The sequence below is a fragment of the Haliotis rubra genome, unplaced genomic scaffold (assembly GCF_003918875.1).
Source record: "Haliotis rubra isolate DU_JTF1 unplaced genomic scaffold, ASM391887v1 Scf79, whole genome shotgun sequence".
NCBI lineage: Eukaryota > Metazoa > Mollusca > Gastropoda > Lepetellida > Haliotidae > Haliotis > Haliotis rubra.
Genome location: NW_025767512.1, coordinates 1,620,872 through 1,765,050, shown reverse-complemented (window position 1 = coordinate 1,765,050; position 144,179 = coordinate 1,620,872). Strand labels below are relative to the sequence as shown.

General features: G+C 39.3%; 3 protein-coding genes across 4 annotated transcripts; 2 read left to right on the top strand and 1 right to left on the bottom strand.

Moving 5' to 3' along the window:
• Positions 1–9,966: 9,966 nt before the first annotated feature.
• On the top strand, positions 9,967–59,926 carry LOC124261141 (clathrin interactor 1-like). The gene is made up of 17 exons (XM_046695467.1): positions 9,967–10,151; positions 19,157–19,358; positions 29,307–29,445; positions 30,485–30,619; positions 34,525–34,687; positions 35,128–35,443; positions 37,987–38,149; positions 39,146–39,218; positions 39,995–40,344; positions 41,277–41,378; positions 43,329–43,436; positions 44,275–44,342; positions 46,081–46,128; positions 52,238–52,364; positions 54,160–54,195; positions 57,397–57,552; positions 58,117–59,926. The coding sequence occupies exons 1-17, from the start codon at positions 10,120–10,122 to the stop codon at positions 58,251–58,253; spliced, it is 2,355 nt and encodes a 784-aa protein (XP_046551423.1). The 5' UTR covers positions 9,967–10,119; the 3' UTR covers positions 58,254–59,926.
• Positions 59,927–69,877: 9,951 nt separating this feature from the next.
• LOC124261110 (actin-interacting protein 1-like) lies at positions 69,878–116,642 on the bottom strand. Its single transcript, XM_046695427.1, is given in 17 exon segments — positions 69,878–70,421; positions 71,226–71,376; positions 73,877–74,047; positions 74,558–74,662; positions 75,804–75,885; positions 78,614–78,767; positions 79,592–79,673; positions 82,938–83,079; positions 83,939–84,032; positions 85,589–85,664; positions 87,615–87,692; positions 88,206–88,308; positions 88,310–88,384; positions 89,142–89,289; positions 90,177–90,267; positions 92,379–92,500; positions 116,511–116,642. Coding segments are annotated over 17 exon segments (1,797 nt in total). The 5' UTR covers positions 116,527–116,642; the 3' UTR covers positions 69,878–70,314.
• Positions 116,643–120,250: 3,608 nt separating this feature from the next.
• LOC124261127 (cyclin-J-like) lies at positions 120,251–142,433 on the top strand. Of its 2 annotated transcripts, none has more exons than XM_046695453.1 (6): positions 120,251–120,340; positions 136,025–136,399; positions 137,433–137,744; positions 139,007–139,166; positions 139,827–140,043; positions 140,761–142,433. In XM_046695453.1, the coding sequence occupies exons 2-5, from the start codon at positions 136,123–136,125 to the stop codon at positions 140,041–140,043; spliced, it is 966 nt and encodes a 321-aa protein (XP_046551409.1). In that variant the 5' UTR covers positions 120,251–120,340; positions 136,025–136,122; the 3' UTR covers positions 140,761–142,433. The 2 variants fall into 2 exon arrangements, with proteins under 2 accessions (XP_046551409.1, XP_046551410.1); XM_046695454.1 differs by lacking the exon at positions 120,251–120,340 and adding an exon at positions 134,580–134,667.
• The last annotated feature ends 1,746 nt before the right edge of the window (positions 142,434–144,179 follow it).

The window sequence follows — 144,179 nt, the reverse complement described above, 5'->3', positions numbered from 1 at the left end:
ATGCAATAGTTCGTCTACCGGTGTCAAATGTGACTCTGTATATTTACATGTGAAACAGTTAATTAAAAGTATTTATAGGTGTCAAATGTGAATTAGTACATTCGCAGAGGTCGTATGTAAATTAGAATATTTTCGAGTGTCTGAGATGAAATAAATTTAGTTCATCTACAGGTGTCAAATGTGAATGAATATACTTAAAAGTGAAAAGGTTATTTAAAACATTTACCGTTGTCATATGTGATTTAGTATATTTACAAGTGAATAAAGTTTATTGATATATTTACAGGTGTCAAATGTGAATTAGTATATCTGCTTGTAAAAAAGGTTAATTAATATAGTTGCAGGTGTCAAATGTAAATTAGTATTTTCACTTGTTAAGAAAGTTAATTAATACACATGTATTTGCAGATATCAAATGTGAATTGGTATATTTGCATATGAAAAGCGTCAATTAAAACATTTACTGATGTCACACGAGAATTCGTTTACTTACCGATGTCAAATTATTTACAATTAAGTATCAAATGTGATTAAACCTTGTTCATTTGTAGTTATAATAAATGTGTGTATCAGCAATAGTGCGTTATATTTGGGGGGACTTCGCTTCTCTGAACAGCCGTGCAGTTACACGAAACATAAACAGTGTGTGTCAGGGGTTTTTTTCCACTAGTATTTTACTTGATATGAAAACATATTTACATGAGTAGGAATTTTCACGTGGATGGGGCTAATGTGACATGTTCATCTCTGACGCATCATTGACAACATCAAATGTACCATATAGCCCCGTGTTTTGTGTGATTTTAGATGAATACTTGACATACCTTTGCATGTGTCTGTGACATGTATCATTGATAAGGCAAGATGTGCTCTTCTTTTCTTATCATTACGTGAACCATAAACACGTGCTCATGATTTAGCCGGAATACTCCAATCCTCTCGAGATTTCTGATAAACGTTGAAAGTTCTTAAGGCTATATTTATGGATATCAACTTCTTTATTTTGACTAACACGACGTTTCGGAGTATATTCGTATCTCTTCTTCATGTAAATGAAAACTTGGAAACAGATAGCAATATAAGTACATGGAATTTTGAGGCACATTTACATAGCTTTCGGCATACATGACGTCGCTTAACTCATAAAATGGAAGATGATACCGGCGCTAATTCCATCATGTTTCAACCTAAGCTGACAATATGTACGTCTTGCGGGAGAATTAGCTATTAACTGAAGCAGCCGAGGGCTCGGGGCCTTAAAGATATTCAAATGCACAACTTATATACTCTAACTGTTAAAGCTGCAGGTTAAATGTACAATCATCAATTGAAACAACCGTTATGATGTGGTGAATTTGCATATTCACGTTAATGCAGAGCGATACTGATCGCCTTGGATGTAAATACAATGGATAAATTCTATATAAAGATAGATGTTGCAATAAATTGTTATCAAATTCTTAACCGAAAACTTTCATGTATGTAAAAGTGCCTAAAGTATAAATTGTTGGCTGCAACATGTTTTTTATTGATATGTAAAGCTTGTTTGTCCGTTTTGGGATTGTTGGGGGTTTAAATATCGTTTATAAGATATTAACATATTTTGTCTCTTTAAATTTGTACCTACAAGACATAGTTTTCAACCAAGTGCAACAAGTGTTATATTAGATAAGCTGGTGTTTACTGCGGTTTGAGATGTAGGCGAATAGAGACTAAACCGTTTACTGCACAGGGACCACGGTAATTTTTGTAGCGTTATGAAAAATTACGTAATTTTGTGGAGCGCATTTTTTACAACGAAAAGGTTTGTGTTTGTTCCGGGCTCAAATTCATGTGTGGCAATGTTTGTGACAGGTGGTTTTGTGTTTGGTAAGACGTCGACTCAATCTTTGGCAATGTTTGTGACAATCGGCTTTTGGGTTGAGTAATCTCAGAGTGCAAATCTGAGTCAACGTCAATGTTTAATATGGCGTGTGATGTTTAGGCAATATTGCAGTAATAACAGTGGTGAAATCCAAAATGTGTTTCACAAATTGTACCATGGCGAGGATTCGAACTTGGGCCTTCTGTCTGACGCTCCAAATCTTTCACCGCGACGGAACAACTTTTGTGATAGCACGATTTTCTGCTTGACGTTACATATGACGGTCAATGATGGGCTTGACTTAGGGACCGTTCATAATTTATGGCTGGGGAGTTGGGGATTTGATGATATTTGGAGGGGGTCATACATTTTGTTCTGTGGAGGCAGGGGGGTCATCAATTTTGTACACATGTACTGGGGGGGGGGCAGCAATTTTGTACATAAATACATTTTAAGTTTATGCTTAAAAATTATGTGAAGGGTGAGGCATTGATTTTGTACATGACATGCAGGGGGGAGTCACTCACTTTGTACATAAGTTTGTTTTTTTGTTTTTGGTTTTTGGGGGTCATTTCCATTGTACATGCTTCTCCATGAAAATCATCATTACAGGACAAGTTTACACCGAAATTACTAGTAACCTTTTTGTCTTGCACCTTTTCTGATCACATCATGAGCATCGATCTACGCAATGGGGATACGTTAACATGCATCCATGATATGTCTGACCACCCGATCTAGTCGCCTCTTACGACACGAATGGGAAGAAAAGAAGATACGGGTTAGAATTATTCCGTGTCTGTAAGATACATTTCCTTAATTGTTTGTTTGTTGTTTAACGCCGTACTCAGCAATAGTCCAGCTACATGGCGGCGGTCTGTACATGATGGTCTGTACATGATGGTCTGTACATGATGGTCTGTACCACGGAATCCAGTGATGACCAGCATGAGCATCTTGGATACGATGACATGTGTCAACCGATCCCGTTAGTCGACTCCAAGCCACAGAAATCAGTTTTATAACCTACTCTTCGGGTAATAGATATTATGGATATCTATGAGATAGCTGCCTTTGGGACGTGGTCTGGCCCGTAGGTTAATGCGTTCGCTCGGCAGACCGAAGACCTGTGTTCGAATCCCACATGCATGTCATACACTCACTCACTCACCCACCCACTCACTCACTCACTCACTCCAATTACCTTAACCTTTTCATAATCTGAATAAAAGACTCCAGAGACTAGAGAACAGTATGAACACAAATCGCCAGAATAACCGAAAAACGGTGTCCCGATTAGACAGGTGCCCGTTGTATCCGGATCGGCATGTCTGTTTGGGTTATTCAACAATAGCCATACTATAAACGGCGTCAAACCGCAGGTATATAATTTACTGCCTCTTATCAATTTCATTACTGTGTCAACCCAGGGTCAACTAACGTTTTATTGGTGGTTCCCCGGCACTCCTGACAGAAAGTCTTAAAGTGTACATATTTAGTGTGAAACAGATCCGATGTTACACAAACTCAAAGCGTTTAGTTTGAGAACGAGGTCGGCCATTACTGAAACGGGACCCGAAGTAATCACAAAGACAGGTATTCATCGGACGGTTCATTGATCTTTATTATACCAGTCTGACAAGATCGCAACAACTGATTTCAGGTCTGGGTTAAGTTTGGAATCTGATACATGTAAAAGACACTGAATGCAGTGCAGCCTCGTTAGTCAAGACCTCGTGAATCCGGATCACTGTTTATTCCGAGCACTTGTTAACAGGGGCATCTAACTGTAAAGAATGACACAAGTGCCTTTAAATCGGTTTACATGCACGGTATTAAAGAAAGTAAATAATCTATAAGGGTTTCGATATGTGAATAGGAATAATTCACTTTGCTTTGTCGTAGATATTAAGAGTCATTTCTGAAATGTTAATTTCACACCCAAACTTGGATATAACGTCTCAAATGAATTATTTTTTTCTAAGAACACCACAGTTTTAAAATTATATTAATTACGTAATGTTACAGCGGGTCAATTTTAACTCGAACTCGGAAATCTAGTTACACATTGACCTCTGACCTTGGTAATGGAATATCACCATCCCTTGACCTAATGACATGGAACTTTATGGTTGACAATGAGCACCTCAACAGTGAAACGCCTTATTAACCGTTCAGAGACCTGTTAACGAGCCAAGACAAATCTTTCTCTCGACATGGCACATTTAGTTCCACTTGCAATTTAAAGAAATCGTAAAGTTTTAGTGAGATTATTCAAAGGGCAGCCTGCGTGTAGGAGTTTAACATTGGTAATAAAACTTTAATAGGAAGGTGACTCTACTTGTGCTGTATGTTATTTAAACTGCACTGAGGGTTATACAAGATGTTTAAAGAGTACCTCACTTAAAACCTTGATCTGGAAACTACAAACGTTATCAAAAGCGTAGACTAACGTTTAGTCTCTAAATATATATAATTTTTATAGAAACCAGAGACCATATAATCTGTTATATGGTTTCTGTAGAAACAAACAAATCCTTTTAGATTGAAAACGAGCCCCAGTGAGATGGAGATCCTGAACCTGAGGATATCTAGACTTGCTTCATTTAGGGCTTTAGCATTCCAGGGAGGGCTAGGCAGTAGGGAAAATAATGTGGTTCAGGGACTGTGAGACGGACTATCAAAAGCGTTGAAGAATGTACAATGTGAATAAAACACACACACACACACACACACACACACACACACACACACACACACACACACACACACACACACACACACACCCTAAACATTATGTACGAAGTAAGTGACCCCCCCCTCCCTCTGCATGTTATGTATAAAATCCATGCCCCGACCCTCCCTTAATTTTTAGACATAATGCTCTCTCTCTCTCTCTCTCTCTCTCTCTCTCTCTCTCTCTCTCTCTCTCTCTCTCTCTCTCTCTCTCTCTCTCTCTAATCTCTCTCTCTCTCTCTCTCTCTCTTTCTCTCTCTCTCTCTCTCTCTCTCTCTCTCTCTCTCTCTCTCTCTCTCTCTCTCTCTCTCTCTCTCTCTTTCTCTCTCTCTCTCCTCTCTCTTTCTCTCTCTCTCTATCTCTCTTATATATATATATATCTCTCTCTCTCTCTCTCTCTCTCTATACTCTCTCTCTATATATATATCTCTCTCTCTCTCTCTCTCTCTCTCTCTCTCTCTCTCTCTTCTCTCTCTCTCTCTCTCTATCTCTCTCTCTCTCTCTCTCTCTCTCTCTGATATTCTCTCTCTCTTTAAACTAATCACGATATAAACTCATCAGGATGTATATTATTATTGAAACACAATGCTTAAAACAATCATATCACAATTTACAACACTTTAAAACCGACTCCGTGGTGTAGCCGACAGAGCGCCCGCAATGAAAACGGAATTACCATACCCAGGATACCCAGGGTACCACAGTACATGAGTTTCGGGTTTACTACGGGATTTGGGTGAAGTTTGCACTTCCCCAAAGCCTTTCAAACTCTAGATCCGTTTGTGTAAGAGACACCCGGGTCTTCCCTACAACCCTATAAGAAGAAGCAGGAATATAGATCATATTATATACGCTATCTGAACACGTCATAACTGCATGTAGGGGATTGTGGGAATACCTGGGTACTTAGTCTCTGAAAAAAAGATTATTTTCATGAAGCAAGTAATTATTTAAACTCAAAAAGAGCCCCGTTGTGGAGGGAGATTCAGAACTTAGGATAATCTAGACTTGCTTCATTTAGTGATTTTCCATTGCACATTGGGCTGGCGGAAGGGAAGATAATATGGTTCAGAGACTAGACAGACCACCCTCTGGCCATGTACTGTGCGTCGGCGTACCGGTATTTCAGAGATTAGCGACGGTGTCAGTTACAGAGATTAGCGAGACGTTTAGCACAGCCCTGTAATCTCCCAATCATCAGTCAGCTGATAAAGAGGCTGGTACGAGCTTGGTGTTGCAATCCGTGTCAGTACCAGCATAAACAATGATTGCAAAATGTTGATATCAACAAGCACAGAATGCACCGTAGTTACGATGCAAGATATGGGGTGACAGAGTCGAGAGTGTGTTCGTTCGTTCTTTCGTAGGTACTGGTACGTACGTACAGAGTCGTGCAAAAAGTATTCGACACTTTGACGTAATTTCCATAGACTTACGTGTTATTTCAGTGTAGCATAAATAATTTTCATGAAGTGAGTTTAAGATGGATCTTTGTAAAATTTGACAGGCAAATGTGAAATCATCTCTCCTCTCTGCACATAATTTCAGTTCAATTTTCCGACCACTATTTAACTAATGACATCAAAATTTATCAACTTACGTATGGTTCCACTATGCACAATCCCATAGGCCGCCATGTTAAAGGAGTGTACAGGCTCTGTACATAACTTGTTGCCATTCGATAAATAAGCAACGGAAAATTAAACAGAAATTATGTGATTGTAGGTAAGATGATTCCTCACAATTGTGCAAAATTTGACTTGGATCTTACGAAACTTAAATTCATAAAAATTATTTATGCTACACTAAATTAACATATAAGTCTATGGAAATTACGTCAAGTGTCGAATACTTTTTGCACGACTCTGTACGTTCCTTCCTTCCTTCCTTCCAAACATCACTAGCTCCCAATATACGAGCTATATATATGACGGCGGGCTGTAAATAAAGTACAGACCAGACAAACCAGTGATTGACATGTTCAGCAACGTCTAACATATATTTTTAGAATTTACTGCTAAAACCTGCATGGCCGTCTTAGATTTTTGAAAAATACCTTTGTATACCTCTTAAGCTTTTTTAACTATGCTTACCACATTACTAATGTCCTGGTCGGATGTCTCGAAGTTCGGATAACTCGATATGGTCCCATGAATATCGAGACAACGGTGCTGGACTGTATATATATGTTTATTGTATATTTTATGTGTATCATTTTACCTTTTATAGTCTCTCATAATCCCATTTATAGGTGATGGCTCATCGTATGTATTTTATCATGTGACTTGTATATTTTTATTTGTATGCGTTGAGACTTCAATAAAATATCTGTCTGTCTGCCGTTGAACATAGACACAGATGTTTGAGCAGATCAACACCAGCCCCTCTGACCCCCTCTCCTAAGCCTGATCTGTTTAGTCACACTTACGATCAACATATCCTATTGGCTGGGGACGATTCAACCCCAGATTGCCCACGTGACACGAGTTTCTGACATTTGACGAAAGTACACTTGACATTATTTGAAACTAAATGAAATAGAACTTTATTTGTAGAGGAAAACCCTGATGAATGAATGAAACGACTCCACAAATATATAGTTGATTCTGTTTTAATAAACGAAGGATTGATTGCAAGATTATAATGATAGAATGATTAAGTATAGGTAAACAAGACGGAATGAACGCAGGATTTAAAGAAAAAGAAGAAGAAATGTTTAATTGTGTGTCACACCAAACAACTCGACAAGTACATACAATCTTAAGCATGATACAATTACGAGTGTTGGTCCAGCCTGTGAATGGCTTATGAGACACATGTATACATATTAAACAATCCATAGATTAAAATATAGATTTGGTTATAAAATTGTACAATAAAATTACGTACATAAAAGCAATGCGAAAACGGATAGGTTTCGTTTATAAAGTAATATCGCCAGTGTGTGGGGGGAGAGAGAGAGAATATACGAAAATGACGTCAAACGGATCAACGCACAGGAGAGAAGCATACGTACAATCCCCATGAAAGAGCCCTTTACAATAGGCGAGAAACAGTCGGCAATGCAATGTGACCTGCGTTCTGAAAATGCCGTACACCGTTTTTTAGCGCATTCTTGTTGAACAACATTTAGTAATAAATCATAAATGAAATGAGTGTTATCATATTACAGTATACTAAGGTCGGACCATATATAACAATACATTAGGGTCGGTCTACCGGTATGTGGGTGCGGCGTTAGCAATAAGCCGACTTTTATACTGCGTCGGTCCACTTGTTACAGTATATTAAGGGGATGGTGTGGTAGCTTAATGGTTAAAGCGTCCGCTCGTCACGCTGAAGACCTGGGTTCGATTCCCCATATGGGTACAATGTGTAAAGATCATTTCTGGCTCTCGTTCCACAAAGCGATCGTAGCGCTAAGATGATCTTAACTCCCATGCTTTAACATAGACTTACAGCTGTCGTAGCGCTACGATCACTTTGAGGAACGGGGCCCTGGTGTCTCCGACCGTGATATTGCTTGAATATTGCTAAAAGCGGCGTAAAACCATACTCACTTTCTACAGTTTATTGGGGTCTGTCTTCATTTTCGTTGCAGTGATGATCGAGTGATTTCTATGGGGCACAATAACGCCTCGGGGGTATGCTGACGGTTCGACATATACCTGTTATACAAGTGCGGCCAACACGACCACCCTAGATAATTAATTAAGTGTTCAATACATACCTGTATTCTGTTATGATAAAAGATGCCTAGGTACGTCTATGTCAGACATTTCATTTCAAGATTAAAAATGTCAAAGTGATGGCCAACTAATACATACACGCACGCACGCACATGCACGCACATGCGCACACACACACACATACACACACTCTCTCTATGAAAATCCACCACATGATTTGTATTTGGTGTGGGGCTAGGGTATTTTCTGCACGTGAAGTAAGTCCTCAAGAAGAAATAACTCATTAGAGTGAATGTCATAGGTGAGAGAGTTAAAATTGAACGTCGTACTCAGCAATGTTTTCATACATCAATGAAGACTAGTGAGTGAGTGAGCAAGTGAGCGAGTTAAAATTTAACGTCGCGTCGGTATTGTTTCAGCCATATAGCGAGAGTGTGTGAGTGAGTGAGTGTGGTTTTACGCCTCTTTTAGCAAATTCCAGCAATATCACAGCAGGGGACACCAGAAATGGACTTCACACATTATACCCATGTGGGGAATCGAACCCGGGCCTTCGGCGTGACGAGCAGTCGCTTTAACCACTAGGCTACCCCACATATACACAATTAAATCTATAATTACACAGATTTACATTAAAAAACAAGTTTTCATGTACACATTTCAAAATCACAATATTATCTATTTATAATTTACACGACTGGAATGAATGTTATAAATGCACGTACATAACAACTTATATTATATAGTGTTGACATTTAATACATGCATATTGTGCTCGCGCTGGTATTAACCCGAGGGTGCGGTCTTTAATAATAATGACCCAACAGATTGTATATATTATTATCGTCTTCGGTCATGTTAAAAGCTGCATAGTAATTGTTCAGCGATTCGCGACGACATACATACATCCTGTTACTTTCTATACAAAGAATTTGTAATATGTGTTTTTGTATTTGTCTTTTAAATACAAATATTACACTATACTGTGTAGTTGTGTTCAGGTTACCGAAACTAAAAACAAAGAATTGTTTATTTGTGATGGCGAGGTGTTGAACAACAAAAACACTTAAGACCCATTAAACACCTGCAGTTAATTAATTTTAACAAAGAGTAATGGTGCGTTGGTTAACTACAAAAGCACAAAACCTAATAAATATGAAAGACAATGAATTTTGACCCAGATTAAGCACAAGTGGTTTTACTTGTAAATAATAATATTGATGTAAAGATTTTAACCTGACATATATCCGTCTCGCATACATGTACTAAGTAAGTCTTGTAAATAGATTTGGCGATATCAGTTGTTAATTGACAAAGATGGCCTTTACAAACTGAATAGATTAAATAACTTCTTCCTAGAATCACGGTATTCCTAGTTTCCATGAAAGTGGGGGTTTTGTCGTGAATTTCAAATATGTTGTTTATTTTGACTATCCAACCACAAATATCTTTCATAATAATATAGGGGAATCCAATACTTTCACATAGCGCTAGCAAAGTGTGGGAATATCAACAGTGGTTAGAGACAACAGTTGATTTATTGTTGTTGGATAACGATATCTAATGTCACGTCACATTAATATCAGCCGCATATTTGTGTGACGGTGAGACATCGACTTCTTTTTGTAAGAGAGCTCTCGAGGGCGAAGTGCTTGCGGGTCTGGCATTCCCAAGGTGAAGGTTGAACAGATCACGTGACAACGCCATCTTGTTGGTTAGGTTATTTCCGGCAAAATAATACATCTGAAAAATCCGCTATCATCGGGGTTGTTAACAGAAATCCATCCATTTTGGCTGGAGATTTTGGTCCACTGATATCTACCATCCAAAATGTGGAAGATTCGTGAAATAACAGACAAGGTGTAAGTATACATCGTATTATTTTTCCTTGAGGTGTTGATGGTTGTCAACCGGTATCCCAAATTTGTATCATGGCGTTGATGACCTCATATGGGGGTCCACGTAGCATATGTGAGACCGACGTGGCACCCTTGTCAGCAAAATACACATTTGCAATAAAATGGTCTCCTTTTATCTCGTCTTTATCATAAATCGCTGCTAAATAATCGTATGTCTGATCGAACGTCAAATCAATTATTTGACAGTTTTTAGAGAGGGGAGGGGCACTTTAGGTAAAACCGAGCATCTGTCAAACCGACCCGTATCAATTGTCACATTTTTGGCAAGGGGCTGTGTCTGTGATCCTCTCGTTATTCCTCGAAACTTATTCTTAATTTTTAAGATGCAGATCAAGCAGCTTGTGCACCTAGACCATTTGTAAACATTTCAGCATCATGTCGTTGAGAGCCATTTGGTTGACAAGCTGTTTCCAATGCACTGTTTCGATTCATGTACCACGAGTCTTTATATTTACGTGTGTCATAACATACACAGTAAGCTGAACATCAAAATTGGGTTGTGTTCATGATCCACAAGTTGTACATATAAATGTTTGGAGTTTCAACAAAGGTTTTGTTGTTATTGCCAAATTCTGAAAATCAAACGATATACGTATAATCTGATTGTCTTATTGTAACTAACCCAATAAGAATTATCATCTTCTGAACAGATGATATCCTTTCTATGACCATTGTAAATATTGTCAGTGACACATATATATATAAATAACCATTATCTCAGACTCATGGCTGATATTTAGACCTACAAACCTATATGTTTGTTTATCAAATCTACTGTTGCTGTTGATATTTAGCATTACTATTCTTACTGAAAGGAGTAGACAGAGTTTGTAAAGTAGACAAATTATGCTATTCTTTAATGTTTTTGAAAACGTTTTCATGATAGTAAACAAGCAAAGACTAGAATTCCTGAAACATATTTCCATGATAAGAAGCTATATGATTGAGGCTTTTCATGGAATGTGTGTTATATGTATAGTGTAGCATTAACATGATTACATTACTATAGAGGGATCCTTTATTTGATATTGCTTGTGATATCATATGTACAATTATTCCATATATAAAGGCAACTGGAGTGTCTATTAGACCATCAGCATAGGGCACTACATTGTGGTAGTGAATCCACAATGATCTGACAAAGTTTTGGTAACCTCTTGAGAGTGTTACCAGCCTCGACATAGTTCTTAGCATCATTTTCCAATAGATTTTAGTTTTATTATAGGAAAGCGTTTCCTATTCTCGCGGTACTTATGGATATCGGCTGAAAAAATAACACAAACAATTCTTATCGTATTCATGCTTGTTGTTTTTAAATGAAGGGCTTTCTCCTCTAAAATCTACATCTATCAGCTGCCAGATCCATCAGGTGAATTACTACTCGTGAGCCCTGTGATAAACAATGCCATCCGCCATTGACGAAACGAGGCTTCTCCCATTCTTGCGGTATAACCAGGAATTAGCGTTATTGAGTGTATGTAAGAGCAATCCTGACGGAAAAGGCGGGAAAAAGTAATGATATGTCCAAGTTGGTATAAACTCCCCAATATTCGTGACACTGCAAGATTTTGATCACTCACAGACTTGGGCCACTTCCTATAGTTACCAGTCGGTGATGTAAACAACCGGTAAGTGTCGCACATCGGCGATTTCGGCAGAAAACGTGTTTACCGTGAGAATAGGAAACCCGCGAGAATAGGAGACGGACCGATATATGACTGTTTAGAAAATTAGTTTCAAATTGATCTTCAAATTGGACATTAAAAAATGTCATTTTGCATGAATGCAATCAAAATATTACCTAAGTTTGCTTTGATTTTAAACTATATTTGTCGATACCCAAGTCAGTATGTTTATGGTTTTATGACTTATGAGAATCTGTCGACTTTTTGAATATTTTCAACACAGACTGCATCAGATATGAAGGATTTCTACATCAGGGCAATCTCTGGTGTCAAAAGCCACTGCCTGGATTGTCTACATCAAGACACAACAGTTGACCACCTAATAAACCTGTAGCATAGTGGAAAGGCACAAATTGAAAATGGTAGTGTGAGCGTGTTTGCCTGACGATAAGGTGTATTGAAGGATAGTAGAAGTTCAGGTGTTTTAGGGTATGACCCTCTGTGTTACGGGCTGTTTGGTGGTTTTAAAGGTCAACATGTATGTGCCTACAAAGTATTGTGATGCATAAGCTGTTTATGAGGACAGGGTTCAAATTTGTCAAGTGGAGCCCTTGAGTTTTCTACAGTAGAATATTAATGTTGAGATTCCCGCAGTCTCATTATTTAAGTGTCAGGGCTATGACTTGCTAAATTGTTGAGAATTAAAATTTTGAAGTTGATTTTGAATAATTGTGACAGTGCCTGTACTATAGGATGGTCCTTGTTACCTGCTCAATAGATATCAGTGATGGAAAGGGATACAGCTTTAACTTAAATAAATAAACAAATACAGAGCTCCAGATAAGATTTAGCTCATGTGGGTACTGTACCCACTGTATTTTTTTGGAGTGGGTATTATCAATGTTGAGTGGGTATTTCATTTTCCGGTTACCCACTGCTTTCAAATATGTGCGTATTTTAGTCATTTTACTCACCTAAGTATATGTCATTGAGTAAGTTTACTAAGCAGGTATGTTCTGCCTTATGTCATACCTAATCAAAACCAACTTTAATATAATGGAAATGATTTCATAAAAAAATCCCTCATCCTATACTGACAGTACAACACTTGTCCTATACTAACAGTACAACTTGATAGCAATCAATGTCTTTTTCATTACGCAAGTGATTTTTATAAATATATTCCGTACGCATTTGTTTTAAACTTTTTGCGTATCTAACATTTTAAATGCGTAATTGGTACGCAACAATTATTTTTTCAATGCGTAATTGGAAATTTTCTATGTGTATTTTACCCAGATACGCAGCTTATCTGGGCCTCTGGATATATACAATAACCATGGAAAGGGATATAACTGTAACAGAAACATTCCCTCTCCCATAGTGACAACACATAAGGACAGAAGGTCACCCAGTAAGAGATCTAAACTTCTTCTACCCCTTGGGGTATCTGTAACATAAGTCACACCGACACTAGCTAGCAGGTAGCGATGACATCCTTTCACCAACTTTTTTCATACAGTGATCATTTGAACCTTTCTTATTGTTATCAGTGAATGTAGTATGTAATTCGTCCTCGCCTCAGTAGTAAGGCTTGTTTGCGGGATGGAGGATCTCCAATCTCGCCATACTGAAGCCTCAGGCTTATTGTTACACTGATATAAATGTGGCCCTGTGGGCTGTTACATATGTTTGCATCACATGTTTAATGGTAGTGGGCAGGACAGCAGATCTGATGCTGATATTACTCACTGTCCTTGGTGACCTACTTGTTATGACATTCATCACTCGTCATGACTACCTGTGTTTGGAGAATCTCAAAATGAGAATTACTAGAACAGTTTGGAACCTTTTCAGCAAATATGCTGGTCCTCCAGACAAGTGACACAAAATGTACCAGAATTTACTGACAATGTTTTGTCGTTTGCTTAGTGCCCCTCGATGCAGTATTCCAGCTATTTTATGGCTGTCTATAAGGAAGCTGTGGCCAGGGATTTACCTAGAGTCCTGTATTTGAGGGTCCTTTGGACTCATACTCTTAATATAGGGGTCCTGGACTACAAAATGGAGATCCCAGACACTTGAATATTATTATTAATACTATGTTGTAATATTGTAATTCAGTTACTGTTATTGTATTCTGTATCATGATCATTATATTGTTACAGCAATTAAATTGCAAATGATACCATAACCCGGCTAGTAGCAGATTCAGTGATAACTTATTGTTACTTGATTAAAATTTTTACAAAAAGAATTTGGACCTTTTCTGCGTTCCTGTTGCCTTGCTAATCAATTTTGTTGTGTCCGTTGCCAATTGTTTTTGCGTATAGGATGCAGGAATTCGCATCCTGTAAATTCCCTGTCTGGAAAGGCAATGATTGATATTGTGTGGAATAAAACACAATACAAATGAATAGTAAAGCACAGGGAAGAACAAGGCATGTTTTTTGTCAACATTGTTCTGTCGTCATGAGGATATCCTTCCTGTAGATTCTAACAATACGCTAACAACTTCATACTGTTGTAAACTGGACATTATTTAGTAGACGGTTGTAGGCTGTTCACTATGACTGTAGCAGAGAAATGTAGATTAACACAATGTCCAAACAGTCATATCCAAAAGTGAACAAGTTAGGGCTATATGTATTGGGAGAGATAAATGCCATGAGATGTGTGAATATGTTTAGAAAATGGGTGAGTGAGTATGGTTTTTACCCCGTTTTTAGCAATATTTCAGCAATATCACGGCTGGGGACACCACAAATAGGCTTCACACATTGTGTCCATGTGGGGAATCGAACCCGGGTCTTCGGCGTGACGAGCGAACGCTTTAACCACTAGGCTACCCCACTGCCCCTTAGAAAATGGGAGAAATATACAGGAGTCATCATTATCTATATATGAGTAAATATTTTATAGCTTGTAAATTTTATTACCTTCCTTAGCGAGGTTGTAAATATTGTTGATATCACTCACAAGAATTAGACAACTCATGGTTGAAAGAGTGCACATAGAAGTGACGGCTTGCATATGTGCCCCTCATGGTTTTATTCTCCCTTTAGTGTTTTATGGTACGATACACAACTATCATTGGTGATGATAGATCAATCTTCAGTTCTTTAATCAAGCTAGTCTCTAAACCTGACATGATATATGTAATGAGCGAGTTTGGTTTTACATCACTTTTAAAATATTCCAGCAATATCACGGTGGGGTACACCAGAAATGGACTTCACACGCGTACCCATGTTGGGAATTGAACCTGGGTCCTTCAGGGGTGGAAATAACTTTAAAAATTGCTAGTGTACACCGGTACAGTGGCACATGTAAAATCACTTGCCCTGATAATTTTTCCACTATACCGGCCATTTTCTTGTTGATTTTTTAAATAAACAACATAATTAATGTGTAATATATAAATGACAAATTTTATCATCTTTATGACTTTTTAACGGACATGTTCTTGTTTTTTATAGACTTATGCTTAGTCTCTGAATAAATATTTTTTTAATTGTAACACATAATTCCCTTTCAATTTAAAAGGTGCCACAGTGAGATGGGAGATTTAGAACCTGACGCTGAGGAAACGATTGACTTGCTTCATTAAGGGCTTTAGCATTGCATCAAGGGTTGGACAGAAGGGATTGTAAGACAGACTGTGGTTTTTACCAATTCCCAGAAAATCATGACCATATTTTGGGATGAAAAACTGATGACAAAACACCCAATATTTTTAGCCAAACATCAACAAGAAAATGATTAGCTCTTATTCATGCACATTACATGGTTTACAAGTGATCAGAGCTTATCACAAAGCCTGTTTCACATGATTACTTTAGCACATATTCCTGAAGCCTTGCTGAAACTGAGCTTCTAACAGCAAATAAAAGCCAGGCTATTACAGTGAGTGAGTGAGTGAGTTTAGTTTTACGCCGCACTCAGCAATATTCCAGCTATATGGTGGCGGTCTGTAAATAATCGAGTCTGGACCAGACAATCCAGTGATCAACATCATGAACATCGATCTGCTCAATTGGGAACCGATGACATGTGTCAGCGAGCCTGACCACCCGATCCCGTTAGTCACCTTTTAGTCTTACGACAAGCTAGTCGCCTTTTATGGCAAGCATGGGTTGCTGAAGACCTGTTCTACCCCAGATCCAGGCTATTACAATTCACTTGAGTATTCGGTGAAAAAAATATGTACCTTCATGACTTCAATTTGCTTTTCGTGATCACAATGATCAGACATTGATGAATGCAAAATGGAGTATGTCCAAGCCAGGCAGGATAAGAGTCCACACTGTTACATATTTAATTTGACAGCACTGCTCACTGGTCAAAATGTGTCCAGAATTTATGTTGTTATTGTTTCATTTAATACAATATATGATAGATCTACTGCTGCCTTGTTATTGTAATTATTACCAAATATTCATAAACGTTGCCCAATATTTGTGACATGTATCATATTTGCCTTATAGTGTATTCATTGAAGCAGTACTGCACAGCTCGTTTCAGTCTTTTGGATATACCTGGAAACTGATCACACTGATGGATGTTGATGTGAAAAGTTCATCCTTTGTGTGTATACGATAGTGTTGGGAATTGGTTAAAATCTCATAATTGATGATTGATTCATTACAACCGATCAATCATCGAAAATAATTGGTTAGCATCATTTATGAATTTGTCCTGGTTGTTTTTGTTAATGCACAAAAACAAAGAAAAAACATGAATTTCTTTGGGGGTTTTTGGGCAAATTTCACATCTTGAAAGGATAACTAGTATGGGGTCTTTAAGATATATTCAATCATGACTTGGAACGAGCTTGTAGTACTCATGAAATGTAACTGATAAAACCAACCGTGTGAAAAATATTGTTAATGCAAAAAGTGTTCCAGAATTGTTTGTGTTCGATTATGAGAAAACATGATCGATTGCTTGGTCGTTTTGTCACTGCGACCAATCTGTATTATTTCAATTAATCGGACCACCACTAGTGTATGATGTGAGGATCATTCATATGTAAACCAAGCACGTTACTGCCACATGACCTGTCAAAATAAGGCTGTCTAGAAAGGTCAATAATCAGATACAGGTTGTATGTCAAATATTTTATTGTGAAACCTTGCATTTGTATCACACCCAAGCTGGTGCAGAGCCCTTTATTTTGATATTTTAAAAACAGTTTATTTTTTGTGTTTCTTTGGTAGAAGTTAATTTCTACCAAGGGACAAGTCTTCTCAGAAAAAAACTAATAAAATAACAGTAAAGACACTTCGCAAGTTTTAAGATTTTGTGCATCCTGTGTTTAATCCGGATAGGTTTCCAGAGATTACATGAAAGGTAAACATGCATGCATGAAATATGTGTCAAGATGAGCTAAAAAAATTGTTGGTGTGAAAAATATTGTTCCATTGTTACAGCCCTAGATCCATGTTATTTCACTAAGTGCATAGTGACTGCAATATGGACAGGTTTTGTCAGAAACTATTTAATTTACTTAAATGAAACTTTGCATGTTTATCTTAGAGATTTTACCATGACCTAAGGCTACTCTTATGTCCTTGTCTTCTTAAGGCTTCTTACACTTTACCACTGTAGACCGCCTCCGTGGTGTAGTGGTTAGAGCGTCCGCCCAGAAAGCGGAAGGTCGCGGGTTTGATCCCCGGTGGCGTCATACCAAAAGACGTTAAAATATGGTACTTGTTGGTCCCTGTCTGGCGCTCGGCATTAATGGGTACAACAAGGACTGGTCGGCTCGGAGTCAGTATACTGTGTCTGAGTGGGGTATTCATGCTTCACTGCGGCATGATATCTCAGTGGGCTAGTACTATAAAACCAGCTTCAGTCTGGGCTAGTACAAGCAGCCGCACATACACATACACACGCATGCACGTCGTCATATGAGCGAAATATTCTCAAGCACGACGTAAAACCCAATTTAACCTCACTTCACCTTTAAATGTACCACTGTATGAAAAAACAAATTTCTAATGTTTCCCATGGTGGCCCCGGAAAGTAATCACACTGTTTTCTTTGTGCCATAACAGTTTTTTACTGTGCCCGCAGGACTAAGGTACAGCTGCTTCTAGACTAATTTCGGCTGCAAGTCAGCAGCAAATGTCAGTGACAATTCTTCAACTGGAATTAGACATTTCACAAGTCAAGTTGTGTGAATAATGGGGTCATTTGTAGTTGTAGTTCACCAATAAATCCCAGGCCTCATCTAAGCATTTAGGACTTGCACTAGTGCAACCTGATACTGCAAAATACAACCTCTTATCAATACCAACTTACACCCAGTGCATGTAAATATTTTGCTGAATTTGTATTTCACTGCTAAAGGACTTTTACAGTGGAAAGGGCTGTAAGCATTGTTTTGCATTATTGCATTGAATGCAGTTTTGAGAATCGCTGTTTTAAGAATGTCCCAATTTTCTACTAAATGTTTGGGTGTGTGTGTGGTGGTGGAGGAATTGACTTTAGTGTAATTTGCCTTCCAAAGGCACTTGGTTGGGAATCCTTCCCAGGACTCGATTTAAGCATTCAGAACTTGCACTGGTGCAACCTGATACTGCAAAATGTAACCTCATATCTGTGCATGTTAATATTTTTGCTTTTCACAAAACATATATAGACTTTAGCTGGAAAACAGATTGATGAGGATCTGGCTTGGAGCAGTGTATGTTTGTTGTTTAATGCCTCGCTCAGCAATATTCCAGCTATATTGTGGCAGTCTGTATATAATCGAGTCTGGGACAGACAATCCAGTGATCAACAGCATCAGCATCAATCTACGCAATTTGGATACAATGATATGTGTCAACCAAGTCAGCAAGCCTGACCACTCGATCCCGTTAGTCACTCTGATTAATGAATGGACAACAATTGAATGACGTGAAATTTTAGTAAGCAAGATAAAATGATCATATCAGACATATATTTTTGTTATAATGATTTTCCTAATCATCAGTAAAAAAAACCCAAGCATTTTATATAATTCTACATTGTGCAACCTTTTTGTCTGGTGACATGAGGTTATTACCTAAGGTTGCACCATGTGCAAGTAGATTCTATTTGGTTAAAACGAGCCATGCTAGATAAATCCCTGCTGGATTTAATATTTTGCTAAAACACTCTCGTGTGAACACAGCATGAGCTCAATGTGTAATTTGGACTATTGACATACTCATCAATTCCAAGTTCAGGTTAAGTAAAAGGTGTTCAATCTTCAGTACAATTTTCGGTTTTAATCAGATTTGATGTATTTGTGACCCAAGGAAGAATTGTCTTAACGCTGCCTTTGTTTTTCAGCACCAATGTGGTGATGAACTACAGCGAAGTGGAGGCCAAGGTTCGCGAAGCAACCAATGATGATGCATGGGGTCCCCACGGCTCTTTGATGAACGAGGTCGCTCAGTACACATTCACATACGAGCATTTCCCGGAAGTGATGGGGATGCTGTGGAAAAGAATGTTGCATGACAACAAGAAGAACTGGCGCCGCGTCTATAAGGTGGGTGACTGCAGTCCGAAGAAAATATTGGTTGTCAACTTCACGAATTTGATTATCTTCAAAGCTAGGCAAAAGGTCTTGTGGAGACTCTATTTTGCTGGTTCTCAAAGTTTGTAGCTGGTCCTACTTCACCATGTTTTCTGTGTTTAAATATTTATCAGTTTTATTCAATTTCAATTTGCTGCAAAATTCAGAATTAAAACCCCCAAATGCTACAAGTCAATGAGATAAGGTGGCGATGGCGTAGCCTAGTGGTGAAGGCGTTCGCTCATCACACTGAAGACCCGGGTTCGATTCCCCACATGGGTACAATGTGTGAAGCCCATTTCTGGTGTTCCCCTGCAATGACATTGCTGGAATATTGCTAAAAGCGGCGTAAAACCATACTCACTCGCTACAAGTCAATGAGGACTTTCTATGCTGCTGCCTATATTTACACATATAAAGGGACATTATATTATCGAGATTACCAGTCCAGGGGCACATTCAATACATATAAACATTGGACCAAGAGTAGTGAAGTCCATAAAGCAAATTTTCAGTAGCTTGACTGAATAATTATTTTTGCATTTCTCAATAGCCCCTGACAATGTACCTGGCAACCAATTAATGTTTGTATTGGCAGACAGAATGCTACGAGGTGGAATAGTATGTTTCCTATATACATAATTTTTTAAGAATACGCAAAAATTAGACCAAGTTGAACTCTTCCCTGACAGATTTTATTGTTGCTTTCCGACAAGAAATTCAGAAAGCGCCTTGAACTGCACCTTTTTGCACTCATTCAAGGAGACAGACAATCCAGACAAATTTGACATGTATCACTGCTTTTGAGTGGTATGCATTACCTTATGCCACAAATATGATGTGAAGAAGTGGTGTATGTGTCACTGGGAAGGGAATGGTGGCCCAGATATCTCAGACATGGCAGTCCCCCCCCTTGGGCAGGCCAGAAACATCTGAATGTGTGTTCAAGTCCCAGTTCACTTGATTGTGTTTCTTGGTTTTGTCGGGGTGGTGGGGTAGCCTAGTGGTTAAAGCGTTCACTCATCACGTTGAAGACCTTGATTCAACACATCGGCCACAAGTGTGAAGCCCATTGCTGGTGTCCCCCTGCCGTGATATTGCTGGAATATTGCTAAAACGGCATTAAAATACACTCACTCACTCACTCAGCACCAAAGTGATATATGTACTGGACAGCAACAGGGTTTTACCTCGACCCACAAAAATGGGGGTCCCAGTGACCCCTTTTTATTAGTTTTAAGGGTCCTCACAGGTAATACAAGAGTCCTGTGAAGTAACATTGAGGGGAACTGTCGTCAGGGTCTGGAATGAATCAGATCCGGGCCTATGGGTGACACGATGCACGGAACTTCTCAAACACTTAGCAAAGTCCTAGATGTGTTGTGGGTACAGGGAATAATATTGTACATCCCTCTGGATGCAGTGAGGTATTTTTCTCCGTCCATCTCAGCAATTGTGCGTACTGGACGCACATTTGCACGTAGCATCCATCACTTTGGGATTTCCTATCCCATAGATAACTGCCATGATAGCCAGTTATAACTAGAATAGTGTTGAAAGCTGTGTTATAACCAACTCACTTATTGTTGCTCCTGGTTCGTCTCAATGAAGATAAAACATGTTCACAAAACTCCTACTTTCATCATATCTCTTCCAACAATTAGGACTGTCTATTAGTGTAGAGCATAGAAATCAATAATCAATTAGCAATAAATATTGGAGAAGTAATTGAACAAAATCTGAAAAAAAAGAATCTGAAAGAAATCGTCCTTCCCTTCATTGGTAAAAGGTGACATATTTAGGCTTGGATGACCTACAGATCACCGTCCTGAACAAAATTCAGAAGCAGCCTATGAATAAAGACCTAACTTGGGTATTGTGTGAGTAAATTATAACTATATTTCTTCACAATAGTATCTGTGCAATATCAGTTATGACAGTTTTCATATCAGTGATCATTAACATTTTTTCCTATCAACTGTATTTTAGATTATTAATTTTTAGCCACCTCTAGCTATAACTAGGTTTTACTGAACACAAAATACTTTTGTCATTTCCGTTCATGTTAGGAATGGATGCAAATAGTATACTAGGGAAACCGTGTATGATGCAGAAATTTATAATTGTTGATTGTGCACCATTCTTATAATATCCCTGTTCTGATAATGTAGCCCCTGACCTCCCCAGGACGCTGTCCTCGCATTGAGTCTCAATATAGGCCGTTATCACCGTCACCAGGAAATACGGAAGGCCTTATGTGACCCAGATGTGCCTTTGTTTACTAAACAATTGGTGAAAAGGTCCAGTAGTAACAGTTGTAACAATGTGAAAAGAACTGATAGTCCTAAAACATGCTTAATTTATAAGGGATTGAACCTGAAACGTTTAACCAGCTCACTGACATTGTTCATTTTGTGAGTTTATCAGAGATTATCTGGGTAGATAATCAGTTGTTCTATGTTGGAATGGAAAATGAAAACAGAAACAAAATGCAATTGTTGCCTCGGAATGCATTCTTGTTGTCATGGTGACGAGGAATATATGACAAAGTAATATTTTTTAAAAGAAAGTTGTATTTCTGATGCATATGTCCCCTGTATTATAAATATATACCCTCCATGTTCAACTAAATTTTACTTAGGCCAGACCAATCTTACTTCTTGTTTTACGGATTTTTATCCTCAGAAAACCTAAAGGCAGAAGAAAAATAAAAATAAAATCACCAGTCAAAGTAACATTCCTTCTAAACACTCAAAGTATGCTACTTTTCTCAATTTATGAAGTGTATATGGGGCAAAAAAACAACCTAAAAACAAAATTTCTTGCATGTTTACTATTTTGGCCAATAAGACATTAGGATATTATTTTTTGAGCGGGGAAAATTAATTTAGTTTTTTTTTTGTATTCTTGAAAAAATATGACAGACGGATCCGTAAAACAAGAACTAAAATTGGTCTGGCCTTATGAAAAAATGCTGAATGAACACTTTTTAATACAGAGATATTGTATATTTTTCCTTATCCTGACTCATGCTCTTTTGCTTGTCTTCTTCCTCTTGCGAACATAGTGGAACACTTGTATCTCCTTAATTGAAGCTCCCTTCAATGTAAAATCACTAATTGGTACTCACCAAGAGTTGCCTCCCTTTGCCGTTTGCGCGGGAACAGGTGTCGCCACCCTCTGGCCTCATGCTTCACTCTCTCCTTCTTCGCCCAGTGAGCAGGATGTGAGAGCGCCTGTGTCTCCTTACACACTATATCCTTTGGTTTTTCTTAGTTAGTTACCTCTTATAGTTTACTATAAAGGTATAGCTAGTATCCTTCATTAATTTGTATTGATAATTAATCGTATTTCTACTGTTTATTCACGTGTTCAGCTAGTATTACGTTGATGAAAATCTGTACTATTTGTAGATTACGTTTTTCTGCTGCTGATCCGCATGTAGTATGCCCTAGTTGTTCTACGCCTTGTGCGTTTGATTCACATTGCAGTTACTGCATTAATTTAACTAATTCTGCTTTTAATAAATACCATCTTTGCGTCTTGAGACGTGCTGCAGATAGGTCACGAACCCTGAACCCAGATCGTCATCATCTAGAAAGACATCGAGGGACTACACAAGAGCTTCGCGAAGCTATCAACGTTCTCCTCACAGGTCTCCCGAGAAGGTCAACCCATAAACGTAGATCACCAAGACGATCTCCTCGCCGTTCACCACGCCGATCTCCGCGTACATCACCACGTCGATCACCACACAGGTCTGCACACAAGTCTACAACCAGGTCCCAACAAGCGTCACCCGACATAGAGATAGAACCACACAGTCCACCATCAGAAGAGCACCAACCTCTCATCAATGATGCTGGAATAGAAGATGATGGAGGAATTATCTTCTCAGATGCAGAGATACGATATTGGATGGTAAACAACCTAGATCTCTCATCACCTTCCAAGAGTGGCAATCTGGCGCAGACATACCTGATGAAAGAAGACGATGCAGATGCTGTCACACTACCTCCGATCGACCCGATTGCTGCGGTACCACAGAATCTAGACACAGCATTCAATAAAGCCACGAAAGTTCAGACACCACATCTGCCAAACTTTCACGCCAAGAAGTTCTCCACGCATAACATGGACCCCTTCTTCAAGGCTCAAGACATCGATGAAAACTACAAGCTGATCAGCGATGTCAAGAATAAGAACTACAAGATTGACGATCGCAAACTGGTTCAGATAGAAACCATGACGAGGCGTATGTTCTTTGGTCTAAATAGATCTAGAGCGATCAATGAGACACTTATCACCAGATTTAAGTAACACGACCTCTGAAGATGATAGAATGATTTACTTTCGGCCCTACTTATGCAAAGAAGGACCAGCAGTTCCTAACGGATCATCTCACATCTGTCTCAGCAGCACTGACCTTAGCTCGTCGTCAAGGCCTCCTCGCTTCCTGCAGCTGGGGTGAGAACTTTACAGCTCCACTATATACAGCCCGTGGTCTTCCCCATCCATCTTTGACGGAGGAATAGACAAAGTCTCCAAGGAAGTCACTAAGGATTCCAGAGAAGTCCTTATGATTAAATCGATGGACACACTAGCCAGCGTCATCCGACAGACTTCACAAAGATACTCAGGGAGATCTAAATTCACTGGTCTACAGAGAGCACGAGACAGGAAGATAGCCAGCTCCAGGGGAAAAGATTCTTTTCGTCGCCCATATGGCAACTATAGAGGAGGGTCAGGAAGAGGCAGGACACCCAGAGGTTCCCGCAACTATAAACGCTGAAAGACAGGTTCGGAACGACTGGAGTCTTCCACCCCCAGCCGTTCCAGTACAACCGTCACAAGTGGGTGGACGCCTTCAACTACACTGGGAAAACTGGGGAATGTTACAAGACCCTTATGTCTCCAACATTCTTCAACACGGATTTCGTATCCCACTACAGGCCAAGCCTCCGCTGACAGTCAACCCTCACAAGTTCGACTTACAGGCACAACAACTACCAAAGTTAAGAGAGGCTGTTACATCACTCCTAACCAAGCAGGCCATAGAAGTAATAGATCAAGGAAACATCGAACCAGGTTTCTACTCCCCAGTTTTCCTAGTACCCAAGAAATACAGACTCATTTACAACATGAGCTTCTTCAACAAGAATTATCTACGCAAACCACCGAAGTTTCGCATGATACATCTACCTCAGTTACGGCAGTTGATTCGCCCTATGGACTACATGGGCAGTATAGATCTACAGGATGCATATCTGCACATCCCAATACATCCCGAATCCAGGAAATACCTACGGTTTACACTAGACGGGCTACATTACCAGTGGAAAGTACTCCCATTCGGAATATCATCAGCCCCCTGGCTATTCACGAGGATAACGAAACCGATTATCACCTATCTACATCGTCAAGGGCTACGCAGTGCATTTTACCTCGACGACGGGATACAAGTAGATCAAGATCCACAGCGTCTCAAACTACAGTTAAACTACATCATAAAGCTACTAACACAGCTAGGATGGTTAGTAAACTTACTCAAGTCGGACCTAGTACCATCGCAAGATCTGCAGTTCCTAGGCATTCGATTTATCACGAATCTCAACCGTATCGTCGTACCAGAAGACCGTTGGCTCAAGATCCAACAGACCATTCCACCAGCTCTACTCTCTCCGCTACCACTTCGACAATGGCAGAGCCTGTTAGGTCTTCTCACATCAGCCCAAGACATGACAGTCAGAGGCAGATTACAGTTACGTCCCTTACAGGTCTTCATCAACGCACATCTCGACGACCTACAACCATTCAGTCTACCGAAACATCTCAGACCTCATCTACTATGGTGGACCAAGGAATCGAATGTCTGCGAAGGGATTTGTTTAGCAGAGCAGGAATTCAAAACCCATCTATATGTAGACGCGTCGCTCCAAGGTTGGGGAGCTCATCTCGCCAACCGGACGACATCAGGGTTATGGAATCAGCAAGAAAGCAAGCTCCATATAAACATGTTAGAGATGAAAGCTGTAATCAACGCCATACTGCATTGGAGCACCATTCTACAAAATGCGCACCTAATGATTCATACCGACAACTCGACAGTGGCGTTCTATGTGAACAGACAAGGCTCAACGAGATCACTGAACCTTTTGACTTTAAGCTTTCAACTGTTCGATCTAATCCAAGATCTAAATCTACATGTCAGAGCATGCCACATTCCCGGAGCCAGGAATATACTAGCAGACGCACTCTCTCAGCCACATCTACCGTTGCCGACAGAATGGATGCTCAATACAGAAATCTTTGCACAGATAATCAAGCAAATAGGAGCGCCGCTAGTAGATCTATTCGCCACAAGATTCAACAATCAGCTACCGACATTCGTGTCACCAGTCCCAGACCCACAAGCATGGGCAACGGACGCTCTAAGCATATCCTGGGAAGGCCTCAATGCGTACGCGTTTCCGCCGCCAGCAATAATACCTCAAGTGTTACAGAAAATCAGACAAACACAGAGCCTACAACTCACTTTGGTCGCGCCCTACTGGCCGGCCAGAACGTGGTTTCCCATTCTAATACAAGAAATCGGTCAACCGGCACTAGAGCTACCCAAGAGCTCAAATCTATTAATACATCCACACACCAAACAGGTGCACAGAAACCCAGAAGTATTCAAACTTCACGTATGGACTGTATTAAAATGTGTTTAAACAAGAGAGGATATTCTACCAGGGCGGCAAAAGCGGTCACGCTTGCCTTACGATATTCTACACGTAACTAGTACGACGACAAGTGGCACAGTTTGAAAATTACGCAGCAAACAAGGGATTTACAGCGAGAGATGCTACTCATCCACAAGTGGCAGATTATTTGTGTTACCTACGCCAAAACAAACATTTAAAAGGCTCGACATTGTCAACATATCTTGCCGCGCTTAGTTCTGTGATTACTATGAGAACGGGTGTCAAATTGACTAAGACTCCAGAGTTACTGGCCTTACTACGTGCTTTCCGATTGGAGGACCAAAAGCGGAAGTTCCACGCCCCAGCTTGGGATCTGAATGTAGTGCTACAACACCTCACAAGTGAGGATTATGAACCGTTGGAATCGACAACCTTTGAATTTCTCTCACAGAAAACACTTTTCCTGTTATCTCTAGCCACGGCAGCCAGAATGTCAGAAATTCACGCTCTAGATTACGAGAGGATACAGTTTGATGACAATCAAAACACAGCACACCTGGGATTAAGATGGGATTTCATCGCCAAAAATCAACTACCAGGTCAACCAGACAGGTTATTTCACGTCCCTGCACTATCCTCGATTCTCGGATCTCAAGATACACTGGACTTATCGCTATGCCCAGTCCGAGCTCTCAAAATCTATTTACGACGTTCCAAAACAAGGCGAAGATTTCTCAAAGATTATTCATCCCCTTATCGGCAACAAATCAGACAGAAGTCTCTCGTACCACCATATCTATATGGATAAGGACTGTCATTCTACGCGCCTACAAGGCAGCAGGATTGGACCCTCCAACAGCATCAAATCCCCATGAGATCAGGGCATTGGCTTCCACTCTCGCCCTACACGGTAACTGTTCATTGAATACAATTATGGAAGGATGCTTCTGGAAATCTAACATGGTGTTTGCTAATCACTATCTGAGAGATATCACCACCGAGGACGTCTCTGGCATTCACCATTTCGGTCCTTTGGTCCTCGCTCAGCAGCTGACAGTCCCTCGTAGGCGTTAACATTTACTCCCACGAGATTATTATGTATTATTATACATACCTTATCTAGCTTATAACTCTACGGAGTTCTAGGGCTATGTATATACTTAGCTTAGGTTTACTCAGCCTTAAGCTCATACTGATGTTTATGTTCAGTTGTACAGCTTCTCTATCAGAGTCGCTTTTATATCTATTTATAATATCTTAGTATATCAGTATATTAGTATTGTAATACCCCAGTTATGCCAATATATAACCTATGGCTTATAATAGAGGAAATATCCTAAGTCAATACCTTTATGAAGTTCCCGTAGGGGTTATTACACTTATAGTTATATAAATCACTAATTATAAATCCAAAGTATTCTGTTTTTTCCCACCTCCGCTCCGGAGGATTCTACAAGCAAAAGAGCATGAGTCAGGATAAGGAAAAATATGTAATTTTTAGAGTAAAATTGATATTTTATACTTATCCTGACTCATGAGGTAAGCCCTCCCATCCTCCCCACATAACACTTTGGATTTCCCTGTAAATTCAAGTGTTGGGCTCGCAAAATCAGGAGAGAGTGAAGCATGAGGCCAGAGGGTGGCGACACCTGTTCAGCTAAGCGGCAAAGGGAGGCAACTCTTGGTGAGTACCAATTAGTGATTTTACATTGAAGGAGCTTCAATTAAGGAGATACAAGTGTTCCACTATGTTCGCAAGAGGAAGAAGACAAGCAAAAAGAGCAAAAGAGCATGAGTCAGGATAAGTATAAAATATCAATTTTACTCTAAAAATTACATTTAATGATGATCAGGGTCTGAATGGTGGGTAGTAGATTAAGACAAGCAGCTTACTAAATAGTGATTTACTTTCTATACCTAAAGCGTCCAGAATGAGCATATTCACAATTTTTTATATTAAAGTTCTATTTTCAGCATTTTGGGGTCAAGTTGTATTTTAGCATTTTTTTGTATTTTGACATTGCATTCCATGTACAATTAAGAATTCTATTTTATTGGGGAAGTAAGCAGTGAAATCAGGCCACTTCGACAGCACTAGAAATAAGTATCATAGCATGAACTTTGTCCTTTAAAGTTTTCCTGACATTTGCTGCATAACTTGGGCAGGGATCAGCCTCTGAGCTGACAGATGATTGTTTCTGAGATCAGTCTTAAGTTTCTAAAACTTAGTTCTGCCTCACAGTCTCCCGGCAATGCTTAAGACATAATTGAAGCAAGTCTAGATTTCCTCAGAATCTCCCTCCTCACTGGGGATCCCTTTCAATTTAAATGGGATTTTAATTTGTTACTTATATTATTATTGTAATACCCCAGTTATGCCAATATATAACCTATGGCTTTTAATAAAGGAAATATCCTAAGTCAATACCTTTATGAAGTTCCGTGAGGGGTTATTACACTTATAGTTATATAAATCACTAATTATAAATCCAAAAGTATTCTGTTTTCCCACCTCCGCTCCGAGGATTCTACAAGCAAAAGAGCATGAGTCAGGATAAGGCAAAAATATGTAATTTTAGAGTAAAATTTATATTTTATGCTTATCCTGACTCACTGAGGTAAGCTCCCTCCATCCTCCCACATAACACTTTGGATTTCCCTGTAAATTCAAGTGTTGGGCTCGCAAAATCAGGAGAGAGTGAAGCATGAGGCCAGAGGGTGGCAACACCTGTTCCCGCGCAAACGGCAAAGGGAGGCAACTCTTGGTGAGTACCAATTAGTGATTTTACATTGAAGGGAGCTTCAATTAAGGAGATACAAGTGTTCCACTATGTTCGCAAGAGGAAGAAGACAAGCAAAAGAGCATGAGTCAGGATAAGTATAAAATATCAATTTTACTCTAAAAATTACATAGTTGTAGATTTTCATAACTGTTAAATGTTAAAGGTTTAATGATAAATGAGAGTGTGATATATTTCTTACCTGTATGATAGTTGATAATAAGCTGAGACTTATGTTTGTATTATATTTTGTCATTGTGATATTCGTGATATAGCTTGTTTTCTCCCTGGTAGAATACTAGATGCAAATCAGCATTTGTAACCAATTGAATTCAGTGTATTACTCATACCGGAATGCAGCTGTGTTAACCTGGAATATTGAGGGTTATTTACCACTAGATCATGTGGGGTTAAATCTGGAGTTGACTCAAATTTGTGTTTGATACTTTCAGAGTTTGATTCTGTTAACGTACCTGGTGCGGAACGGCTCGGAACGTGTGGTAACCAGTTCCAGAGAACACATCTACGACCTGAGGGCACTGGAAAACTACACCTTCACGGATGAAAATGGCAAAGATCAGGGTCTGAATGGTGGGTAGTAGATTAAGACAAGCAGCTTACTAAATAGTGATTTACTTTCTATACCTAAGTGTCCAGAATGAGCATATTCACATTTTTTATATTAAAGTTCTATTTTCAGCATTTTGGGGTCAAGTTGTATTTTAGCATTTTTTTGTATTTTGACATTGCATTCCATGTACAATTAAGAATTCTATTTTATTGGGGAAGTAAGCAGTGAAATCAGGCCACTTCGACAGCACTAGAAATAAGTATCATAGCATGAACTTTGTCCTTTAAAGTTTTCCTGACATTTGCTGCATAACTTGGGCAGGGATCAGCCTCTGAGCTGACAGATGATTGTTTCTGAGATCAGTCTTAAGTTTCTAAAACTTAGTTCTGCCTCACAGTCTCCCGGCAATGCTTAAGACATAATTGAAGCAAGTCTAGATTTCCTCAGAATCTCCCTCCTCACTGGGGATCCCTTTCAATTTAAATGGGATTTTAATTTGTTACTATAAAAATTACGTATATTCAAAGACTAAGCATTAGTCTAATCTTTATCTTTGAGTGTTAAGTAATAGCTTCAAACTGTAGGACCTCCGATCCACAGAGTGGTTGGTTATAGTTGGTAAATCTGGATTTCGACCGCCTCCGTGGTGAAGTGGTTAGGGCATCCGCCCGGAGAGCGGAAAGTCGCGGGTTTGATCCCCGACTGCGTCATACCAATAGAGGTTAAAATATGGTACTTGTTGGTCCCTGCAAGGCGCTCGGCATTAATGGGTACAACAAGGACTGGTCGGCTCGGAGTCAGTATAGTGTGTCTGAGTGGGGTATTCATGCTTCACTGCGGCATGGTATCTCAGTGGGCTAGCACTATAAAACCAGCTTAAGTCTGGGCTAGTACAAGCAGCCGCACATATACACGCATGAACGTCGTCATATGAGCGAAATATTCTCAAGCACAACGTTAAACCCAATTTCACCTCTTTTCACCTCTAAATCTGGATTACTGATTGTAGTTAACAATTTGAAAGTTATATGAAACAGAAGTTTTGTTGTGTTTTGTCAGTGCGCCATAAGTGCAAGGACCTGTTGGGCTTCATCCAGGACGATGACAAGATCAGAGACGAGAGGAAGAAAGCCAAGAAGACGAAGGACAAGTTTGTTGGTGTGTCAGGAGAAGCTACAGGTTATAACTCCTACAGTAAGTGTTGTAATGTGAGCCTAGGTTGTAGTCAGCATGGCTTAGCATGATTCTCCTTCCGAAGCACCTACTTCGGTACAAATCAAGGGTTACTTGACTGGGACTGCTTGGAACATGGAGGAATTGTGGACATAGACCTCTCTGGAGGCCAACACCTTTGTATAGTGTATCGCCATACCGTAAGACATTGAATAATTGTATTTGTGGGTACACTGTCCTCGTGAGTTTTGCGGTTGGGTTTACGATTACAATCGATTATTGATCGATATATTGTGAGCAATAACCAGGACTAGTTGTTACCCCTGTCAGGGACGATGGTGTAGCCTTGTGGTTAAAGCGTTACGCGTCATGCCAAGGACCCGGGTTCGATTCCCCACGTGGGTACAATGTGTGAAGCCCATATCTGGTGTCCCCGCAGTGACATTGCTGGAATATTGCTAATAGCAGCTCAAAACCATACTCACTCACTGTTACCCTGCCAAGTGTTTGGCATCAAAACACTAAATTTTCATGTTTCTGATCTCAGCAGTGAAGATACCATAATTTATTCCATGAAGTCCATAGACTAGACACCATGACGTCAGTTACTCATTAACAAAGGATGATACTGCTAAGTACTTGCCTATCCTCCTTCTTCCACCCCCACGATGATACTCCTGGAATATTGCTGAAAGTGGCAGAAAAACAACCCCAAATAATAGTTTATGTCTGACCTTGTAAGCTACAGAGCTTCATTAGAATCTTTTTGAAAATAATAATGATAATTAGAAGATTTATAACGTGCCGTGTCCAAGCTAGATATCCTGCTCAAAGTGCACAATCTGGGCCCTTATTCTCGAAACGTTCGTAGCCCTAAGAATTCTTAGCCAATGTGTTAAGAATGGGCTTAGAAATTCGTAGGGCTACGAACGTTGGAGAATAGCTAGTCTGATCGTTATTACCCCGGATAACCCAAGCTGCCTGTTAGGCTCCAGAAGGTTAATAGTCTCACAACTTATTTCACCGAGTACCCATTTTCTGCTGGGTGAACAGAGGCAAGTTTGAGCAAACTCACTTGCCTAAGGTGAGACCACATGTATCACATGTGTTTCGTTGTGGGGCAGGACTGAAGTGCTAGAAACTCTCAGGAGTCAAGCTGCCAAACACAGTCAGCCCATCCAAGGACTTTCCACACCCAACGTTGCATAACTTCAACTGAATGTGACCTGAGCTCTGTGCACAGGACCACTAGGCCACCATATGTATTGTTTGCCTGTGCATGCCTGCCTGATTATTTCTTGTGTTTGTGAAGAAGATGCCATTTTTTGCAAGTTGTGCAGCCTGATTACGTCAGTATTGCATGTGTGTAAGAATGTTCGTGTAATGTTGTTGGTAAGGATTTCTGGCATGAGTGTGCATCAATCTCATTAACATGACATCCTTGATACTGATACAATACCTCATGCAAGGAGATCTGAGGACAACTCAACAGGAGGTCAGTCCAGTCCCCATTAACATTTCGTAATTCTCACTACAAGCGCATGAAGCATTTAAATTAGCATATCTGTTTCCTGTATAGTGGAAATTAAAGGTTTCTATAAGATCAGATTTTAATGAGTTTGAGTAAACACTGAAAATTCATCAAAGGGGCTAAAATTGCATTTGAAATAAATAGATTGTTTTTTATCGTTCCTTCTGCTCTTAAGTTTAATTTGCATTAAACACAAGAGCTTTGTTTGAAAAATGAATAGATATATTGTGAAAAATGAACCAATCATGTTACTCAGGAAAATTGAATCCTTGATGAACATTAAGAAAGGAGGTAATATTCTGTAAGTTTCATGTCTTCCTTTCGAACTTATTTTTGTCTGTTGGTTTCATGAAGTATCCCCATTTCTGAGAAAGGTCAGGGTCATTGCTCCCCATTTTACTGGTTTCTAAAATGAATAGAGGTAGCCCCTTTGTGACTCTCAAGGCAAACTAAAACATATAGAATTATAAAACTGGTGTTATGGTACTCGTGCTTCTATGCAATTGTAGAGCCCGTAGTAAGTGTAGAATATAACTTTGTCAGTTGAACCTCATAGATCTCGAAACCAGCTTTCAGACATTAGGTTTGGATATCATTACAATATATGTACTAATTAGGAGTGAAATGGTTACTCTCTTACCACTGTACAGTACATATTGCGGTACAAGGCCTTCGGTTCAGTCCGTTTCGGTTTGGTATATAAAATATATGATCATAAAGCAGAACATTGACAACAAGAGCCAAACCTTACATTGTTCAATAACATGGGGAAAAGTAGCCATAATCTTTGTTATTTTGAATGAACAAAACTGGCATCTTATGACTAGATAGAAATGACGGTTAGAAAACCGAAAATACCAAATTTTTTATTGCATTATAGTATACCGAACTGAAGGCAAAATACCACAGTATACAGTTTCACCCCTAGTACTAAGGACAGAAATAGTCAAGATGGAAATTACCCAGACAATTGTTTTTGTTGATGTTCAAGGAATACTAAATGCTGGAAGAATTATCAGTTTGTGGGAAGGTATTGATGTATGTTTTCGCTATTCTGGCTCGTTGACATTCTAGGTTAATTTCCATCCCTGACACTAACTGTAAACTTTGAGAAGGTGCCGTCTAGAGCTGGTTATCATTACATTTTGTCAGATCGATGATCGCTAGTGTCAGATCGATAATCGATAGATTATAATCATTTGGACGGTCATTTCGTAGTCAAATACGTACGTTAGCAAACTAACTTCCGGGATGTTGTCAGCACTTGTCAATTGTTAACGCTAGCAAATTAGTTACATTTGCAGCGTCTTTGGATCATCAAGTATCCTATCGTCTTTCAGTTCCGATCATTATGTGTTTTTGATCGCCCATTACAATTCACGTTTGTTGCGCGAAAATACTAGAAAATCCATGAGAAGCATCCCGAATGACACAAGGCGATGCCCGCTTTCGTTCTGACATCGATATGCTACGAATCAAGATTCCATGCGTAGGCAACAGTATAAAAAAACAAACAAGACATTAATTTTAACTCAGGGTACCTTAATGCAATATCTACCTCATAATCAAATGCACAAAAATCCTCAATCTTTACTCCAAAGATGCCATTAATGTTTCGTCTGCTTAGTTGACCTCCCACCTTACAAGATCACGCTACTAGTCATGTGACCTCGCTGGTAGATTTATTTTCATGGCATGCCATTTTTTAAAAAACCTTTTGTTTATGTTGAAGAGTGAACAAAGACATTTCCTTAAGGTTGAAACACAAAATTTATTCTGGGATGTATTGTAATCAGTCACTGTATCGAAAGTTTAAGAGAATTCATGAACCTGAAAATAGCTCTATTTTACCTGCCTTGCGTAAGTCACGTGTTTGTATGCAAATGCAACTCAAGGAATTCCCTCTTTCAGCCAATTAGAAAGTGGCTAACTTGTAACATCGTGGTCGTATTGTGACGTCTTGTTGCATGATTGGACGAATGAGTTTTCGCAGAATTTGCTCATGAATATTAAATAATTTCTTTAAACCACTTTACAACTCGTAGTATTTCAATGATGAAATAGGACACCCCAATCTAAATATATCTAGCGTTGCCATTAGCTGACAGGGGAGGCATGCGTACTTGTGTACTACACAGCTTCCGTTTAAGAGGTAAACAAGCAATGACAACCAGAGTGTTCAGTATAAGAAAACATGACAAGGTAGAATAAAACGTTTTAATGTATGTGCATCCAAATAATGATGATTTCTGATTATCAATCTGCAGTTTATTTGTAATCGACAATTGTTTATTTTGACTTAGATCGAATGATTAACCGATCATATGATTAATCACTCCAGCACTATTGCCGTCTGGATTAACAAGGTTTCAGTGTAGATTAACTTCCCATCTAGGTGACCGGTATGAGGAGGAGCCGCGGAGGACCAAGAAGCTTGATGACATCGATGACTGGGGCGGCGGAAAAAAGTCCATCGCCAACGAAGCAGTGGACAGAGTCAAGGATGTATGGAACAAAGTGACGGGTCGACGAGGAGGAGCAGAGGCGCCAGATTTCTAGTGAGTCAATATCTTCATCTTTACCAGGCAGAGTCTGGGGCAAAATAAGTTTTCAGTATCTTATACTTGTATCCTTACATCTAGTCTCTGAAAGAAACATTTTTACAGAAAAAATGTTTCCTAAATCATAATCCTAAAAGAAAATGAAAAGAAGCCCATAGACTTTCTGCATCTTGGTTTTCATGGGGGGTAGCCTGATGGTTTAAACATCGCCATGTTGTCACGTTGAAGACCCAATTCCCCATCTGGGCAAAATTTGAGTAGCCTATTTCTGGTGTCTCCTGCCATTATGTTTCTGGAATATTGCTAAAAGCAGTGTAAAACTAAACTCACTCACGTACTCACGCACTCACTCACTCACACTGCCATATATTATGAACGGTCCCTAACAATTCCTCAATTTAATGGATTCATTAAACAAAATATGATTTTTCTTTCAGTGACGATGATGACAGGGGAAGTCGCTATGACGACAGAGTCAGTCGCTACGACGACTACAGAGACAGAAACAAAGACAAAGACAAAGACAGAGACAGAGATGTGGATAATGATGATGATTACAGTGAAAAGGACCGAGATCGGCCCAGGGATCGTGATCGTTATGAATATAAAGACGATGATGAAAATGAATTTACATCAGTGGAAAGAACTCATACAACACGTACAGAAAAAATCACAACAAATAGACGGTCAAGACAAGCAAAGAAAATTGATCTCGGAGCTGCTAGCACCTTCGGCAAAGATGCAGATTCAGTGGTAGGATGGAATTACTGTTTACATACTCTTGCAGGATACCTGTTAGCCATTTTGTGGGAAGCTTCTGATCCAGTCCTTTGGCACCATAGAGAGATATTAAAAGCTCAAAATAAAGCTATGTAAACAATTCATTAACATTGAAAATCAAACATTCAGTGTTGAAATTAACTTAATCTAGTGTTCCAAAATGGCTACCTCATTGGTTACATACATACGGATTATGTTTTGACCAATGTAGTTTTCATTAACCTCTATCATGAAAAGTGACATTTTTTTCTGGAAACTTCTATTATCAAACTTAGGTATGTTAGTATTCCTATTAAATGTTGACTTTTGTGATAAACAGGTCCCAAGTGAGACTTAGGGCAACTGCCCACCACTATATATTTCACCATTCCTAGTCCTTACCTAGTTTTGGAGAGGATGTATTGGAATGAATTGGGAATTTTATTATATCCAATTTGGGGAATTTTTGTTGCAAGCTTGAGTCGGAATATCAGCCCCTGAGTAGGTCTAGATAAATTCCCCAAATACAGCCCTTGTCTTATTAATGATGCAATTTTATGGCAGATCTGGGCCACATTTCACAAAGCTCTTGTAGGCCTGAGATCTCGTAACTTTTCTCGTAACATTGGTACCTGCTATACTGTAACATAGGAGGTACGAATGCTACGAGAAAAAAGTTACGAGATCTTAGGCTTGCGAGAGTTTTGTGAAATGGGGCCCATGTCTCTAGTGCCTGTTCCACTCAGTGCTGGAAATGGTTGGACAGTTTGGGTCAGCATATTAGCCTCTGACAAGGTCAAGATTCAACAAAACTACAGCCCTAATCTTACTAGCGATGCAATCGAGCAGCTGATCATGGGCAGAATATCAGCCTCTTAGCATTCAAGATATATCAGCAAAACTACAGCCCTGATCTTACTAACGATGCAGTTGAGCAGCTTATAATATCACTAGTGCCTGTTCCACTTAATGCTAGAAATGTAAAGACAGTTCTCGCAGCAGTACAACGACCTCTTATATCCTTAGCAATATTGATTCATCTACTTGTGAAGGTAATTCATAGATAATTCAGATTAATCACGAATGTAGTTCTGCTACGGAAATTCATGGCTTAATTTACTGGTTGGCGAGTGCAGTATTGATTAATGTGTCAATGAGGGTTCTATAGTTTATGCTTTCTAGCCATGCCATCTGTAACTAATGACAACACAGTCTGATTCTGCCTTTATCAACAGCAGTAAACACTCAGTGATATGATTATTAATGTATGTCTTGAATGAAAAAATGGATGATTGGTCCTAATCATCAGATTAGGTTTCTGTGCTAATCATTGAGGTTGTATCATTTAGAGGATTTCAATGATTATTGATGTTGGTTTCTTCTAGTTGCCTTCCAAAGAATCAGTCATGAATTCTGCAATCTGTAAATAATGATGTTTATCTCTTTTTTTCCTAAAATTCAAAGAGACAGTCAAAGAAGAAGAATTGTCAACATCTATATCAGTACTGTTAATAAGACTGGCTAAACATATTGATGATCGTAAATATCGTTGATGTGAAAAATATCAATGATTCTCGATATAAAACTTGCATTATCTATAGTATCGAACATGAACTATTGTACTTAAATCGAGGTTTAATTTACTCGGACAATACACAAAGTTAGGACTTTATTCATGAGCTGCTTCTAAATTATGTTCAAGGTGGTGTTCTGTTAGTAATCCAAGCCTAAATATGTCACCACTTACCTGTTACCGGTATGTGAAATATGGTGATTTCTTTCATATTGAAAAAAACATTTTTTTGCTTAAAGTTACTCCACCGATATTTGTCTATAATCGATCAATGTTAAATAAATGATTATCAATCTCTCTGATCTATATCAATTGGCATCCCAGACTGCTATTGATGAATAAAGAACAAACTTGTAAATCACACAATCACAGAAGTATGATCAGGAAACAACATCAAAAGATAGTTTTTGTCTAGATGCAGAGCAGATTTTGGTAGCAAGGATGAGAATTTTCCGCAGGATCCGCAGAATTCCAGGAATTTCATAAGGCCAAGGGTCATTTTGTGAATCGTCTAAATCCGATAGATGCTAAACCCCAGCTAGTTTTCAGAGTTTTTCTCAAAGCTTCATTCCCATCCCTGTGGTAGGCATAAAGATTAAAGTATTATTATACCCCTTTCATACAGCAGAGATAAAAGCTTAGCGGGAAGGAGAAAGGAGGGGAGTCACGGGTCAAATAACTGTAATGCAGTCATCCCTAGTAATCTTTTACCTTTTCTTTTTATCTGTACGTCTTGTTGTTTTTGTGGCCTTATTGTCAAATTATATTGTTATTGTGTCCTATTTTGTGACATAAGATTGGGTAGGATCAGTTGTATATGTTTTACCTAAAGACACATTTCTACGTTTAATCGGAACTCTGTAGAAGAGAATTGTTCATATTGATCTTAATGATTGTACTGGAAATATTCTCTGTAAACATAACACAATATTGAAGTATTTTGACATACTGTTTCTCCTTTCAGAGTGTAAATAGTACTAATGTAGAGAATGCACCTAGTCTTATCGATATGGGACATCAACAGAAGGCATCAGAGTCCTCCTTTGCTGACTTCAGCGGATATCAATGTGCAAATGCTAATGGAAGTTTTGACGATTTTAACCCTAGGGCAGCAACAACACCTCAATGTAAGTGAAACTTTATTTGCCTGCAGTATATTTTGGGGGGCATGATGATTATTTTTCCTCAGGGAAACAGAAACTCTGAACACAGTCTGCCCCCTGTACTACCCTGTGAGTGTATGTCTTCTATCTGTACAACTCACCATTGACTGGATTATGCTATGAGGTTGATTTTTACAATTACCCATGCTTCACTGTGATAGAAAATTCACCAAGAAAGGCCAGGGCTCGATTTAAGGAAATGAAACTTTCTTGCACCCAGTGCAACCTCATTCAATAACCTTGTTGCACCAAACAAAAACACTGTTTAACATAAACTTTTATATAATGCTTGAGTTTTGGTAATGGCGGTTTAGAACATTATAACAAAAGAAATCTTGGCCTGATAAGAAGTCTGTGTTCTTTGAACACAAAATATAACATGTCACTGGGTGCAAGTTGATATGCATAAGAGATTACATTTAACAGTTTCAGGTTGCAGTGCAAGTTCTAAATGCTTAAATCGAGCCCTGAAGTCTACTAGCCCAATTAGTGATACCATATATTAGTAAAATGTTTGAAATTCTATAATTGCACCATATAACTGGAATATTGCTCAGTGCTGATTGCTATTCCTGTTGACAGATTTTGCAGTTTAATCAGGAATATCTTTCCTATAGTATGAGTGGTGTTTGGGTAGATTAGTGGTTAAAGTATTGTCTTGTTATGCTGAAGACCTGGGTTTCGATTAAACTAAACGCACTCACTCTTTCCTATGACAGGCTTGTCAGATTGTCAACTCATTGCCTGTGTCAACCACTGATTTGTCTGGTCCACACTTGCCTATTATAGGCTGGACTGATGCAGCTGAAATATTTCTGACGTCCACTTAATGCAGCACTCACTCACTCACTCACTCACTCACTCACTCACTCACTCACTCACTCCTCACTCACTCACTCACTCACTCACTCACTCACTCACTCACTCACTCACTCATGGCTTCATTATGCTTGTTTTCAGCTGCAGGTCAACCAGCTGATTTCGGTGACTTTGCACAGTTTCAGAATGGAGGAACAGTCTCATCTCCCACAGGGTAAGATACTATGGATGAACTCATTGCAGTATCACAGATCAGAATCTAAGATGATGGAATTAATACAAATTATGTTGACATTATCTTCATACACTTTCTCACAAGGAAATCTGACATTTGTCATCTCCTGTTACAATAAAGGGGCGTAATAGTAGTAGCCTAGTGGTTAAAGCATTTTCTTGTCACGCCTAAGGCCCGGGTTTGATTCCCCACATGGGTACAATGAGTAAAACCATACTCACTCACTGTTACAATAAATAAATGTAAGCATGCTCACCATACACTTACTGAAGAACTCTAATGCATACAATGAGAAATAGAAACTTTTATGGTGAGTTTCTTCTCTACAGTGTGTCCCTTGTGTAAATCTTCTTTTCTTTTCTTTTTTAAACGTTAACAGCATGTCCTGTGTAAATTTTTATTCTTTTTATAGATGTGACTGAAGTGTGATGATGGATGAGTTTTGCTTTTTATGCATGTATTCACATATTTAATTTCCTGCATAAGTGGTGGGGAGGTAGGGTAGCCTAGTGGTTAAGCTGAAGGCAAGGGTACAATGTGTGAAACCCATTTCTGGTGTCCCCCCGCTGTGATATTGCTGGAATATTGCTAAAAGCGGCTTAAAACCATACTCACTCACTCTCTCCTGCATAAGTGAGCAGCTGAAATCCTAATTCATAGAACAAATGAACAGCTTGAGTAAGACCTCAGTGTTACCTTGACAAGAACATTAGGTGATAAGACTCTCAGATTGATACAATCTCCTTGTTTCCCAGCTCTGCCAACTTCGCAGACTTTTCACAGATGAACTCCGCCAACTCTCCGACGTCCCCAGTCTCTGGAACACCAGCAGTTTCTAACACAGCCGCCGCAAGCAACGATCTCTTCGATATGTTCGGATCAACGTCCCCTCAGTCCACCCCCATACAACCTATGCAAACAGCATCCAACCTCATGTCATCACCGGCCCAAGCCCCCACATCCATGATGCCAACCCAGCCTGCAATGGGAACGACATCACCCATGATGAGCACGCCCCCTATGGGGATGGGGATGCCAGTCAAACCAGGGATGGGACCACGGATGGGAACCAGGGATGGGACCACAGATGGGACCACAGATGGCGGTGAGTTGGTTCAATCCTTGGTGTCAGAAAGTAATGAATTATGTTTGATTTTCAATGATAATAAGACATTAAGGCTTTTGTTCAACAATTATATACACCCGCCAGAAGCACCTGATTTCGGGGGTTTTTTTCATGTGTGTGCCTTTTGATGTTAATACGTGCTGTCTGTGTTTTAACAGTGTGAGTGCCCCTTGCCTCGCACATGTTGCGGTAATGCCTGTACTTGAAATGTGAATAACAGTAAACTTACACCAACTACCAGCTTCATCTTATTTTCATTTGGAAAGGAGACTTACCAGGCAGTCGCATGTTTGGGCAACATCGCTGCACTTTTCTGACAAATTATGATGTTAATAGTTATTGTGAATTTATAATGCGCCTTTTCCATGTACAGTGCACATGCTGCGCTAACACATAATCTGATCATTATTACCCCGGATAACCCATTTTTTGCTGGGATTAATCATGAAAATTGGTCCAGACTCTTAATATCAACCTCTAGTTGGCCCAGACTCTGAATATCAACCACTGGTTGGCCCTGACTCTGAATATCAACCACTTGTTGGCCCTGACTCTTAATATCAACCACTGGTTGGCCCTGACTTAAAAATCAACCACTGGTTGGCCCTGACTCTTAATATCAACCACTGGTTGGTTCAGACTTATATCATGAACCACTGGTTGGCCCAGACTCACTGACAGGTTGCAATGATATAGCTGATCTCAGTGTAAAGCAACAGAGAGACTTCCAGTTAGGAGCAGAACCTTTAACACCTGCTGATCGTACAAGTCCACTAACAAGGACAAAGGATGAGGACTGTGAGACCAGAATTAAATATGATGAATCTGTTGCCTAATGCCTGGAGGCAATTCGACCATGGTCCATCTTGGAAGGTTCCGGAGTTTCGGCACTTCTGACTGCTCTTTTTCAGATGAGTGGCATGGCACCAGGGATGGGGATGCCGGGCCAGATGCCTGGGCAGATGCCAATGGGGATGATGCCAGGGATGTCGACGCACATGATGGGCCAGCAGGTGATTACTGTTCTGTAGAACTTCAACACATCCATTGTCCAGTGCCTTGTCTATATGCTCAATACTGCCATGAGTTTTCTGCCTCCTTTATCCAACATAAACAAAATACATGGTGTTGTTATGAAGTATCACTGTCCATTTATCTTCCGGCTAATTTCAAACTGTTTGTAAAGACAGAAAAATCTGATGTTTTGTACATATTGCCGTAATCAGTATGCAAAGAAGTGAACAAAACAAAATTGTAAATGGTTAGCAAAGACAGGAAACCAAAAGTGTTTTAAGGAATAGGGAAGATTTGTCTGTAAAGCAAGAAATTACATAGATTTTGGCTTGTGAGAAATGAATCATGTTTACATTGACAGTCCAGGGTAGGTGGGAAGGGAGGTGTGCGGAGGCAGAATTTCTCTGGTGGTGTTGGTGCATGCTTGGTGTTTGATAAGATCACTGTTAAGGCTTATGCAGCACTTTTGTTTGGCTTCATGTGATTCTGGTGTCCACTGTGTTGTGAATACGGATTCTGTTTTGTTTTAAGTTATCATATGCTTATTTAACAAAATAATTTCTTCAAAATGTTTTATTTAAAGCTTAGTAATAATTTCATTGTTTTATAGAAATTATTGTCAAGAGAGTTTCCTTGGGAACAACATTAATCCATTATTTTGAATACTGTTTTGTCATAAGTACTCTTTACTTGATGCTGTATCTCTATTCATACAGTAATGTAGTGTTGAATTGTGACACGAGGTTTATGATACAATACATCGATTTACAACGCCTTATCAGAAAACATACGATTCGTTACACTTTATTTTGATGAAAAACGTGAAATAAAATAAGTGTGTATAAAGATTCTCTAGTATTTCCTGATCGGCTATAAATAGCAAAATCTGCACAAAGCCCCCAAGCATACGTGTTTCTTCCCTACAATACATCAATTTACAACAACTTATCACAATACATACTATTCATTATTATTAGTTATTTTGAATAAAAACATGAATTATATAAGAAACTGTATGCAGATTCTCTGGTATTTCGTTTTCGGCTACAAATAGCTAAATCTACACAGTGCACCCAGGCATACATGTTTCTTCCTACAATATCCAATATTTTGCTACCTGAAATTTGAAATACAATTCAGGGTTGTGATTCACCTGCAAAAAAGAAGAGAATATGAACTTATGAAATAACAGTACTGTATCAGAATATAAATCATATCACACCTATATTACCAGCAAATCGGGCCGTGGGGTAGCCTTGTGGTTAGAGCGTTCAGCTCGTCATGCTGAAGACCCAAGTTCAATTCCCTACATGGGTGATCCGTGAAGATCCGGGGTAGAATAGGTCTTTAGCAACCCATGCTTGCCATAAAAGGCGACTTTGCTTGTCGTAAGAGGCGACTAACGGGATCAGGTGGTCAGGCTCGCTGACTTGGTTGACACATGTCATCGGTTCCCAATTGCGCAGATCGATGCTCATGCTGTTGATCACTGGATTGTCTGGTCCAGACTCCATTATTCACAGACGGCCGCCATATAGCTGGAATATTGCTGAGTGTGGCGTAAAACTAAACTCACTCACTCACTCACTCCCTACATGGGTACAATTTGTGAAGCTCATTTCTGGTGTCCCCTGCCGTGATATTGCTGGAATATTGCTAAACCATACTCACTCACTTACTATCAACAAATGTATCATATCATTACACCTCTAAAGAGTCCCATGATGAACTGTTATCTTGTCTGATGCTGAATACCCACAGCAACAAAAATATTCCGCTCTTCAGTCATAGTACAGGCCCGTTTGTTTAGGATAATTTTTGGATATTTTTTGACAGTGGCCTATTTGATAAAAACGTGTTCCATTGTCGATACTAAACGTAGTGCCCAAGGAAAGTCTGAATGTTGTTGGCGTTAGTAGTTAGTTATCACCCTCTCCTCCCCTCCCCAGCCCATGATGTCGCCCATGGCAACGGGTATGATGCAGCAGCCCATGCAGATGACTGGTGTAGGCTACGCAAACTCCTCCATGCAAAATTCCATATCCACTCCCATGCAGGTAAGATGGTTGGCCCTTATCATGTATATCTCTTGATGTTTGATGTTGTTCTGGAATTGAATCTGTGTTCTAATGTGACTTTTGTGAATTTTGCTTTTAAATGGTTAAATACATATGTGTAAAATAAAGTCTCCGTGGGTTTCAACTGAGGTAAGTATGACAGGTAATGAGAAGAATATCATCTAGTATGTCCTGCTTTGAAGCTATGTTTATTGGACTTTCTCTGCGTTTCAGTTGTCAGCTCTGCACATTGAATATAAGCGTTATTGTGCTTTGTGTGATGCCTGTAATATGTGTCTCAAATCTTTATTCTTACTGAAATAATATGTGTAAAATTCAATATGTATGTGTTTTGGTTTTACTGAGTGACATGTGAAACTTTGATAGTAAATGTGGCAAATTTGGATGGTTGACATCGGAAACTTAGTTGTATGCCATGGGAATATCTTGGATGATTGACATGGGAAAGTTGGTTGAATGCAACAAGGGAACTCTTTGAATGCAATGGGAAACGTCTGTGATTGACATGAGAGGTTTGGTTGAATGCAAATGAGAAACTTGGATGATTGACAAGGGAAACTTGCTTTACATTTAATTTGTTGAATTTGTTTGCACAACTGTTTCCTTTTTCTCTCTATCACTGAGACAGTGTTTGTTTTTTATCACTGGATAAATTATTTTAAACATTAGCATCTCTAATATTTTGACAGTTTAATTGTTCTTTTTCATTTTGTCAATACTTTTGTTCTTGGATATCAGTAAATCATCCTTGAGTATCAGGACAGATTCCGCACTCAGCACGGTTTCTTTGGTTACATTGAATGTATGAATAAATCAGCTGACCTTAGTCTTCAGAACTACCACAACAGCACAGAGTTAATGCCCCTACTTGTGCCAGGATCATTGGTACAAATCACAAAGTTTTTGAAGGTTTTTCTGATCGCAGCTAAGGTTCTAGGTTTGTCAGCATATATTAACGGGAACTGCCAGGGAGGCAAATGTTCCTGACCTGCATCACTGTGCAGTGTTCGAAATAGACTAGGTTATCAGGTCCCTGACGCCCTATTCTGCTGCTTGACCCGTGAAGATCGGGGTTAGAAATGGTCTTCAGTAACCCATGCTTGTTATAAGAGGCGACTAACGGGATCAGGTGGTAAGGCTTGCTGACTTGGCTGACACGTCATCGTATCCCAGTTGCGTAGATCGATGCTCATGCTGTTGATCACTGGATTGTCTGGTCCACACTCGATTATTTACAGACTGCCGCCATATAGCTGGAATATTGCTGAGTGTGGCATAAAACTAAAATCACTCCCTCACTTTTCTACTACTAAATTGTTAAGACACTGCTAGATCTTTATCATTTGTGTTAGGACCTGGCTCCCTTGACTTTCATGTTTAACTGTCCTCCCATACTAAACCAACCATCACTATTACAATTTAAGTGCTCACTCACTTTGAGTCCTTGAATTTAGGAACCAAAGAAATGACACCATTCCAGCCAAAGAGAGTTCTACCCATTAGGGTATGATACAATTAGCATGAACATAACAGTCAGATATAATTTCTGTAGTCTGTTTTAAAGATAGTGGATCAGGTGGACACTATGTCTGCAAGGAGTCACTGAACCTGATTTCGGACTGCTTGACAGGCCTGATGCTTATTCCATTGATCACCAGTTTGTCTGGGCTAGGAATGATCCAACGTAACTGTGACATCGCTGACAATAGCAGACTTTCTATTTACATATTTCACAATTTTTTGTCTTGAGGCGCTATTGCCATGAAAGTAAGGGTCCTTGTCATAACCCTAATGTTAAAGGTTTAGGGTACTCCAGACTGAGTACGCTAGGAGATTGGCTAAAATCTGTAATATTTGGTAAGTTATGATCTTTGACTTACCATGTGTGGTTCCAGCAGTAAGTGTCCCGTGAAGATCTGTGTTTAGAATTAATCCTCAGTAACTCATGCTTGTCGTAAGAGGGGACTAACGGGATCAGATGTCAGACTCGCTGATTTGTTTGATACATGTCATTGTATCCAAGTTGCGTAGATTGATGCTGTTGATCACTGGATTGTCTGATCCAGACTCCATTATTTACAGCTAGAATACTGCTGAGTGTGGCGTAAAACTAAACTCACTCCTGCTATAACTGTAAAAAGGTTAAAAGAATTTAGCCAATGGATTCCAAGTGCTTCATATTCAACTGGGGATGCAACATTTGTCAGTCATTACCCATGGCAACTACATAGGAACAAATGATACAAAATACATTTGGAATTGACAGATATAATTTGCTGCAAGACATAACTTGAATTTGAAAAGACATCAAATGAACTAAGAATCTTACTTTTCTATTGAAATGTTCCAAGACACATCATGGAATCGCATGGATCTGAGTTTGTGACTAACATGATGGAAAGTTTCAATTTTTGTACATTATGTTTCACTATGTTTTTTCCAGTGAAACAGCTCTTTCCATTGTCTAGAGAGGGTTGTTTGATATTTGCAATAAAGTGAAATGTAAAACCTGAACTGTTGAACGTAGTGATCAGATTCAAAATGCCTGATTTTAAGCATCTCCTATAGCTGAATCTGTGTCTACCTCCTCTCTCACATTGTGTTTTCTGTACACGTCACTCAGGACACGCCAACCTCTGACCCTTCGTCAGCAGGGCCACAAACACCCAAGGTTTGTTTCTCTTTTTTTTCTCACCCTTTCTACCCCGGCACTTGCAGCTGGTCAGAATACCTTGGCTTCAAGGAGTAGTTTCAGAAGTAAGGTACAAGTGGATAACTCATGCACCATACAACACTGTTTTTGTATCAGGCATGTGATTTTTCCGTCTAAATTCAGAATTCTGTCTTTTTAATCTCCATGTAAAAGAAAGAAAAAAAATCTGTTTTTCAGCATTTTTTCCGACCCTAAAGCGTGTTAAAATCTGGATTCATCTAATTTCCGATCCCACACCCCCAGCTAAATCTCAGTCTTTTTCAGTTGGGTCAAATCACATGCCTGTTGTATGAACTGAAATTGACTTTTAATTAAACTCAAACAGTTCAGGAATAATTATAAGTGTTTAATGTATTATGTCAGACATTTTTATAAACCAGTAATATTCATTCCAAAATCATGATTGCTTAAAGATCAAGAAAATAGGTTGGAGATTTATATACATATGTGTATATCACTATAGACATTATCTTGTATCTAAGATCTAATCTTTGGTAATATCTGTTAATTTTTAATCAGTTTAATTTGGTTGTGTAAAGCCAAGATATGCTGATATTACTGCTCCACTAATTTTTATGCATTTTGATTCAGCCATATTTGTTGGCTGTAGATTAGCCGCTTCTCAGTCTGTCACTGTCCATGTCATTCCCATTTGTTTCTCCATATGCTTGAAGTACATGACATTAATTGTCACTCATGTTAAAATTATTTGGTTTACAGAGTTTTTGTTGGTGGTCGAAATTAGATGAGACATATTGTTTTCTCTCTTCTTTAAAAAAAACGTTTTTAGGGAGATTAAAAATATGTATTTTATCTCTTAGCTTAAAATGTTGTCTGCTGACATTAATAATAATTTTTTCATAATTTGTGTTATTTGCATTCTTCAGTTTTATTTTTGGTTATGGAAATCTGTAAACCAAGTAGGTATATAACATAAGCATCATGGTTGTTTTAACATGAGATGTGGGGTCTATAGTTGCAGAAGCTGCAAGTTGACTATATTGATCTTGTGTCATACTTGAGTTCATAGTGTTGTGACTATTTGAAGTAAGCTTCTTGACTTAAAAGACTTAAATAATATATTTATATATTAACGTTGCATCTACCTTTTGTTTTCTATAATTCAGTGTTTCAAAATGCATGAAAGTAGATGGCTTGACATTAGGCATTATGGCATCCCACAATACCAACTCCACATGTTATTGGTCAGACAGACATTTACCTCTCCACAAGACTCTACTCATGAAGATCTGGGTTAGAATAGGTCTTCAGTAAGACATGACTACTGGGAACCAGGGCCTAGATTTTCGAAGCTCTCTTAGAGCTAAGATAGTCGTAAGTGCCATACATTAACATTAACTTACGACTATCTTAGCGCTAAGAGAGCTTCGAAAATCTAGGCCCAGTGCTCAGGCTCGCTGACTTGGTTGACACGTCATTGTATCCCAATTGCGTATGATGATGCTCATGTTGATCACTGGACTGTTTGGTCCAGAGTCGATGATTTAAAGACCGCCACCATATAGCTGGAATATTGCTGAGTGTGGTGTAAAACAACAAACCAAACCAAGAAAAACATAAGGCTCCTGCAAAAAACTATTTGTCAAAACCCTGTTGACTGAATTGTCTGTACAAAAGGCAAGCCCTATGTGTTGTATTAAAGTAAGTCTACAGCACTCTGCTGCTTATCAGTTGCTTACATGGTTCTGATGATAGGTCATCATGACCTCGCTGATTAAGCATCGTTGTATGTTGCCTCTGTGGAATGTTGTGCTTGCTGTCAACCACTTGTTATCGAACTAAGCCCTGAGAGCACCAGGGTACAATAGGTACCCTCAACACTTCCTTGCTCTAAAGTGGCCTTCACACGTCAAACTAAAGTTTGACAAGACATGTTAAAATTTTATTTTCACACGTCAAACTCGTGTTGTCAAACTTTTGTGTCATTTGAGCGCCATATCTTTATTGGTGCGGTCATTTGACAATTTTCATTAATTGTGATTGGTTGTTTCTGAACAAGACGAGTTTGACAACACTTCACACGTCAGACTCGAGTTTGACAACACCAAAGTTTGATGGAAAAGTTGGTGAGAATAGAGGCCGATCCTATTTCTCGACAGCAGTTTGACAACTCTGAAATTGTTCTTGGAATGTTCACTCTCAAACTTGAGTTTGACAACACGTGTTGTCAAACTTTAGTTTGCCGTGTGAAGGTTGCTTAAATGGTGACTAAACTGGAAGCATGCCCTGATTCTTATTTAAGATTTGGTTTCTTTCTTAGGGCATGATTGCATGTCAGTGTAACTGGTCTTTGTGGATCGTGCTCATGATATCAATCATTGGATTGCATACACATGGATGGTTTGTATGTGGTACACTATCAACATAATGCGAAGAACAGCATTTGATGAAAAGCATGACAGCTTAGAGCTGTTTTTATCAAAGAACTGATGCAAAGAAGTTAAATGTTTTAGATTCAGTAGAGGAAGATAAGTGGAGGGAGGGAATGCTCCCAAACAAATACACTGTGTTGTGGGCCGAAAACCAGTGTTTATTGAATTGTTTGATTTCTGAGATAAATAGCAGTATGGCCCCGTTCTTAGCTCATTGTCAAGCTTGCCATGATGCCTTTTCTTGCATGAAGGAATACATTTGTAGTAGAGCCAACAAAGTGGGTGCATTGTCCTGCTCTGTAGTCAGGTCGGTTATCATAGTTACAATGGAATGAAGTCAAGTTTTTTCATCAACTTATCTAGTTCCCCATGTAGAAAATTGGATCAGGTCTGTCTATTTATCTTTTCCAGACCAGAACTCATAAACCATTGAATGTTTCTTGTTGAAACTTGTTGCAGGACAGTCTAGTGGTGAACTGTTGATTTCTGAATTTTAAAACATTTTTTTAATATATTTTTTGTTTTCTTGGCAACAAGTTGGAATTAACTGAAATTGAGAATAGTATGTGTGTCCAAAATTTAGGGCTGCGCAATATAACCGGTTCAGAAATGAAAACGATAGTATTGCGATACGCTGATAGAAAACCGGTATTTTGACTTGCATTCGGAAAACTTCGTAACACTCGGAAATCTTCGGATATTTCCTTGTTTCGTATGTGCCAAATGTTAATTTATTACGATTTAAAGTTGCTATTAAAACTTAATCAAGCATAGGGATGTTGTTGTGTTTTTGCTCTATGAATCAAGCAGTAACTCGATTATAAATAGTTTTTTGTTTAAAATACTTCATGCTTTCACATCGCAATATATCGCAATATGAATATTCTCTGCAATACCCACCCCTACCAAAATTGTTAACTGTTTCTGGATGAAATCTGCTATACCACAAGTAGTTGTCAGTGGAACTGGTGCCTGGGTTTGGTGGAAAATATGGAACGGCAAACAAAAGGGATGTACAAGTAAAGTCCAACCCATTTGCAAATAACTGCACCTGACTCGGGGCATATGGCATCTTCTGATGATCTTTCATATATCTGTCTTTGTGTCCGGTGACAGTTTTAACCCCACGCTTTGTTTTTCTCCCACTATCTTCCACCTGGGGGCTGGTGGTAACAGTAAATCGTGTTGTTTCAGTAAGACCCTACTATGGAATCACATTACCAACAGGACACATGAAGATCCGGGTTAGAATGCATTGGTCTCAGCAGCCCATGCTTGTCATAAGAGGCGACTAATGGGATGGGGCTCACTGACTTGGATGACACATGGCATCGTAGATCAATTGCGTAGATCAATGTTCATGCTCCTGATCACTAGATATCTGATCCAGACCCCACCAGCCTTTCACCAACCCCCCATTTGTGAAGATCCGGGTTAGAATTGGTCTTCAGCAACCCATACTTGTGTAAGAGGCAACTAATGGGATGGATGGCCAGTGTTACCTCGCCTTATGTGTGTCATTGTACCCTGAAGGCAGGGATCTTTGCTCACACTTCTTACCACTGGCTGACAAGGCCATACTTATAGTCCAGTATGATATTGAAGAAATAATGTACTTTGGGAAATAAAAATACTTTAAAAAAAAAAAAAAAATGATATTGAAGAAATGTTGCTGACTGGCATTAAGCAGCTGTGTCTCTCATTAATGTGTCATCAGCATAAATATTGGACAAAATAATTAGATTTACTTTGTTATTTGAAATGCAAAGCAATTTGCATTGTCAGAATTAATTGACATTGTTTACCATATCTTTGAGAAGAAAAGCGTGGCTATGTTAATTGGAAGATCTTAATTATTCATAACATTTCTATGCTTTTTAGTGCCCAGTTGCTTTTGTCTTAGAGCACTGCAACATGTAGAACACTAGACCTTTTTATTATCCCCCGCCACACGTTTAGTGCGAAGCGGGGGATATAGTATTAGGCTCCGTACGTACGAATTGGAATATCTTAAGAACCGTTGACTGGATTCTTTTCATATTTGGTACCTAGGTTCACCACAGTAAAACAAAGGTCCCAGTCAGGTTTGGTGACCTTGACCTTCATTTCAAGGTCACAGGGGGATTTTAACATTTTACCCTTGTCAGCAAGATATCTCAAGAACCGTTCACTGGATTTTCTTCATATTTGACACCAAGCTTCATCTGGGGAAGGTGCAAGGCCCAGTCGATTTTGGTGACACATTGAAGATTTCAGCATGTTAGACTGCATGTTAAGATTGTCAGCCAAATATCTCATGAACAGTTCACTAGATTTTCTTCATAGACTTTCAAGACTTCCCTTGAATGTTTTTCATTAAGCAATTTCTTTCTTACTATTTTTGCATATTTCATACACTAAGACATTCATGTCAAGGTCAAAGTGAGTCTTGAAAATATTTGTGTGTTTGAACAACTACAGATCAAGATATCAAGAGAGGTTGACTGATCATGTTTTTGTTGACATTTAACTTCATCTTAAATTACGACCTTCACTTTCATTACTTTTTAAGTTTGATTTGATAATTTGCGGCGGGGGATTATGTCACCTTAGTGACAATGCTTGTTTTTCCTGTTTTACCATGTACATCTTGTTAGTTTTCTACCTTCTTTCTTTAGGGAGACTGGGTGGTGGGGTAGCCTAGCGGTTAAAGTGTTTGCTCGTCATACCGAAGACACTGGTTCGATTTCCCACATGGGTACAATGTATGAAGCCCATTTCTGGTGGTCCCCAGCCAGAATATTGCTAAAGACATTGTAAAACTAAACTCACTCACTCACTCACTCACTTGAGGGGGACAGCAACATAACTCTGAATCACCATGTCGTCATGCCAGATCTGTTTCCTTGGCAAGTGGTGCAGCAGCTCCAGACCTCGTTGATTCAGCTGGCATATTGCTGATTAGAGTGCAAAATCTTCGCTCAAATGTTGATCTGAAGACTATAGGCATCAGTGTCTTTCACAGTAATTACTGTGCAAAAGTTGCATCCTTTTGCTGTGAAATTTCCAAACTGTGATAGATGTATCTTGTATCTAGCAATTTACAACTTTGAAAATTAGAAATGTTTGTTCAACCTATCACATGAAAACTATTGGTCGGATTGTTTTCACGTGTGGAGACCACCTCCTTTGTCTAATGCAGGGCAAGTTTTCATTTTATTTTTTTATTCTTTTAAAAAATTACAGCAATTACAAAATTTTGAACTTAAAACAAACTAGTTTAACCAATGGTTAAAATGTTTTCAAATTTGGTAAACAGCTTCTTTGTCTAAAAGAGACGTGCAGTTTTGGGCTTGTTATTGAGTTTGGTCTTGCTACTTCTGTATTTTATGTCATGTCTGCATGTAAGGATATGGGTAGCCAGACCATTTCAGTAGTGTTTAGGATTGCTTGAAAGTTTACATCATGGGTTCAAATCCCAGCTTTGTTTCTAAGGTGATATGCACCATACCCTTGTTTGTTCGTTTCACCAAAGAGGTAAATATCTACGACCTGTATCAGTCAACTCAGATGCTTTTCTGCTTTGTCTAATTTTTACTGATCATCACCATGGTAATTTGGAAACTGCTCTGGGAAATGTCAATAGGTGCATAGTTAATAGAGTTTTGCACAGTCTTATGGAATGATTGTTTCAGAAGATAAACACATGGTCCGAGTCTAAGGTGGACATCAGCCTGGACACTCTGAACCCAGCCAACCGATTCCAGAAGCAAGCCCAGCCCAGCATGAACCAACTACAGCAGCAAGGCATGATGGGAACAGGTGAGCAGCAGATTACAGGGTGAATGTTGGAAAAACGGGTTTTACAATGTCAGTGTTTGATACTCATCTGAAAATGATATTTTGAAATTGATACTTGTTTGGTAAAATGGAAATTGTTTCTTGCAGAAATGTTAACGAGTTTTAATTGAAATACAATCTACTATGGATGTAACGGATTTAAAGTTACCAGTAATATGTTATATCCATCAGTTTGTCAACAGTATGCAAATACCACACTGTTTATATATTCAAACTGCTTAAGACTGTTATGCAAAGAGCTGATTAAATACATGGTAGAGTATCTAGTCGTAGAGATTGTGTGTTCGAGATTTTACTTTGTTATTATATTCGTTGTGTATTAACATAGTTATTAGCTGTATTAACAAAGCTGTATTAACTGAACCGGCTTCCGTGTGTAGTGTAGAAACTAACTTGCCATGCTTGCTTAACTAACTCACTGTTACCACATTCGTGCCGATGATGCACATTGATTAACAGAGTTCTCTCCCTTGTAATGTTAACATGCTAACATGTTTCTTTGGCACGATGTATGCAGAGTTAACTAACAAGGAACAACCTGCTTCCACCTTATCTCTCCAAGTTCAGTTACATACATCAGACTCTTGTCAGCACTCCACTGGTTCTGTTTACAATATACATTTCTCCATCACCATGAATATGTATAGATGATTTGCTAGGAAGGTAGACAATCAGTACGATGTTTTATGGGAAGAAATGATAGAAATCATACCAAAATTGCCATCAGTGATATAATACCTAAACTCTTGTGATTGAATTTCGAATTTCAAAACTTCCTATTATTTCTTGTGTCAGTTGCCAAAGACAAAAAACAATTGTTTGTTTTGGTATCTCTTAAAATTTCCACAAACGTGTCACAACTCACCAATGATGTGTTATATGTGAATTTCTTTTGGACCTTATCCGATATTTACTCATGGTTACTTCTCCAATATTTATTGATCATTGATCAATATTTAGTTGAATATGATTGATAACTCTGATCTATATCAACAACCATCCTACTCACTCATAAACCTCACTTGAAACAGTTTTGTCCTTGATTCATAGGTGAGGTGAGGTGATATAGGGTTTAACGTCGTGCTTGAGAATATTTCGCTCATATGACGACGTGCATGCGTGTTTATGTGTATGTGTGGCTGCTTGTACTAGCCCAGACTTAAGCTGGTTTAAAGTGCTAGCCCACTGAGATACCATGCCGCGGTGAAGCATGAATACCCCACTCAGACACATTATACTGACTCCGAGCCGACCAGTCCTTGTTGTGCCCATTAATGCCGAGCGCCAGGCAGGGACCAACAAGTACCATATTTTAACGTCTTTTGGTATGACGCGGTCGGGGATCAAACCCGCGACCTTCCGCTCTCCGGGCGGACGCTCTAACCACTACACTGCTGAGGCGGTCTGATACCGGCAACACCACAAATCAGCTATATTTGTTCAGTTGTGATGGGAGCGGTGGGGTGGTCTAGTGGTTCAGGTGTTCACTCGTCACGCTGAAGATCCAGGTTCGATTCCCCACATGGGTACAATGTGTGATGGAGGGATTTTGGGTATACAGGCCAGTCGAGAGTTGACGCTGTCTCCGCATAGAGTCCTAATGCTGTGACTGGTTGGTTGAAATACATTACGAGTTGAAGTGCAAGGGCCACCTCTGGTTGTCACTGTCATTGGTTGAAATGTAGAGTTAAAGTGCTAGAGCCACCCCTGGTTTTGAGGAGGTGTCTAACCATCTCTGTCTCGCTTCTCTCCCAAGGTGTTGTATTCTGGTACCCTGAGATAAACTGCGCAGGTCTGTACATGGGGGTGGCCAGTCATAATGCATGTGTTGAATATGGCAAGCAGGGTTAAATGTATATATATGTGTGTGTATGTGTGTTCCTATATTCATATGTCTCATTCATTGTTCTTTCTGAGAAATACTCACTTTGGTCATGAGAATAGACTTGTGCATACATCACGTTAACCTGTTATTTCAGCCACTAGTCTGAAGTTCTTGTCTTGTAGAAGCTTTTTCAGGGTAGCTGATAGATTACGAGAACCTGACAAGGCTATCACATGTCAAGTTCAGGCTAGTCGGACTAATAAATGATGGGTTTTTTTTGTTTGTTTGGTTTTTGTTGTTGTTTTTTGGTGGGGGGCTGAAACTGGAATTCCTTTTGTTTCTTCAACACAGAAAGTTTGTATGTTTTGCTGACATCTTTTACCATAGAACTAAGATTATCAGATATTATTAACAGAAGGAATTGAGTCTTGTTAGGATTGTACAGAAAATGTTTTTCTGATAACCTTGTTTTTTGTCATTGGAACCATAATATTTGAATAATTCTGAATACATAAGTTCATAATAAGTGGAAATTCTTACATCCTGGACGCTTAGCTTTTCACAAGGAATGAAGTAGTCAGCTTGTCTCTCTCCCTCCACGTATATGGAGCAGGATTCACTGTCATTAAAATCAGATCTTTTATTCTGATTTGACACCTATGTGTACTGATCTGTGGACCTCAATAGGTCAGGTAGCCATGAAAATGGAGGATGTGTGGGTTCTTGGGAACGTTCAGCCCAGCAGACGTCGTCTTTCTGAACAAATTGGGCGTCATATTTTTACAGAAGATAGGGATCACTGGTAAAGAAAAAGGTCACAAAACACTAACTTCCCTGAATACAAATGTACACCGGGATTTTTCTTCTACATTTAGTTTACTTCAGATGTGTTTGTTCTCGAAAGTACATGGGTTTGTCTGAAGTCTGATAGGCTGATGACAGTTTACTGTACATGACATCTAATGGAGTCAAATGAAGTTGTCCTCAAGATCTTCACATAGGGAGATATCATTGTATCAGAGTAAAACATCTGATTTTGATCAGATTGGCCATGACTCAAATGAGTTTAGTAAGGATATTGCATGGAAATCCCGCATGCTAGAGTCTCCCTGCTCCTGTCCTGGCCATGCTTGACAACGGGACTGAATGCATCCTACTTTCATCTCTCCTCACTTTGAAAATATTTCTATTCCATCTGCAACAGATCTTTCAAGACTATGGATGTGATGGAACTGCACCTTACTCTCTACATTGTCACTTGTATAATCTGCATGTCCTGAATAATTCCACTATGGAATGTTTGTTTTATATTCACGTCTTCAGTACCTCATGGTGTGAATACACAGAGCTGAAATCGGGTGTAATAGTGTTAGGTGAGGGATCGAGGTGTAAGACTTTCACCACTTTGGTTCCTGTCAAATGACTAATCAAGTCACCATTGAAGGTCAGGGTTAGAATTGGTCCTCAGTAATCCATGCTTGTTGTAAGAGGCGACTATTGGAATCGGGTGGTCAAGCTCACTGATTTGTTTGGCACATCGTGTACCAATTGCACAGATTAATGCTTATGCTGTTGATCACTGGATTGTCTGGTCCACTACCCTTCTAGTGGATAATCGATTCCCCACATGGGCACAATGTGTTAAGCCCATTTCTGGTGTCCCCCGCCGTGATATTGCTGGAATATTGCTAAAAGCGGCGTGAAACTAAACTCAGTCAGTCAGTCTAGTGGATAAGTAATATTGTCAGTGAAATCTGCTTGATCTAAGTCATGGCCTGATTTCATTGGTTAAAAATAGAGACTCGACAAAGATGCCCTGTGTATTAGTGTTAAAAAAAATTGGTTAGCCTCATTTTTCAGATTTTCCTATCCAGGTTGTTATTGCAGATAGGTATAAGATGATGCAACTTGCCACTTTAAAGTAATGACTAATATATCATGACCATAAACTTCCTTGAGTCTTCAAGAAATATTCAGTCATGACATTTCAGTTAGTGAAGTGAGTTTTCTAAGAATTAAACAAGTTTGCAGGCCCCGACAACTCCGAAGATATGTTCCATTGTCAAGTGTTTCAAAGACTAAAACAGCAGTTCCAAAATCGTTTGTCTTCGATTATGAGAAAATGTGATCGATTGCTTGGTCGTTCGGTCACTGCGACCAATCTTCGATTATTTCAATTAATCTGAACACCACTACTGTGTATTCACCTTGATGAAGCATGAGTATAAACCCATGAGGTACTGATGATCATCGGTTTCTAGTTTGTGCATCTTGTACTATTTTCTTAAAAAGACTGAAAGCAAAGTCACCATCAGCAGTATTTGTTCATACTCTCAAGCTGTATTGCTGAAAAACACCAGATAATGAAATTTAAAATCTTGTCTTTAAACATGCACTTATTGGATGCAGAAGCAAGATCTGTATTATGTCAGTTGCTATAACAACAGCACACCAAGCACCTGCAGGAATGAGGCAATGGAGTTTTTGACACAGGGGACCAATTCACAAAGTGATCACAAAACTGTCTATTCAGGGTTTTATCTGCGTCCTCAAAAGACTATCTTTGGCCTCATATCTGCAAGACGCGTCAGTAAATATTCCTAAATTAGAATTACAAATTACCATTTTATATTGTAAAACGATAACTTGAGATAATGGTATTTACAGGTGATTTGAGGACAAATTTGAACCAAATAACAATATTTTCCACCAAATCCCCAAATTTGTAATATTTTAAATACTTCCAACATCATTACAAAATTCTATTATTATTACCAGTAATCCTTATATGTCAATCATGGGTAGAGGTATTTTGGTACTGTCCAGTGTAAGTGCTTCTAAATGGGGACATCCCAAGATCATAGTGCAAGGACTAGTGTTTGTCTTTATTTGAGTTGGTTGGTATATGGTCCTTCTTCTCAGATCACTTTGTGTAATAGGTCCAAGGTTTGCCACACTGCGGGATGGGTTAATGTCCCAAGTGAGTGACTTTTTCATCACCAATTTGCTCTATGCTTATGATCTGTGATTGGTCTTAAAACCCTGGAAGGTTACAAGTCTGAATGTTGATACTAGTGAAGTCTACAAATCAAATTACCACTGTCACAGATGTACTGTGAGTCCCGAGTCCTGGCACATCGCCTGACACTGTGGCTTGTTCTGTTGAAGGTATGGGAGGAGGAGGAGCTGCTCCTGCTGGGGCTATGTACACCGGGCAGAGTCCAGCCATGATGGGAGGGATGTCCACAATGAACCAGGGCATGGCTAACATGAGCGTTGGGGCAGCTCCCCGAATGATGAGTCCGCAACCAATGATGGGAACAGGTTTGTAGTTTGTTGTCAAATCCAGGTGATTGTCCTTTGTTGTGCAAATATTTGGATAATCGCCTGCAGACAAAGAACTTGGAGAATGTGGGTTTGAATACTGGATAGGACTCAACCCGAAAGAAGGTTTCAGAATCTGTACTTTTATGAGAAAGTGTAATCCCAAATATGACATGTTGCATTTGTCCACTTTCTAAATATTTGTTGATCTTGGGTGTGTACTGGAAGAGGTAGGACATTCTGGCTCACGGTATTTCTTTCGTGAGCCACCAATCACAGATTGGAGTACAATAGAGTAGTGCCCAAAAGCTTTATAGATTTACTCAATAAACTTTCAGTTGATGTTCATCAAGTTTTTATTCAAAATGTATTTCATGCTTTGAATATGTTTGATACACAGCATTGTGTTTTAGATGCATTTATTATGTAAAATGGGCATTTTGGATTTTTTACAGGTCAAATATTTTGATCTTTTAAATGTGTTCTGTCAGATAAATATTGCTGTGCGTGACATCAACCAGCAGACAGAGCCAGCAGTGTTAATGTCCCTCCATCTGTTTCCAGGAATGGGCATGCAACCAGGGATGATGGGAGGAATGCCCCAGGGCAGCATGGGAATGCAGAGCACCACCGTATCGGGACAGTCGTCGTTCCAGAAGCGCACAGACTCCGCCTTAGCATCTTTCGGCAACGTCAAATAGTGTAGTCCACCATCACCATCAGTCAAATAGTGCATCCATAGTCATACTGACATCACATATACACCCATCAGAGATATCATTCGTATCGCCCTCCTAGGCCTATTTTCTATAACAGTACAGTGACATTTTCAAATTTATATCTACCTGTCTTGTTATGAGCTCTTAAAAAACAGAACAACCTTGATTGCCCAAGGTATTGTGTCTCCATTCTATGATAATAAATATTCTGACAATTCTCACACAGCATCATTTTGGAATCGATGCTTCTACTTCCATCCCTGACCGAGCCCAAATTTTGTCTTCTTCATGAGATTAAAATCAACAACCAAAAACACTGCCTCTGAAAGCAGTTGGGTCTTCAATCTACACTTAAAGTCCCGATCTCTTCCTAATGAGAACATGATTTGTGTAGCAAATCATATTCTTATGTAAACTAACTATAAGTTTCAAAAGATATTTCCCAAGTATATCAAGACAAGGGAGAATGGTCATCAAGCTACATGGTGTTGTGTTTTAGATTTCAGGAAACGCACAGTATATTTCTCATGTTAAGTCATTGGAAGGAAGTCCCTATGTATTTGAGATAGCAGAAGGTCAAGTTTAGTACTGACCGCGGTCATAAAGACTTGCTTCAGCCAATCAAGGACTCTGGAATTACAATTCCAGATTTTGGACTTCTTTTCATGTCATTCCAAAACAAGACAATAAGTACAGGGTAATTTTACAAATGGAATGGAGATTCAGTACCCTGGAGGATCAACAGTGGAAAGACAGTGGTGTAGTATTATGTGTGTTGCTTCTTGGGTACATCATTTAGCACAGGTGGAACAGTTTCTGTCCATACAGGTATGGCTATTATATTAGATCTTTAATCATTATACAAGTGTATGCAAAGTTTATATATTTGAGTATTTTAAGTTACAACCTGGATGACGAAGCATTACATCAAAATGTTAAACAAGTGTATGTAAAAGTGTGTGACTCAGGAGCTTCTGCAGGAGCAGGAGTAAAGTGGATGCTGATGTCTGATTGGTCAATATTATTGTGTCCTCGTTTCTGATTGGTTGGTGTCATACAGGCATATATTTCCCCCCACCTATCATATAGAAACATTGGCATCAGATTTCGCAATATTTTTATTGGACTCTTTAAAGGGGATCATTGCTTTGATATGAAGCAGTTTGAATTTTGCGAGAGCCTCGGATTAGGTGTTTTCATGACATTCCAGGATGTTGTCATACCAGTTCTTTCTTACACGCCATGTTTTAATTAAAATTAATAGAACAACATTAATACATGTGAAGTTATGATGCAGTTGCAGTTAAAAAGAGACTTATCATTAACTATGAAGTTTTCATAACCGAGGATCTAACAATGTCAGGTACTTGTAGAGCTCGACGTATCAAAATGCACCTTTTATCATTTGTTCCTTTTATATGTATTATTTTCAGCCCAATGCCAAATTATTTACAAACCACAGGACACATACTGTAATCTGCTGAAGAAAATCTTCCAATATTCTATTCCTACAAGATTTTGATTTATACAAAATGCCATGTTGCCATGGTTACAGATGTACAGATTGGTTATTGTGGTAAAGGGCCGTGTTTATGTTGTAGCAAAATAAAGCAAACTTTTAACATCAATTGGGTCAAAGATATTTATTTTTCTTATTTTACAATAAAAATGCCTAACAAATTGTGCAAGAGTATGGCAAAAATTTAAAATAATGTATGACTCAAAATATTTAACATCTTTTTTAATGCAAGTTTATTGAAACCAAATTTCAAAGGCTCTTTTCAGGAGAATATCCTAATTTCAAACCTCATATTTATTTCTTTTCTACATTTTACCTCATTCTTTTGTTATATTGAGACAAGAAGACCCATAACACCGGCAATTACATAGGCCTGGTCGAGATACCCTTTTTGACTAGGTCTCAGCATTAAATATAATCTGGCATTTCAAGCGCTGATTAATTTATGAATTTTCTGCACTTAAACACCTCCATGGGAACTGCATCAGAAGTTATTTTTACAATTTAGGAATTGCTCTACTTGAACACCAAGCACTTTGGAATATTTCTGCCTTCCCCACAACTTGTCTGTGGAAGTAATTCTCATTCATTTCGACATGTATTTCCTTATTAATATTTGCAATATTTGTGTTCAGATAAGACAGCACATTTTACATATTCCATATGAACGCAAGCATTTAGTCTCTGGTACTCTTCGTACATGATTGGTTGTTTTTTTTCTCACTTTTTTTGTTCATATCATTTATATTTTTCTCTTTTTTCTTTTTTTTTTGGTAGCATTGCTATTTTTTGCTCAATTTTATGTTTTCTCAATGGCCCTGTTTCTCCTTGAATGTAATGAAATGTATTTATTGCATACTAGTGATAAGCATGATTTAAGTGTGAATGAACCTTGTATTATGTGATTATTGTGGGATGTGTAGTTTGACACTTACTTGGGGAGATTTTAAATGGTGAGTCTCGACACATCTCCCAGTGATATGTAATCAGCACAAGTAGTTCCAGCAGTTAACGAGAGATACATGTATTAGCAACATCGTCATGTAGTGTGTCTTGGAATAGGGATGACAAACTGATTTTCAGTGCTTTTATTTTTCTTTTAGCTTTAAATACATGTGAGGTTTCATCACCAGCCATTTCATGCTGTTCACTTATTCTATAATTTTCAAATAATTGAAAACTACTTGGTAGAGAATCAAATGTTCTTTAATACATTACACAAACCAAGGGAGATAACTGCTGGTTTGACAGATATGTGCGAGTTCAGTGTAACGAGAAACATAAAGAGCTTTATTCAGCTTAAGTATGTATCAAGGTATGAAACTCCCAAAACTTTCAGCCAGACCACAGGGCTGGTTAGATGTAAAACTTGCCAGTCCTGACCAAAACTTACCTGCCCACAAAATATCTTCTTATACATGTCTAAATTTTAACCCGACCGTCAGGCAGGTGAATATGAGAATCTGGCAGTCAGTCTTGAAAATAACCTGTCCCGGGCGGTCAGCCAGCATATGGTATTGGGGTCCAGCATTGTAATTTGTATCTATGACTTCGGTAGAATCCTGACGATTATGGGATTTTGTGGTTTAATTCTGTATCTGTGATGACAATTTTCAAGAACATATCGCTCCGTCGTTGCAGTGGCTCTTGCTGTTCTAAAGATGTCGACATTTCATGTTACAGATTTCTAGATACTGCAACAGATTGTTATCCAATGGATAATCTTCCGTACAGGGATGACGTCCGTTATCTACTCCTCTAATAGAACAACTACTAACAAATGGAACCCTTTCCACATCGCAATCTTAGCAACAAGGTTGAACTCCTCTTAATTAACATAGGCTTTGATTGTTGGTGAGCTAACATTGCTTTGTAGAACGGGTACCAATTTCAGAAACCGTTTCAGCGTTTCATGTTAAAATGTAATACTCAGAAGTTAATGGGGCGATTTAAGATATCGGGCATTTTTTTAGATCAGTTTGTCAATCTGAATGCATGTTTTGTTTAGAATAACCGAGCATCTGGATGCTTCTATTTATAGCCGAGTCCTGTAAATGTGTTGCTTGGTGTACAGACAGACAGAAATGCATGTAGTCAGAATGTGTAACTTTACAAAGTGAGAGGGCAGATATCTTCCTATTGGTAAGAGTGGAAAATGGATCCTGTGTGTAATGAAGTGAACTATTTTAGTGCTTCATATTGGAGCAAAGATATGTTGATCGTCCAGTTACTACTTTCACTATATGTTGCAGATTTTTGTGACAATTTCTGTAAATTGTTTAATGCCCCCCTTTCAAAATTTTTGATACATTCAGCTGAACTTTGTGAGCCAGATCATATTACACGTACTTCATCTCTCAGAAAGTATACTCTGTCCGTTTGGAGATTCTATAATCTTGTAATCTTTCTCTTGAATAATTGTCTCTGTTATCATCTTTACCCATATGTAATTGACCGTAGGTAACTCAAGACTATTTGGGTGTAGTATCTTTACTCCAGTTTGTTACTCAACCCCATGTGATGAATAGATCATCTCAGAAGCTTATCACTGATCCTTTGAAAAGTCTAGCAGGAATGTCCATTAAGTCATCCCAATCTTTTTATAATAATTCTAGAGCAGGGTATATCGCTTTGCTTGCTTCTATATATATCAAACACGGTGGTGTACGAAAGTTGTGAATTTTCATTCCAAAACTAGTGAGATGTATATAAGTCCTGATGTTAGAACATACCTAGCGGCAGTTGTTTGTATATGGTTCTGTTGTTGATTATATGTTTTATATGGAAGTGTACATAGCATCACTGTTAAGACCTCAGTTGTGAGGTCTGTGTGTATATGTACCAATACAGAGTAAACATGTTATGTAAAGAGATCTCGTCTTGTGTTGTTATTGCTACTCTTAGGGATTTTTTGTGGAGCAGATATTATTTTAACGCTATATGACAGGAGGGCTGGAAAGTAGGTAGTCGAAATTTTCTACCCGGGTACCCCACCCCCTATTACCCAGTTACGCGTTATGTTAATTCCTGATATCAAATTTGTAAGAAATGGCAATATATTTTTCAGCCCGGAGGTAAAAGTTGGAGTTTTTCAATATCTTAACCATGTATAATAATCAAAAGAAGTGACTGTACTTATGTCTAAATCTTCAAAGACAATACAACTTTTTAATCATGAAAGAATAACATATTACATTGTCGGAAAACCAAGTTCTATGGATAGTCAACTTCTTTATTGCAATGGGTGCGATGTTTCGGTGTAGGTACTAACACCGTTATCAAGCATTATCAATCATCACTTGCTTGATAACGGTGTTAGTACCTATACCGAAACGTCGCACCCATTGCAATAAAGAAGTTGACTATCCATAGAACTTGGTTTTCCTTCATCTATACAACTTCTACAATGCCTCTCAAAGAAGATATTACATTGTCCATTAGTCACATTATCATAAGGGGTCCGGGTATTGAGACGGGTACCCGGGTCCAGCTCATTACCCATCCATCCCAGGTATCCCGGTTACCCATCCCAGCCCTACTGGAAAGAATCAAGTTTGTTGTTAAATACTACACTCAGCACATTCCAGCTTCATGTCAACAATGGACCGCCTCCGTGGTGTGGTTAGAGCGTCCGATCCCCGACCGCGTCATATCAAAAGACGTTAAAATATGGTACTTGTTGGTCCCTGCCTGGCGCTCGGCATTAATGGGTACAACAAGGACTGGTTGGCTTGGAGTCAATATAATGTGTCTGAGTGGGGTATTCATGCTTCACTGCGGCATGGTATCTCAGTGGGCTAGCACTATAAAACCAGCTTAAGTCTGGGCTAGTACAAGCAGCCACACATGCATGCACGTCGTCATATGAGCGAAATATTCTCAAGCACGACGTTAAACCCAATTTCACCTCATCTCATGTCAACAGTGAGTAACCGTATATAATCAAGTATGGACCAGAAACTTTAGGGGTTGATGTCATGACCATTGGTCTTCTCAATTGACTGACCACCCGATCTCGTAAGTCACCTCTTATGATAAGCATGGGTGGCTGAAGACCAATTCTGACCTCGATCTCCACATACAATGTCCAATACATCCAAATCAGACAAAATCCATAATTAGAGAAATTAATTTTTTTACATAACATCTCTTGCCCCTCTGCTTATGTAAATCCCAAAATAATAAAAAGTGTGTCGTAGTTCAGTCAAAAAAGCTGCAAGCCCAGGTCTGAATTTGTTTAACTTTATGAATGACATGACAAAAAAGACACACAAATACATTATGTTTTATTCTTCGCTAAATATATTACAGTCTGCTTGAAAGCAGTCGCATTGCATATTAGTTACATAGCACATCCAACTTCCAAAAGGTACCCACGTGATTTCCGCATTCTTCCTGCATCCATTTTGTTCAGTTGAATCACCAGGTGACATTTACCACAACCACCATGCCTCTACCTAAACACATTGAAATCATGCCTTGATGACTGTACCCCCTGATCTGTACAATCCGTGTGACTGACAACAGCAGGGGTGGAAGGCCACCTATAGTCCGTTTGGGTTCAAATGAGAATGACAAATGATTAAATAACTCGAAATTGGGATAAGTGCACAAAACATAAATAAGACATATGGTCCTGAAACCTCTGTACCCAAAAGGATCTGAAATCTGATGTTTTTTTATCGATCACGGAAAAAGTTGTTAAGACAAAACGTAATATTGTGCTATTTTCACGCTTCACACCAGGGGGTGACAAACGGCTGGTGGAACAGTGCCTGACCATGCCGAGTTGCACCTGAATGTGTGCTGGTGCTGTTCCACCAGCTGCTTGTCACCCCTCTGTGTGAAGCTTGAACATAGCACAATATTACATGATGGTTTCTGAAACAATTTTTTCCACAATCAATCGTGGAATATCAGATTTCATATCCTGCTGGGTACAGAAGTTTCAGGACCATCTGTCTTATTTATGTTTTGGGCACTTATCCCTATTTCAAGATATTTAATCATTCATCGTTCTCATTTGAACCCAAACGGACTATAAAGGGCAACCATGCACATGCCAAGTTGATGTTGCTCATTGATGAACACACTATCACTACAGCAGTCCCCTGTCGTGGAAATGGACTATTCCATTGCATGAGGAAAACCTGTTCCAAAATCCAGATTCACATCAATTTTGCTTAATCAAGTCCAATGGGTTTCCAATGAACAACAAATGAAACCATACCACCATTTGTGATATATATGTACACTATTCCCACTTTGGAAACAATTCCAAAGGAATCAATAGTTCCAAATAGCAAAAAGTTCCACTTCATCACACAGGTGCAAACAAATTCAAGGTTTTATAATTACAATCCAATCACCATATTCCCTTCATTTAGAACTAGGGGACAAAAAACCTATATCCAACCATTCCAGGGTTGTTTAACTGAGAGTATATGGTACAAGATTCGTACCTAAAACATAGTTTAGGATATAATGTTCATTTTAGCTCTCCAGGGCTCCGTTTCACACAGCTATCGTAATCCTAAGATCTCGTTACTTTTCTCGTAGCATTCGTGCCTCCTATGCTGTAACATATGAAGTATGAATGCTACGAAAAAAGTTACGGGATCTTAGGCTGACGAGAGCTTTGTGAAACTGGGCCCAGGTTACAAATCCAAAAAGTAACTTTGATTGTATTTTTAGAGCTCTTTTAGCGACGCCCTCGAGGATAAAAACAGGCCAGAGCTGTATTCACCTGAGAATCTATAACACAATTAACAGCATGGTGTCTGCATAAATTTGGAATCTGGTGCAAAATTAAAATTTGATTTGAAAATTTGCTTATAACTTATTAAGAAGGAAAAATATGTGAAAAGGTTATGAGTGACACGAATTTATTTAACAATCTACGGTAAATAGAATTCACCATTTGAGGTATCAGACATCAACACACTGTCTAAGAAAGACTATCTCTAATATTAATGCATTGTTATTGTTCCTGCTATTGTGTGAATAAACAAACACTGATACCTCAGTATACAAAAGACACAGAATCAGTGATTTATGACTGTTTTCAATATAACATTATTAGTTTAATTCAGTTTAGTTAGTTGAACCGAAATAGTTAAGTTACATCAAATTGTGTCAACTCAACTTTTGAAGAATGAAAAACCATGCAGGTTAGAGACATTTTGAGTGAGTGAGTTTAGTTTTACACCCCTCTAGCAATATTCCAGCAAAATCACAGTGGGGGACACCAGAAATGGCCTTCAAACAATGTACCCATGTGGGGAATAGAACCTGGGTCTTCCGTGTAATGAGTGAACGCTTTAACCACTAGGCTACCACACCACCCCTGTCGACATTTTGAGGGTTTAACATACCAGCATAAGTACTAACACACTTCATCAGGATTAGAATGGTATTCTAAAGAAATGACAAGAAGATCCAGTCACAGGTAAGGGACACAACTAGGTAGAGCAAACTGGGCACCCTAAACCACTGGTTTACGTGTACACAAATATCTGAAGGTCATTTCCATATTATTCATATCATCTTAAAGCTTTTAATTCCACATATATTCTGAAATAAAACTTACTTATTTTTAATGTGACCTTTCTAAAATTTCATGCAAAAACCTGCTAGTTACTGCTACAAAATGGGAATGTAAATATGAACTTCTTAAGTCCTAGAGAAAAGTAAGGTCCACATATTCATGATCTAACAACCCCATCTATTCTTAACAAAATAGAGGATCATATATTCTATAAACATTTGAACACTTCTCCATCAAATATATAGTTTCAGTCGAACACATTTCCTCAAGTGTATTTCAGCTATATACAACTCGTTGAACATTTTCACAAAACCATCTGGCTACAGTCGCTGAAAGTGTTTTCAGCGAGTCATAGCAACTTAACAACTTAAACAGGTGCATTAGAGCTTCATAAAGCTATCTGAAAACAAAACAAGCACAGATTGTGTGAAGTAAGTAATACTTCAGTACTTAACCCTGATAAGTAAAACAAAAATATGAAATAGACGCAACAAGCACACATAACATCTTCAACTGCAAAATAAACTTTGAGACAAGCAATGCTTCTGTGTGGAAAATTTGAAAGCTGAAAGACATGTGTGGATGGTTATCTCTTGCCTGCTAGTGGCATCATAAATGATGCATACATGATGCATAAATAATGCATAAACTACACACTTGGCAAGAGATGTGGAGACTTCACGGACAAGAAGCAAGCTTGAACTACACCAAACTCTACTCTGTTCAGGATTAACCACAAACTTGACATAATTAACAAGTAATACTAAATATCTTTTTGCAACCAACCATCATTGTATTTCGCAAAATAATAGAAACTATACTTCTTGTTTTAAGTCTTAGACAATGCTTTTCTGAAACGTGGTTCATGTGTATATCATTCTGCAGGGCACCTTGAGACCTGCTCGACAATTCTGCAACATTTCTGCAACATATTCCAAATGTTTCTGCAGAATAAGGCCACATAAAAAAAATATTCTTCCTTCTCATCACTTTTTAAAAAGAATATGGGTTGGGAAGGCAGATTTTATTTTCACATTTTATTTTATTTCATGTCCAAAACCTCTTGATTTCTGTGGAAATCTACACCTTTTCTCCGATAGAAAATGAAAACTAAGAAGTGTGAAAAATTCATGCGTATTTTGATAGTCAAGGTTGCATTTTCTCCAGTGTATTTTTGCTATATCTTAGGGTCGGGTCAAATTTTTGGGTCGGGCGGTATTGAGAAACAAGAATATTTTAATGTATGTCCTGAGTAATATTCTAAAATGACTTTAATTTATTTCCTACTTACCAACCAGTATTTTTCACCAAGCAACTAAACAGAAAGTATTATAGGGACTTTGTGTTACTTACAACAGCAAAAGAAATATCTTAATATGTCAATGTTTTTGTCAAACTACGTAAATTCAATAAAATACACAAGGTTATGAGTACAACATGAACATTCGGTTTCAAAATATTTACCTTCATAGCACAAACGCTTAAGTTTCAAAATTTAAAGGCACTTACAGTAACAGTGTACATACTACCAGCCCAACACCAAGTAATAAAGTATCAACCTTACAACTAATAATCTATGATCAAGGTCCAAATAATTAATTATCAGTTCATTTTTATACATAGCGATGTGACAGAATTATGTCGAGACCAGTGCTTGGAGCAATCAACCGAAACAACTACTCTTTCTGAACTGTGTCATAATGGAGACACAATCTTTGAACAATACAGTGAATGTTTTGAACAGACTTAGGTTGAATGATTGGAAATGTTGTCAGGAGAATAGTATTTGTCATGGAACTGGAAATTGTCTTGCTTTATATACCATACAAGATAATAGTTTCAGAACAGTTACAAATATATGAATATTCAAACATTGGTAACATAACATGTTCTTCGTCCAATGTAATGTGCCTTATATCAACAAAGCAAGTATCTTTCATAATCTTTATTTAAATTTAAGGTGTACAAATATACTTCAGAGTGTTGGAGTCTATAACACAGCTGTTTCTTGCATGCATAAAACTTTATTGCGGCTCCCATATATCATATATAATTATACACGAAAAATATATTAATACAAATGTGCTCAATATACTAAACCAAGATGCAGACTGCTCAATCAGCACTTCAAGTACCATATTCACAGTAATTAGCACCCAGGGCCCTGTAAATAATAGCATGATTACAAATGTTTGGGTAAGACATGTAAACAGTGACTAGGCACTCATATCTTCCTTCTACTTGTTCCATTCTGATATTTTCTTTATCAAAACTAGAAAATACTGAAAGATGCTCAAAACAATTTCTAAAATTCTGATTTGAAAATTATTCAGAGGTGCTAATACAGTGAATTTGGTAACCTATAAAAGTTAAATATTCTGAAGTCATTCTCAATGGCTTCCAAATGTTTTATTAAGACAATTTCTTTTCTTAAATATGCTTGTATTCAATACAAGGACTACAATCATGTCACGCATTTGAAAAGGAATCTAACAAATTTTGTTCAGTAGGCACACAAAAAGAGATCATATGCATAACACAAAACCGTGGCTAGTTAGCATTGGCAATCTGATGTAGTCTTCACAGCAGATATTTCCATTAATCCCACAAAACTCCTCTCTCATTCTGACAGATAAAATAATTTATTACAGGCTGAGGGTGGCTTGGGAAACTGAAACGTAATTGTTGAAACATTTACGATTTTCTGGTTCTCTTAATGTACATCAATTTATATGAGACTTTATGGACAATAAGAATGGAACTAGCACCAGCATCAAGACCGAAATTATTACAGCACTGGGAACAGTCGTGCATCTGACTGTGGTCCATGTAAAACACATACAAGCAGGGTCAGTGGCTGCGAATATATACAGGGAGGGTGCACAGAGGTTAATCCTGAGAAATAGGTTATGGTGCTTTCATAATATGTCTTGAGAGACGTCATTCATTGATGTCCTCTCATCCTACTGACATCGATCATCAAGCTAATCACACCAATTCACATTTAATTGGCAACTTTCTAACCATTTTGCTAATAATGTCAGCCCCTAACAGAAAATATTGTAGTCTTCTACAAATGTCAATGCTGCAAATTGTCATGAGAACAGAAAGATGATATAATAGTCATAACCTTTATGGTTCAACAGACACTTCCTAAACCGGGACAAGTTTACAATAGTCTCAAGTCCTCTACTTAACGACAGAAACTCAATGCTTCAAAAAAGAAACTGACAATAGTCGTAACTCAGTGCTTTAAAACAACTCTAATGATTCAACAAACCTACCATGGTCATATTTCCAACACTATGATAGTCAGAAGGCCAATGCTTCAACACTGAAATACAACAATCGGAACCATGGTCTAAAACAGACTGGTGATCTTTGTAATTTCCATAAGACTTACAATTCGTAACCTCAATAAGACTTACGATAGTCAGAATTCCAATGCTTCACCAAACCTCCAACAGTCGTACCTCAATGCTTCAACACTGACATACAACAATCGGAACTATGGTCTAAAACAGACAAGAGATGTTTGTAACCTCAATAAGACTTACGATAGTCAGAGGGTCAATGCTTCACCAAACCTCCAACAGTCGTACCTCAATGCTTCACCATTGACACACAACAATCAGAACTAAGGTTCAACATAGATGTAAGCTACATATTATTCCTGAAAATGTCTGGCAAATTGTACATATGGTAAACACTGACTGAAAATGCCCAACAGATTGAAGATTTTCTACAACAACAGGTATCATTAGCCTGAGGAACGTCTCGAACTTACACACAAGAATATTCGGGAAGCGTGGGAACAGTCAACCACAGAATAGACACACACAGAAAGCAACAAAAATTCAATCAAAATAATTATATAATTATGAAATTATGATAATTGGTGTTATGTTAATGGAAAATACTGGTGAGAAAATTGCTAATTGATGTAAAGGGGTAGACAGCTTAGAGTGTGATGTCCTTCAAAACGTGACGGTCCACTGCTTGATGTTGGAGTCTTGCCCCACCGTCACTAAGTTGTTGTTGTCTAGCCACCGAATCTTGTTAGCAAAGCTCTTCTGATGGGCATCTGGGGGGACGAAATTGCAAGTGAGATAGTGTGGTTTTATAACTGGTTTAGAATATGACACAAATAGTGTACATACAAACGTGGGGATGCCATAAGTGGGCACATTGTACCACTTGTGGAATCAAAACCAAGACTTTAGCTTGACAATCAAACACTTTAACTACTAGCAGTGTATGAAATAAGCCAAAAACCCAGTCAGACATCAGGGCTACTAACATTTTGAATCGTACGAGCTGTGCGTGGAGTTTACGAAACTCTGATGCATAGATAGGTGTCACCTTTTGGCAATATTGATATGTACACAGAGTGCTTTGAGTTTGCAGAACTCCGCGCATCGATAGGTGTCGCTGTTTTAGTGATAATACACTTAGACATTATGTCAGAAATCTAGCCAGTCTTGGGCGATTGGACGTGCCTTATTTCATACACTGCTACGAGGCTTCCCCATCTACACAGTGTACCGTTTGTGGAATCGAACCCAAGCCTTTGGCATGACAAACAAATGCTATAACTACTATGCTATCAGTACTGAATACTACTGCTATGATATACCAACAATTACAGAACAAAACAGTTTCTATGTCCTAAGTCAGATTCCTAGCCTATGGAAGTGAGTGAGTGAGTATGGGTTTATGCCACTCTAAGCAATATTCCAGCAATATCAGGGCAGGGGACACCAGAAATGGACTTCACACTTAGTAGCCATGTGGGGAATCACAAGTCTTCAGCGTGGCAAGCGGACGCTTTAACCATAAGGCTAACCCACTAGCCCCCCTAGCCTACGTTATAACCATAGTAACATACCTTTAACTGTTGCTACTCTATTCTGCAGTGATTTCTCCGGGATCCAAATGGCAATGCTGCTGTCGATGGAGCAGGTAGCAATGTGGCTTCCGTCAGGTGACCAGGCTACGTCGTTAACACGGGCAGCATGGGCCACTGAGTCAATCAGTTCCTACAAAAAAAATTATAATTAAATTTAGAAAAAGTTCATGAAATGAAAGTGACTGTCATTCAATCACAATCAATCTAGTCATCAGAGTCACAATTAAAGCCAGTTCCTCAGAAGCCAGTTCCTTTGTTTCATTTCCAGACCTGATTTTTCAAGCAAAGTTCAGCTAACTCACAAGCCTGGGACACTGACACTTACTTCCTGTTCATGTGGCCTACATACTGTCTTCATACAGTCATCCCTAGCAATAACGCTCTTCACGATACCACGGATTCGGTCATACCGCAGGGTAATCCGTGGCTCTCATAAAAAAAAAGTTGCCCAGTGATCACAAATCTTCACGCTGTTGAGCTCTGGTTAATCACGTTGTAAACTAGTGACATTCAGTGTGGATTGCAATTAACACTGTTTATCGTACTTATCCATGGCTTTTCAGATGCTTAAAACAAGCAGAGTTTTCTCAATAGTAATCAGACGAACAGCGGAACATCGTAATAACTTACAAAAGACAACTTTATCATAAAGACATGCCATAAGCCGAGTACTTACAATGTTTGCAGGTAAACACTGCCATCCGACAATGTATGATGTCAGAAAACACTTTATATTTGATTAAATTCAATCCTATTCATTAAAACTGTTTACAGTAACAACGGAGAAACCGCGAGTGAAATGGCATTACCTCATTCCATACAACTTCCGCTTACCACATTTTGTGAGGGTCTGTTTTTCGCACCTACCGTGATAGCACCAATTTCACATTATTCTCAGCTATCACAAACAGATTACAGCCTCGTCATCCATGGACCCCAAGACCCGCGTTATTGACTCATTTCAGTCATATTTGACAAATAATTGCCAACATTTTGTTTTCACAATCAAAGTGGCACGTACCGCTGGAAGTCAGCGGTGACTTGTCAAACTGTCTCCTACGTAAAATGTATCCAGCCAGGTAACCCAAAGTGCTTAGACTATGTTTATTATTATGTTACATATGTTCGTAGAAAACATGCATTATACTAATACCATAGCGATATATAATATCTCTGTTAAAATAACTGCTCAAGATGCAAATTATTCTGATAATGGAATAGAAATTTTTTAATGTTATGTTATTGGATCGTTTTTAACTGAATCACCGGTACATTGGACCAAAACATCTATGCACTGCTGGTTGCTATGTCCAGTTTAGTTGAATAACAGGTAGCATGACAGGAACAACAATTGAATTATCATGTCTTGTGATGTTTGATTGCAAGTTTCCTGTACTTACATCTATTTTCATTTACAAAGTTTGTTTTTTCACCTTCAACGATACGATATAGTTTTGACTCAGCACAATACGTGAATAGCAGTTTTGTTTTGTCCATGGAAAATACGATTTTACTTGGCCTTTGTTTCGCATTATGTAATAGTTACTATAACATGGGTGTCTAATAACGCGGGGGGTCATCCATGGACCCAAAGACCCGCGTTATGGCGAAGGGATGACTGTCTAGCTCAGTTACATCTCTACAGTTAAGTAAAGTGTTCAAAGAATAGAGAGTGAGTGAGTTTAGTGTTACGCTGCTTGTAGGAATATTCCAGCAATAGCACGGTGGGTGACACCAGAAATGGGCTTCGCACATCGTACTCATGTGTGGAATCAAACCCAGATCTTTGGTGTGACTAGTGAATGCCTTAACCACTAGGCTGCCCCACTGCACCCTTTCAAAGAATAAGCAATAAGATTATTTCTGGATAAGACAACAGTGAGTGAGTTTAGTTTTACGCCGCTTTTAGCAATATTCCATTCCAGGAATATCATGGCAGGGGACACCAGAAATGGGCTTCAAACATTGTATCCATGTGAGGAATCAAACCTGGGTCTTTGGCTTGACAACAGGCCAATGCTTTAACCGCTAGGCTACCCACCGCCCAGGATTAAATAACAGAGTTTGACATCTTGAACATATTAACATAAACTAGGTGCAAGTTTATATAATATGAGTCTATGACATTGCTTTTTGAAGTTTGAGGCTGTTGGCTTTGCTTGCAATGGCGCTCAAAGATGAAGTAAGAGTGAGTGAGTATAGTTTTATGCCACACTCGGTAATATTTCAGCTACATACCGTAAATAATCGAGTATGGACCAGACAATCCAGCGATCAACAGCATGAGCATCGATCTACATAACTGGGATACGATGACATGTGTCAACCAAGTCAGCAAGCCTGACCACCCGATCCCATTAGTAGCCTCTTATGACAAGACCAATTCTGACCCGGATCTTCACAGGTTCATTGATGAACCCAGCAGAAAATGGTACCCGGTTGGATAAAGTCATGTGACTATAACCTTCTAGTGCCTAACAGGCAGCTTGGGATATTGGGGGTAATAAGAATCAGATTCTGATTAAGCGCCGCGAGCAATCACTTGGTGTTTGGAAACGTGCGCTATAGAAGATGACTTATTATTATTATTATTATTATTATTGATGAAGAATTACCTCAATAAGACTCACCTCATAGCTTCCAGTGCTGTACGCCTGGAGTTTCTTGTTGGACCCAACAACGGCAAGGGTGCTGCCATCTGGTGAGTACCGGACACTATACACTGTATTTTCAGGAATGGAGATCTGCTTTATCTCAGACAAAGCACCATTACTGAGTTCATACACTACAAACACATTACTCTGAAATTAAAAAAAAAGGCAAGTAAACGAATAATGGTTTACTCCTGTCGAAGCAATATTCAAGCAATATCACAGTGGGGTACACCAAAATTGGGCTTCACATATTGTGCCCCTGGGCGGAATCGAACCCAGGTCATCAACGCAACAAATGCTTTAACCACTAGGCTAGCCCAAAGTAAAATGCAGTAAGTTGTTTATAGACATTTCAATTTTTTAAATTTTTAGTTGTACTCAGGACACTTTATGTTCATTCTTCCATGCTTTCACGTTAACTTTCACTAGTTCATCTCATCTGAGTGAGTGAGTGAGTTGGGGTTTTATGCCGCTTTCATTCCAGCAATATCACGGCATGGGACACCAGAAATTCGGGGATGGAATGGGTGATGGGCATGAGATTGGTAAGAGATGTATCGGATGGAGGGTGAGGGGTGAGGATCAGGGTGTGGCATGGGTGGGGCTGAGGGTAATGGGATGGAATGGTGGTGCTTTGAGAATGACGCTGTGACCTACCCCTCCAACTGCTACTTGAGTCAAGCCAGGATGTATGTCGACACACTGTGGATCAAACTTCACAGGAACTGTTGACAGCACGTGGTTATCCGACACCACGATCAACTACAACACAGACAATCAGGTTGTCAGAGTCAGTGAGTGAGTGAGTAAGTAAGGTTTTACGCCAGCAATATTCCAGCAACATCACCATGGCAGTCAAGTAAACTTAGGCTCATTATTTTTCGCTACACTGCTATACTGAGTCTTAACAAGCAGTAGTAGAAGGTTGTGTCAGATAACGTTTTGAATTGACCAATCAGAACACAGCTTACCAAATCGTGAAAGTTAACATTCGCACATACCGTTTGAACTTTTACCTCGAAAACTCGAACAATTAAGAATGCTATTTTCTGCACGATTGATTCCGAGTGATACACATGGAGATGCCATTATTCACAACAGTGAGTAAACAGTCGCTGAAAATAGCGTTTTTGTCAATATTTCAGGATGTCATCTTGCGGAAATATAAGCTAATGGTAACCATGTCATCAGAAACCCCTAAGCGTATATACTGAAGGTCAAATATCTGTGTTTTAGGTGGATTACATTTGTTGAGAGATCAGTGTCACCGACTGTTAAAGTGAAAATCAAAAAAACATTTTGTAAGTTCTGCCGAACATTAAATAGTATCCGTTGTCTGATTGGTTAAATCCATTCGGCAGTCTCACGTTTGATTGGACGGTCACTCAAAGGTTAGCTGACATGACCTTCTACTAGGTTTTGTTAGACTCAGTATAGCATTGTAATAACACTGAGCCTAAGTTTACATGGACTGATCACGGCGAAGGACACCAGAAATGGCCTTCACACATTGTACCACTGAGGAGTCCTTGGGTGAGTGACCGTGTTTGGCAGCTTGACTCATGAGAGTTTCTAGGACTTTAGTCCTACCGACAACGAAACACATGTGATACATGTGGTTTCACCTTAGGCAAATGAGTATGTTCAAAATTGCCTCTGTTCACCCAGCAGAAAATGGGTACCTGGTGGGATAAGTCGTGAAACTATAAACCTTCAAGCTCTGAAACAGGCAGCTTGGGTTATCCGGGGTAATAATGATCAGATTGTGTGCTTTGAGCAGGATATCTGGCCTGTAAAAGGCGCGTTATGAATATTCTTATTATTATTACTATAATCCTAACCTAAACTTTTGTATATGTCCTTCTTGTTTTGAATCACAAGAAATGACTTGATGTATACTCACATGCTTGACGCAAGCTACTACAGAAATGTCTCCTTTCTTGCTCACACCTTTCGGCTGGGAGGCGAGCTTGGTACTGTTCAAACTGAAACAAGAATCCAAGGTCTCAATGTTCGTATTTCCAGTTTACCATGTTCAGACAAATGTTTTATAACATAGTCTGAGTCGGTTACATCATGTTGGACAAAGGCATATTATCACATACATTGTCAGGGAGGTCTGGGACTGTTACACCATGTTGGACAAGAGGCATATTATCACATACATTGTCAGGGAAGTCTGAGACTGTTACATCATGTTGGACAAAGGCATATTATCACATACATTGTCAGGGAGGTCTGGGACTGTTACATCGTGTTGGACAGAGGCATATTATCACATACATTGTCAGGGAAGTCTGGGACTGTTACATCATGTTGGACAAAGGCAAGTTATCACATACATTGTCAGGGAGGTCTGGGACTGTTACACCATGTTGGACAAAGGCATAGTATCACATACATTGTCAGGGAGGTCTGAGACTGTTACATCATGTTGGACAAAGGCATGTTATCACATACATTGTCAGGGAAGTCTGGGACTGTTACATCATGTTGGACAAAGGCATATTATCACATACATTGTCAGGGAGGTCTGAGACTGTTACATCATGTTGGACAAAGGCATGTTATCACATACATTGTCAGGGAAGTCTGGGACTGTTACATCATGTTGGACAAAGGCAAGTTATCACATACATTGTCAGGGAAGGTCTGGGACTGTTACACCATGTTGGACAAAGGCATAGTATCACATACATTGTCAGGGAGGTCTGAGACTGTTACACCATGTTGGACAAAGGCATATTATCACATACATTGTCAGGGAAGTCTGGGACTGTTACATCATGTTGGACAAAGGCATGTTATCACATACATTGTCAGGGAGGTCTGAGACTGTTACATCATGTTGGACAAAGGCATGTTATCACATACATTGTCAGGGAGGTCTGGGACTGTTACATCATGTTGGACAAAGGCATGTTATCACATACATTGTCAGGGAAGTCTGGGACTGTTACATCATGTTGGACAAAGGCATGTTATCACATACATTGTCAGGGAAGTCTGGGACTGTTACACCATGTTGGACAAAGGCATGTTATCACATACATAGTCAGGGAGGTCTGGGAATGTTACATCATGTTGGACAAAGGCATGTTATCACATACATTGTCAGGGAAGTCTGGGACTGTTACATCATGTTGGACAAAGGCAAGTTATCACATACATTGTCAGGGAAGTCTGGGACTGTTACACCATGTTGGACAAAGGCATGTTATCACATATATAGTCAGGGAGGTCTGGGACTGTTACACCATGTTGGACAAAGGCATGTTATCACATACATTGTCAGGGGAAGTCTGGGACTGTTACATCATGTTGGACAAAGGCAAGTTATCACATACATTGTCAGGAAGTCTGGGACTGTTACATCATGTTGGACAAAGGCATGTTATCACATACATTGTCAGGGAGGTCTGGGACTGTTACATCATGTTGGACAAAGGCATGTTATCACATACATTGTCAGGGAAGTCTGGGACTGTTACATCATGTTGGACAAAGGCATGTTATCACATACATTGTCAGGGAAGTCTGGGACTGTTACATCATGTTGGACAAAGGCATGTTATCACATACATTGTCAGGGAAGTCTGGGACTGTTACATCATGTTGGACAAAGGCATGTTATCACATACATTGTCAGGGGAGGTCTGGGACTGTTACATCATGTTGGACATACAAGGCAGGGAGGTCTGGGACTGTTACATCATGTTGGACAAAGGCATGTTATCACATACATTGTCAGGGAGGTCTGGGACTGTTACATCATGTTGGACAAAGGCATATTATCACATACATTGTCAGGGAGGTCTGGGACTGTTACATCATGTTGGACAAAGGCATATTATCACATACATTGTCAGGGAAGTCTGGGACTGTTACATCATGTTGGACAAAGGCAAGTTATCACATACATTGTCAGGGAAGTCTGGGACTGTTACATCATGTTGGACAAAGGCATGTTATCACATACATTGTCAGGGAGGTCTGGGACTGTTACACCATGTTGGACAAAGGCATATTATCACATACATTGTCAGGGAGGTCTGGGACTGTTACATCATGTTGGACAAAGGCATAGTATCACATACATTGTCAGGTACAGTCTGGGACTGTTACATCATGTTGGACAAAGGCATGTTATCACATACATTGTCAGGGAGGTCTGGGACTGTTACATCATGTTGGACAAAGGCATGTCATCACATACATTGTCAGGGAAGTCTGGGACTGTTACATCATGTTGGACAAAGGCAAGTTATCACATACATTGTCAGGGAAGTCTGGGACTGTTACATCATGTTGGACAAAGGCATGTTATCACATACATTGTCAGGGAGGTCTGGGACTGTTACACCATGTTGGACAAAGGCATAGTATCACATACATTGTCAGGGAGGTCTGGGACTGTTACATCATGTTGGACAAAGGCATAGTATCACATACATTGTCAGGGAGGTCTGACACGGTTACATCGTGTTGGACAAAGGCATGTTATCACATACATTGTCAGGGAAGTCTGGGACTGTTACATCATGTTGGACAAAGACATAGTATCACTTACATTGTCAGGGAGGTCTGGGACTGTTACACCATGTTGGACAAAGGCATAGTATCACATACATTGTCAGAGAAGTAATATACAGTACATATTTCCCTTGAATTTAATGGTCAGTATTCAGTTTCTACCTGAGAAGAGAAACTTACCTATATTCATTACTAACTGCACTGGTCACCCTCAGTGTGTCGTCAAAGCCAATAGATACAAATGAGTCCCCACCCATTGACATGTCTTGCACCTGAGACGAATGACCTTTACCTTGGACTTCATCTGACACTCCAGAAGCCACATCCCAGTAATGTATTCTAGTTAAGGAAACTCTCATGACTCTTCCCTATAACTTCATCACTCATTTCACCATCTCTTGACCAAGAAACTATACTTAAGTTTGTTTTCTAATGCAGCTCTAAACAATATTCCAGCAATATATCCATGAGTTGAGTATTACGCCGCACTCAGCAATATTCCAGCTATATGGTGGCGGTCTGTAAATAATCAAGTCTGCACCACACAATCCGGTGATCAACAGCATGAGCATCGATCTGCGTAATTGGGAACCGATGACGTGTCAACCAAGTCAGTGAGCCTGACCACCCGATCCCGTTAGTTGCCTCTTACGACAAGCATGGGTTACTGAAGATCAATATTCTAACCCGGATCTTCACGGGTTTTATAAATCCGTAAATAATCAAGTACAGATAAGTCAATCCAGTGATTGAAGTCATGTGGCATCGATCAACCAAGTCAGCGAGCCTGACCACCCGATCCCGTTAGTCGCCTCTTACTACAAACATGGGTTGATGAAGAACCAGGATCTGTTCTAACCAAGATCCCGGGACGGTGGGGTGGCCCAGTGGTAAAACATTCACCCAGGTTCGATTCCCCACATGGGTACAATGTGTGAAAACCCATTTTCCTGCCGTGATATTACGGGAATATTGCTAAAAGCGACATAAAACTGAACTCATTCACTCTAACCAGGCTCCTCACAGGTGGAAACCAGGCTCCTCACAGGTGGGAACCAGGCTCCTCACAGGTGGAAACCAGGCTCCTCACAGGTGGGAAGTGTATTTGCATTGTAGCTCATCCGGATTTATAAAAACGTGTTGTAATTGAAAGGATATTTATGGCTGCCTCACTAGTTCCTGTGTAGACCCTTGAGCCATCTTCTGTGACTGCAAGCGCTGTGATTGGCTTGTTGTGGCCCTGAAATGTTTAATAACAACTTTACATCAGAGAGCTGAGTGGCTTTGTATATCTGTTATAGCCTGTGTAGCTTATAGGGAGGTTTGCGAATTGATAATTCGGAGGCTGGTCAAGTTTTCACCGATACGATTCTCAGGCGTTTTGTGGGGAAGTTTTCACCTATACAATTCGGAGGCTGGTTGTGGGAAAGTTTTCACCTATACAATTCTCAGGCGTTTTGTGAAGAAGTTTTCACCTATACAATTCGGAGGGCATTTGTGGGAAGTTTTCACCTATACAATTCGGAGGCTGGTTGTGGGAAAGTTTTCACCTATACGATTCTAAGGCTGGTTGTGGGAAAGTATTCACCTACCGTATATGACCGTCTATAAGCCGACCCCATGGATAAGCCGACCCCCAAACTTGACCCTCAAAATCAGTGTCAAAATCATATCTCTCATGGATAGGCTGCCCCCCCGCGATGGGTCGCGGCCAACAGAGACCAGAGTACCCGGTAAGTATGTTCCATCAACGACGAGACACCATTACGAGAATATTACATAATAAAGATTACCGGTGTTTGTTTACCTTTTTTTAACGATCACTGCTTGCATCAACAACGAGACGCCATTTGGAAAGTGGATATACAGCGTAAGTGTTGGTGAGAATATTACATAATAAAGATTACCGGTGTATTGTGGCAACATGTGTTTGTGTTCCTTTTTATATCCCGACGATCACTGCTTGCATCAACAACGAGACGCCATTTTGTGAAATTTTGAGAAAAAGTACCATCGGTAAATAAAAACTGAAGTCAACTTTTGTTTCAAAATATATTATTTAAGTGTCCATATTTCATCTATATATATATGACAATAAGAAAAATAGTCCACTAACAATAAACACATGCGACAAACTCATCCCACAGACAACTGGCAGTTACCAATAATTATAACTTTGGTCCACATTATTCAAAGAATTCACTGTCATATATATTGTGTCTACTCACGGATCGAAACGAAGTGTAGTTGACAGAAAATGCATAATATATTTTGCTTCTCTAAATATAATATTTATTGTAGCAACAAACTGGCTTGCTTATTTTACCCCATTCAACAATCACAAACTGATTACCGCCTCGTTCCATGTCACGTGCTTACCACGTTCATGATGGTCCGTATAACCTTAGTGTTGATTATATATTTTTTACATAAAAACTATTACACAATGCTAGGATATATTTCTTTTGGTTAAATAATAGTATTCAATCAATAGAATTCATCCCGTTATATTATTGTGCATGTTTGAACTTGTTCACCGGGAAACGTGTGCACAGCTGATTGCTATTTCCGGCTTTGTGTACGAGACAAATATGCACGGTAATCTTAATTAATTTATAGAGCAAAAACTGTAACTAAAGTTACACAATGCTAGGATATATTTCTTTCGGTTAAATAACGGTATTCTGTATTATATTTTACTGATGACTGCGTCAGAACCCGTTATGTTATTGTGCATGTTTGAACTTGTTCGCCGGAAACGTGTGCACAGCTGATTGCTATTTCCGGTTTTGTGTACGAGACAAATACGCACGGTAATCTTAATCCCTGCAAATAAAACAATGCCCAGCAAAAACAACTTATAACTTAAATGGTAATTAATCTTGTCTAGTGATGTTTAATTGCAAATTTGACGTCTCTACTGACAAAGTCGTCTTCTGTTGTTTGTTCACGCGAAGTGATACGATGTTGTTTTCTTACCCCTGGAAAAAAGTTTGACGAAAGCTTAACCCATGGATAAGACAACCCCTTCTACAGACTGCTTTTTTTGGTCCTCAAAATTCGGCTTATAGACGGTCATATACGGTATACAATTCGGAGGGCATTTGTGGGGAAGTTTTCACCTATAATTCTGAGGCTGGTTGTGGGGACGTTTGACAATTTGAAAAAGGGTTGCAGGGTGATATTTACCTTGATAATTTGAAGGGATTGTGGGGTGGTTCTCCTGTTGAAACTTAGATGGGGATTCAGATTGGGTGCTATTTTCTCGGGGTCTCTACTGGGTCTGGAATCCCTGGAGAGCTTGGTATAACTCTCGAAGGGTCTTCAAACATGTTTCATAATAATTGAAAAGGGTTTGTGGGGTGGTTTTCACCTTGACAATTTGGGGGAGGTTGAAGGTGGTTTTCACCTTGATAAGTCAGGAGGGTGATGGTGGGGTGTTTTCATAATGACAATCTGGGGTTGCAGATGGTTTTCACCTAGATAATTCAAAGGGGAGCTGTGGGGTGGTGAGGTGAGGTGAAATTGGGTTTAACGTCGTGCTTGAGAATATTTCGCTCATATTACGACATGCATGCATGCATGTGTATGTGTATGTGCGGCTGCTTGTACTAGCCCAGACTGAAGCTGGTTTTATAGTGCTAGCCCACTGAGATATCATGCCGCAGTGAAGCATGAATACCCCACTCAGACACATTATACTGACTCTGAGCTGAGCAGTCCTTGTTGTACCCATTAATGCCGAGAGCCAGGCAGGGACCAACAAGTACCATATTTTAATGTCTTTTGGTATGACGCAGTCGGGGATTGAACCTCCGACCTTCCACTCTCCGGGCGGACGCTCTAATCACTACACCACAGAGGCGATCCTGTGGGGTGGTTCTGAACTTGACAACTGAAAGGAGCTGTGGGGTGGTTCTCACCTTGACAACTGAAGGGGAGCTGAAGAGTGGTTCTCATCTGACAATTGAAGGGACTTGTGGGGTGGTTCTCACCTTGACAATTGAAGGGGGGTTGTGGGCTGGTTCTCACCTTGACAATTGAAGGGGGTTGTGGGATGGTTCTCACCTTGACAATTGAAGGGAGTTGTGGGGTGGTTCTCACCTTGACAATTGAAGGGGGTTGTGGGGTGGTTCTCACCTTGACAATTGAAGTGGACCTTGTGGGGTGGGTTCTCACCTTGACAATTGAAGGGGGTTGTGGGGTGGTTCTCACCTTGACAATTGAAGGGGTTGTGGGGTGGTTCTCACCTTGACAATTGAAGGGAGTTGTGGGCTGGTTCTCACCTTGACAATTGAAGGGAGTTGTGGGGTGGTTCTCACCTTGACAATTGAAGGGGGTTGTGGGGTGGTTCTCACCTTGACAATTAAAGGGGAGTTGTGGGCTGGTTCTCACCTTGACAATTGAAGGGAGTTGTGGGGTGGTTCTCACCTTGACAATTAAAGGGGGGTTTGTGGGGTGGTTCTCACCTTGACAATTGAAGGGTTTGTAGGGTGGTTCTCACCTTGACAATTCGACTTGGAGCTGTAGGGTTGTCCTTGTCCAGGTAGTTGATGTGTCCAGACAAGGAAACAGTCAGAATATAATCCCCCTGCCACAGGCAGCCCACCTGCATGTCCTGGATCCCACTTCCCATGGTGAACTCACTGATAAAACATCAACAGATAAGACTCATCACTCTACACAATGAATTCAGGTATGAACAGATGCCTGATTACAAAATTCACCAACACTATATCTTAAAGATGAGTTTCCCGAACCTAGAATTAAGGGGGTATAAAGTGAGAATGTCGAAGGGAACTGACATTTGACAGCCAGTCTGCCACGATGTTATTTTATCAGAAATTACATTCCAAGAATCATAATTATAGCAAAACATACAGCAACTGCAATCTGATTACCTTGTTCCTACTATATATATTTTTAATGAGTTAAATGAGCCTCCCCTCAATCTATACTAGCCACAAAAAGAAACAGTGCATTCGGCCAGACATCACGGCTGGTAACTTCAAAATGTTACCAGCCCAAAATAGATTTAACCAGACCAGACAATCCAAAGAATATAACTAAATTTTTAGTTACAATGAATAATTTAATGAACCTGAGATGTGCAGTTACTGTCTAACAGTCTATTCACAACATTTTCAGAAAAATCCCGACTCAGCACATCAATAGGTGTGGTTGTATTAGTGATAATATATGTCAACACAGTGCTTTGAGCTTGCAATACGATAGTTCAATGTTCAAACGGTAATTGTCAAGTCTAACTGTAACGCTCAATTTGAAAAAATAGATTTTAAGATATAGTGAATTTACTCAGATATATGGAACATGCTATTTAAATTTTTACCAGACCATCAGGCTGGCTAGCTGTAAATTTACACCGTTCGTCACAAATCTAGCCCATCTCGGGCGGTCAGATGGGCCTTATTTCACACACTAGTGCATTGTTAAAATTTCCTCTGAGTTTGAAAATATAACAACAATTTCCAATCCTTCACTCACGTGACAAGCTGCCTAGAGGCAACATCCCATATCTTCGCTGTTTTGTCGCCAGACACAGTCAGCACTTGACTTCCATCTGAGTTAAAGTCAAGCTGAAAAAAGATGACAGCAACCTTGACATCTTCCCAATGCAAGGGACAGGGTTCGTACAGATTATCAGCCATCAAATTGAAGGCATATTTAAATGCTGTTCAAGGCACAATCCAATATTAAGGATTTATAGTGAGTGAGTTTAGTTTTACGCCACTTTTAGCAATATTCCAGCTATATCACGGCGGGTGACACCAGAAATAGGCTTCACATATTGTACCCATGTGGGAATCGAACCTGGGTCTTCGGCACGAACGAACGCTTTAACCACTACGCTACCCCCGCCCCTAAGGATTTATAGAAATAACAAGATAATGACACATAAGTAGTTGGTCAAATGTGGGAGTGACCACTACAGAGAAATAACTCTTAGCTTAATTGCTGCACTCGGAAAGTTTTGCCTCGCGATGGAGATAAATCAACACCCAATGTCATTGGAAGGTTTTTTCATTATGCATTAGTTCCTGTAAAACTTGACAAGTTTTGCTAAAAATAGGGCCTCCTTAAAGCAAATCACTGGCAATTAGGGAATTCAAGGTTAAAATGAATTGAGGGCCTTTTAGGGTAAAACATCCAAATTTCATGATTCTTCAAGCCTGTGTGAACCTCGAGGGAGTGAACTGACTACTGAAGTCCAGTTTCCACCCTTGCCTAGCTTGGATGCAATTATGGAGCTCTATTTTGATTGAATAACAAAATTAACATGGCGAACATCAGGGCAGGTCTCAGTCGATCGCAGGATTTGCACTGCATGTGATAGTTTAACCCTGCATTGACAGATTTGTTTAAATAACTTTTTTAATCAAGGTGTACAAGTGATCTTATGCACTCCATACATCTCACACAATCAGTGACTGATATTATGAGCAAAGACCTAGGCTGTGTGACACCTCATCCACTCTGTTATCTCACACAATCAGTGACTGATATTATGAGCAAAGACCTAGGCTTTGTAACAAAACCTCATTCATGGTGTTATCTCAGCCAGCAAATGTTGGTCTGGACAACTGGTAGGGGTGGGTATTGCCGAAAATTTTCATATTGCAATATATTGCAAGAATTCTTTTTAAAAAAAATATACTTATAATCGAGTTAATGCTTGATTTACAAAGCAAAAACACAACAAAATCACTATGCTTGATTAGGCTTTAATAAAACCTTTAAATCATGACAAAATAAAAATGCAAATAATGTTTGGAACAAATGAAACAAGGAAAGGAACAAATTAAAAAAACGGAAATATCCAAAGATTTCCGAAGTTTTCCGAATGCATGTCAAAATACGAGTTTTCGATCAGCGTATCGCAATACGTATCGTTCTCAAGCCTAAACCGGTTATACTGCGCAGCCCTAACAACTGGAACATGTTGCTCACCGCATAGATGCCTCCTTTATGAGCAGGTGCTCCCAGCTCACCAAAAATACACCATAATTAAATTTCATCTGAACAGTCTTGTTTTCTTGACGAATGCATGTCCAAAAACACAACAGCCTGGAAAACAGAACCATTCCATCAAGTCAAAGCCTTATCTGAGCAGCCCTAACAACTGGAAATGTTGCTCATAGATGCCTCCTTTATGAGCAGGTGCTCCCAGCTCACCAATTTCATCTGCAGTCTTGCCGTCAAACACAACAGCCTGGAAAACAGAACCATTCCATCAAGTCAAAGTCAAGTCCAAAACAAAATTCAAGGTCATCAAAGGGACAGTTCACCACAAGTGATCTGTTTGAGGAGATGTAATAAAATAATTTATCAATTCAGAACAATTCTTGACATGAGTATTTTCAGTAAAAATCATGAAAACGAACAAAAAATCCAAAATAATAATACTTAAATCCCAAAATGGTAAATTTCACAACTAGAATTATCCGTATTGTAAGTTTCTGTAAACTTATTTCCCCTTCCATGTTTTAAGACAAAACAGGGCTTCAGCTTTTGACCTGTTGTTTGGTACGATTTGATCTCAAGAGACTCAACCGCCATTTGTAGCCTTGGTAACATTTAATCAAGCAAAGCAACACGTCTAAGATGATTAACAATGTGTATATATTGAATAGAAGTGAAAAGCATTCTCATTTCAGTGTTAAGTCATTCTCAGGCATGAAATACTCAATTAACTCAACATATCTGAAAGCATACAGTCATGCTCAACAATGAAAGTAATGAGAGTTACCGGCCTAGTATGATTTGGTTGGTTGGTTGGTTGGTTGGTTGGTATTTAATGCCGCACCCAGGAATATTCCAGCTATATGACGGCAGTCTAAATAATCGCATCTGGACCAGACAATCCAGTGATCAACAGCATGAGCATTGATCTACGCAACTGGGATTCGATGACATGTATCAACCAAGTCAGCAAGTCTGACCACCCGATCCCGTTAGTTGCCTCTTATGATAAGGACTGTGAGGGATTTACCTTGAGTCCTGTATGTGAGGGTCCCTGGGACTCATACTCTTAATTTTCTGGGGTCCTGGACTAAAAAATTGGGGTCCCAGACACTTAAATATTATTATTAACACTATGTTGCAATATGGTTGTAATTCAGTTACTGTTATTGTATTGTGTATCATGATCATCACACCAGAAATGGGTTACACACCTTGTCCCATGTGGGGAATCAAACTTGGACTCTTGGCATGACGAGCAAATGCTGAAGCACTAGGTTACCCAAACACCCCGACTCCAGTGATTGTCATCATGGGGACAATACTATTTAGATATTGTTTTGGTTGTATATTAGACAGTTCCGTATGCGGGCTATTGATATGTTTAAGCAGGAATGGAATTCATTTATTAATGAAAGTTCGAGATTTGATTCATGTTGTCAATTTCAGTCGCTGCTTGAGCCAGAGTCTTATCTTGTTCACCTTCGCTACAGAAATGTTCGCGATGCTTTTATACATTTTAGATTAGGCCTTAATGATTTATTAATATTAATTTTCTATGGAAAAAAACCCAAATATTATGCCTATTCTGTTACAATATTGAAGACGAATTCCATTTTATGTTTATTTGTCCTGTACATGAAAATCTAAGAAATAAGTATCTACCACAACTGTCTTTATCTCAAATCAATGTTAAACTATTGTCTTCCTTACTTTCCTGCAAAGAACCTCCAAAACAACACAAAGTAGCCCTATTTATTTACAATGCATTTTTGCGAAGAAAAGAATTGATTGGTTAGAAAGTTGATTATATATGCCATTGTGGATATGTATCTCTTTTGTATATGGGCCTATGGCCTTTCAAACAACAAAGAATTGAATTGAATTGAATTGAATTGATTGACCTACACAAGTGGGATACAATGACCTGGTTGTTACATGATGAACACATGATCCCGTTGGTTGCCCCGTACAACTGAAGATCAATTCTAATCGAGGGAGTTGGGTTTTACGCCGCTTTTAGCAATATTCCACCAATATCACGGCTGGGGACACCAGAAATGGGCTTCACATATTGTACCCATGTGGCAATTGAACGCAGGCCTTTGGCATGGCAGGCAAAGGCTTTAACATCTAGGCTACCCCACTACCCTGATTCTAATCGAGACCTTCATTGGGCCCCCTCACATAATGTACTCACCCTTCCATCAGCGCTACCTGAGATGAATACATCGCCTGTGGGTGAATAGCGCACACTGTTGACAAAGTTAGAGTGGACCTGCAACAGGGTGAGAGATAAATAATAATAACAATAATAGAAAAACTGCAACAGCGGACACAATAACATTCTAAAAACTTAGAAAAACTGGACAGACATACACGGGAAAAACACATACACAATGCCTATTCATTACTGTTATAATTTTCTTAACATAAACAAGTAAATGTTAAAGTTCTTTACAGCACTTCAGCACATCATCAGGGAAGTGAGTGAGTGAGGTTGTCATCATTTTACCAATATTCCAGCAGTATTAAAGTAGGGTTTAGCCAGAAATCGGCTACAGACCGTGTACCCATTTGGGTAATCAAACCACCATGTTCGTTATACCAGTGTGCGAAATTTACACTGGTCCCCTGGTGCCTGGCTAGTAAACATTCATCAGGACCACTTAATGATAAGTTTGCAGTGGTCCTGGTGGCTGGTGAATTTTGTTTTGGTTTCAACCCAGCTAATGAAACCTTTCAGTTCACTTTTAACAATGCCAGCGAGTGTTAATAAAAGTGTGTGTACACTTAGGGTCTTGCTGTACTTGAAGGGAGGTCCTTCCAGGAAGACGACTGTCTTGTCCTCCGCTCCAGTCGCAATCCTGAATGGGCGTGTCTGCTTGAAGGCGCGTGTTGGCCTCTTTTGTGTGGCCGGTTATTTCTCCCACGTTGTTCCCGGAGTCGGCTGTTATGCAGGCTCCGAACCTGGCGGAAATGAAAGCAATTCAAATGTAGCAACATCTTGTTACCGCAGCCCACCAAACAGAGTGAGAGTGAGTGAGTGAGTGAGTGAGTGAGTGAGTGAGTGAGTGAGTGAGTGAGTGAGTGAGTGAGTGAGTGAGTGAGTGAGTGAGTGAGTGAGTGAGTGAGTGAGTGAGTGAGTGGAGTGAATGAGTGGTGCTTTGAACAATACTACAGCTGTATCATGTTTAAGTCAACTTGATGTTCTATTTAGCAGTTTCAGGTGAGTGATGAGTGCCCTAATTATTCCCTAAGCAAAAAAATGGAAGTGTTACCATGGTTACAGGCCAAGGGCAAGATCAATCTAAGTGCAACAACAAATCTAAGCACTTTATAAAACATGCTCAAACAGCAGGGCAGGGCAGGGCAGGGCAGGGCAGGGCAGGGCAGGGCAGGGCAGGGCAGGGCAGGGGGGCAGGGCAGGGGAGGCAGGGCAGGCAGGGCAGGGCAGGGCAGGGCAGGGCATGCTCAAACAGTAGGGCAGGCAGTGGTAGGGGTAGGGGTGAGGTGGGTTGGCAGTTGAGGGTAGGGTAGGGTAGGGTAGGGTAGGGTAGGGTAGGGCAGGGGATAGGGTTATGCAAGTTCAGAATTGACAAATGATGCAGCATTTGTCACACTATTTATTATTTGGTACTTTTCCTACTCAGATCTCACTGGTAAAATGTATAATGTGTACGTAATACACAGATTCACTCCGGCTCTGTATAATAAATGCTCTTACTTCTCCCTGCCAGCTCCCACCATGACAATCCTTTTGCTATCCTCGGACCAGTCAAGGTCCTTAATCTTTCCCCCAAGGACGTGGAACTCATTCTTCAGTATGTGAGTTTTGTTCACAGTGTCCCAAATCCTAACCTTGCCTGTGATGTCTGCAAGTCAAACACAAAATCAACAGCAGAAACAAGCAGGATGTGATTAAAGTGTTTCAACCGTCTTTCCAATACCACTGTTGTATTAATACAGTGTGAGGTCATAAGCCACCTTTACCAGATTCCACCAACATCATAGTGAGGGACACTAGAAATGGACATCACATGTTGCACCCATGTAGGGAATCGAACCCGGGATTTGGACCGTGATGAGTGGACGCTGTAACCACTAGGCCACCCCACTGCCCACGGTATCAATACAAGTCTATGAATATCCATGCAATATAAGTATTTCACTTACATTATACATTATCATCAACACTATAGTCAGGATGGATGATTTGAAGCAGAAATAAACGGGAACATTTTACTGATACACATACAGATTATGAATCCTGGCATGAAGTTAACAATTCAACAATCGCTTGTTGCTGCTGAATATGAACTGTCCAATTGAAGCAGAATTTTGATCAACTGAGATATGCATATAAATAATCACTATTCTGATTACTGAAGCCAGTTTTCCCTAGGGAAACGTTCCAAATTATGTTGACTGTAACAGGCTAACGGGCAGAGACTACTGCCCAGTGTCTCCGAGGTGACAGTGTCTCCATGACAACAGTGATTGATATGACGCACCATTCCTTGCTGTACATTTCAGTAACCCATGCTTGTCAAAAAAGACGTAACAAGATCGGGTGGTCAGGCTCGCTGACTTGGTTGGCACATGTCATCGGTTCCCAATTGCCTAGATCGATGCTCATGATGTTGATCACTGGATTGTCTGGTCCAGACTTGATTATTTACAGACCGCCGCCACATAGTTTGAATAGTGCTGAGTGTGGTGTTAAATAACAAACCAAACCCAAGAACCTTGCTATACATACCTCCTGATGCAATATAGAAGCCACTGGGTGAATACTTCGCTACAGTTGTCTCCTTTGCATGCTCAGAGTAGATATCCACAATGGATGGGTCCTGAAAGAAATATGAGGTTTGGTCAAAACTCAGAATCAACTATGAAAACTGCATTCATTCTACATGACTATTAATAAAACCAAACTGTCAATCAAATGATTAACATCAAAATAATCATTATCATACTATGGCCATTAAAACCTATGTTAAAGAGGAAATGTTTTGGGGCTTTAGCACATGACTTTAAACTCTGCCTATCAGTCACTTTAATTGTCAATAAATAAACCAGTTTTCAATTTTCCCATGATATGAATGAAGCAGGTTCCATTATCCATGCATGACAAATGTCAAATACAAAATATTCCAGTTCGATCTGTGCAAGTTGTGTCTTCTGGCATTCCTTTTATGAATGGAAATGTCCCTCACTTATTACGATTGTTTTCAAAACAAATTTCAAAAGTCCTTCCTCACTTCAAGGAATAATGCACAAGAAACTTCGAAAAATGATAATCAGTTTCCATCAAAGACTTAATTGTGAATATGACACAGAAATTAATTATGTAAAAGAATCTCCAAAGTAGAATTCTTTCATATACTGCTCTGCTCTAATATGGGTTCCATCAACAAGTTCTAGACCAATGTTTACCAAATCTTTGTGAGCACCCATGCATGAGACAGTTTGTATTTTCTTGTGTATACTATATATGTTTTGTAGAAGAACATTTATCTTGGCAAAAAAGAAACAATTAAGTCTTTTCTTAATAAATGGAATGACCTGTGTCCAGTTCTATAAAGAGAATGGTTTTCAAGAAGCAGGGATTTGCAGGACGCGAATTCCCAAGTCTTATACGCATAAAAATTTACAATGGACACAGCAAAATTTATTAGTGCATCCACAGGGACTCAGAAAAAGTCTAAAAACTTTTTGTAAAAATTCCATTCAAGTGATAATACGTTATCACTGAGTTTGCTACTAGCTGGGTTATGGTATCATTTGCAATTTAATTACTGTAACAATGTGATGATCATGATACACAATACAATAACAGTATTAATAATAATATTTAAGTGTCTGGGACCCCCCTTTTGTTGTCCAGGAACCCTGAAAATTAAGAGTATGAGTCCCAGGGACCCTCAAACACAGGACTCCATGTAAATCCCTGAAGAAGTATCCCAACCACATGATCATAAGACTTATTAATACTGCTTTTGCCCAGACTGCATAATCTTAAATCTCTTAACAATTTTTTTAGAATTTTATACAATGCAATGTTCCCAGAATCCCTGTATAGATTTACAATTACAGGAATATAAAGAAATTTGATAAAATATTGGAATCCCAACTTCTCCTTAAAATGTCTTTTCATCTGCAGAACAGATATTATATGAATCCAGGGTTTGACAGGACACACAAATATGCATCCTGTAGACACAAATGTGGAGAATGAACGCCGAAACCCCAACATGCTGCTTTCAAAGAGACGCACAAATTGTTTGATCGGCATTCTAGAAGTTGGTGACTCAAAAATGAAACATACAACTTTATGGACGACAACTTATAATTACATACAACGTACAATAAGAAGTTGTCATCCATAAAGATGTATGTTTCATTTTTGAGACACACAAAAATACCTATTGTGCATCAGGAGTTGATTAAGTAGTTATCTGTGTTTGTTATTTCACCCATCAGCCATGACCACTGTCCACATGTCACTGATTCATTCCAGACTCTGAAGTGATCATCTGGACGTACACTACACCGTTCCAATACTTTACCGGACACTCATAGTAGAGCTGTGATGATATATCGTACTATCGATAATCGTGATACTTTATCTAACGATAAATATATCGATATGTTTTTCCGTATAGTGATATGTATCGTTTGCCTTAAAAATTGTTAATGTTCACTGGCTATTGACGGTTATATCAAAATTTACGCTGTCACTTGCTATTAAAAACTAACTAAAGAAAACATATCGTGATATGCATCAAATTGAATCGTATCGTTCCAAGATATCACGATACGTATCGTATCATTTAATTTCTATATCGTCACACCTCTACCTCATAGTCATAATACCAGCAAGGACATGTAAAATTTATCAATGGGGATCCCCTGAATGCCCACTTTTGTAAGTCAAGGTAAAACCCTGTGAATCTCTTACCTCAATATTACGAATGTAAACACTGGTACCGTGACAATAGAGAAAGTTTTTTCCCTTGGGATCTTTTCCCAGAACTATAGGACGACCCCTCTCTGTGCGAGGCAGAGTGGCAAAACAACTTTCTGAAAAAAGGAAGAAAACATACAGTGTCATGCTGGGTCATGGATAAATCACAAAAACATGGATAGAGGAATAAGTATGGTTTTACGCAGCTTTTAGTTTTAGCAATATTCCACCAATATCACGGCGGTGAACACCAGAAATGGGCTTCACACATTGTACCAATGTGGGGAATCAAACCCAGGTCCTCGGCGTGATGACGAGCGAATACTTCAACCACTAGGCTACCGTAACGCCCCACCTGGACAGATGACCGCCTCCGTGGTGTAATGGTTAGAGCGTCCACCCGGAGAGTGCAAGGTCGCTGGTTCGATCCCTTAACCGGCGCCGTAACTCCAAAAAGACGTTAAAATATGGTCTTGTTGGTCCCTGTCTAAAGCTTACATTAATGGGTACAACAAGGACAGGTCGGTCGATCAGTATAATGTGTCTGACCTTATTCATGTTTCACTGCGGTATGGTATCTCAGTGGGCTACACTAGAAACCAGCTTAAGTCTGGGCTAGTACAAGCAGGGAACATACACATACCACGCGACGCTAAGTCAGCCATACGAGTGAACACTTCAACCACTAGGCTAATTTCACCTCACCTCACCTGGACAGATATAGGACTAAACTAAAACTAAAGTGTTGATTTAGACAGTTTTCCTAAAGCGAGTCCACTTAATTTTAATTATGTACGCTCTACACACCAAAGACCCAGGTTCAATGCCTCTGTTCATATCACACATTTTGTTCATAACACAAATTTTGTTCATTCCACAAGTTTTGTTCTAAAGTCGACCTGGATATCCCTCACACTAAGAAATGCAAATAAAAACTAGGTCTATGCCAGTCTCACTCAGAATAGTCTGGAGTAGTTGCTGATTTGAAGCAGTTGATCAAGATATATTATGTACAGTGTTTGCAGTAGGGAAGACAGCATCACGTCTAGTCTCGCAGTCCCTGAAGTGCATTGCCTGAGGTAGTTATTGATCAGTCAGGACAATACCATGGAATTAGGATTCGGAACTTTGTATTTCTATGTCAGATACACGCCAACATGATTCAAAGGCACAGTTGTTACCAATGAAACAAAATGTATAAATCATCGCCAGCACACAAAGGCAGTGATCCAACCACCACGGCTTCCTCAAAAATGGAAGCCAGACAACTGATTTTTAGATCACGTACATTGAGTTCGGAATTCAGTTGAGATAAGACACATGACGACTGTCTTTATGACATCCATGTTTCTTATAAAAAATAATTAGTAAACAACGTTTTATCAGCTTAATAAAGGTACGATATTATATGGATAACAGCTTCTGTATTATATTACAATGTCACGTTTCGGGATAGATTCTTATACCATTGTCAAGCAGGAGTGACTGAAAATGTTAGCACTGAAAGAGTGAGTGAGTGAGCACTGTTTTACGCCGCTTTTTGCAATATTCCAGCAATATCACGGCGGGGGACACCAGAAATGGGCTTCACACTAGCACTGAAAGAAAACAGAAGTCAGTATACAGTTTTACATTTTTACCTTCTAATCCGACCATAATTAGTCTATTTTAATGTTTTCAAGCAGTTTGACTGATTTATTTCTAGAAGTTCCAATCTGTTAACCATAGGGACTGACGTTTCAGTCAAATTGTGAAAGGACTGAATAATCAATACATTATCATATAAATTGACTGGATGAATCAAATTTTACTCGTACATTCCTTCAATGAAAACAACTTGCAAGAACTTTCCAATGATAACATATATGCACTAGAATGATTCTGTTCAATGCTACAACAAATGAGAAAACAAAATGCGAAAACATGTATCACAAATTACACAGACAAAAGTTCTATGCAAAATAACAGGCTGTTACCTTGTTAGAGGAATGCATTCATCAATATCCACATAAAAGAACAATATCCCATACATCTGCAGCTGACAGAAAGCCTTGTTCAATGTCATGTGTCTTTTTACCTATCTAATATTTCATACATCTATCATTTCGGGATAATATGATGGCGTTCATTTCTCAACTGGTCGTGTAAGTTTGTTTCAGATGTATCACCAATGGTGTCAAGCGTCATTTAGACAGAATGAGAATTCTGGATCAGGGTAATCTAAAGCTTCATTTAATAGATGAAGCCTTAGTTGGACCCTTCCCATTACCATCTACTACCCCTCTACAAAGCTTTATTTCACAAATAAGACTTTAGTTGGGGACCCTTACCATTACCTCTACTATAGTGGTATCTTACCTCTATGTCGTGTTGACGGGAGGTAGCATTGTGTCATACGGTATGATTAATAATTCTTCTCTTACAAACCCTCTGCCCGGCCCATCCCTCAAGAAATACAAGGTAGGTTCGCCTGCTTTCATATCAACTTTATCTATGTTGTAAGTTTTGATTGACCATATCGGATCTGTGGCTCGCCACGGCTATCCCTTCGTGTTCCCCGGCTGGTATAGGTACCTCACGAAATTCTATCTGGTATCTGTTTCTCCTTCCCACGCAAAGGAGCGCCGCTCTGCTGCTATCGATTTTAATTTGATAGCGCCTGCCGGCTTTTTACCGGTGAGACGAAGTGACTTCATGGTTGATTGCCGACACCACCTTAGGTAACCTCGTGACCCATTCAGTCGATCGCTTTCCTGGGTTGGTCATCTCTAGCGCATTGGATACCCAAATAAACGCCAGCCAAAGTCCTATTAAATCTCTCTACTATAGCTTGACTGCGATGGGCTCCAACCCGTACACGCCTCACTCAGACTTTGTGCTTAGTCAGCAACTGAGACACAACTCCCATGAACTCCCGACCAGGGTCAACTTGAGCTCTGTTGGCCACGCCAGCGGACTGGCGCTTTGTATATGCTCCATGGCTTGAGCCACCTGATTCGAGTCTTTCGCGGTCAAGGGTTCGGCTTCCTTGTAGCGACTGGCCACATCCACGACTGTTAAGGCATACTTGTACCTCTTGTCGTGGGTAGGAACAGCAGGTCTGCCTGGTGAACGCTATTAGGTATGTTAATACCAAACTTCCTTCTAGGCACATAGCGTGGTGGTGGTAAATATATCTGCCAAAGTGCTTGTTTTTCAAGCCATGTTTTAACCTCCTCCGGGGATACTCGCGCCATTTTAGCCAGCTTATCTACAGCGTTAGCTCCTTTCCAATATCCACGCGGACTGTAGTAAATAGCCTCAAACTTTTTCTGGTTCCGTGACATGTCACTATTTATTTATACCTATGTTCTTGGTTCAATTTTTTCATGCCCAGACGCTGCACGTGTTTATCCCATCAATAGCTATCCAACGCTTGGTATCCATAGGGATAATGATGTTTTATTTATAGTCAGCCCAGATATCCTATGCCCATCACTTCTAAGTGTGTTCATTTTATGTTTAAAGGTACGGGTCTTGAACAGGGCTTCCTTTGAATCTGGCGCGGTTTGATGTGTTGTTTCACCACGCACTTTTTAACACCCTTAGCTTTCCGGATTTCACCATTGTCGGCCTTCAGTATAGAGTACATCTTAGGCCTCAACCCTATGTACTCGGCTATGGGCGTGCCAGCACACTCGCCCTTCATCTTACCTAGGACCTTTTATTCACCGTGCTGTGTATGGTATGGTCCTTGGGGTAGTCGCTGGTGTCGCATAAATCGAGGTGTTTTTTCATGTCATCGCGACACGCCCTCGGTTCGAATCTCCATCAGCAGGGAATCTGTGTCAGTGTATAGCACTTCACACCTGTCGCCGCATTGTTTCTTCAGCTCGTTGTAGTAAAAGTCATACATCAAGTGTTTGGATAAATCGAGGATGCTCATCCCAACGTAAACAGGCCGGTTTAATATTATGTGACTTTTCTTCATGTGTATGGCAGCCAGGTCGTTATCGAATATCTTACTACGGTTGAATGCAGGGTTAGCGATCAGCTTCCTGAGTTTTTCCTCCTCATTCGACCGAACCAGCTTCACGCCCACGCCGCTTTCCTCAGGTTCTCCATCGCCTTACCGAATACCGAAGTTGTTCATGAGCTTATACAAGTTTTTCTCAAAGTCACTGGTGGCCAGCTCGGAGGTCCGCGGTTCATTCTGATGTAAGGCTCCATCCAGGGGCTCTGGTTGAACACTTCAGCACTCTGTGTATTTTGGTCAGTTTCATACCCAACGACAGGTACAGCTGCAGGTTGCGTATAGTGAACTATGTATTTGGTCTTATTCATTAAGTTAGGCACGAAGTTTTCAACGCCGCCACCCGCCTATCTAACAAGTTATGTTGGTATTCAGACATCCAGTTGGGTTAACCCTCATACGCTCGAGCTAGCGGATAGCTGTTGTGTGATTCGTGTAATGCCTTGGGATACTCCAAGTCAACTCGAGGATATAACCTTTGTTCGAATCCGCGCCGATGCTCATAATATCGAAATCGGATGATACCCATTTGAATCCCCTGTTGGTAGATACTGACTCATGGCCCATCCGCACAGGTTATTTGGCCGAGATAGAGAATGTGATTGGTTGGTTTGCTAGGGTCAGAGCCATTCACGTATTGATTATTTGCTTTAGCGTATCGCTTGGTTGCCATGGAGATCCCACCTCGCAAACCTTTCTCAATGAACAGGTGCATGTCATAATCAGTAAGCAATTCCAACTTAACTCCGGGTCTTTTAAGCAAGGCATCCCACGACAGGCCTGGGCTGGTGTAATACCATGCTGGATCTAGTTTATACTGCTTGATACATGTCCTCCTAAATGTCTCAAACACGCCGGGCTAATAGTAGTACATCCATCTTCAAGTACAGATCGTGATAGTCACCCAGGTTTTACAACCAAGTTTATTCCATACATTAATAGCGCACGAGTAATCGCTTCGGATATTTCCGAAGTCTGTCAGATTGCTGTAAAATTCTCTGATGGGAGGTAGTCTGGTCTCGCGAACTTAGTCCAACTATCCATGTACTCATAGGGATACACACCCTTCCTCATAAGCAGAGATCTAGTCTCGGCGCCTGTGTATCGATCGGTGATAGGGAAGGTATCGCTGGTTTTGATCAGGCTGGCTAATGACGACAATAGAAATTGACACGAGTCAATGAACCTAAGTCCGCCTAAGCTGAAAGAGAGATATTTCTCCATGTTGTTGGGGATGCACGCTATATTACCATCGATTTTCGCGATGGCCTGCATGATTAAGTGAGAGTCGCACTCTCTCAAGTTGTGAAAGACAACGGAATGTTTATTGTTTTAGGGTTGATTCTAAGCTTGAGGTTACACTCGCTATGAGCGGCTTCTATACTTACCGGTTATGTGACAGTGATCTCTCACCGAATCACCGCTTCAGTGGTGAGTCACACACGCGACAGTTAATGCTACGGAGTGAGCTAACCTGTCGGCTTGGGTCATACGCATGGGAGCCGCATTCTATGCAACTTTTCCCTAATAATTTCTTCTTCCTCCTTCAAACACTTTAGAAACCTTTCAACCGCTGGCCAGACCCCTGTACACTACGGAGATTTCGCTTTCACCGCCACAACGGATCTACTATGTATCCAAATCCACATGCTTCATGCTCTTGTGTGTTTTGAGTGTGGTTGGGGTATCCCCAACAATATCAACAGGTTTGACCAAGGCTTCAAAGTCGGCGATATGATATAAGGAACAGACATTTGGTGCTTGTGGTTGTAGAATTTTAGGATATTGTCACCTTCCTCGGCATGTCGATGCGCGATAGCCGCCTGTCCCACACCTTGACAATACTCCTGGTGGATTCTAATAAATCAGCTCGGCTGAAACCGCGGCAGACATCGTGATACAAAAGTGTTTTTCCCATTGTGTTTCAACTGGTCGCGGCAACAACCGATTGAAATGTTTTATCCACGTAGTGATACTTTTCACCTCGCTGGATCATGAATATATTGATAACACGCTTCCTTCCCACCAACGAGCTGAGCCTGTGTATTATTGTTGTGTCGCCTTCGTGGTCCAAAGACATTTATAGCTAGATTATTCTGTTTTTCTACTTTAGTGATCTGAGATATGGTGGTTGGTTCATCTATACCATCCCAGTTGAGTCCATCGCCTTGGGGATAACTAGAAGGCCTGTTGAATTAGTGTCAGCTGGAAACAAGGCTGATCTGATAGCTAATCTCAAGCAATCGCTTCCTCTATTCTTAACATTGACTATGGCCTTTTTTTCTTATAGTATGGAGGCAAGTCTAGGTATGACCCACTTTGAACGGCACGAAGTTAGCTATGTCTAGATAGACAATATCGATTTTATCTACAGCCCACCCGATCCCAAGTGTGTGTAGCGCTCTAGGTATTCCTGTATCTGCTGAAAACTAGTATCGATCGATGTGTTTATAGTCTCTATCTGGGTCACGACCTCTTGTACACCTCGAAGTAAGGCTGAACGCACTCGTAACATCCCCCACGCTCTTTTTCGAAAGTGTCATTTTAATTGTGATTTGAAATTTGATACTTCCAAGACTGGCTAGTTCCTGTTTTATTTTATCATCTATCAGGGGCTTAATATCTGAGACATCTATATTCCTATCAACGCCAAGATGCGCCAGCCTCTTAAATACTTACCTATTAGCGCTTCAGTGCTGCATTTAACTGTATAGTATTCATAATTGCGCATACACCTAAGGAATTAATGTCTAATTGGGCCGCCAGAATGTAAAAATCATATATCCTCTCCGCCACACCCCAATGAACTATTTTAGATGGGTTGTTTCGATCCAGTGCTCACACTGTTTGATATAGTATTCCTTGAAGTTTAGCAGGTATTCGATATACTTGTAAAACAATCTATCTGGTGTTGAGTCGATGTTCCCCACACATATATTAAGGGACGACTAGTATACTTAACACCATCTTTAATCCATACCATTTTCAATATTACCTGAAATCTGAAGTTCAGTTTATCTTTGAGTATGTTTTTACCTGAGATTCTATGTCTTCACTGGGATCAAGTTCCACAAACATATCTATACGTAAGTGTGTAATAATCTCTAATTGGGGTCTATCTTGAGAAATCGCCACGCTCTTTTATGTAGGCCTTTTATTCTCGTAGATGAGGTGATGTCTGACTACGTTAGCCCCGCGTGAGCTTTACATAAACAATAGTGTCCTTTGACTCCTATACCACACACAGAACACGAGTAGTTGGGACTTCCCATGTGGGAATAACAGTACCCATGAGTACCGTGATACCCTACCACAGGTCTCGGTCTTCCCATAAGTATGTATTCACATCTATACATGTTAACATATTTATATGTGTATTAGTCTAATTGCTTCACAACCAAAGCAGTCGCCGCTATACCCAGCTTATGAAGGTCAGTTCACGGTCCATTTGTCCCTTTGATGGTGTGTAGTACTGAGCGAAAGTGTTGGCTTCTGTAGTGGCTCCAATCGCTTACCAGTTAATAAGTAGTATTGTCTCGCCAAGGCCGCCGACATCGTGGAATGTTTGAACGGCATGGTTTTCACGCCTGAGTTGTTCGTTAATGTAATCGATCCGCTGGAGGCGCTTGTTTAGCGCACTCGCCTGTGCTATTTGTAAGTTCTCAATAGCTTAGATCGTACCGCCTCTCTCCGCCTGTATTTCAGCCGCTGCGGTGACTCTCGTGAGTTTAGAGAAGAGGAAATTACTCCCCGAAAATGCCAGGGCATTCACTAACGCACCACCGACCATCATAGCAATCGTAGCCATCCTTATATTTATTTCATAATATCTTCAGGTATTATTCCTTGTTTTACTAGGATGTCTTTGTGGCCATCGCCATACCAAGGTTCATTATTAGCATACCCATATCCTGAAGGTTGAAATCTAGCTTGATAGTTGGTTGTTTAAGCACCATTTTGGTCAACCGAAGCGTATCCTACGGCTAGACTGGCTACCACGGTGGCGTGGTATGCGCCGCTGACTAACGCTTTTCCCTCAGACATTATGTATATGATATAAATATATTAAATTATAACATGATATGCGGGTTGACCTCTAATTGTGGGGAGGGTTTCCTCCCTGGGATCCCTGTGTCGTATATAACCACGTAGATAGCCACGCAGCAGTTGGGCGCATACAACCAACAAGAGTCGCCCGGTGAGTCACCCTGATAATTTTATGTTGGTTACACCACCGCTTTTTACCGCAGCTACTCTCTTAGGATTCTTCTGCCTGGTGACTGTGGGAGGGTTCACAGTCACCTGTGAGGGGGTCTCCTCCAGTTGGGGTGGGGTCTCCTCTGAAGGGTCTCCTCCTTTGGGGTCTCCTGTGCAGCATCCATCTATACTATTATTATTATTTTTCCTCTCAAATTGACAATGCTTTGTTGCGGATAATCGCCGCCGCCACCGGGCTAACAACATACCGTATTTGTGGTACAGCTCGCAGCTAATAGAGCTCAAGGCGGTTCGATAAAAGGGTCTTTCTCTAAGTCTTCCCACAGGTAAAGTCGACGCCCGGGGATGGGAAGGAAGTATGACGCAATACCAGTGTATATCTGGGTCATAGCCGATCCTATTGTCTTTGTCATCTCTGCACCTAGTCTAGTCTCAGATTTAGCGCACAGTTTATCGATTTCTTCGGGCTGACATTTTGTGAATTTTATCCGAGTGTACTCCCTAAAGTAATGTTTGGCTTTGCCACCAACAGCCAACGCCACCAGTTTTTCTCGCTTATCATCATCCACCTGTATTTGGGGTACCAACAGTTGCTCTAGCAACTCCTCACACTCCATCCTATAATATGATAAGTAAGTTTTAGTTTTAACAATATAATATACGCATATAAGTTTAAAACACAGAGAAATGAAAGTTAAGTTGCACACGATTTGCAGCACTTCAAATACCATAACTATAACTAAATGCTAAGTATTTATACTAAGCATTGCTAAGCTTTTTGCTAAGCATTGCTAAAATTTACTAAGCATTGCTAAGCATTGCTAAGCTAAAACACACTATAGGCTACTGGTTGGTCTGTCTTGAGCACTCCAGCTTAGCGCGGTTTAGTTTCAGCTAGCTGTTTCTTCACCCGCTCCTCGCTTCTAATTTGCTCATCACATCGTTTCTCTCAAACACTCTTCGAACGTAATCCCTGTCCTTGCAGTGAAATAAGGCAACCCATCGCCTGCTCCCTGAGGTCTTTCAACACCGAAGTTGAACTTCTGCGTTAGCACCCAGACGCTGTGCTTTATGCGGTCGGCCTGAAAATGCCAGGTACGATAGCATATCTCTTTTTGTTATCTCGCGATAGCTGCAGTCGCCCAGTATGAACAACGCCGACTTCTTTAAATTTCATATGGTAAGCTTTTAACCAGTCCTGTAGACGTGGCCCCGGATCGACTCTGTGTACGCCAGGGTCCGGCCATAACCCAAGGTCTTTCCGTAACGCTTTTATTCATGCTCAGAGTAGGACACATGATAACGATGTGGTCGAACACATCCCTGTAGTACCCTCCAACATATCCAACACGAAAACGGTCTTCCCACAGCCAGTCTGCCCGCGACACTATGGCGCAGTGTGGGTCGCGGGGGCGGGCAAATCAGTAAATGGCTTGCACGAATCTCCCATTGTCTATATTAAGTTAAGTTGGCGATCCATAATAACGCATAGATATAATTTCAACTTGCCAGCGGGTTGAGCCTTCTTGGTAATCTGGATAGTAATTCCTTCGCTACCATTGTCTATTCTACGGCCGCTACCGTAGTTTATCGCCATCCGTGGATCGCGATGTCCAACCACAGCTGCACTTGTTAGTTAAGTATTCACCGATTTGCACGGAGGATAGGTCCAGGTCTTTGGCTATATATGGATGTTTGCTCGGCAGCTTTTTATCTCATCCCACTGCTGGTACGCGACGCATACCATGACTAAACAGCTGGTTGGGCACCGATGGTCACTTCCACCTTTTCGATCTCGGGTTGAAAACTTCGCTGTCCCTCCGAACGGTTCGTGAATCCTCCACGGGACGCACCAGGATGCCTTTCATCGATCGCTACCGCACGCTCAGGTTGATATTCCACACAGTGTCGCTCTTATCCCGCGACGATGGATCTATGCCTCAGCATAACGATCGTACAGGATGGCTACATTACCCGAAAGTACTGGTTTCGAACCTGCCTTGCCAGCTCTGGTTAGTGACCATGTCGAACTCCAGAGAGATGTTGTCTATGGTATAACTGGCCTCATCGCCGCTCGGGCGACGCACTACTTTACTGTAGTCGTTAAACGGAGCTCAGATTCAAGCCTATCACCCAGCTGCTTGGTAAAACGGGCGCTGTTCCGTGAGCAACTCAAGTCGAAGCGCACGCAGAACCGGGTTCCCGTGACGCTTGAGCGATGGCCTTTTCACCGTCCGATAGCTTGTCTAACTGGTCTGCCGCGGAAGGCATACCCAACGCGCCGATCTGGTCGATTTATTGATACCTTGGTACACGCCATTGACGCGTTTCTCCTCGCTTCCAGAGGTCCTTGTAGCAGTGAAAGACGCCGCTATCGCCGATACTCAGCACCTCGCTACCGTGATCTTGATGGTGGTTTTCTTGATAATGGCTCGACCTACGCTCCGCGCACTAGCTCGCTTGTCGCTGTCGGAGGTCAACGCGGATGTTGAACGCCAGTCTAACAGTGCCTGGTACAATGAGGTCATTCGCCAAGGTTTGGAAATCTAACCAGCAGCGCTTTGATTCTGGTCTATCTTGCTGGGATTGTTGGTGATGGTCACCGACTGACGACGGCTTTGACACCTAGTGGCTCTCTCGATCTTCTGAAAGGATCTAGTTTTCTACCGCATATTGTTATATAAATGAAATATATAAGTTTTAATACTAAATAATGGCTGAAGGCGGTCATGAAGAAATACCTATGGATGATATGTGGGATGATAGTGCCCTAACATTCGAGGATGATGAAACCTCATTCTCGCAAGGCAACGAACTCGTGAAGCAGGGCCAACGGTTTTACGATGGTTTAAAAGAGGATAGAAATTACGAGAGCCGGGGCAGAATATTCCAAGTTTTTGTCGATGGCAAGGGCACGCCATGCATTGAGGGCTCACCCAGAGATCGATCTCATGAATAAGCGCACTAGAGAACCGCTTTGCTTTATCAACACTCGCAGTCGCCATGGAGGTGACTTTATTCGCGCGATGAACTAGGCTTCATAGATTACGGGGCGACGGCCTAAAGCCCTTCCCCTTCAAGATCTGCAAGACATCAGGGCTTTACATCGGATCAAGACATGACTGATAACATTGAAAAGCTGTTGGCCACCTACCATGACAAACCCTTACCCGGATTCGAATTTACCGCCTGAACTGCGGGGCTGGACATGGCCATGCAAACCATTCGCGGCCATCTCGTGAACAACACGGCCAAACTGGACGCGATAGACGACCTATATCGCCCATGAAAAGGTCAAACTCGGTGAAACGGAGGACGAAGTCTCTGAAAGCCACCATCGAGGAACGAATACGTAATTTGAAGAGGAAAGGAAGACCCGCTGGAAACGCATCCTCCTTCCGAGACCAGCTTCGATCCCAGGTCAGCCGTGGTAGCGGAAACCGCTGATCGAGCCCTCCACCAAGACACCACGTTAGCTGACAGGATCCGAATCCTGTTCCGTGAACAAGGCATCACCATCGCCAGCATTCTGACTGCATTGGGCTTCATCATATCTACCCTGGTGGTGTCACTTAGTGGGGGTACCCCCACACCCCCAAGTGGTGGCACAGGTGGTGTCAAAGAGTGGATTAAAAAACTAGGGGAAACTCTAGCTAAACTGGCTGGTAAGGTCACCAAGCCCTACCCGCATCCTGGGTAGCATCGCCTCGTGGTTGCTGAGTGTTTTGGCTAAAACTGCTACGTGGCTCAGTCAAAACTTGTGGGCAGCTATCGCCGCCGTAGCTGGTTTGGTGTACGAAGCGGCTAAGAAATTTTAACCAAATAATACCTAAAGCCACCCCACCAACCACCATTGCTGTTTTATTATCGATGTGCTGCTGATTGATTGTGGGGCCACCTCCACAGGTGGTGTTGGTTGAACCCTAGACTCCGGTGGTGACGCCACTATACCCATTTCACCGGTCGTGGATGGTGGGACGTGTGGGATGTTGACATCTAGGTTGACGCTTCAACTTTTTGGTCCGCCGTGGCTACAATTATTTTGTTGTTGTAGCCCACCACTTTCTTTATTCTCAGTTGCATATCGCCGAGCCATGTACAGTCCCACGCCGAACACGTAGTCGACTTTCGACCTGGCATATTCCAACACGCCTTGGTAGCGCTTTGATGGCACTCGGTAGATCAACTGGAGCATTGATAGCATCCTCTATGTTGACAACTAACTGTTTCTGAGCCGCCGTAAGCAGTCCCCTTTACCAAGGATGTTGGAACGCGTTTGCATCTGGCGCACCCAACAGCCCACACGCACGTTCGAATCGAGTCGTTCAACCTGATTACCCCGGCACGAGTATACCCTTTCGATTCCAACATGAATTTTTTCCAGTCACCCCCCTGCTCGAACCTCCAAACTCGGTAATCCTTGCTGTCGTCGAATGCCATATAACGGTCATCCCACTCGTTTGTTGTGATAGGATATGACTTGTATCCCCAATCTTGCAACTTCTCGCTGGCTTCCACGAGAGGCATGTTGTGAACAATAGGAATACCCAATCCGTGGTTCGGTCCCGGCAAACGCCAATCCGCTTTAGTGTCGATTCGAATTCGCTGCAAATACGCTCAGAGGCCCGCCTATCGTACTGGTTGTTTACTGCATTCCACGCTTTTTCCTGTGAGAGGGGCGCTGATCTCTTTGAGGATACGCGCCTGACCTGGTAGTACGCGGAAACGTGAACACAGATTGACTCAGCGGTCCACGCCGAAAGTGTCGGATACACCACACCCGCTGTAGCGCACCACACGGCGGTTGAGTTGATTCTGCCAGAACTGCATCGGGTTGTTGAACCAAGCTGCACTATCTTAACGCTAGTCACCGAAAACTTATACTTATCGAATACATCTATGAACTGGGCGCCGAAATACAATCCATCAGCGACCACGATCTTCATGTTTTAAAACTATTATATAATGAGTTTATATAACATGTACATAACACTCCCAGGAATAACGAGCGGGCGAGGCCGCTCAGCTGACGACGCCGATCGATAACACGCCGGGTCAACTCGGAAGTAGCACTGTGCGATATAACCTACCTACCACGATGGACTAACATCAACGCTAGCAACAATAAACTGTTCGTGAGGTGGCTTAGCAACAAGATAATTGATGGTTACTACAGCGCAGTGCTCTCTAAGCGATGAGGTATTCAAACCATTGGGAGCCGAACTCAAGATGAACGACTCAAACGGCACAGTGGTGTTAATCAACAACGGAAGAAACTCCTTGAGGCTCGGTCGACCACTGGCGAGGACACTCGGTATACAGCCTGAAGAGATAAAACCAACGACTACCGCCACAGGCACGAAATTACCCGACCTAGTACCGTACCGAGCTGTGCATTCATCTCAACCAGGTTAGCACAACGGACAACATTCAAGGAGGCCACCCTTCAACTATACTGAGAGCCGTGCGGGTTAAAACGGAGAAATACAACGACGGTAGAACCGAGTCGCTTTCAACGTGGCAATATAAGAGGTTAACCCAGGACAACATCCCTGAGCTGATAATATCGGTGTTAGATATAAATCATAATCTCGTGAATATAGGATACCTCAGCGTAACGCTGCACATAAAATGACCAGCGCACAAGGCCCCGGATGAAGTTGAAAAATGCACCAATGTGGGGATCTCCGACTCGGGACACACGCGGATTCGACGACCCTCGAGTAGATGGTAAAGTGTACTTTGCAACTTAAAACAGCATTTATAAACGCGTTGAAGTTTCCGTGGTACTAGCAACCTAAGTGATATAGTAGATACCTCAAGAGCGCAGTCAACACTAAGTACACCCTTGTCACCACCGGGATGATAACTGGATGATATACCCATACGGGGCAAACTGTTCGACTTAACCGATGTTGAGAGCACTACCGTCGCCCAAAACAAACCATATACGCTCGTTTTCACCGATGATGACAAGTGGGTGTTATTACCGGGTAAAGTCGACTGGTTTCTCAATATTAGGCTCGGCTCCCCCTAATGCGGTTTACGGATAACAAAGACAACCACCTAAACAAAGTCGCGGAACAACGGAACCCTGCTCGTGGCTTACATCCCGACTCAGAGACGAAGCGTGAAGTCATCAGCCCACTCGCCAGTATGGCAGCCCACATGCTATCGAAAGTAAAGCGGGATGCAAAAACGGTATTGCAGTTGGTGTCTGAATTCAAGGTGTGGTCAGGATCCTGGAGAGTCTACCGCTTAACTCAACACTGGTCATCCAAGTCTACCTAGGGGAACCATCGCGGAATGATGTAGAGATCGTGGAAGGGGTCAAACTCCGTGGGGAAACAACAACAGTATCACGTTTGCAACGTTTACGTGCGGGTGGGTGTCGACTCCAAAACCAGTCTGCAGGGTGTCACCGTGGTCGTGGAAGACACTATATCACTAACCAAGATCTTCCTACCCGACAACATACACTTCATGGGGGTGAAGTGCACCCCTGAACTATTATCAGAAAACCAGTTGGAAATTATATCGTAATAGTATTATAGCAATGTCTTGGATTCGCCCCAACACTACTATTAACGACTTAGGGGACACGGAGGGATTCGATCAGCCTGGTGAGGAAGACACCTTGTACGTCCTGCACTTCAAAAACAACGTGTATAGGCGGGTGTCGTTATCGGATTTTAAAGAGCCTGAATGGTTAGTCAACTTAACCCTCACCTCACCTTATATCTCCTTGAAACAAAATAATACTATCTCCGAGATTAGGAACAACGGTATGATTATAGGATCGCTAGTTCGAATCTAGTGTACAAGTCGTACCAATACCAGACCACTCGGGCAACATGTTAGCTTCCAGTGGGAAAGTAAAGACAGAGATAAAATTACTCAATTACCAAGAGGTTTTTAGAAATGTGCTGAAAACTTTACATTTATCATAGACGCCTATCTCGGAGATACACCTGGTGAGTATCTTTACATTATAGATGATATGATTATACGCTGGGAAGACAGGGCTAGTAACCAACGTTGTTGTATTATTAAGGTATCGGAAACGACCCTGTACCAAGTCTTGATGGGGTTCGCCTCCTTAATGGGAGTAGAGCTGAGACCCCGCTTTTACACGACGCTAATCTAAGTATTGTCGGCTTTAAGTACATTAATCAAAGGTTAAATGAAACCCAATTAAAATATATTATGGGGTTGAGCTATATCCCTGAACACTAGTTGGAAATTATATCGTAATAGTATTATAGCAATGTCTTGGCTTCACCCCAACACTACGCTTAACGATCTAGGGGACACGGATGGGTTCGATCAGCCTGGTGAGGAAGACACCTTATACATCCTGCACTTCAAAGACAACGTGTATAGACGGGTGTCGTTATCGGATTTTAAAGAGCCTAAATGGATAGTCAACTTAACCCTCACCTCACCTTATATCTCTTTTTCGTAGTGGTGGGTCTATCACTAGGATATCACCGAAATTAAGAACAGTGGTATATTGCTCGGGGGTTTCAACCTCAGGGTTCTCAACCTATAAGAGTTTCCCGAATCCCAGGCCATATGGAATACATGTTAGATACACCCGGGATTGGAGCAGAGTTAACACCCACTGACCCACTATCTAATATATCTATACGTCCAGGCTCCACATTAATCATAAAACTCTTTTTAAAAGACTAATGATATGTGCTTCCAATATGGGGTATTTTACGGGGTTATAATAGACTTATCTATTGGTTCATTTAATGGCCACCATTGTAGTATCGTCATACGGCGGGACTCGGTCCACGGAGGGTTGCTGCCCCCCTTAATAAACCCCTCTATACTTCGTATAGAACAAAAGTTACCTATTGAATTTCCCTATATTACCCTAACCAAGAACATAGGCCTTATAAACCTCAGGTATGTTGACCAACTATTAACTGATGCCCAATTAAAATATCTTTTGTAATATATATTATAGGATGGGACTGTACCCAGGCATAGATGAAGTAGTGAAGACCCTGGAAACCGTAGACGGGTTTCGCTTGAGACAGTTATGTGATGTAAGACGTCAACTAGAACAAGACCGTGACAAGCGTAAATCTCTATATAAAAAATACCATAGAGCTTTCAATGCCGTGGACGGGGCTGACACTGCCCTGATGGCAACTAGCATGGGCCTAGGGGTGGCAGGTGTTGGGTTGTTAGACAACCATCGTGGCCGCACCCATAGTGTTGGGTATTGAAATAACGGCTGGGGTGTCAGGGTTGGCTGGATTGGTATTTAAATTTGTATCCCGCAGACTGCATCGTAAGGCGTTGAAACACGATGAAATTAGAATTCTAGCTGAAGCGAAGTTAAACACAATAGATGATCATATTTCCACCGCGCTCACAGACTCTAAAATCTCGGAGGAGGAGTTTCGTTTGGTGCTATCAGAAATCACAAAATATAACAAAATGAAACAAGATATTCAGTCCAAGTCCCGTAAAAGTACTACTATTAGCGAAGCCGAGAAAAAAAAGTACATAGAACAGGGAGTACAAAAAGCCCACCAAGCCTTTATTACAAACACCAAAGAAATCATAGGCGATTCACGTTAAACTGTTTCGTTGAGGTCAATGTGACATAGATAAAGTTAACTTGTACTATTTAATGGATGGTCCCGGCAGAGGATTTGTGAGAGAAGAATTATTAATCATACCGTATGACACAATGCTACCTCCCGTCAACACGGCATAGAGACAAGATACCACTATAGTAGAGGTAATGGTAAGGGTCCCCAACTAAAGTCTTATTTGTGAAATAAAGCTTTGTAGAGGGGTAGTAGATGGTAATGGGAAGGGTCCAACTAAGGCTTCATCTATTAAATGAAGCTTTAGATTACCCTGATCCAGAATTCTCATTCTGTCTACTACAAATGAACATGCCTCTGTACACACTATATCATTCTTTCTGCTGGCATGCTGACCTTTGCATTTACACGATGTCAGTTCAACCAATCCACGGGAGCAGGATCTCAACACATAGAATAGGGATAAGCTGACCATCACAAATGCTCCAAGCATGGTCAACTGGTGAAGGAATGTTCATGATTGGTTGCAGAGACTGTTTCCAAAACATGGACTTCAATGTGATGTTTGGGACTGTTGGATGTTGGTGGGAGGTTTTCATTCAATATCTTGTGTCATCTACAAACATCACTGGATTATTTGGTACATACATAGAACTTACAAACTTGCCACAAGATGTAATGAGTGTTTCTTGAAGATCTAGATTGTCACCCAATTGTGTCAATGTTTGTTGGTGATTTTCAGAGGACTTCTGTAAGTTAATTCCCCATGTCGAACGCTTCTACACGCTCTCTAAAATTGGACGGAGTAATAACGCATTTTAAAATGAGATTGCCATACTAAGAACGGAATTGCCATACTACTTAACGGAATCAGCGCTTCAATCTTACTGGTACGTAAAGCGGACGAGTGCAGTCCGCATCAATTGCAATACGCTTGTACACAGTTTCCAACTGGTCCATCCCATTTGCAGAACTCTACTGAACTCTAGTTAGTCGCTATTCCAATCAATTATGTTCAAAAGAAAATGAATTGTTCTGGAAGAAGCTTGTAGTAGAAGGTTTTAACAGTTTGCAATGGGTTCTCATCACGCTCTACTCGTAAGTATGTTTATGTAGTTTCTCATGCAGTTCTTACTTTGTCAACTCTGTGTGCATTACGATATGACAAGGTAGGGTATATATACATCGCTTTTAACATGGTCGCCATTTGGGATTGAGTTTCTATGAACAAGTTTGCAGTTGTCAAAATATTGAATGCTGGTTTCCTGCAATTTTTATCGGACTGACTGACTGACTGAGTTTAGTTTTACGCTTTTAGCAATATTCCAGCAATATCAATGCGCGGGGACACCAGAAATGGGCTTCACACATTGTGCCCATGTGGGGAATCGAACTCAGCCGGGCGGATCGAGCCAACGCTTTAACCACTAGGCTACCCCCCGCCCCATTTTTATCGGAAGCAGAGCAAGAGTACAAGGAGTTGGTAGAGCAAGAAAGAAGGAAAACACAAGAACTTGTTGGGTGAGGAACTGGCTTAAACCTGAGAGGTGAATAGTTGTGGGACATTATCATCAACTGATGGACGAGCTCCCGCTTTGATGATCATGAGTCCTTCTACAATGTCTTGAGAATCACCCCACCCATGTTTGATGAACTTCTTGAACACATTGACCTCTTTAAAAATTAGTTTTCCACCCTTCTTCTTCCTTGGAGGCATGGTGATGTCAATGTTTCCACCTTGAAACTGAGAACGGAATAAGAATGGGCAGGGTATTTATACAAATCGAACCAGGAAGTGATTGCTATTACGACTGCACGCACTAGAAACGGAGGAGAAAGTAGTGAGAATGGGAAGAAGTGCCTGAAAATGAGTTGGTTTAGTTAAGAATGAGTTAGAACGGGTTGTGCTTGTTAAGAACGAGATAGGTCTAGTTCAGAAGGGATATAAAGTGACTAAGGACGGACTGGACTGCTTTGAAAACGTTGTCCACACGAGGTGAACGGGCAATTTTACCCACTCTAAACGTAACACCAACTGTCTGGGAATGGGGTAAAGAGGAGACAGACGTGACTGAGAACTGTTTATGATCAAACTAGCATTGTAATTTATACAAAAGTTACACGCTCTATCCCGCTCGAGCTCACTTTACAATTATTGTTTGACGAAGTCAGGACATCCTAAGAACTACCTTGGTGTGACTCGGCTTTACCCACAGGTAGCATGGCTGGATCAACAGAACACCATCGTTTCGTTCATAAATACTACAAGACTAGACTTGTTGACTGCTGATGTGTTTGTCCCATTGTCTTGGCATTGGTTTGTTTTGCCAACAATCTTGACTTCTACGCCGCATGGCTTATCCTCTTTGATTTGCTCCCCTACTTTGATTGACTCTCGCCTATGCATACCTGTCCCAAACAACATCAACTCTAATGTAGTCTGTTCGATTCAGAATTGAAGTGAAGTTGTCCCAATGCATATCAGCCAAGTCTCCAAATCTGGAAGCAGTTCCCTTTCTGAACATTTGCAATTTTGCCATTCCATCAACTATATGAACTGGCAACATTCTCGCTTCTGCTAGTATAAGCAGCTTAAGGACCAAAAACTTCCTTTTCATGTTCAATTAACAAACCGCTTTTGATGTTCTTTCTTAATTTTTCCATCTGAATGAGCCATTGTAAAATGAACACTAGAAATGTCCATGTTCACATCAAGGCTGATGACAAATCCATTCAATCTTCCAAATAAATTATGTCTGTGAACATTGAAAGTGAAGTTGTTGTCCCAAAGGATATGATTCACAGCCTCTTGCATGTTAAACAGATTGGGGCAGAGCAAAGGGATAACTTCATAAGTAGTCGATTGAACTCTTCCAGGACAAACTTGTGGTCACCTTTACATCGACTGAACCTGAAAACCTATTCTACATTGATTCCCAAAAAGGCTGTAAAGCCCAGGGGTGAGAAGCTTCACACAACAAATGGATGACAAGTTGGATGTTCAAGAAACACTCATTACATCTTGTGGCCAGATTGTGAGTTCTATACATGTACCAAAAAAATCCAGTGATTATATGTCTGTAGATGACACAAGATACTCAATGGAAACCTCCTACCAACATCCAACAATCTAAAACATCACACTGAACGAGTAAACTACCAAGTCCATGTTTGGAAACAGTCTCTGCAACCAATCATGAACATTCCTTCACCAGTTGACCATGCTTGGAGCATTTGTGATGGTCAGCTTATCCCTATTCTATGTGTTGAGATCCTGCTCCCCGTGGATTGGTTGAACTGACATCGTGTAAATGCAAAAGGTCAGCATGCCAGCAGAAAGAATGATATAGTGTGTACAGAGGCATGTTCATTTGTATGGCAGATGATTGTTGCCCGAACATCTTCGACTTGTTGCCAGTAGATGACTCCGATTCTGACATGAGTGAGTTTAGTTTCACACCGCACTAAGCAATAGTCCAACTATATGGCGGCAGTCTGTGAATAATCGTGTCTGGACCAGACAATCCAGGGATCAACAGCATGAACATCAATCTGCGCAATTGGGATACGATGACATGTGTCAACCCAGTCAGCGAGCCTGACCACCCGATCCCGTTAGTCACCTCCAACGACAAGCATGGGTTATTGAAGATCAATTCTAACCCGGATCTTTACAGGTCCGATTCTGACATGAAGTAACATATGAAATGAAAGAAAGTGAAAAGGAGGGTTAATTGCAAGCTTATGGATGCATCAAATGTGATTAAGAGTTATCTGATAGAACAATTTGAATACATACAACCAAAGCTTAAACGTAGTTATCGGTCATGAAGCATAGTTTTCAAACACTTCTGGATAATGTTATTTCATCAAATATTTTAGGAGTGTGAAGCTTTGATTGACAATATCATTGAAATTTAGCTCTATTCCTAAACTGTATTAAACATTAGACACCAAATGAGTTGTTTGGATTTCATATCAGTACAAATTTAGTCCTCCACTAAGTATATGAAGTTAAACTACAATGGCGGCCATTTAGGCGGCCATTTTGAATTCTGGGTAATATATAAAAATTCCTAATAATATGCTGTCACTCTAGAAGTAAAGAGAAAACAAAAAACAACTTGTTTTAGTAACAAAAATAATGTTAACTACCATTAAATAAATCACCATCACACATTTCCATGAAAAGTCGGAGAATCGCTAAAATACCCCTGTCTCAAAGAATAAGCTGTAAAACATTCAATTAACACGATATTATCATACAAAATAACTTGTTTTGTGCCCAAGTCATCACTCTAGGAGAAACAAGTGTCAAAAAACATCAAAAGTATCAACTTTGGATGTAAATGGAAACATTCGGTGTTCATTTTTATGTAAATTTAAGTACCGAGAAGGCAAAACATATTTACAAAACAAAATGGCGGGCCAAAATGGCGGCCATTTTGATTTTTTTTTCAAAACAAAATTATGTCAAATAATTTCTACATCCTTTAGCAGTACACAGAAGTCAAAATGAAAGGGGTCAGATTAATAGTAAAAAAACTATTAATGATTAACTTTTATGTGTTGTCGGACAGCAAACCAAATGTGACGAAAATGCTCGGAGACCCCCACCTCATATAATGGCCTGTAAAAAAAAACTGATACCACAATCTGAGAGTATTACAGGCCTTTTCATGAGCCCAAGACATCATACTAACTGAAAATAGTCTCAAACCAAATCAGTACTGGGGAGGCTACGAAATCCTATTTCTAGGCACCTTTTGAGATTCTCCTCCTGGACTACATTGTCAGTTGAGACAGCAGACAAGACAGCTGTTTTTATGACATCCACGTGTTTTTTAAAAAACGATTTAGTAAACAATGAGAAATCAATCAACGTTTTATCAGCAAAATGATCCCTTTTCGTAATAGCAGGGGAAAATGGGATTTAGTTTACATCCTCAAATAGATCTTAAAATTTATTTTGAATAATATATTGTCACTGAAATGACATAGTTACATAACATGATTAGGCAAAAAAATATATATGTCTGTTTCCTATTACACGCTTTTTAAAAGTAGGATAGGTGGGTCGGTTTTATCCTTTTTTTAGCAGTACCACGGGGCACCTGAGAATGTCTTCAAGGATACCATATCATGTTGTCACAATGTCTTGTGATGAAATATTGATAGATTTCTATATCAAATCATTATTTATGTTATTTATTTGCAGGTTTTGTCAGTGAGAGCCCATTATGCCAATTCAATGCAATCCATTTTAGCCTTACATACACTGAAAAACATGAAAATATCATACTCGATTTGGAAGAAAATGATGAGTTGAAATGCACTCCAGTCATGATTTTGACTTGGTTGAAAAAAGATTTAGGACATATTTGGGGGGGGGGAGGGGCTTATCATGCTGTTGGTCAGTACAGCGGCTCATTGTGCTGGTTTTCTCAAATAAAGTACTGATCAATGAGTGAGTGAGTTTAGTTTTACCCGCACTCAGCAATATTCCAGCTATATGGTGGTGGTCTGTAAATAACATCATGAGCATCGATCTGCGCAATTGGGAATCGATGACATGTGTCAACCAAGTCAGCGAGCCTGACCACCCAATCCCGTTAGTCGCCTCTTACGACAAGCATGGGTTACTGAAGATCAATATTCTAACCCGGACCTTCACGGGTAGTACATGATCAGAGTTGAGAAAGACTGGTAGTTAAAGCTACACGAATTCACTCTTCATTGTCGCTCTCTGCTGTTTCCTCTGATGGCTGAACTACATTGACTGTTGTATCAGCTACACATTTCCTAATTGACCATAAAATATTTCAGTTACATCGTTTACTTCAAAAGTTTATAACTTTCCAATATAACTGTTTGTCCTCATGCTTTGTACGATACCCCCTTTGGAAGTTTATGTACAGTATATTTTCTCCACTAGTTTATCAGAGTAAACATATTAGTGTAAAGTGATGAAATTTACAATTTGCACCATTTTCTTACAAATAATACTATTAATCTCAATCTGCATACTTAGTCTGTAATGTATATCCTCATTGTCTGCACGTAGAGCTGTATTTGATTCATGAGGAAAGTGTTGGTCAAACAGTAGAGTAAACCTTGTTTGTTTTTAGTAACCAGATACATTCAATGGGTACAAGAATTAGATTAGCCAAAGATTAGTGACACTATGCCATTAGTAACAAACATGTCCATCTATTCCACAAGGCCTCATATTGCAAGTACAGGTTGCAGAAGACCAGTTTAAACTCAGAATCCACTCAAGTGAGTTGTGCTTTGAACAACATTCAAGTTCTAAGACGGCATGTCTCATACGGGAGAATAGCCCTGGGTAGTCTGGAACACTTTACCGGTAAGACTTCCGCCCGTATCCCCCCAATATTTTAACAATGAGGAAAATTTTCTTTGAGTGGCATTTTTAGAAGTAGAATATGTCTTTCGGTATGTTCAGATACAATTAAAGAAATATGTTAAAACTCATCCTTATCAGATGAGGAGTATATATTCAGGTGATATAAGTTGACAAGAATGAAATTTAAGGGGGGATACGTGAGGAAGTCTTTCCGGAAAATGTCAGGTCATTTGTTTCTTAAGTGGTCAATGCACGTGTCCTCTGTCAATCTGATGCACTGAAAGGTGGGGCCGAAGTAAGTAAGCGGATTACCTTATTACATCAGGCAGTACATCTGTAGACATATATTTCCATACCATTTTATCAATGTACCATTTTTTTTCTATTTTACAAAAGGTTAGTTACATAGTGTATAGTGCTAGATATTTAAAGTAACACGTGACACAGAAAAATCTTCATTTCATGAGTTGGTCTGAAATCTCACACCAGGGGCAGACAACTCTTTGGCCACGTTTAGATTTAAATAACAGCAACGAAATATCTAAAATATTATCAAATAAACAATAACATCTATCACCTTTCGTGTAGAAAGAAAATGTTAGAAATAAGCTGTTGATATTGGCCTTACGAAGGTCCAACATAACGCGCACCTGCACCTATACCCTAGTATATTGTCTGAAGTTCCTAAAAATCCACACGTCCAATTCGCGTTATTTTTCAAGAAATGAATTGAACATGTGTCAGGAAAACGGTTTTATCGTCAAAGGGACAAGATGTTAAGGATAATAATGACTGCAGTTCAAATATCAAGTGCGGTCCGTTTAAAAAGCACAGACTTGATATCAGTGAAGATTGAGCCGTGGAGGAGGCGTGTAGTTGTCCTCCAGATATTTCTGAAAAAGCATATCAATGGACATGTTTTCTATGGCATAACAAACTTCAGCACTTTTACTCACTCAGAGAAGCGGACATGTTGCTTATTGCTCTTCAATCTGACAGCAGGTATATGGTATATCACAAACTTTAACTCTCTTCCGTGTTTTCGACCGGTGTGCTCCCGGAAGTGAGTCAAAAGCGTTCGAACGATGTATGCGCATGCTCAGCGTACGGCTTTACCATATATGGTTGTCGCCCAGGTGAGCGCGCCATTTCAGATCAAATATTGTCCCTGTTAGGATATATTTATTTTTAATGTTGATCACGTTGTTGTGATTGCACACAGCTGATCACAGGTTTCCATTCTGTCCTTGATTAATCTGTCGGCTGAGGAGATCGTCGAAGAATGCCTTAGGGTCGCTAAATAAAGTTTATTCAGCTCCGCTGGAATTGAGCTTATGGCGACGTAAAATGCCTGAAATCGTCCAAGCTTACAAGGCATAATGTGGTCGGAATTCGTATTAAATGCTATGTTTATCAATCTTCTTTTATTTCGGTTCAGTTTGTTGAAATATTTACCAATCTTAAACAAATTACACATCGTCAAAATATGACCATATTTTATAATAATAGATCTATATTTATTTCAGAAACAATTAGTTCAGTCGATCAATGAAAGAAAGATGGTTTCATCATTGATTAGTTAGGCCGTGCAAGGATACTCTACAACCTTATATAGTCTCCCTGGTCCGTGTTAGGCATAGTTGAAATATTGGCATGTGACGAATTCCTGTGTAAAGTTATATGACTTTCACAATGGCCTATTACATACATAGCTATAAATGGCAATGATGGATCAACCGAGTATTGATGGGGGTGGGTAGGGGAGGGAGGTCACATGCGTCAAGATTCGCAGCATATGGGTTAGCCCCAAATGTGACTTCAATTTATCCTGAAAGTGAGTGATATAGCCAAAACATAGAGACCCAAACCCAACACGCTTACTGAACATGTGAAATCTTTATACGAAATTAGTTCAAAAGAGAGAAACAATTGGGGCAGGCTTGCCGTTCAGCAAAGGTATTAAATATCTATTTATACTCTATTCACGCAGATTGTACAACAGTGTTTGTAAGAAATGATCTAACCAGTAGAAGGCACGCACCTAACAACCCAATGAATTCCCGTTCGCATATGAAATTATATAGAATTCAATCGAACCCGGTCATGATCAACCCATACCCACAAACCCATCAGCTGCTGAAGATCAGAGAGAACACACGAAACACTATATACGCTCTTCACCGAAAGATATTACCTGTGGAGACAAACATACAATTTGTAGTTCTAATACTTAGCAAACATGTGTGAAGGGCAAGGTGTAAATGGGCCCTGTTGTCCGAACACCTATTAAACTTTTAATTATCTATCTATCTGTAGTTCTAATATTGTTTTGTCAAATAGTAATTACGTGAGTGAGTATGGTTTTACGCTGCTTTTAGCAATATTCATGCAATATCACGGCGGGGAACACCAGAAATGAGCTTCCCACATTGTGCCCATGTGGGGAATCGAACTCGGGTCTTCGGCGTGACAAGCGAACGCTTTTACCACTAGGCTACCCCACCGCCCGTTTTGTCAAATACGTTATTCGAAGTTTTAATTTTCTTAATAATAATCAACAACAATTATGTCTGTTGTATTGGATGGATATGTTCATGGTACAGAGAATAATCGCATACACACATGAATACACTCACGCAATCACTCACTTATGCAATCAATCAATCAATCAATCAATCACATGATCAATCATTTGTACACACACACGTTATGTTTATAGTTTTAAACAGGACTTGAATATATAAAGAATCCAGTACAGCCTTGCGCCAAGGTACTGAATGCTAAGCCCATAGATGTATGGTAATTCTATCTATTAGAGAGGCAAATCTAGATAAAGGGACAGTCTAAGGACGCCAGTCTGTTATTTTTTTTTATTTATTTTTTTTTAGAAATGATCGTTTAAACTATTAATTATTACCTCAGAGACTTGTGCAAGTCGGTGTAATAAAGAGAGTTAGATAAAGGGACAGTCTCAGGACGCCAGTCTGTTAATATTTTCTTTTAGAAATTATCATTTAAACTATTAATTATTACCTCAGAGACTTGTGCAAGTCGGGTGTAATACATTTCGAATATGTTTGGAGTAAATTCCTGTGTTCACTCAGACGCCAAATACCATGAAGCACTGACATACAGTGGAATACAATAGTTTGTTTTCTGTGTCAGCGAAGTCACGCGATTTAGGCATACCAAAACAAGCGTCAGTCAGTACGCGTCCTTATATGGAGCAATAATGTTCAGGACAGAGTAATTCGCCTTGTGGCGTCCAATTAAATCATTTGCTTTTGTTATGTAAGTGTATTATGCCAGATCTGCGGGTATATAAACTTATTATTGTGGGTATTATAGACTATTATAAGTAATTAAAGGACTAGACCTAAGTTAGATTAGATAAGCCAATATTTGCAGCTATGAACGTTGTAGAAAAGGCATCTCTACAACAACAACAAAAAGTCAAGACTTTATGGTACGTCAGGCTGACCAGATAATGGCGGGATGGAGGGCACCGTGTTCTTTGGCTCCCAGTCGTTGCGTTCATGGATTTGAAATTGAAGTAAAAGGTTAAAAATGAGGACTGTTTGTGACCGTTAGTCTGTCTCACAGTCCCTGGACCACATTATTTTCCATACTTCCTCGCCCTCCCAGCAAAGCCCTAAATAAAGCAAGTCTAGATGTCATCATGTTCAAACTCCCAACTCACCGGGGCTCCTTTTTAATGGGTTATTTGTTACCATCAAAATTATATATATATTCAGGGACAAAGCGTTAATCTCTCTCTTACTCTCTCCCTCTCTCTCTCTCTCTGTGTTGGATATCCTGTGACCTGTATGTGTTGGTTAACGCATCTTTGTGTTTCGGTCACCTAGCAACATTGTTCACCCTATATATAAATATTGACACGGCCCACAAGTGATTCATTGGCGGATTTGAAAATGACTTAAGACCACATTGAAGATTGTTTTTGCGTTGGCGGATCAGGGGGGACACTGTGTCTTCCACAGAAACGTTTGCTCTTCAAAACACTCAGGTCATTTATTAATCTCACAAACTTATCATTCCAGATTTTCATAAAACACCGGAAAAGGGCTAACCAATATATTTCAAATAGAGCTCACAATTTAACATAATTATGTTTATAGTAACATGAGTAATGCGAGTGTCTTGGATTGTGCTTGGATTATTAGAACGTTTTTGAAGTCTTTCTTTTCAGAATGAATACAAGTGTTTCTTGAGTTTCTGTATTAAACTGAAATATTCATGAAATGTGGGTATATATAAACAGGGAGACCAAAGACTGCTGTAGATTATTCCTGATATAAATAGTGAAATCTGTTCAGTTTATATCATCATTTCTTCTGTAATGAGTATAAATACACGTACATACTTATCGAAGACTAATATCACACCCGATTCATATTGCATGAACACTTCCTTGAAGTAAAAGAATAATTAGCGTAGATTATGAGAAACGGGGATTTTTATGTTATATAGCTATGTTCATGTATTCTTTAATTCAATAATTGACGAAACATACCGCCTATGAACACATTGTCAGAATTTACATTTGACGGCCTGCATATTCAATTCGAATCTTTTTCTATGCTCTTTACACATGAACCCAAGTCTCTATTTTGGACACCTTAAAAAGGACCGATAACTCTCATGTGTAACTTCCGTTGTTCATAGGTGGCGCATTACGTCATGAAGTCAGAAAACTTTTCACTGGCGCGACGTTTGTAAATCGATTATGGAAGAAAATTGTCTTCACTATGTCAATTTTCAAGAAGTAGGTATACATAGGTTAATATGTGCCACTGCTTTATTTATTTTTAAAAACAGTTCTTTCCGTTTTCTGCACACTTATGATTTTGTTTCAGTTCTACGACTTTAGTTTTTAACAAAGTTTGGATTTTCTTCAAACTTCATCATGTTCATTGCATTCTTACGCAGAATGTCTAATGTCTTAATAATCCATTTTGAAATATTAAACCTTATTAAATGAATACCTCACAATTTCACCCAAAAAACAAACATTAAGGGTTCCTGTTCTGATTCAGTCATTCAATACAAGCTACAAAACGTATTTGGCCAACAGTTACAATGCTGTTTGTTTTGTGTTCATATAATGTTGTTCATCAACACTTTGTCATCAGTCACTTTAAACACCACAAGCCGTTGGTCTGCTGACTGAAGGCAATGACTGACTTATGATGACTAAGTTAGAAATGGAAATATTTCTGGGGTTTCCTGTTTGTACATTTGCAATTAACTACAGCAGTCTAACGGAAACCAGGTGTAGCAGAATTATCTTCAGTGTAGTAAACTAGATAGTAAACCGTATCCACTGAAATTGATGCTAATAGTTGAGCTAAGTTAGAACAACTTGTATAAATCTCATAGCCATACTGTTGTACTCCAGGAAAATTGTCAAGTCACTTGTGCAGGAGAGCATAAAATGACTGATTATGCATGCTTTCCCTTGATGGGCAAGAAGTCCATTTATCTAACTTTTTAAACAACATTCCATGTTTTTGTCTTGTTAACTAGTATGTTGACTAAACAATGAATATAGATCAAAGTAGGCAAATGACTTGTCATTTCCTAAGCATCTTTCTTTATTTTTTTCTGTTTATGTCTTCAAACCACCTGTCCTCTTAAGCATTGTTTTAAAGAAAAACATGTTAAGTAAATTTGTATTTTTGGTTTGACCACTGATCCTGTTTTACAAACCATGTGTTGCCAATGCACTGATAATAAACAGGTGGTAGAGCATTTAACAAGTCCTTGTTGTTATTACTTGCTATGAGCTCATCTTGATAAGACCAAATAAAAAAAATTGTTGTGGTTCCAATTACACCTCTTTAAAATATAGGGGAGGTAGGTAGGATTTTTGTTTAGAAGAAAAGCACAAACTAATAACACATTTATCAAGCTTTTGTCCATCATGTCGACTTTCTCTATCAGAATGACCGACGTCCGTTGGTGCCAGGAAAAACAATGGTATCTGAAAGCTTATTTTATTCATACCGCTTAAAAAAGATAGGGTCGACACCAGAATTCAAGGGTCCGTTGTCATCAGAACCACAACTATTTTTAGGCCTTATGTGGGTGGCTCACTGTTTTCATGGGTCAGTATGTTCTTGTAAGCAGCTGAGTCTCCAACTGTGATGTTTAATACTAGAGCTAAGTTAGAACAGCTTGTATACATCTCATTGCTATGCAGTTGTACTTGAGTCACTTGTGCAGGAGAGCATAAAATGAGTGATTTTTCAGGCTTTCCCTTTACATTTTTTCTCTGTATGTCTTCAAACCATCGGTACTGTTAAGCATTGTTTTAAAGAAAAGCATGGTAAGTAAATTGTATTTTAAGTAGGGCTGGAACGATTCACCGATGCATCGATGCATCACGATACGTTTAAGTTTGATACAGCTATTGTATCGTGGACTTGTGTATCGATACAAAACGATGCACAACTTTTTTTCAAAACAGTATTATCTTAAACATGTTACAGTACATATTTCAGGGGTTCAAAATTATTTTAAAAAGCTTCTTTCCACAGGGCAAGTGACTTTAAGAAAGTAACTTGTCCTGACTAATTTTCCACTTGCCCTGATTTTATGACATAATCATGATGATGTAATTATGAAAGAATATATCAACATGGTATTTGATGTTAATGTTTACTGGACTATTTGTTGAAAAGTGATAAATAGCAAAGAAATATAACTCTACTTTATTATCATTGCGAAATTTAATAGCTACATTTTGAGCAGATATGAAATTAAATCCAAGTTCATTTGCAGTTTGAAACCATAAGTGGAAATTTTTTAGTAGCCCACGGACAAGTAAGATTCCATTATTTGATTGCCCGAAATGCCCGGGCATCGGGCGATGGGATTTATTAACCCCTGATATTTAGAGGAAAATATGCAAGTATGATGGAGTTACTTGTTGGTTTATTACAATAGTGTTATTGTTAAACACAAATACCTTGAAATAAATCATTTTAAATCTTGATACTGTGTCATTCTTTCAAGGTGTATGTATCGTTATACATATCGTATCGCAGGTAAAATATCGTGATTTTGTATCATATCGTGACATAGTGTATCGTCCCAGCCCTAATTTTAAGTTAAACCACTGATTCTTTTTTGCAAACCATGTGTAATAAACAGGTAAAAGAGCCCTTATGTTATTACTTGCCATGAGCTAATTTTGATAATGTGGGTGGGTCACTGTTTTCATGGGTCATTATGTCCTTGTAAGTAGCTGAGCCTCCAACTGTGATGTTTACTGCTTAAGCCAGCAGCTGCATGTCTCATAAGCTGCAGAGGATAAACCTGACTATTATTCTGTACAGGACACATCATAGAGACTGCTTTATGTTAACTCAGTCAAGGTTGCATGCTGTGGAATGAGCTTAATTGACCATTCACTACCAAGCATAATTTGTGTCACTTTGATCTTATCAATGCGTTTCAGTAAAGAATCAAATCAATATCATTTTTTTATTTTGTGCTTTCATTTGATATACATGTAAAGGTTTGTGAAAATGATTCAGTTTTTGTACACCGTTTGAATTGTCAATATTCAAGCATACAACTTCATGGATAACAACTTCTTGTTTGGTCACAGAGAGACCTTTCGGTGTAGATCCTTACACCGTTTTCAAGTTGAAAGTGACTAGACTGACTGACTGACTGAGTTTGGTTTTATGCCGCTTCTAGCAATATTCCAGCAACATCACGGCAGGGGACACCAGAAATGGGCTTCACACATTGTACCCATGTGGGGATTCGAACCCGGGTCTTTGGCGTGACGAGCCAACGCTTTAACCATTAGGCTACACCACTGCCCCGAAAGTGACTAGAACCAAGTATTGAGAAGTATTATATCTACATAATGTGACACACATCGGATTACCATTGCCAACAGCATGTAATAGAATCTACACTGAAATGTCCTTCTGTGCAACAAGCAGGAAGTTGTTATCCATCAAGTTGTGTGCTTTATTTTTGACTCACCAACTGTTAGAATGATGATCAAACAAATAGTTTGAATTGTCACATGCAAACAAAGTCTGCCATTATTTTCAATGTTAATGTATGCATTCTGCTGAATGTGTATTCTGTTCTTTAGATTTGGGGTTAAATCAGATGCACAGTGTATGGTGCAGTTGTTAGTGGCAAGAATAGAGATAACAAACAACCAAACCCTGATAAATCCTGAAATTCTACCAGCCCTTAGGACATCTGTAACATTACACAAACTAGCTTGGGCTAGTGCCAAGTTGCATCCCTGATACCAGTACTCAAGGGTTTCATCAAATTAGTGTCTGATGTCTGCCTTACAAATTAGTGTCTGATGTCTGCCTTACATAACGTTTTATGTCACATCAAGCTGACATCAGGGATAGAAATACTTTTTTTTCTAAGTGTGCCTTAGGGCACCAGGCAAATATTTTAAATGTGCCTTTCAGAAATCAAGTGTGCCCACATGTAGCAAGGAAGATGATCATTTGAAATGTATTGCAGGGTTTGAAATACCCCATATATTAGCGTGCCATGGCACGGTAAATATTGAAATGGCGCGGATAAAAAATGTTCTCGGTGCCTTTATGGCACACCTAATTTTTAGAGACATAACTCACCTTTAGTCATTTAATCCCCAAAACAACAGACTTACTCAAATGACAAACAAACAAAAACATTTATTGACTTTATCGCCCAGGAAATCATTGGAATTATGATGGATGGTGTAAAGAAATCTGTTTGTTTTTCCATTTAGAGTGATGAGAGTACTGATAGTTCAGTTATTGAAGAGGAAATTGTGTATGTTAGAAATATTGAACAAGGGAACCTGTCACAAATGTCTTAGCTATTAAAGGTGTTGGGAAAGCAGAACAAATGAAGCTTAAGAAAGCCGTCTTAAACAGAAGACATATCAGTGATAACAGAAAACAGGTTACATTTGTTGTTTACTAACAATAAATTTCAAATGATCATCATCATTGCTACAGTTATTTATTCTAAAACATGTGGGCACACTTGATTTCTGAAAGGCACATCTAAAATATTTGTCTGGTGCCCTAAGGCACACATAGAATTTTTTTTATTTCTATCCCTGTATTGTTAGTAGACAACAAATGTAACCTGATTTCTGTTCGTAAACTCATGCCCATTTATATGTGTATACTGCAGTGCATAATTTATTCCTGTGTGAAGTATTTAATTTGTCGTAAAGTGCAGGTTAAATCTCCAAATCATCATCAATTTATTTCCAATATTCTCTCCAGATGTTCCATACACCATATTGTGCATCCCTAGAACACAGACATGTTTCTGTAGTTAAAAACATTCATTTTTTTTGTTTTTAACAGCAAAATACTTTCTACAGTTCCAAAAACAGCTTCTTAAGACAATCATTAGGCCAAGCTGCTGAGCAAAATACTGCACTTGTCACAATAGACACAACTTACTTGATTATATACTGTTAGCTACAGCGTTCTATATATAATAATCAATCAGATTTTAATATGAATATTTGGTTTATAACAAATTTTATTCGTATAAATAATGACAAGATTGGCAAAAAACGTAAAGGCTTATGTTAATGCCACTCCAACACAAAGCCATTGATTATATACATATATATTTTCATTAACATTGATTATATACATACATATTTTCATTAACATTGACTATATATACATATATATTTTCATTAACATTGATTATATACATATATATTTTCATTAACATTGATTATATACATATATATTTTCATTAACATTGATTATATACATATATATTTTCATTAACATTGATTATATACATATATATTTTCATTAACTATCTGGTGATATCAATATGGATCAAAATAGTCTTAAATTTGAATACATCAGAAGATACATATTTTCTGAACTGAAATTGATAAAGCTTTCATATATGTGAAGTTTTTGAAAATTTGTGATCAAATTATCCCAGTGGAAAATATTAAGAAATCATTACAAGTTTCTGTACATTTCAACACTGATTATTTGATTCATATCTGTTGCAACAAAGATAGCAATTCAAATTATGTTCATTTTGCAGCTAAGTTCTGCACTGTTTTTTAAACTTGTGAGGTTATGAATTGCATGTATTTGGAAAGTGGATTATTCATTATATGCTCTATCATAAAGGAGATAGTCTGATCATATTTTTTTAAGACTAGTATATTTTAAAAAAAGAGAGACCTGTGCGGGCTATTTGAAATTTGTTTTAAATTTGTTCAGTGAAATTCAAGGCACCTGTACACAGACATAGCATAACTAGGTGACATGAACTGGGATTTCATTCCAAATTGGGAATATTTACTGACACTTGCTGAAGTTTCGGGTCCAGATGTTGGCCACAAGGCAGGTCTAAATACATCCTATTATTGGTTTGAACATATTTTTATTCATGAAAATGAATAGGGATTGGTGAACAAGCATTACTGCTTATGTTAACACCGCTCCCATGCAACATATAATACAAAATGAATGGAGGATGTGATGTAATTGATATTGACTATTGCATAAATATAATATTTATAAATATATACACATGACAAATACAAATACCACATTGCTCTTAGTAGTCATAATTAGAGAGTTACAGTTTTGTGTGTCTAACAAGCCTTTGCACAAATATAAATCAGTCATGAGAAGGTTTTATTGAGTTAATTTGATTATTTTCCTGAGAAAATTTGAAGCATTGTATCTTGATAAAATCATGGACTGATTCAACTATTTTCTGGTTTACATGAGGAGTAAATTCTTTGTTTCCATTCAAAATGGTATCCAGGTTATAACCAGTAGTGTTTGCGAGAAAGGATGGAGACAGCACAGCACAGATAAATGATTCAATTACTTTGTCGGCACTTGTGCATGTGCTTCGCATACACCTGGCTGTTTCTCTCTTTGCAGTCCTCCCTCGTAACAAATAGTGAACTGTGTCAAAATTTTAATGATAGTTTGTTAAACAACTTTTTTATATTTAGGACGTAAATTCTGCAAAAAAATCACAGAGTTGGTCTGATGTTTTGATTATGATCAGTGTTTCATAGAGTATTATATCTATAGTAGTTTTCAAGTTAGATTGCAATTCATCGGTCCGCTTTTGAGTCAAATGGACTATAACTGAAATGTCATGACTGAATATTTCTTGAAGACTCCAGGAAGTTTATGTTCATGATATATTAGTCATCACTTTAAAGTAGCAAGTTGCATTATGTTATACTTATCTTCAATAACAACATGAATAGGAAAATCTGAAAAATGATGCTAACCATTTTTTTTCGATGATTTATCGGTTATAATGAACCAGTCATCAATTATAAGATTTTAACAAAATTCCTAACAATAGCATAGATGCATTAAATATTTGCCAAAGAGCTGATGTATTGCTGAGCACAGCATATAACAACAAACAAAACGTTAAGTATATGTTACGGAAATGTATTCTACACCCAACTTCCTTCTCAACAAGCTAAGCATTGAGCATTTTTTTTATTTTTAGAATCTTTAGTTTGCATAACAGATTATATATTTGGTATGAACTTAAGGAATTTATACATAAATCCAACTTAAATCCATTTAGTTCAAATTATCAAAATGTGTTGTTGTATACAATTAAGATAACAGTGTCACCAGCTTAAGGTTACGGTGACATATTGCATTGTACACAACCACTACAATGGAAGAGCTCCTGTCTCAACACTCTTTTCATCCTAGAGAGGATTGCTATCACTTGAGAGCTTCCAAATTTATCAATGATTTGTCACCCAGGCTTGTGTCTATGCCATCCTGCTTGACAAAAGCCCCTGCACAGGTAATTATGGCTGGCCAGATAAGGGAGTAATCCAGCTTTGTTAATTGGCCTGACTTCTTAAGCTGTTCTGCCAACCAAGCTGTTACATTAGGCTGGTAGCTGTGAGTGATTGGCCAGTGGGGTCAAGCCATTCATCTTCACCTATTCAACTGACCACACTGACTGGAACTGAAGTCCGGATGTGGTCTGTGGGATATCACTTTTGCTTCATGTTAAACCTCAGTGCTTGAAGTGACTTGGCTGAGGGATCTGTGGATACTCTTTCAAGTTCCTCTGTTGTTGTGGTGTGCCTGAGTTCTATTTTCTTTTGACATGTGGTGTTACTGTCATATGTAGGTAAGTTGGAAATATGCTTGGTTTAATTGTGATGCAGTGCTTTAAAAAGATATCTTGAGCTGTCCATGAAATTGGGATATGTTAGAAATGGATGTTAAACTTGAGAGAACTGGACTGATATGTTGAGTCCTCTATCAGAAGTGAGTCGCTTTGTGAAAACACTGTGAGAGCAACCATGAATATTTCAGTGGAAACATGATAGACATGTAACATGAACATCTCCAGCTGCTATGTGTTAGTAAATACTACTACTGCATCAAATATCAGTGCCAGTTTTTCATCCAAATCAAAGTATAACATAGTTACGTTAGTGATTTTGCAAAAGACAAATGACATTTTCACGAATTTGGCACATTTCTTTGGGACTTCCATGATTTTACATGTTCAAAATAAAGGAAGATCCTTGACATTTGATTCCAGGGCTCCAGATAAGGGCTGTATCGGCGTATGTACAGCTAAAAAATATGCATGATATGGTGGGAAATAATTTAGAAAACGTAGCGGATACGCACCACACCAGTGGTGTATGGTCTCAGAATCATTTACAGATGTATTTATCTGAAATCGTATTATTTTATTGTTTATTGCTCCATTTACACAAGAGTAGCAATGTTGTGGTGCATATATGAAACGAAACACAAGATTACTGATACTGCATTAAATTCCATTCAGTACTCGAAACGTACTGTGAAGTTTTCTAGTACTCCTAAACTGCAAAAATAAAGAGTAGGTACTCCTGATGTTGAATAATTATCTGGAGCCCTGGATTCTACACTACAGTATTGGAACCAACTTAGGCCGTGCAAATCTAATGTTGGCAACCATTGGCAATGAAAAGGAAGAATTTCAGACTTAATTTCAAAGCACTACCTAAAGTACATTTGTGGGGAATTAGCTGAAAGAAAAATTGTATATTTCACTGTAAGTAGGTAAACAATGGCATTGTGTATTTAATGGTTTACATATTACTATAGTGTTTGTCAAACCCTGTGACCCTGTTTGGAAACATGTTACAATAACACCATCTCAAAACATGTCTATAACAGTTTTAGTTACTGTATGCATTCCTTTTCAGAGGTCATAAGCTTTACTAACAGAAGCTTACATAATTTATTTGGTGTCACTTGATAGCCAGGAGATTTTAACCAAAATAATCCAATGTAGTAAGCATTATATCAGGAAAAACAGAACAGATTGGAGAACTTCTTGACATGTCAACATGTGGTGATGTTTGTTTTGGGATTTTATCAATTCCAAAGCACTGCTGTCAATAAATCAATATTCTTTTAGGTTGAAGTGCCTTTTTAGTAATTACTTTCTTCAAGATCTTGTTGAATACTTGCAATATGAATCAATTTTCAAAATGTATTTTTTATGCATCTTATTTTATTTTACGCAATATGAGTGTGCAACATAGACATAATTTATGTTTATCAACGTAAAGCAAGATTTGGTGTAGATCCTTTTACCACTAAAAATGCAGTTAAAACACATACCAAAACATTTCTAAAAATGAACTTGTTATTCTTACATAGTGACAACCTTGTCATCCATCAGCCTCAGGAATGCCTATCAAACAAATCAAGAAAAACATGGAATTTATCAGGGCAACAGTGGTGTCTAAATGATCTGGCAGATTTATTTATTTGTTGTGGATGATAGCATTATTGTGGATAAATTAATGCAGGCATCATTATTGTGAAGCGAATATGTACTCATGAAAAAATAATCCAGCTTGAAATATAGCTACAATATTCAGAAACAGACACATATTTTGTCAACGAGTCATGTCACATTTGACCCAATTCTGAGTTTATCGCCATGTTCATGTAATTAATACCTTTCACAGAGGTACAAGAGCACCATAAAGTGACATTAAACATCCTCTGTCCCCTTCCTCACCCCATAGAGGCACCCCAGTGTCCTGGTACAACACCACTTCCCTCCCCCCATCTCCCTTACACTCTGCCCTGGGCAATGGAATTGTTTTATTGTGTTGTACACATAAGTCCTTACCCAGCTGTTGGGCATGTATTGCCAGTGTTAGGCTAGTGGAGCGTGACCTATGACTGATTGATGTACAAGGCTGTGGAGTTTGACCACCATGTGTACATGGCAATTCTCCTGCAGTAATCAGTCATCAGATGAAGGTTATGTAATTATACAGGCTGGCTAATCAGTCCGCGCTTGTCACTTGACATTCTCTTTTCATCTTGGGGTGATGAAGCTGAGAGAAAATATCTAATGTATGTGTCAACATGGCATGGTTAGGGTTGTGTCAGGATATGGTATTTGTGTATGTAAGTGTATGTGTTCGGGATATATCTAGACCTGCTCCAAGAATGATATTCAACCTCATGTAAGCAGCACATGTCATTAGGTATGAAGTGTAATTATACACTTCACAGTTTGCTGACAACTGATGTTTTGTTTTTGTAGAGGTATCCATTATTTCATGAAAAAAATCAAAGATTTTAACATTTAGTTATATTATTTCTTCTATTTTATATTTTTGCATTGAATTGAATGCAGTACCATTCTAAAATACGCCTGGATTAAGAAAACTAGAACATTGTACAAAATTCTTTGAACAAATACAGTATAATTGCCAAACAGCGAGCAAGGTGAAGTTTTATTAGAATCCTGGATAAACCTCCTGTGTTTATCCAGCCAGCCACCCATTCATGGCATGAAATTGGCCAGTTTGAGGGTGACATATATAGCGAGTCACCCAGTGTCAGTTTCATTCCTCCCAAATTTAAACTCTCCTTAGTGTATGTTATAACAGCAGAAACCTTATAATATACATTTATAAGGCCTCTGATTGTAGTGAAAACTGATCTTACTGTTTGCACTCTGCAATATTTCAGCTATACCGCTTTGTAGAATTGACTTGTATATCTCTGGCAGTAAGATTAATAAAGAGGGTTAAAAAAATTTACACCATTGATTGCAATATTTAATGATTCCAAGCTGAAGAGAAATAGAAAATCTCAGCTTTGTGAAAAAATTATTTGTTTTTCGAGTTTGCTTGGAATGCCTGGGAACTGTTTATGACCCCAATTAAATCCCTGCCTGGTGCATCAGGTGGTTCAGTGGAAACTAATTGATCTTCTGTGTTTCACAATGCACGTTCAGAGGTGATCTATACCTGCCCTGAGGCAGGTGTTTTGGCCCAAGTTTTAAGCAATGTCATTGAAAGATTCCCATGATTATAAATTTCCAAATTCATGTAAGTTTATAACTTTGTAAGGTAACCAGTATTACATGGTTTTAAGGTTAGGTTTCATGTTATAGATATGTCTCACAAATAATATAATGTTAAAATACCTCTGATTTAAGAATAATGGATAATAATGGAAAAAATTACATGTCTGGATACTCGATAAATCCCTGACAATGAGCTTAGAAGTTATTTTAAACTTATGTTGCAAGGAGCAGGGTTTGTATAAATAAGAGAGTAGTTTTTTAATCACAGTACAGTGTACGATATGCTTTCTTCGAAATACATTTGAAAAAACAACAACCTGATAATCTAGGATTATTACAAATTGAAGATAATCAAAATACGGAAGGGATTTTCGTGAATAATAGCCTCTTTCATGTGAAAAGATTTTTCTATGTTGCTAATAGTACCAAAGGACAAAAAGCATGAGAAAATTGCTAAAGTATTTAAAAATGAGGAATTTTTAAATAAGTAAGTTTTTCTTGTGTCTTATTTTGTGGTGTTGCATAATCAAGGGTGAACTTCTCAAACAAAATGATACAAGGACCTGTCCTTTCATTTAGAAGACAATATAATTACAAGAAAATTGTTTAAATTACATTTCTTTTCTTTAAATGTAAAATATGGATTTTCGTAAATTTCTTCAGGTACCAAAATATATTTATTAAGCCCCAAACAAATATTGGACTGAACATGTGTTAAATTTAACCCAAAGAACAAAAACAAGGAAATACTAGACATATTGAAAGGGTCCTTGTCTCCAAATCATCTGACAAGCACACAACTGAAATGTCCATTTCGCAAGGTGCAAGATGTGAAATGTATGACAAGTTGGGAGCAATAAACATCAGTGTGAAGGTTAGAATGTTGTGATAACATCACAGAGTGACAGCAGAGATGAAATGTAATTAATGGATCAGACAATGATCTGAGTCTAAGTGAGGGGGACACACCAGACCCCCAAGGCTGCCAGTGAAGGGTGTCAAGGGGCTCAGTGCTAATCCCCCTGTGAAGGCATATTATGTTACCTCTGAGCTTTTGGCCTGTAACAGAGTAATGGTAAATATTTAAAGTGATAAAGTTGGCTGGAAATTACACATGTGACTTCAAGGGAATTAGTTTTAGGATTCAAAGAAAAACAAGGTACAGTAAGCTGCTAGTAACATATCCCTGTACAATCTTTTTGGACATGTTTGTTAATTGTGTATCTCAATCAAGTGTCATAATATTTGCATACTTACTTCAAGGTTAATACTTTGATACATTTGTGAATTTGCTTTGGATGAAAATTGGGCTGTTTATTTGCCGCAAGTTTGCTAAAACATGTTTGTAATATGATTTGTAAAAATCCAATTTTGGGTTTACTAATCAACCTACTACAACTTTATCGAATGAAGCATTATTAGAATATTAGTAAGTCCACACATTTCTTTTACTTGTTATTCAACGAAACAATAGCTATTAACAGCTGTAATATTGCAATCTTTATTCATGGTCTGCCTATATATTTTGTTAAGGGTGGGGTTTTGTTAGTAAACCAAGATATGTCACCACCTACCAGTGATGTGAATTAGTTGATTACTTTCAGATGTTTTTTTTAATTATTTTGGCTGAAAGTTATTTCTTTAGTATTTATCAACAATCAATAGATATTAACAATTAATCTCCTTTGAATGCCATCCATAGTATTTTTCTTGTGTTAGAAAGTAAAATAATTGTTTGGAAGAAACCCAGATTATGTAGATGACATTAGAGGTAATAGCTATAATTAGAATAACTGATACACGTTTCCTGTATTTAACGCTATAAACAATATTACACAGTTTGCATATTTAATGGCAACTGCAAGGTGCTTGTAAAAGTGCCATAACTACAAACTGTTAACATTGTCAGTCTGTGTATCAAACTTTAATGAGTACTCTTCTCTCAGACCCATCCATGTTTACGAAGGTCATGCCATATTTAATCATTTATTTGACAGCCAAATGTGGAGCACCTCACCATTATTTTTATGCAATGAATATGTAATATATTTTGAAGATTTTCATTTATCTAATGTCAATTGTTACTACTTAAGCATTATTAATTTGGTTTAATTGTTTTATCCACCCTAAGTCATCTGTACTTTCTAGGTTCTAATGCTGTTGATTGCTCAGCCACTTTGGTTAAATCATTTCTTTGAATCTTGATAAGAAATTGGTGTAATTGTGGTGTACATTATGTCAGAGATATTTGTAATGAAAATGGATTTCTCAGTTTTGAAGATGTAAAACAGAGGTACAAAATAAGAGAAACCTTCAAGGATATTCTATGATAAATTGATTAAGAACAACAATACCCCTAAGGTACTAGAGTATTGGAATACTGTCTTTCAGCAGGATATAATGTGGAGTGATGTATTCAGATATTACAGGAAATGTACAAATGATTGTAAGCAGTTAGATTTTCAGTACAGATTTATTTACAGAATAATCTATACAAAGAAAGAACTATTGAGGATGAAGTTAGTTGATAATACTACATGTACTTTTTGTAAAAATACCTCAGAAGACATATTGCATGTATTGTTTTACTGTGATTTAGTTAAAAACGTTTGGCAAAATGTAGAACAATTTCTAAATATCCACCTCCAGTGTAATGTTACATTTACAAAATTCACTATCATGTTTGGAGTGTGCTCAAACAATAAAATACTCAATCATATTATACTTCTTGCCAAAAGATTCATTTATGTTTCAAGTATGAAACAACATGACTTTCCCTTGAGGGATTTCTTAAGTTATTAAAAGATATATGTACAACTGAAAAATATATAGCTAGGAAAAACGATAGCTTAGATTCCTTTATAAGGAAGTGGTATATACGTTATTACATACTAAGCATTGAACTCTACTTATAATATCAGCTGATATATTTCCAGACCCCACCTACTACAATCACACTATTCAACCATATTCCTCTAATTTTATATGCCCTCTACAGAAACTTTAATGATATCTTATGTGTCTATATATTTGTTATAACCTTACAAAACACCATTGATGTCATGTATTTCATCTGAAACTTGAAATGGAATAAAAAAACATTTTTTTATCCATCTGAAATATATTTGCTGATATTTGTGTTAATTTAGTTCATTTTGATTTTTCAAGGAACTTGTGACATTAAATGTTTATACAAATTTTATATAATGTTCACAGAACTTTTATTTGAAAAGTTGTACCTAAAAAGAATATATATGTAATTTACCTGAGAAAATGCATAATATTTTTATATTTCACTGAAAATAGGTTTTAAAGTGTGCAGCTTATTTAATCTGTCATGAGAATTTTTTTGGTAAAGACACACACAATGGTTCTCATTAAGAAGAGCTTGCTCCTTATTCTTAACCTATTCAACTGAGGTGTGGGGCTAATGGCCTCAGTATGAGTTGACACAAAGTATTATCCCTCCATCATGGGAAGATCTCAGTGTTCCATGCATGGCAGGGAGCATGCTGAGGTGATAGGGGTGTAGGCATTGGACCGTCCCACTTCCCATGTGTGACAATGGCATGTCCCAATGTACATTGCATGCTTGGGTTGACAGTTGACATTATCAGCAGGTCAGTTGCAGAGAGCAGTCTTGTCAGCATAATAGGCTTGACCTGACATTTGTGTGGATTTTATGTGGGATGGGTGCCCTGCTATAGAAATGTAGGCTTTTGTTGATTTTTAGATTTGTAACATTTTAATCTGATAAACATACTTTGTATTGATAGGGAAGTTGTCATGTTTACTTTCCATGCCTACCTGTCAAAATGTTTGTTTTTAGAAAATATTAGTTAGGCTTGTTTTAGGATGTATGAAAAAGGATTTTTCATTTGCATTCAGTCCCTAGAAGTTACCTTTGTTCTATTTAAAATATTATTGCTTTTGTCTTGTGATAGAGATTAAATATTTCAAAACAGATGTGTTCTTAGAAAGATATCTGTGCGTAACCCTGTGGTTTTTTTTATCATTCTATGCCTAAGAATAGATGTTTTATTTTAAAAAAAACCCCACCTAAACCAAAACCTAAACCCTCAAAATAATCCTAATAAATAGAATACATTTCAGGCAGGGGTTACGAGCGGAACTCTATGTCTTCTTTATGGATGATTTTTTAAACAAAAGCTTCGACTTTTTCAAAGTAAATATGTTTTAATGTAGGAATATAAATTCTAATTATCTTGCAACAAAACTGCTGAAATTGTAAGTAACAAAATTCGAGATTTTCATTTCCATTTGTCCCAGTTACAACTTATGTAGTTTTGAGAAGGTGACTTGTGTTTTACAGGGGCGGTGGGGTAGCCTAGTGGTTAAAGCGTTCGCTCGTCACGCTGAAGACCCAGGTTTTGATTTTCCCACATGGGTACAATGAGTGAAGCCCATTTCTGATATTCCCCACTGTGATATTGCTGGAATATTGCTGAGAGCGGTGTGAAACCTTCCTCACTCACTTGTATTTTACTGTAGAAAGGGCCAAGTGAAGATTTACTACTTTGTTTTACTGACTGACTGACTGAGTTTGGTTTTACGCCGTTTTTCGCAATATTCCAGCAACATCACGGCGGGGGACACCAGAAATGGGCTTCACACATTGTACCCATGTGTGGATTCGAACCCGGGTCTTCGGCGTAACCACTAGGCTATGCCACCGCTCACTTTGTTTTACATCACTGCATTGAATATAATGTTACAGTGCTTGTGGATGTTAAGTAAATCAGAAACTGATAGAGGTTATTCATTCTGAAATTAAAATGTAATAAGAATAACAGCATTGTTTAAAACATTTCAAATAACACATGTCTTGTTTCCACCACTTTCTGTAGCAGAAAGAGGGAAAGCATGCTCCTACTATCAACCACTGGTTTTTGTGGTCCAGACTTTTGTATTGGGATGAACAAACAGGGATGAAATGCAAGTCTTGACCACAATCCTGATGGGGTTCTTGTGGTTGATTGTTACTTTGATGCATTACTTTCAGTTCAGTATCAAACACATAATGACACTCCTCCTGTTCTTCTTCCAGATAATCTAAGGTGACCCAGCAGTGAAGTGCCTGGTCGACTATCACCCATCCCATGCCTCGCATCTCCCCGGACTGGACCACACCCACTACAGGCAGCCATGATGGACATAGAGTGGTGGAGGAACCTGATCGCTGCCGACATCTACGCCACGTTGAAGCAGAAGGAGCAGGAGCTGCCGATGTTCCACGGTCAAGGCTTCCAGCTGTCAGCTCGCACGTACCTGGTGGACTGGTTGTCTCTGGTGGTGGAGCAGCTCCAGCTTTCCAGCCTCACCCTCCATCTTGCCGTCTTCCTCCTCGATTTCTACATGGACTCGGTTGATACCGACAGATACAAACTCTACCTTCTTGCCATGACCTGTCTCCGTGTGGCTTGTAAGTGTGTATAACACATAGATTTGCTCTTACCATAGTAGACCCGTGAAGATCCGGGTTAGAATTGATCTTCAGCAAGCCATGCTTATCGTAAGAGGCAAGTAACAGGATCGGGTGGTCAGTCTCACGGACTTGGTTGATACATCCTGATATCCCAGTTGCGTAGATCGATGCTCATGCTGTTGATCACTGGATTGTGTGGTCCAGGCTCGATTATTTACAGACTGCCGCCATATAGCTGGAATATTGTGAACTCGCTCACTTACCATAGTAACTTCATGTGGTCCAATTCTGCAGATCAATGTCCAATGCTTCCCCTTGTTTGCCTCACGATCTGCTAATTGTAGTTTTGAATCCCAAGTTCCCATGGAGTAGGTGACCATGTGGTTAATGAAAATGCAGAGTTACATCTTTCTCTGCTGGATAGGGGCAGTGGGGTAGTCTTGTGGTTAAAGCATTCACTCGTTACGCTGAAGACCTGGGTTTGCTTCCCCACATATGTGAAGCCCATTGCTGGTGTCCCCTGTTGTGATATTGCTTGAATATTGCTAAAAGCAGCATAAAACCACATACTTGCTCACTCACTCGTTTTTTCTTGTTGTAAGTTGCTGTTTTTAATCTGGAAACAAGTCGATGGGAAGAATTTGTAGTCAATTTGCAAATCAGGCTGAAATACACACAGTATTTACGGTACCACATTTACAGCCTAATAATGCTCTCCAGCTTTTATCCCCTCGGCATATGGCAAAATGTAGTGCAAATAGCCCTGGGGAGGAATTGGATTATTCCTTGCATATCATGTAAACCTGGGGTGACCATGTTGAAATAGCAAGATTGTGCTAATTTTTGAACCAGTGCTTATTCCTGAAATACTGCCTCAGTACAGGGTTCAAAATTAAGAAATATTAATCCTTATTTCTCAATTCAAAATGTATCCAACAGGAAAAGAAGTTGATTTAACAAGCTATCCCATTTGCAATATACACAGTTGTGGCAGGGCTCATTTTAAAGCAATATTTGTTTTATTTTTCAGGTAAATTTGAAGAACACATTGACAAACTCCCCCGTCCCTCTGTGCTAAATTCCCTCCTCCCAAAGACTGTTGGTGTCAGCCTTGGCTATGACGGATACCTACTGCCAGACTTCCTGGCCATGGAACTGAGTGTGCTGAGGTTCCACAACTGGCGAATCAGTGCTCCAACCACCGCCCACTTCCTCCCTTACTTCCTGACAATAGCTGCTGATGAGGGGGACCTACATAATGGTGTGCCCATTGTGTCCAAGTCTGTAGTGCTGCCTTACCTGGAGAAACATGCTAAATATTTCTCTGAGATCTCTTTACAAGGTATGCTGAATCAAGCTGGAAATTAGGTTTTAGAGATGTCATTTTGTAATACCTCTCAGGGCTTGATTGAAGCACATAGGACTTGCATGGTGAAACCTGAAACTGCCAAATGCAAAATCATGTTTATGTATTAGTTGTTGAAAGAATCCAGACTCCAACTGGAAAACAGAATGAAGAACTGGCCTGGAGTAGTGACTGACCACATTGACAGTGATTGCTTGATTGATTGACTGTCATGTTCATGTCGTGAAAGTTTATGAAGTTAAATCAGACAGAATATTTTTGTCATAATGATGTTCTAAGTCATCAATACTAAAACTCAGGTGTTACTTGTAACTTGGTATCAAGCAGCAGGTGTAACCTGTTTTTGATTGGAACAACAATGTTATTACCTGAGGTTGCACCGGGTGCAAGTAGGTTTGATTTCTTTAGATCAAGCCCTGATTCTAATGTAGAAGAAAGTAAAATAATGCTGTGTTCCTAGAATCTGGGGCCATGTAAACATTATGGCTGCAAAGCAATATTATGATAAATGCCTTATTGGTCAGATATCATTTTCAAGAAAGCTGCATGATGCTATAGTTCATTGTCAAATTCGAATGGGTCCAATGCACCATACTTTAATCTGGTGTGTAGTTTTCAAGTGTGTGATGCTGTGTCACATTCTATGTCTCAGATGTTGAGACATATACTTATCGAAAAAAAGAAAGATTTTTGACAATATCTGGGGTAGCTGAATTAAGTCATACTTGCATTATAAAATGCAAAGTGTCTTTTCTTTCATCACAATAAAGCTTTCTTAAATTGTGTAATTTATGTACAGTAATTATATCTTCAAAAAGGAAAAATTTCATCTTTAGATCTGTATTAGAATAGGCATTTACTTTTTGCACGGACACAGAGAAGCAAGACAGTTTGAATATTGAAAATTAAAAGACAAAGGGGGATAACTCTCCCAACAGCAGGTTATCTCCCCTGTATCATACTCCTGCCTTACAGGCTTAGAACCTAAATGAGTTAACAAGTACCCATTGTGACACTGGTAAGAATTCGCCCCCTGTGTGCTGTTGTACAAAGCAACCTTAGCACTACACCAGTTGCAAGTCTATGTTAAGGTATGGGAGTTACAATCACCTTAGAGCTAAGATCACCCAGCTCTCTGTGGAAAGAGGCACCTATGGTGCATTGGGTGGTTGGTAACTTGGTTGAAGATAGTGCATCATTAGATCCAGTGTTGTCATATGATGTGGCTGGTGTTTCAGATCACACATTCCGTGACTATCCTCCGTCCCTGACCGCAGCTGCATGTATAGCAGCATCGCGGATATGTCTTCATCTGACGTCAACGTGGCCCAAACACATGATGCTGCTGACAGACTACTACCTGGAGGAGCTCCTGCCGTGCATGCAGCTGATGTTGAGGTACATTATATCTACACAGAACAATAGCTCGAGATTTCTTTAGGGAGATTTGTAGCTTGGAACAAAAATAGATCTGACATATCAGGTTTCTTGTGTTTTTTGTGTGTTTGTGCAATGTCAGATGTCATTTCAGCTGTGCTACATTTCGTGTGGTAGTTCATAATTGTGCGGTTTTAGTTCTCAGCTGAGCAGTGTTTGTTGCTGGGTATTAGTCTAACAATGTTTTGATGAACAAGTTTCATCTGTGGCTGAAGGGTATGGGATCTGAATTGCAGCAACTTGCTGTGCAGAGTTGTGTCCCTTAGATACGGCACAACAATATAATTATGGGTTTGAATCACAGATTCTCTCTGATTATGTATTAAATTGTGGGTTTGACCAAGGAGGTGAACACCTGAGAACTGCATCCCTTCAAGCTTTACGAACATTTCTGGCATTTTATTTGTATTTCAATTGTCAGAATGTACTAAAAGTAAGTATGTTTCCTTCAGTATAAGAAAAACATTATTTTATTGGAAGGTACATGCTAGATGTGATGTGTTTTTGTAAACCTGATCATGTCCTCTACAAAATTATGCATCTGTAGAACATACAAGAGCAGCATCCTCTCCTTGTACACCACTTAGTTTTATTTTTTCTCATCATGTATTTATTATTCAGATATCATCAACGAGATGAAGCCAACCAGGCTATGACAGCCACGGCGGTAGTGACGCCAATTGTGGAGTACGCTGTACCGACAATCTCCACAGCCTACTACAACCCCCATGTCATCCACCCTCATCCCCACCCTCACTGGGTTACGTACAACCACCATCTCCATCATGTGACCACAGCTCATCATGTTCATCCCCTCGGACAGCTTGCTCTCTCATAGGTAAACTACTGCAGTGCACCTGTTGCACAGATGGTTACAATACTGCATTTTATGTATTGTGCACCAGGCTGTGTTATAATGGAATTATTGTTGCAAACGGCATTACATGTAACACACCCATCCATGTATTCACGCCATGGTTGGGGGCTTGTTATTGACTGTGTTGTACTCAGTTGAGCCAGTAAAAGCTGTGTACAAAGGACCTGTAGGATAAGGGTGTCTCAATTTAGAAATATTGGACTGTGTATTAGACGATGCATTATGATAACAGAATTATTGGACTATGTGTTAATGTGACATTGAACCAGTAGAAATTTTGACAGAAATATTGAGGAACAGGATCATTGACCTGTATTTGCAAAAAAATGACGAAACTATGACTTGAATTGTAAGAGAATTATTTGACTATGGTATATGTTAACATAATTTTTAACTGAGTTTATGTGTAATAGATTTTGTGCATTACAAGACTATGGGGTTCATTAACAAAAGTACTGGACTATGAGTTGTTTACTTGGAAAATGAGTAATGTGATTCTTGGATTTTGAGTTATTGGTAACAAAGTTATTGTTCTCTGAGTTTGGACTATTAAATACTAGTACATAATTATTGGAGTTAATTATTGAATTATTGTACTTTGAGATGTTGTAACAGGCCCATTGGATCACAGATCTGTTTTATGAATTGTTATAGTTCTGAATTGTTCTTTTATTGCAGAGTCAAGAAATCCTGTGGAATGAAATCTGAAGCCAAATCTCCATAAGTGTGGACCAGTGGGCTTAAGTGCAATGTATATTTATGTTTGTCAAAAGGTTGGCCCAAACGTACAAGTCACTCAGTGGTTCTAATTTCAGAGTATTTCATTGTTTAGATTCATGATATTGATAAATTCCCTCAAGGGACCTATCATCAAATATGTGTGTAGGGCGTGGGATGAGTACAATATACAATGTGTACAACAATGTGTACAATGAGGGAGGGTTCACCTGAGTGAGGTGGTGAAATAACCAATTCATTAAGGAATAACCTGCACCGCTCCGAACTCCCCTACACTGCTGGTAGGTCTGCATACCTTCAGAAGTAGCTTTTTATTTAGAAATCTGGAATGCAAACACTTTTGACTTGTAATACATGTGCTGATTTTTTGTGTGGCCATATTTTCTGTCGGTTTGATCTAGTCACCTGCTGCTGTTTCAATTCGTTGTAATAAGAGCCCCTTCAGTTCACTAAGAGGACAAAGGGGTGTGCATATTAAAACATGTGTATTTCAACATTTGTTTTCACAGATTCAGTGGAACGGAATAAAAACAAAACTGAAATCTTTTTTTATTTTAGTCACTTGGCAGTATACTGTTCCTAGGATCTGATAAACAAATTTGTAATATACACACGAAAATAGGGACCATCTTTTCAGCTGGACACGGGGAGGATGATAAAAATTACACTTTGATCTGTATGTTTCTTGGGGGTGGTTAAGGAACGCGGCACTTATTATGGCGAATTCAGTAATGGGCTGTATTTAAATTTTAACAGCATATTACCGTGGGCCCGCTGCACAAAGCCATAATAGCGTGAACACAACTTCCATATTTGAATATAGCTTTACAACAGGCGTTACACTAAGATTGCTTTCTGCAGCGGGGCTTTTGTGATAATTTCAGTCTCTCCTTTATTGTGAAAATGAGGTGCTACTGTCTACTGTATGCTAGAAATAGCTGAACCCATCAGCATACTGTAGGAAACATCAACCACTTTATGTAGAAATTGTTCATACAGACATACAATCATACCAGTAACTGACTCCATTGTTCAAATCTGGGGATGAGCAAAGAAAGATGAATATTATCTTGTTCCATTTAATGTTTTTCAACCAGATTGTGACACAACCGTTATTGTAACAGTATAGTGGAACAGTGTATTCAAGCTTGTAAATAATGACAATGCTCTACTTGGTACACTCTTTACAAAATAATACATGCCACAATACAATCTTAGCTTCATCAGATGTTACGATCATTGTACATTTATACAATTCAGTAAGTTTTGTGAGGTAAGCTTGTATAACAGGGAAGTGTTTGTTTAGAAAAATAACCATTTCAATTTCAATTTAAAAATCAAAATGATCATTTTGCACGGAAACATGGCATTTAAAAAAATGATATATATGTAGATGCGTGAAGGCCGTTGTATAATGTATTGCTGAATTCAATATCCTTGTGCACAGCTGCAGCTAGACCATTCATCGTCACGGCTACATACTTTTTCCAGTTGAGGGATATTGGATTCTGCTTTTGCATATTTCACTGCATCTAAAAATCCAATAGACACTACAAATCTTGGCATTCTCAATGGTTGCCAACTGCTGGCATTTGTCATTACTTACTGGGAGACAGATTTCAAAATAATGATTACCTGTTCCAGTCAAGAAAATGGCTTTGTGATCACAGTGTTTCACTTATCCATTACACTTGACTTAAAGCTAGACAATGGTGTGAACACTAGTGGTGGTCCGATTAATTGAAATAATCAATGATTGGTCGCAGTGACCAAACAACCAAGCAATCGATCACATTTACTCATAATCGAACATAAACGATTTTGGAACTACTGTTTTAGTCTTTGAAATACTTGACAATGGAACATATCTTAGAAGTTGTCAGGGCCTGGAAACATGTTTATTTCTTAGAAAACTCACTTCACTAACTGAAAAGTCATGACTGAATATTTCTCTAAGACTCCAGGAAGTTTATGTTCATGATATATTAGTCATCACTTTAAAGTAACAAGTTGCATCATGTTATACTTTTCTGCAGTAACAACCTGGATAGGAAAATCTGAAAAATGACGCTAACTAATTTTTTCGATGATTGTTCGTTGGTAATGAAGCAATCATCAATTGTGAGATTTCAACCAATTCCCAACACTAGTGAACACTTTTGGCTTTGTGGTCATGTAAGCAGCATTCATGATGCTCTTTTATAAATAGAATAATGTCTAGAGCAAGAATACACTGTTGTAGTGATGTAAAATGTGTCAGCTCTTTTGTGGACTAGTAAAAAACACCCCTGATTCATGAGGATGATCTCAAACCAGTGCTGGCATCATTGATACTCAACGACATTTCAGTTTTAGCCTCACCCTTGTACATACTGCACATTGAAATGTAAATATTAGTTACATGTGACATGTTTGTTACATCAAGGAAAGGTTGTGAACAAGTGATATTTTAGGGAACATGTTCGTCCATCTATTTCGCTGATACACATCATATGTGCATTACTATTTTTCTATCAGAAAATTATATTTTTTGGTGCTGTCCTGAAAATATATGTTTGCCTAGAGTTAGAAAAACAGGACATGTTGCAGGACATGTTTTAGGGAAGCATTTAAGGGCCATTTACTTTTATTATGTTATCTTTGAAATTTCAAGGTCCATACGTTGAAATTCTGAGGTACTGGTCTTCAAATTTCAAGATTATAGTCTTCCTTGGAATTCAATTATATAGTGTAAATTTCATTACACTGGTGTTAGTAAATAAACAAGAAATTTTTAATTTTGAAATTGAAATCTTGAAATTTCACGACCAAAAATTAGAAGGCAAAAGGCCCTAAGAGGTTTCTGATGTTTCTCACAATAGGATATTTGGACATTTTAGTCAGAGTAGATAATTAAATGTGCCATGCAATGTCCTCTGCAGTTGTGGTTACTTTGAATGAAAATTGAATTCTGTTTTTATCTAATCAAATAAAGAACATCCTTTTGGTTTCTTGACAGCAACAATTTTGTGTACATGTACATATTAAAAGTGCAATTAATTTGCTGAGAAGAAGTTGAGAAGTGATGTTCATATTCCAGTTATACTGATGGTGAGAAGTAAGGGAACTAGTAGAAAGTCATGACTTATTCGGTCGTAAGGCAGGAAAATTGTGTATTGTGATAGACTGCTCCAGAAGAACCTGTTTGACAAATATGGAGTTTTGTTCTTTGAAAGTCTGTTATTTTAATTAACATTGTAACTGAAAATTGTAACTTGCTCCCTTGCTTTTTCCAGTCAGTATATGTATTTCTGTTAGGTCATTGCCAATCTGTGGAACAAGGTGCCTGAAATATCTGTAGGTTCTGTTCAGGTTTCATA

What these genes read in the sequence shown, in the direction of transcription:
- LOC124261141 (XM_046695467.1), top strand. Translation starts at nt 10,120, where the DNA reads ATGTGGAAGATTCGTGAAATAACAGACAAGGT. An exon ending in AGATGGGACCACAGATGGCG is followed by an intron (nt 40,345 to 41,276) that starts GTGAGTTGGTTC and finishes GCTCTTTTTCAG; the next exon opens with ATGAGTGGCATGGCACCAGG. An exon ending in CAGGGCCACAAACACCCAAG is followed by an intron (nt 46,129 to 52,237) that starts GTTTGTTTCTCT and finishes TGATTGTTTCAG; the next exon opens with AAGATAAACACATGGTCCGA.
- LOC124261127 (XM_046695453.1), top strand. Translation starts at nt 136,123, where the DNA reads ATGATGGACATAGAGTGGTGGAGGAACCTGATCGCTGCCGACATCTAC. An exon ending in GACCTGTCTCCGTGTGGCTT is followed by an intron (nt 136,400 to 137,432) that starts GTAAGTGTGTAT and finishes TTTATTTTTCAG; the next exon opens with GTAAATTTGAAGAACACATT. An exon ending in TGCATGCAGCTGATGTTGAG is followed by an intron (nt 139,167 to 139,826) that starts GTACATTATATC and finishes TTTATTATTCAG; the next exon opens with ATATCATCAACGAGATGAAG.